Raw genomic sequence first — 144,179 nt, forward strand, 5'->3', positions numbered from 1 at the left:
TTCATTTTAGACATGTCCCTGTAATTAATCCACATCCCACCAACCACAAAGTCTTCCTGATTCTTTATCCTAATCTTTTTAAAATTTTTGATCTTTTCCCATCTTCAATATAATTGTCACATCAGGACGACTGCAGCAGTCTCCTAGTACAACTCCCCACATCCCAGACTTATTCCCACATCCAATTTATCCTCCAAGCAGTAACCAGAGTAATCATTTCAAATGCAAATCTAATCATGTTACTCTTTTCAGTAGTTCTAATCCTAATCACATGCTCAGTGTTTCTGGTGACAAGCCTCCATCCTGAAGCTTTTTAAGGCCCCTCTTCCTCACTCCCCTGACACGAACTACCTCATTAGCATAACAAAGACATTCCTATCACTAAGGGTATTCCATGGGTTTTTGAATCTGTACTAGGAACCAGAGACAAAGACTTTATATATACACACACACACACACACACACGTGTGTATATATATAATTTTATATATATTATATATTATGTATATAATTTATTATACCACATACTGTCCTATGGTTTTTGACAAATGCATGATGTTACGTATCAATTATAGTATCATACAGAATAGCTTCACTAGCATACAAATCCCCTGTGCTTCACCTACTCACCCATCTGCATCTCCCCCAAACCCCTTGCAATCATTTATCTTTTTACTGTCTCTATAATTTTGCCTTTTCCAGAATGTCACAATGTTGGAGCCATACAATATGTAGTCTTTTTAGACTGGCTTATTCACTTAGAAAAATACATTTATCAATCTCCTTTTTTTTTAAAATTAGAAATGAGGTCTCACTATGCTGTCCAGGCTGGAGTGGAGTGTCTAGTCATAGACTGCAGCCTTGAACTCTGAAGCTCAAGTGACCCTCCTGCCTCAGCCTCTCTAGCAGCTGGGACTACAGGTGACTGACTTTCTCGTGTCTTATTAAGGCTTGATAGCTCATTTTTTATTGTTGAATAATATTCAGTTGAATGGATGTACCACAGTTTGTTTCTCCATTAACCTATTGAAAGACATCTTGTTTGTTTCCAATTTTTGGCAATTATGAATAAAGCCTCCTTAAATATTCACATGCAGCTTTTGTGTGTACATAAGTTTTCAACCAATTTGAGTAAATACCTAGGAACATGATTCATGGTTCATATGGCAAGACTGTGTTTAGCTTTGTAAGAAACTTCTGAGTTGTCTTCCAAAGTGGCTGTACCATTTTGCATTCCCACCAGCAATGAGAGTTTCTCACTCTAGTTGGCATTTGGTATTGTCAACATTTTGGATTTTAGCCATTCTAATAGGTGTATAGTGGTATCTCATTGATGTTTTGATTTGCAATTCCCTAATGTTACATGATGTTGAGCTTCTTTTTACATAGTTATTTGCCATATCCATCTTCTTTGGTGAAATGTCTGTTCAGATCTTTTGTCCAATTTTTAATTGGCTTGTTTTATTATTGTTGAGGTTAACTGTTCTTTGCGCATTTTGAATACAATTTTTTTTAAATAAAATAGAGATAGGGTCCCACTATGTTGCCCAGGCCGGCCTCAAACTCCTGGGCTCAAGTGATCCTCCCACCTCAGCCTCCCAAGCAGCTGGGACTACAGGTGTCTGCCACCACATCCAGCTAATTTTATTTTTTGTTTAGAGATAGGGTCTCACTATGTTGCGTAGGCTGGTTTCAAACTCCTCGGCTCAAGCGATCCTCCCACCTAAGCCTTCCGAAGTGCTGGGATTACAGGTGTGAGCCACTGCACTTGGCCCAAATTCTTTATCAGACATGTTTTTTACAAAATATTTTCTCCCAGTCTGTAGCTTGTCTTCTCATTCTCTTGACATTGTCTTTTACAAAGCAAAAGTTTTTCATTTTAGTAAAGCCCAACTTGTCAACTTTTTCTTCCACTGGACATTTGTTGTTTCATCTGAAATCTTTTTGCCAAATCTGAGGTCACCTATATTTTCTCCTATGTTATCTTCTGGAAGTTTTATAGTTCAGCTTTTAAATTTAAGTCTATGATCCATTTTTAGTTAACTTTTGTGAAGGGTGTTAAGTCTATGTCTAGATTCAATTTTTTTTTTTTACATGTGGAAGTCCAGTTGTTCCAGCACCATTTATTGAGAAGACTGTCCTTTGCTACTTTGCCAAAGATCTGTTAAATGTATCTGTTTGGGTCAAGTTCTGTGCTTTGTTTTCTGTTCCATTGATCTATTTGTCTATTCTTTTGTCAATACCACGCTCTCTTGATTACTATAGCTTTATAGTAAATTTCGAAGTCAAGTACTTCTATGGACTGAATGTTTGTGTCCCCCCAAAATTTATGTTGAGGCTTAATCTCCAATGTGATGGTATTTAGACCCAAGGTTTTTGAGAGATAATTAGCTCATGAGAGTTGAGCCCTCGTAATGAAATGAATGCCCTAATAAGAACAGATAGAAGAGAATTTGCTTTATCTGTCTCGTTTTCTGCCATGTGGGGATACAATGGGAAGACTGCCATCTGCATACCCAAAAGTGAGCCCTCACCAGATTCCCAGATGTGCCAGCAACTTGATTTTGGGCTTCTCAGACTTCAGAGATGTGAGAAATAAATTTCTGTTGTTTAAGCCACCCAGTCTATGGCAATTTGTTATAACAGCCTGAACTAAGGTACTGTTAGGCCTCTGACTTTGTTCCTCTCCTTTGGTATTGGTTTGGCTCTTCTGGGTCTTTCATTTTTCCATATAAACTTTAGAATCAGTTAATATCCACAAAATAACTTGCTGGGATTTTGATTGAGATTGTATCAAATCTATAGATTAAGTTGGGCAGAACTGACAGTTAAATATCAAGTACTCCCATCCATGAAAATGGAATATCTTTAAATTTATTTAGATCTCCTTTGAACTTTGTAGTTTTTTTCATTGGAACTTTTTTTTTAATTAGAACTTTGTAGTTTTTCTTGTATAAACCTTTTACATATTTTGTTAGATTTATACCTAAATATTTCATTTTATTTTGGTGCTAATGTCAGTGGTTATTGTGTTTTTAATTTCAAATACCAACTGTTTATTGCTGGTATATAAGAAAACAACAGACCGTGTATGCAGGTCGACTATTCCTAGTACAGAAATCCAAAATATGAACTACTCTAAAATATGAAACTTTGAGTGCTGACATGAGTACCAAGGGAAATGTTCACTGGAGCATTTTGAGTTTTGGAGTAGGGATGGTAAACCCATAAGTATATAATGCAAATATTACAAAAGCAAAAAAAAATCCAAAATTGGAAACATTTCTGGTCCCAAGCATTTTGGCTTAGAATGAGCCTGTTTTAAACTTGTTCATGCAAACTTGCTATAATTGCTTTTCATTCTGTTTTTTTAGGCGAGGAGTGTCAATTTTTTCCGGATTTTCTATGTTAGATAATCATCTCATCTGAAAGCAAAAAGTTTTATTTCTTCCTTCCCAATCTACCTTGTAATTATTTTTAAATGTCCATTTCATCAGCCTAACTATATAACCTTACTGAGGGCAAAGTTTTCATCTTTAGTTGTCACCTCTTTTACACTCAGATTTTTATTAGTTTTGCCACATATTAAATTATTCTGGCACTAATTTAGCTAGAAATAAACTGCTTGTAAATGCTATTTTGTCAAGGACTCTACAGTATTCCATGGTAATTATGATTACTCTTGGGTAAACTGTGCCTCAGTTTCTTTGTCTGTAATGGGATGTCTTTATTTTATAGACTGATGTGAAGACCAAATAAGACTATACATTAAGTTCGTAGAGCTATGGCTGGCACAAAATCAGCCAAGAAATGATCGTTATGTTTTTGTACTGGGAAGCAATTACTTTTGCGCAGCACCACACATAACTCTCAACAGCGAAGGAATATTAGCTTAGGCGGACAGAGTAATACGCTCCCCACTCCCAACATCCAAACTTCCAACAGAAAAATAAAGCAGGAGTTGAGAAGGGGTCGTGAGAGAAACGTTTCTGAGCCTATAGTGGAGAGGCACAGCAAGCGGAGAGTGAGACTAGGGCAGCAGTGGTGGAAGTCGAAGGCATCCCAAGAGGGAACAGGGGCTCCCGAGACCTCTTTGAATTGGAGGCGACGAGAACCAAGCGACCGTGAGCAGCGATACACACAGTAGTCAGTGGGTGGCACGGGGCCCGCGGGCACGAACTGCAGAAGAGCGGAGAAGACTGGGAGCATAACCGCTGGGCAGCGGGCAGCGCAGAGCGGGCGGCATGGACCGCCTCACTTTGCCGGATACCTGGACCTGCAGGAACGACCCACGCCCAGGCCTCTTTACCCCTACCGCCCGGTTACCTTGGGGACGGGATCACCTGACCCGGCAACGTGCGCCTGCGCGGGCTGAAGGCGGGGGCGGTGCCGTGACGCGCCCCGGGGGCGGTCCTCGGGCGCGCGCCGCTCTCTTATCCTCGGGCCTCAGAAGTCCGTGCCAGTGACCGGAGGCGGCGGCGGTGGCGAGCGGTTCCTTGTGGGCTAGGTGAGAGGCCAAGGGGGCAAGGAGGGACGCCGGTGCCAGGTCCCGGGCGCGGGGACTTGGGGCAGAGGCGTGACGGTCCCCGGGCCACTTCACAGACCGCATCCTGGTCGCAGCCGTTTTCGCGAGGCAGCGGCGACGCCCTCTCCTCAGGGGGCTCCGCGCCCCTCCCTGCGCCCTGCTGGCTGGGGGACAAGTTTGCGGGAGCAGCGCGCTCTGCCTGCCGCGACCCCGCGGGTTTCGGGCTCCTGCCCGGGCTGGGGCTGGGGCTGGGGCTGGGACTGGGGCTGGGGCTGGGGCTGGGGCTGGGGCTGGGGCTGCGGCTGGGGCTGGGGCTGGGGCTGGGGCTGCGGCTGGGGCTGGCGGAGCCCGGAGGCCCGGCCGGGTGAACGCCGACAGCCCCCGCCCCAGCTCTGGGGTTCTTCCTGGGACCGTCTCTCGATCCTTGTTTTCTCCTCGATAAGATCTCGAGATAAGAAAGAGCCTCTGGCCACGGTTCCTCCCAGTGCTCGGCGTTTCTAGGGCTGTACTTAATCGCCCTTCTTTTGGGTTATTCGGAAAGTCCTGGATTTGAAAGGAGGAAGGAAGTGTTTGTTTAGTGGGCGAAGCCTTGACTTTTTTGGGGAGGGGGTGGGGAGAGGTTGTTCGCTTTGAGCTTCTTCCTGGAGATGTTGGACCTGAGGGAGAAACGTTTCCAGTAGGGTGTGTTTAGAAGGAAATACCCCTGAGATCTGACCCCTGAGATACGATGACTCAGAGCTTTCCTTTCAGGATTTCCTTGTAATAATGGAAAAGGAAAGGCATATGGATGTGGAAAGTTTTCACTTTTACCAAAGTGGTGATTATTGAGTCATGGAGTCTTCTAATGTGTCCATTTTTGAAAGGAGTTTGTAGATTATCTAGTCTGTATAACCACATACACATTTACTGTTACCTTTTCCATTACGTACATTGCTTAGAAAATATGCTCGGCTTACCAAACTCTTAACATCCGGTTGTTTCAAAAAGAAATCGTTGATTAAAGCAGGAAGTTTACTTTGAAAAACAACTGCGGGCCTTTTAAATTAAGTTGATTTCTAAATGTATATGTGATTAGTTAAAACTCAAATTTGTTCAGTCTTTTTATTTTCCTGTTTAAGATTGAGGGATAACGGTAGAAAATATGTCCTTTTGTGTTCTGTGTTACCAACTTAATTCTATAAAATTTGTGCCTTAAATGGTACATAAATATTATAAATCAAGTGGTTTGTGGCACAGAATAAAAAGAAGTAGAATGACTTTTAAAATGGTCAGTAAATAGTCACTCCATTATAAACTAAATATAACTTTGGAGACATTAACTTTTAGTTTTGGGCATTAAATGGAAAAGATATAAAAAGGGGAAAAAGATGAACAAAAGGGGAAGAATTTGCCAATGGTTGCCGGTTAAATGTACTGTTTAATTAAAGAGTTTCTTAAAATGAGCGTGACACAAATATTTTCCCTGTTTTTGCCAGATTTGGGAACTTTTTATAGGTATTAAATGCCAAGAGATTCTAAAAAAGAAAAGCGCCCCTAAATAACTTTAAAATACTTTCTACTTTTAGCAATAGTTACGTTAGCATTTATTAATTTCTTTTCAAGTGCTGCCAACATCTTTTGTAAATGTATTGTTTTTGAGTAGACAAACAGCCACATGTCTCAAAATTTAAGCAGCATAAAAAGGTATATAGTATCAAGTCTCCTTCTGGCAGGCAGGCAACTTTTTTACATTTCTTAGGTATTCTTGGCAAATTTTATATCTACACAGGCAAACATATAAGCTGTATTTGCCTCCTTGCTTTTCACACAAACGTTAACATTTTATATACTGCTTCACATTTCGCTCTTATTTTTCCAGTTAGTGATAATATTTTGGAGCTTTTCTAATATCAGCATATATAGCTTTCAAGTCTTTTGCTGTTACAGTCAGTGCTGCGGTGAATAAACTTTTACATATGTTGCTTCCTTTGTGCACATACATTTTTACACTTCAGGTTTTGAGACCTGAAGTGATACTGCAGAGTTGGAGGGTATATGAATTTAGAATTTCGGTAAGATAACTGCAAAGTCACTCTCCATGGTAATTGTACTAGTTTACGCTCCCATTAGTAGTATATGAGTGTTTCTCAAAGCCTTGCTGTCAGAGAATGTTGTCAAACTTTGGATTTTTGCCAGTTCACTAGGTGAGAAATGGAATCCTATGGGTAAGGATTAATTATTCTACTTAGAGTGGACTTCATATGGACATACGTCTTAATGGCTGATCATCAGAAACCTCCAGGATACTTATTAAAAAGAAGAGTTCCTAAGTCCTTCCATGAAATCTGTGTCTGCCCAGGAAGCTGTTTTTATAATAACTAGAGCCTCGGGTAATTTGGCTCTGATGATTAGCCAGATGGAGAAACATTGCTCTGGAAGACTGCTTAGGATATATCAAATTGTGTTTCTAGACCTCATGTATGAGCCATCTGGAATGCTTACCATCTGGGTCCAATGGACACTTTATTCTTTCATTTTTTAGTTTTTATTTTTTTTAGAGATGGAATCTTGCTGTGTTGCTCAGTCTGGTCTTGAACTCCTGGGCTGAAGCAGTCCTCCTGTCTCAGTCTCTGAAAGTGCTAGGATTACAGGCATGAGCCATACGGTTCCTGGCCTGATAATTTTATTTTTTACATTTTTCAGTCATTTTATGAATAGTTCGCAGAAGTGAAATTAAAGAGATAATGAAACACAACTTTACTAGAAATTTTAATAACTGCTTCAACAAAAGAAACCCAAATTATTACTCCAAATTTTCCTGGTTTTGAAGATATCAGTAGTTGAAATAGGCAACATCTTTGAATTCAACTAATTGCTTATCAACTGTCATGTAATTTTTAAAAAAATCAATGATTCTGCCGTCCTAAGTTTTTATTATCCCAAGATGTTTTTAATACAGCGGTTCCTGACATTTTTGGCACCAGGGACTGGTTTCATGGAAGACAGTTTTTCCAAGAATGGGATAGGTGGATGGCTTCAGGATGAAACTATTTCATGAGGAGCGTTTAACCTAGATCCCTTGCATGCACAGTTCACAATAGGGTTCCTGCTCCTATGAGAATCTAATGCTGCCACTGATCTGACAGGAGCTAGAACTCAGGTGGTAATGCTGGCTCACCCGCCACTCACCTGCTGTGGGTGGCCTGGTTCCCAATGGGCCACCGACTGGTACTGGTCCATGGCCTGGGGGTTGGGAACTCCTGTTTTAATAGCTTAGATTAAAAGAAGCGAATAAACATTATTTCACCTTAAACAGTCACATGTCATTTTTAAGGGAGACCAGTTGTAGTTGGTGGTTTGAGAAAGGGTGAGGTTAATAACTCAGAAAATGATGAGTATTGCCATTCTAGGTGATATTATTTGGAAAACTTTGCCAGTGTTTCCTACTTGATTAATCAGAATATTGTGTCCAGAGAGCGAATAAACTAGAATTCCAAAATATCACATACAGTATTTAAGTTGAGGGCCTTTGTTCTGTACACATATTTAAAGACTTCAAGGAGGTTACTCTGATATTGCCCTGAAGGGGTTGAGGGACAAATGGGAAACTTGGTACTGAGGCAGACAATATATAAATACATACATATATTTTATATATATATATATAAAATATATGTATTTTATATATGTGTATATATACACATATAAAATATATGTATTTTATATATGTGTATATATACACATATAAAATATATGTATTTTATATATGTGTATATATACACATATATAATATATATATAGCCTTTTGGTGTTCTGAAGAAGTCCAAAACTATCCCAACCACTGAAAGATCTCCTAATAGAAACTATTTGGGAGTTACTTCTGAGGCCTGAGATACATTGGGTTTAGGGGCCTTTCATAAGGCATGAAGTGAGTCACAGAGATTGCAAATAATGTAGTGTGGGCCAAACCTGGTTAAAGGGTATGTGGGCTGTACCATTTCTTTTCCAAGGAATTAGGCCAGTGGAAAAAAGCTGTAGTGGTCAGGAAGGTTTGATCAAACTCTTAAAGAGTAGTGGGAGTTTTATCTTCTTAGTGATTACTGAGCTCGAAGGAAAGCCTAGAAACAAAATTCTTTAGTTCGTACAGTAATAATGTTTGATAAGAGTTGCAAGTGAGGTAAAATGAGATTCTTACACTGATGTAATAGTTACTTTTAGAATCCTCTTAAGCCTCATTATTGGTCATTATAAAATTCCAGCCACAATTAGAAGGATTTCCCAGAGTTAGCATTGTGGTTCTTGAAAAAAGGCTGTGTTTCTGACAGTTCCCATTAGGTCAAAGATTTAAATATAATGTACAAGTGACTTAATGGAGAACCTTCAGAAAAATAAAGGATTTATCATTTTCCTGGAAGGCTTTTTACACTGTTAGGTTCAAAAGTACGGACTTGCCCTAAGAATATTTTGATCTTTTCAATAAGTGTTTAAAGATATCTTATTTACTATTGTTTTGATGACATTTGTCAAAATACTAACATTTGGTATCTTCTTTTTAAAAAGTTTTTTTTATTGGTGAGACAGGGTCTCAGTCTGTCCACCCAGGTTAGAATGTGGTGGTGTGACCACAGCTCACTGCAGCCTCAACCTCCTTTGCTCAAGTGGTCCTCCTACCTCAGCCTCCCAAGTAGCTGGGACTACAGGCATGTGTCGCTGTCCCTGGCTAGTGTTTTTTATTTTTTGTAGAGATGGGGTTTCTCCATGTTGCCCAAGCTGGTTGCAAACTCCTGGACTCAAGTGATCCACCCATCTTTTTCTCCCAAACTGTTGGGATTACATACAGGCACTGCGCCCAGCTGCATTTGATATCTTTGAGGATGAGGAAGAAGCGTTTATGCTGTGTAAATAAATTAAATGTGAGTCCTGCCTTCAAGTAGTGGAGATAAACATGTACTGGCTATAATCTAAGGCAGAGTTGAGAGGAGTTGGGAGGAGCAAATAATATCCAACTGAAGCCATCAAAGTCACCCTGTTTTAAGAAGTGACACTTGACCTGGGCCTCAAGGCTAACTAGGATTTTGATCGGTGGAGAAGTCCTGGAAGGACATTACTGGAAGAGAATGCACCTTTTACAGAAATATGCAGGCATGGAAGCATGTGACCTGGGTGGCAAATAGTCAGTGGTTTGCAGCTACAACATTTTAATACTTGGAAAGAAATTTAATGAAATGGGTCAAGAAAGTAAAATTGAGGAATGCTCTGTGATTTAAAAAATAGAGTTAATTAAGATCAATACACTTAAAGCAAACCTGAAACTTACTTTTTTCAGAAGTGTAAATTACGGTAATATTTGTTATTTTAAAAAAATTTTGAAAGTCCATTTTTCTTTTAGGCTTGAGTTGCTGGTATGTGAATTAACTCAAGAGTTGTTCAGACAACTTCAGTTAATATTTATTTGAAGAGAAACTTCTATGGAGAGAAAAGTTAGGAAACCATTTCATTTTTCATGAGAACAGTGGGATTTTGAAGTTAGCCAGTGACAGAATCAAAAAAAGAAATCAAAAATAGAAATAATATTAGATGGCCAGGTAACATTCTTTTCAGTGCATTTTGGTTGTTGATATTGCAACTTGCTTTGAATTTTGTATATTATATATCATATGCATTTTGTTTATATTGATATAATGGCTGAAAGTTTAAATAAGGCAAAAAATTGTGTTTGGGGAAAGGCTGCTAGGAAATTGATCCTTTGAACCCAAAGAAGATAATTCACTTTGTTCTCCTGGATTAATACAATTAAATCATATTTGATAGTGCTCTCTCAAGAATGTGAATTATTATTATTATTTTTTTTCCCCCCACAAACCCAGATTTTGTTTTTCCCTTAAGGACTGTACCAGGCCACTACTATTCACCATTGTACTGGAGATTATAGCCAGAGAAATTAGAAAAGAAACAAATAAAAGATGTGTAATAGCAGCAAGAAGGTGCGATAGAAAGCTCATGTGCTTCTTTTCCCCACAGAAATACTGATTCAATAACAATACACACACCAGACCTCTTTGTGAGAAATCCGGAAACTAGTTAAGAGGCTCCTGCATTCTAGGTGAGCAGTAAACCAGCTGCAGTGAATATGGTAGGAAAATTCATCCTACTTACTCACCATAGTTCATTCCCCTACTTACTCACCATAGCTCAGCATGGCATGAACAAGAGGAAACTTCTCCTGGTTTTTCCCTGGGCAGGGAAAGAGAAGACCGAAACGTATGTGTGACATTCAGATTTTTCAGAGGTCTGCCCAAGGGTCTGGTTTTTATTTTGCCTGAATATAAGTTCTGACAGGAAAGGGCACCAGGTTGCAGGGTCATTGAAAACAAACTTGACAGTTTAGATTAGCAGGCACTCACCATGGTCCCTCCCCCTCCTTTAGCATGAAACTAGCAGGAGAATATCCTCAACTCTTGGCTTCTCCTTGAGGAGACAAAAGAGTTGGAATATGTGTCCAGTGTTTCACCTTTTCAGTGGGCTGAGGGACTGGCTTCTGTCTTGCTTGTCTTGGAAAGCTGACAGGGGCTGGTGTATTCCAGGTGCCTGGGAGCCACTGAGAACAACAGAGAGCTGGAAGACTTGTTGCTGCTCTTGAGGACCTATGGTAGGGCAGACAGAGGATGATACAGCTCAGCAGCCTGTCCCTAGGTATGGCATGGCATGAAAGGCGTTAGGGAGAGAATAGTGGAGTATGTGTCCAACATTCCAGCACTTCAGAGAGCTACCCCCACTTCTGTTTCACCTGACTTGGAGCACAGGCAGGAGTGGACATACTCTAAAAGCCCACTGACAGGAAAGGGCACCAGGTTGGAGGCCTCTGAAAACAAGAGAGCTAGGTGGCTTGCAGTAGCTCCAGAGAACCTGAAGTACCACAGACAGATAGCACAGGGAGCAAAAGATTATGAGATCCTGAAAAAGGAAACCAACAAGTTCATCTTGAGAATTTATACACACTGGTCGAGAAGAAGCATCCTCAGGAAAGGTTCAAAAGGCATGCAGAATCTCTAGTCAGGCTGATCAGTGAGGATCTTTCTCTGTACAGAGCCAGTCCACAGAGACTGGGAGGGGTGATATTTTTTCAAATGCTTGGATCCCAACATGATGTTAAAAGACACACAGAGAAATAGGGAAACATGGCACAATCAAAGGGTCAAAATATCCAGGAACTTACTTTAAGGAAACACAGATATCTTCATTATCTCAGAAGGAATTCAGACTAACCACTATAAACACATTCAGTGACCCAAGGAAAATGCTGCATGAACAAAATGGTATCAACATAGAGATTGAAAATGTAAAAAGGAACCAAACAAACATTGTAACAGATGCAATATGCTTCTTTGACCGAATTGAAAGATTTACTAGAGGAGTTTAGCAGCAGTGTTTTTCAAGGAGAAGAATTAGTGAACTTGAAGCCAGGTCATTTGAAATTATCCAGTCAGAGAAGCAAAAAGAAAAAGAATAAAAAAAGAATGAAGACAGCCTAGAGTACTAATGGGACAGCATCAATTTTATCAATGTAGATTGTATGGAAGTTCCATATGTTGGAAAGAGAAAGGAGCAAAAAGCTTTTTTGAAGAAATAATGGCCAAAACTTCCCAAATTGAAGGAAGGCAGTGGACATCCGGATTTCAAGAAGCCCAGTGGACTCCGGAGTAGAACAATCCGAAGACATCTACATGGAAACACACTGTAATCAAATTGTCAAAGAATTTTGAAAGCAGCAGGATAAGAACAACTTGTCATGTACAAAGGAGATTCTGTGGGACTCTAAGTGGATTTCTTAGCAGAAACCTTGCAGGTCAGAAAGAAGTGGGATGATATAGTCAAACTGCTGGAAGAAAAACTGCCAGCAAAGTACTGTATGTGGCAAAACTTTTCTTTAAAAGTAAAAGAGAAATAAGATTCTCAAAATCTGAGAGAGTTCATCACCACTATATCTGACTTAAACGCTAATGGGAGTCTGTTAAATGGAAACAAAAGGATGTTCAACATGAAAGTATAAAATTAAATGATAAAGCTATGGACAAATACAGACCTGCATATTATTGTAATGGTGGTGAGTAAATCACTTATTTCTGATATATAAGTCTGAGACAAAAGTATAAGTGCCTATAACTATAAAAATATTAATAGATGCACAACATAAAAGATGAAATTTGTAGCATCAGTAATGCAGTATGGGGATGGATGAGAAGAAGCAGTATTGTATGCAGTTGAAGTTATCAGCTTAAAATAGGTTTATTAGAAGATGTTTTATGTAAGCTCCATGGTAACCACAAAGAAAATACCTATAGAAAATACACACAAAAATAAGGAATCAAAGCATATCTATTAAAAAAAAAAAAGCAATGAAACAAAAAGCAGGATGGCAAGAGAGGAAAGGAAGAACAAAAAAGTTTCAAGATAGAAAATCATTAACAAAATATCATTGTAAGTCCTTCCCTATCAGTAATAACTTTAAATGTACTAAACTCTCCAATCAAAACATAGAGGGGATGAATGGATTAAAAAAATAAAACCAAGAACCAACTATACCCAGTTTATAAGAGACTCACTTTAGATTTAAGGACACCTTTTATTTATTTTTTTACAGAAATGGATATACTGATTCTAAAACTGATACTGAATTGATAGGGATTTACAATAGCCAAAACAATTTTGAAAAAGAACAAAGTGGGAGGATTCACATTAACTGATTTTAAAACTTAATACAAATGTACAGTACTGAAGAATGTGTGGTACTGGTATAAGGATAGACATATAGATCAGTGAAATAGAATTGAGATTGCAGAATTGAGAGTGCATACAGTTATGATCACTTGATTTTCAATAACAGTGCAAAGACAATTCAAAAATGTTATTTTCAAAAAGTGCTGAAATAACTGGGTTTCCACATGGATAATAATGAGTATGGATCTATACCACACACCATGTACAAAATTAACATAAAATAGATAAAAGATATAAATGCAGGAATTAAAGACATAACATTTTTAGAAGAAAACATAAGGGTAAGTCGTCATAACCTTGAGTTGGGCAATAGTTTCTTAGATGTTATATCGAAAGTATAAGCAACCAAGAAGAAATATAGATTCACATTCGTCAGAATTAAAAGCCTCATATTGCAAAATGCACTGTGAGAAAAATGAAAAGACAATCTACGGAATAAGAAAAGTATTTGTAAATCATGTATGATAGTGGTCTATGATATGGTCTGAATGTTTGCGACTGTGTCCTTCCATTCATATGTTGAATCCTGTAATCATCAAGGGGATGGTATTAGAGTTACCATATGACCCAGCAGTTGCATGCTTAGCTATATTCCAAGAGAATTAAAGATGCATTTATTAAAAAAGTATATAAACTTACACATTATTTGGTAATTTAAATGCTCATTGGCATTTTTAACAGCACTATTTATAATAACAAAAAGTGCAAATAACCCAAATGTCATCAGCTGATGACAGCATAAATATAATATGGTATACATACAATGGAATATTATTCCGCTATGAAAATGAATGAAATACTGATACATGCTCCAACACAGATGAACCTTGAACATATGCTATGTGAAAGAAGCCAGATGCAGAAGGCCACATATTCTAAGATTCTAGATTGAGTATCCAGAGCAGGGAAATCCAGAGGCGGGAAAGTGTATGTTGCCTGGAGCTGGAAGGAGGGTAGAATGGGGAGGCATGAGTTTTCTTTTGGGGAGGATGGAAATATTCGAAGATAGGTAGTGGAGATGATTGTAGAAGTCTGTGAATATACTAAAAACCATTGGATTGTATACTTTGAAAGGCTGAATTTTAGAGTGTGTGAATTATATTAACTAAAAAAAAAACGATCTCATACTGTCCAACTAGGAGACAGAGATCATGTAGTGATTTTAACAGTGGAGGTTTAATACACAGAATTATTAGTTATAACATGATTGAAGAAATAGAAATTGACTTGTAAGAAGACAAGACAACTTTGAAGAATACTGTAAGAGCAGACTTAATAAGTAGCCACTAACTCTAGGGCTGTTCCCATATTGGGGCTGAGATTCAGGTCTGGTTGAAGAGGGGACAGATGTCACTGGCAGATGCTGAAGTTGCCGGATACCATGCTTCTGGAACTTATTCTCCCTCTGGCATTCTGAACCTTGGAATTTGCTGCAGAAGCCACGTGAAGGGGTTGAGAAAGCTGCTCGGGGAGATTCCTTGGTGGTGGCATTCTGCTGCAGAGTTAGTCAACAGAGTGCTGGGGTGAGCTTCTGCATGCTTGTGAAACTACTCCTTGCAGGAGTCTGGCTAGAGTAGTACATTGGAAACCATGAAGAGAAAAGCTCTTCCTCCTACAGTGTACGTCCAGTTGCCTCTACTGACAAGGCTTAACATCATGCTAGCTGGTAACAGAGCAATGTTGAAAGAGCTCAGCTCCATTTTGGGAGAGAAAGCAATAAGAAGTGGATTTGGAAATGGGAGGTAATAAATTGATACCTGAATCAAGAATCTTACGTTAAACCGTATACCAGTTTAGCATATATTCTGTTTTATTGGGTTGAGTGAAAGTATCAGGTATTCATCTCAAAACAGCTAAATAAAATTTAAAATATGCATTCATATAATACATTTAGAGAATTGTGTTTTAAATTATTACAAAAAGCAATTTATAACTAAAAAAATACTTCTACTTAATATAGAAGTATTTTAAATGAAAAGTAAAAATTTCCCTCTTATTCCTCACTCCTTTACCATCTGTCTTCTGAAGAAAAATCTGTTAGCAGTTGATATAGTTTCTTCTGTATACATATATGTGTATATATATTTTTATTAGTAATAGAGGTTTCATGTATTGATACTGCATATGATCTGCTTTTAGGCTTTTATTGTTAGAAGGAAATGTAGCTGTGTAATGCCCACGGGCATTGTACTAAGGGTAGTTTCCTAGTCCTGGCTAAGTTGCAAGTACTTGTGTAAGTTAGGAGTAAGTCACGTAACTATTCTACTAAATTTGTAAAATGAAGGGACTTTTACTTGAATTTTAAAAATTGGTGATGGATATAGTTCAATAATAATATTAGGGGAAGGAGAGGTAGTTTGGTAATTCTTAAGTATCAGCTAACTTTTAGTATGGCCTGTATATTCTTATTTTTTAATGTTTTGCAATTTAAATGTTTTTTATTACGCTAAATAGTTCTACGTGTTTATGTGTCTGTGGCTAGCTGTGTATACTATTTCAATTTCTATGACATCAGGGTAATAAAACTTTCTTTTTTTCTTTAGAAGAATCCTGCAAAAATGTCTCTCTATCCATCTCTCGAAGACTTGAAGGTAGACAAAGTAATTCAGGTATGATAGTTTAAATACTTTTTTCAAAACAAACACAGTAACATGCATTCTACTTATAGGTGAAATAAAGCAAGATAGCTAAATAGCAGATATATTTGTTCATTTTTACACTTCATAAACTTTTTTTTAGTTTTATTAATTGCAGACCGAAAAGTTTACAGAAAAACTAGCAGTTTTTTTTTTCATTTCACTGTGAATTAATAGGCATGAGATTTTTTTTTAATTCGACTTATACTTTTTACATGTAGCTTAATTTTCTGGCTAAAATTTAAATTATATGTAACATATTTGAGTTGACAAAATAGACTCCAATTTTTTAGATATTCATAGTTTTGTATAAAATTGGTATATTTTTCTTTTGGATCTTTAGGTATCACCATTCTTTAATTCTATGTCTCTTAATTGGAGTTAAAATTACAGAAATAGTGGAGTACATGCTACTTTTAGAAGAGCAGTCATGTAAAAGCACAGGGAAAGTGTAGTGATTCCTTTCCTTTGAGAGATGAGCAACAGACATTTCACTTGTTCATTCTCTAAATGACTGTGTAGAGATTGCAGTATTTCTAATTGCATTGAGTTGAAAATTTTTATAGTCCTTTGTATAAGTATTAGCTTTGAAGACAAATGATTCTGCTTAAGAACGAAGTGAGGAATTGGGACCAATTCTGGCTAACTGGGAAATTTTGGTAATTATTTTAACTGGGGATAATTTGTAGTATATGATGAATTTGTCTGTTTACGGTTAGCTTTCAACTTGATCTCTTATCAATTTAGAATTTCTTCAGCTGTTGTTTATTGTTTTAATTTGACAAGATAAATGAAAACTCCTTACCGTGAAGATCATTTTATTGGGTCCCTGTCTTCAATTTACTAGAAAGTGAGATTTACTTACTGATAATTGAATTATGAACAATTATTTTATATCATAGATCCAGTATGGATATTAAAATGAGGTTTGTAAAATCTCTGAAATCTACAGTTCAGCTGCCAAGGATTTGATGCCTCAAAGTTTCAAGTGGCCTATTCAGTCATCTTTTACATGTTCCTATCACTTCTTTAGTATTTTGTCAGTATTTTCTTCATGTGGTTTTATTTCCACATAGTTCATCTGAACAAGCACTCTTTCTTTTTAAAAGGCTTTTATCTGAAATATTTAGCTTTCCAGAATAACTGCTTAGCCATTAATATGACATCAACATATTAACTGATAAGGATTTTTAGATGGACCTGTAAGAATGACTAATCTGTTCTTTGTTTTCATCCTTTTTTTGTTAGCTTTTTATGGAATTGAATGTAAATTCACTGTAGTCAGATATGAGCTGAGGCTTTTGATTTTGAAAACAGCAGCAGAAGAAGAGTTGATATTGACAAATATTGGAATGAAAAATAAAGAGGGCTACAATCTGTATCATGCTGCCGTCTTTAAGCAGAAGTGAATTACATAGATATTTACATTAAAGAATGTTTTATGTTCGGAGCAGAAAGCAGCTGGGAGATAGAACAGTGAATAAGGAGTGGGAAACATGGTTCTTTTATTACCCCTGAATTTAAAAATATTCCTAATCTAGCCATTAAACTCTTTGGCTGGTTTTTTTTTTTTTTTGCATCATTTTCTAAGGTGGATGATACTCATGTTTGTTTTTATTCTTCAGATTCTCCTGAAACGGTATTATGAAGGAAGGTAGTATTCATTTTCTCATCTGCTGGCCTTTAACACCACAGCAAAGCTAAATTACAGCAATGAACCAACCATTCATATTTTGTAAACTATTCTGCAGTAGCCATTAAGCTGTGGCTTTTAGCATCATACAGTCCCTAGACCTTTTTCTCTCCATTCCAAATCCTGACAAGAGCCTGTGGTTTCCTCTACTTATGCAAAGTAAGCTTTTAATAAATAATGATATATAGAACCAGAGCTTATCAGTTTCCTAATATGGTGGGCAGAATTTGGCAGAAGTGACGCTACAAGCATGTTTTTTCCACATCCTTTCTGTTAATGGCAGAAACAATAGGCCCTGGCATGCTCCTTGGGGCACCCCAACCCCTTTTTTTAGTAGTGTCAGATTTCAAAGTAAGTTTGAAATAAGTAGCTACATTTAATGGTTTATAGTACTTAAAACTGGGTTACATCCTTTTGTTTCATTTTTACTGCAAATAACATAATTAAATTTATATAACTTTGCAGGGAGCTTTCTATATGTATTCTTCAGCATTCCTTGGATTAAAAACAATAGCAATGAAAGAATAGAAAATCATAACTACATACAAAGGAGAAGTATTTTAAATTAATAAGCTGTGTTTTAGAGCAATTTTAGATTCACAACAAAATTGATCAGAAAATACAGTATACCTTCTGTCCTCACACATGCACAACCTCCCCCAGTATCAGCATCTGCACCAGAGCGGTACATCTGGCTCATTAATATCACCTGAAGTCTACATATTTACATTACATCACATTAGGGTTCACTGTTGGTGTTACATGTTCTGTGGATTTTGACAAATGTATAGTGACGTGTATATAGTCACGTGTTGCTTAAAGACGGATATGTTCTGAGAAATGCCTCATTAGACAGTTTTGTTGTGCAAACATTATAGAGTGTACTTCCACAAATGTAGATGGCATAGCCTACTACACATCTAGGCAATATGGTATAGTCTGTTGTTCCTATGCTACAAACCTGTATGATTGCATCTGTATGATACAGTAATACTGCATGTTACTGTACTGAATACTGTAGGCAATTGTTACACAATAGTATTTGTGTATCTAAACACAGAAAAGGTATGGTAAAAATACAATGTAAAAGATTTAAAATGGTACATCTGTATAAGGCACTTACCATGAATGGAGCTTCCAGGACTAGAAGTTGGGCTGGGTAAGTCAGTGAGTGAGTGGTGAGTGAATGTGAGGCCTAGGACATTATTGTATACTGCTGTAGACTTTATCAATACTCTATACTTGGGCTGCACTAAATTTATTTAAAAATTTTTCTTTCTCGAATTATAAATTAACCTTAGCTTCCTGTAACTTTAATTTTTTAACTTTCTGACTCTTGTAATAACATAGTTTAAAACACAAACATTGTACAGCTGTATAAAGTATTTTCTTTATATCCTGATTCTATAAGCTTTTTTCCTATTTTTTAAATTTTTAGTTTTTAAAAATCGCTTGTAAGTTTGTTAAAAACTGAGACACGCACTCACATTAGCCTAGGCCTGCACAGGGTCAGGATCATCAATATCACTGTCTTCCACCTCCACATCATCCCACTGAAAGGTCTTCAGAGGCAGTAACATGCATGCAGTTGTCATCTCCAATGGTAATAGTGGCTTCTGGAATACCTCCTGAAGGACCTGCCTGAGACTGTTTTACAGTTAACTTTTTTTGTAAGTAGAAAGATATACTCTAAAGATAAAGTGTATAACACAGGAAATACATAAATGAGTAACATAGTCATTTATTATCATTATCAAGTATTACGTACCATGCATAATTGTAGGTGCTATACTTTTTTATATATGACTGGCAGTGCAGTAAGCTTATTTACACCACCATCACCACAAAGTAATGAGTTGTTCTGTGTGACGGCAGCTATGATGTCACTAGACAGTAGGAATTTTTTAGCTCTTTTATAATCTCATGGGACCACTGTTGTATATGCGGTTCATCATTGACCAGAACAGGCAGCACATGACTGTATACCATTGTAGCATTAGACAGAATAGGTTCACTGCTCGAAAAATTCTTTAATGCCTGTTCTTCCTTCCCTTCTAGAACTCCTGGCAACCAATAATTTGCTTTTGCTTTTGTGTTTTCTTTAGCGTCAGGATGTCGCTCTGTTGCCCAGGCTGGAGTACAGTGGCACAGTCATGGTTCACTGCAGCGTCCATCCTCCTGCCACAGCCTTCTAAGTAGCTGGGACTATAGGCATGCACCACCACACCTAGCTAGTTTAAAAAAAATTTTTTTTTCCCCCAAAACGGAGTCTGGCTCTGTCACCAGGCTGAAGTGCAGTGGTGCGATCTTGGCTCACTGCAACCTCCTCCTCCTGGGTTCAAGCAATTCTCCCTGCCTCAGCCTCCTGGGTAGCTGGAATTTACAGGCATCCACCACCATGCCCGGCTAATTTTTGTATTTTTACTAGAGACGGGGTTTTGCCATGTTGGCCATGACAAACATGACAACATGCCATGTTGGTCAGTTCAACTCCTGACTTCAGGTGATCTGCCCACCTCAGCCTACCAAAGTGCTGGGATTACAGGCATGAGCCACTGTGCCTGGCCAAAACAATTTTTTGCATAGGCAGGGTTTTCCTGTGTTGCCCAGGCTGGTCTTGAACTCCAGGCCTCAAGCAACTCTCCAGCTTCAGCTTCTCAAAGTGCTGGGATTAAAGGCCTGAGCCACTGTGCCTGGCCTAATATTTTATTATCTCCACAATTTTGCGTTTTTCAAAATGTCGTATAGTTGGAATCATAAAGTATGTAGCCTTTTGAGATTGGCTTCTTTCACTTAGTAATATCCACTTAAGTTTCCTCCATGTCTTTTCATGTCTTTATAGTTCTTTTTTTTTTCCCCAGTGCTGCACAGTATTTTTTTTGTTAGACATGATTCAAGAAGTAATATAACAAGCCACTAGCTCCTTTTAGCTAATCGGTGGTGAAAGAACTTTCAAAGTTCAACACGTGTTCAATTTGTGGATTGTTATTTACAGTTACAAAGATTTTCATGCTGTATTTTGTTTAAATCTAGAATGTTTAACAAATTATGAAATAATAAATATTAAAGGATGACTCAACAAGTATATCAGAACATATAATTTTAGTACCATTCAAAGCTTTTGTAGGCTTTAATTATTTAAACTAAGCTTTCATATCTCCAAGAATCTTTGGGACTACTCTTGACATTGATTTTAGGGGTAGGTTGAGATACTACTATGAACTTCATTTTTAAAATGATACATTTCCAATAAAGTAAAAAGTTGATAGAGATTGGTCATACAACTTATTACCAAACTTGTCTCTGATGACAGATAGCTATTTCAGAAAGTCAGATCTAATTGTAAAGGATAAAGTATTTCCATCAGTGAGATACTTCATATGATGTAGGCCACCAAGACAGCCCTGAGAAGAGGATACTTGAGCATGAGTAGCATTGATAAATGCTAGAGTGTCAGAGTGTGTCAGAGTGATTTTGGCAAGTTTGTTTAACAGTTACAAATTACATTACCTTGTCATCATTGATTTATGTCAGTGATAAACTGTGCTATTTTCATAATTTCTGATATTTTAAAAGTATTTAGCATAAACCCCTTCCTATACTTGCTGCAATGAAGATAAAGATGATTTCAGTGGACATGCTTAGTATTAATTTTTTAGGTGTTTTTATGATATGTGACTTTTATATGAATATGAGTAAGCTTTTTTCTTATGCAAATAAAATATTTTTATTTGGACTAATTAGTAAAAGAATAATGAAAATGTAAAATTTATTCATTTTAGAATGCACTTTGAAAATATTAATTTATTGTGGCAGCACTATGAAATACTGGTTATAAGACATGTAGAATGGTACTTCTACAATTTTTTTGTGATTGCCTTAAAAGTATTTAGAATATCAAATATAGTGTTGATTTGCAGATTTCCTTTGAAAAATGTATTGCTGACGTGTTTGAAATTAAACTTTCTTACATAAATCTTCATTGTTTTAGTTTCTTTTTGGAAGTACTGGATTTAGCTTATAAATTATATAAGAATATAAAGTAAGTATAGCATATTGTTAGAGTTTTTTTCTTTTCTTTTTCAGGCTCAAACTGCTTTTTCTGCAAACCCTGCCAATCCAGCAATTTTGTCAGAAGCTTCTGCTCCCATCCCTCATGATGGAAGTAGGTTTATACTTTGAGTTCATTCTCTGTGAACAGAAATATTGTTATCTTCTTTTGCTCAGATAAGGAATCCAAGATTTTTTTTGGACAGGCTGCATAAAATTGGTAGTTAAGCTCAAATAGTTACGAATAAGAAAAAAAAGTTTACTTCAAAAAATAACACTTTTTCTAATTAAGATAGTGAACTGTGGATATGGAGATGTATTTCATGGCTTAATGAAAATTAATTTTAGACTGACTTGTAAATCCCTAACATGTGGCTGATTCATTTATGAATTATATACATGAATTCACATATGAGAACTATATGAATTCACATTTAAGAACTATCATGCTGCTGCTGTTGAACTTTCTGAATTGTCTTCTGTCTTTCCTATGGGAGCTTCTGAAATTTCCAACCACCTCCTCTTTGGGAAGCCTCCTAAATCTTGAGGCCTTTATTCATTCTCTGTATCCTGTCTTTGGTTCCTTTTTCTTCAAGGTTCAGAGGGATTCAGGACAGAGCTCCTAAATACTATGGCTTAAGATACAAAATAAGTGTTAAATAAGTTTTTGTGGCCTGTCATTTTGTCTTACAACAGTTTATAACATTGTGCCTCATAGAAAATTCATTTTAAGTCACAGATAATTTAAGTCTCATGTAAAAAAGAGCTTTTGGAAATAGTATATAACTACTAATAAGTGAAATAATGTTAATATTTAAAAATACCATTTCCAGGATTTCATTGGAATGTGGTTAAAATTATTAAAATGATAAGACACTAAATAAATTTACAAGCTTCCAAAAAAAATTGTTTATAGGAATCATTCCATATCCCTGTTTACAGAATGAGTTATAAAGTAGCTGACTTGACAAATAGATATTTTGGTCAGTTGTTCTGAATTGGAGAATCAGTGGCATTCTTACTAAATTCCTAATCAAGTAAGTTTATTTTAAGAAACAGGAAAGGCAAGATAGTTTATTTGGAAAAGTTATTTATACTTTTGAGTGTTTAGGAATCTCTGGTTGTTTCAGTTCAGATGTCTTCATATTTTATGAATTTTAAACATTTTCTGTATTTTCCATTTCTGATTATTACAGAGATGGGGAGGTGCCTTTCCAAATTGCTACTTTAAATTCATTCTAGATTTTATAACTTAAGTAATTTTGTTAATACGCAGAAGCCCATAATAAAAGAAGTTTTCATTTTGTGTATTCTGTAAGTGCTTTTTAATTTATTCATTTACTTTTTAGATCTCTATCCCAGACTATATCCGGAGCTCTCTCAATACATGGGGCTGAGTTTAAATGAAGAAGAAATACGTGCAAATATGGCCGTGGTTTCTGGTGCACCACTTCAGGGGGTATGTATAGTGTAATTAATTTTGAATTATATAAAATCATACTTTACATGTTAATATAAGCTTTCCTCTTTGTGGCTAACTCACAGATATACTACTAGCATTGAACCTCACTTCTCAGAAAGTTTAGACTTCCTTTTGGATATCATTTCTTACATAGTCTACTTCATTTGGTGCTACACTGTTTTGAGTTTATTAGGACTTAGATTCAGATACCTTTTACTAGTTCGTTCTCCTTTGTCTTCTGCATTTAGTCAGTTACTAAGTCCTATTGATTCTGTTTCTGTTTCTTGTATTCATTTTATCTGTTTTTTATCCATTCTAGTCCTACTATAACCATATTCAGGGTTTCTATGCTTCTAGCCTTCATTATTATAGTACTCTCTTAAATTTCCTCTAGTAAGTTAATGTCAGACAGTACTAAGCCGCTGCTAAGTTAATCATTCTGAAATACACATATAGGTCTATCATATCTTTGTTGCTCATAATCTTTTATTTATTTATTTATTTTTTGAGACACAGTGTCACTCTGTCACCCAGGCTGGAGTGCAATGGCATGATCTCGGCTCACTGCAACCTCCGCCTCTTGGGTTCAAGCAGTTCTCCTGCCTCAGCCTCCCAAGTAGCTGAGACTGCAAGCGCGCGCCACCACGCCTGGCTAATTTTTTGTATTTTTAGTAGAGACCAGGTTTCACCATGTTGGCCACGCTGGTCTCAAACACCTGACCTCAGGTGATCCACCTGCCTCGACCTCCCAGAGTGCTGGGATTACAGGCATGAGCCGCTGCGCCCGGCCTCTGCTCTTAATCTTTTAACATTCTTTTTGAAATTCAAAGCTGCATGTAATTAGACTCCAGAGTCTAGCTTAATTATAATGGATCTGATAACCTTTTATTAAGGTTATTGCTATGACCATAGCACTTTGTACCACTTATTATAATTGTAGTTGAATCTGTGTCTGTCTTGTTGCCATATCCCAATGCATATACAGTACCTGGCATTTATGTATTTACCAAATATTTATTGAAAACTTGCTTGTGTTAGTGGTGATGCAGTTGGGAAAATAAATAATAGTAGGTATTTTAAGAGGTTGAAAAATTGAAAAAAACATAAATGGACATAGATGTAATTGCAGATAGCTAGCTGCTTCTCCTAGGACTGGGATAACACAGGAGAGAGATTGGAGTTAGCAGAACCTAGAAGCTTGAGGGAAGAGCCCCACAGAGCTGGGACTCAGACCTTGGATGAGGGGACACTACTAGTGCCTCTGAGGGGTTGTAATGAGGCTGGTTCTGGGAGTGTCAGTAAAAGTTGCAGACTGGAACCAACTGCTGCTGCCAGTGTAAAGGGCCAGGCTTACACAGTACTGACAGAAGCAGGAAGCACACAGGAAGGAACAAGGTGCTTGTCATTCCAGTCACTGACAAACGAAATTATAATTTGCACAGTTAGGCCCAGCATCACCAAGTAGAGTCTAGAAGGGTGGATTTGGAGCCGACAAACAGTCGCTTAATATCTGTTATCACCTACTCCTTTGACTACTCAGTATATCCACACACATGTACAAACATTTGAATTTCATGTGACAACAACAACAACTTTATACTTTCTCCTTGGAAAGATGAACTTCTTCATAAAATCAAAGTTCAGCAAACTTTATAAAGGGCTCCATAATAAATACCTTAGGCTTTCATGGTCACTTATGATCTTTATCACATATTCTTATTGTTATTTGTTTATTTACAATCTTTAAAAATATAAAAATCATTTTTAATTCAGGAGTGTACAAAACGAAGCCATGTACCCTTCAATATAAATGAAGTTGCTCTCACCCTTTCTCTAGAAAGGGATGATACCAGTTAATGTGGCCATCTCTGGGCAGTCGTCATGGTACTGATTACTATATGATATTAATTACCCTTCTAAGTATTCACATTCCCAACAGAATATTTTTAATTTAAAGGCAAAAGTGTAAAGTTAACCACTACCAACAATTCATACATAAAGGTAAAAAGAGGTATAGAGGAACAGAAAGATTAATTGCTGTATTTATAGAAAATATACAAATACAAAGAAGAACAGAGTCATAGCTGCTCTGATTCTTATTTTAGTAACTGGTCATGAGGCTGTAGTTAAAATTTAGACCTTTGTTCACTACATGGATGGTTAGATCCCTTTGCCCAAATACCTAGAAGGGTGATATAAACCTTCATTTTTTGTGTCTGCATCTCCAGGGTTCTTCAGTGCGTGCCGCCTTTTCTTTTTCTTCTGTTCTATTTTAAATTAATTTGTTGCTGGAGATTTCTGTTAACTCTTCATATCTAGTGAATTTTTCATTTCACATATTTTATTCTTCTCTTGATGTTTCATCCAGATCTTCCTCTCCCCAGCTTTACTGAGGTATAATTAACAAATATAAATTGTATATATTCAACTGTATATATCAATACAACTTGATGTATTGATAAACACACACACACAAACACACACACATTGTGAAATGATTACCACAGTCAAGGTTATTAACGTATCTGTCATCTCCATGGTTACATTTCTTTTGGTGTGTGGTGAGAACACTTAAGATGTACTCTAAGCAAATTTCAAGTATACAGTATAGTATTACTAACTATAGTTACTATGCTGTACACTAGATCTCCAGAACGTACTCATATGATAACTGAGAAAGTTTGTACACTTTGACCAACATTTTTCTCATTCTTTGCCCTGCCCACCCCCAGCCCCTGACAACCTTCCTTCTACTCTCTACTTCTGTGAGTTTGACTCTTTTCAGATTCCACGTATAAGTGGGACCCAGACAGTACTTGTCTTTCTGTGTCTGGTTTATTTCACTTGGAATAATATTCTCTACATTTATTCATGTTGTCCAAATGGCAGGATTTCCTTTTTTTAATGGCCTAATATTATTCCATTTTCTTTTTGGTTGGGGAAAGGTTCCACTTAAAATAAACCAGTTTTGGTAAGGAAAACTTGAAAAAATTAGAAACTTGAAACATGGTACATGACACAGGCCCCTAATGTAGGTATTCTGGGGCATTCTGGTTTGTGCATGATTTATTAATCCACAGATGGTTACTAGAGGGGAAGAGACATAATAGTTGACTGTCTTATGTGTGCCAGTGCCCATACAACATGCACTTTTCATTTAATCCTCTCAGTAACAGTGAGGTAAGAAGTTTGCCCCTTTTATGGAAATTCTGAAAGGATAAGTAGATTGTTAAAGATCGTGACATAAAGAATCGTCTGGAAAATGTTTCAAAAGTATATGGCCTTTAAGTTCAAAGATAATACATTTGAGATGAAGACAAGCCAATATACCAGTGAAACAAATGCCAGTGAATTCAAAGGGCAACAGAGAGTCATTGAATCTATTAGAGATGATATGTGTGGGAATAAGTTAGTGAAGAATTAGTAGTAGAGCCAGTGCCATTTTCATAGACATCAAACTTTATCTGAAGGAAATTATTTGTGGATTGCTTTTTGGAAAGCCAAAATTGAGTAAGTTCCAGTTAATTATCATTGTTTTTTTCAAGGAGAGTTTTTCTAGATATTGACACATTGTATACGGTTTTGTCAGCAGCTGGTAGCAAGACCTTCCAGTATGAACTATATGTTGGCTCCTGTAACTGGTAATGATGCTGGAATTCGTAGAGCAGAAATTAAGCAAGGGATTCGTGAAGTCATTTTGTGTAAGGATCAAGATGGAAAAATTGGACTCAGGCTTAAATCAATAGATAATGTAAGTATTTTAAATACCTATTTGAATTTGTCTAAATATCTTACATAATAAGTGATTAATGTAAAAATAATTTGAAATGGAAATGCTTTAATTATAATAGTGCATCTGTAGTTGAGAATATTTTAAATCTACTAACTTAAATGTTTTCAATTGGGGATGTTCTATTTTGCAGAGGCATAGTTGGGACTTCTGACCACATTACTTTGAAAGATGTTTCTTTTCTGAATATTCTAACTGGAATATATTTCACTGGCCTACATATATTATAGTTTGTATAATAGAATTGTGGCAATTAAATAGAGCAGATGTGAAGGTTAAGAAAAAACTTTCCAATGAGAGTCAATGTCAGTGTGCATTTTTTTTTTTTTTTTTTTTTTTTTTTTGAGACAGAGTCTCGCTCTGTCGCCAGGCTGCAGTGCAGTGGTGTGATCTTGACTCACTGCAACCTCTGCCTCCCGTATGTGTGTGCGTTTTTAAACCAAATGATCAGTATTTAACTGGTGAGATGGTTTTTGCAGATTTGTTATTAACATCCTTCACATTTGAATTTAGTATGTCATTTTCTGAGTAAAAAAACATGGAATATTCTTTCTAATTAGGGCAGCCATTACTTGACTTTATAATTACCTCTCACCTTAACATACTGAAGATATGAAACAGGGTTACTCTCTGAGGAACCATTTAGAATTTTAAGGACATGCTGAGTCTTTACCCCAATTTATAGTTTTAGCCATTACCTTATTGGATTCAGTTTCAGTCATACATCTCTAGCTTAGTGCATCCAGCCTTTCCACATAGAAAATTATAAGTGTGGTGCACTGCTGTAAATGGAGGAGGCTGATCTTGGCAGGAGGCCCCAGCCCTGCCTGCCCACCCAGGGGGCTGAGGCCATCGATGATGGCCTTGCTGACTTGTATCTTACTCAAAATACATCTGTGTGCTTGGTTGGGATGCTCTGACTTTGCTGCCCTTTCTCCAAAATCTTTAGGGAATAGAGTATACTGCTGCTCCTTCCGCCAGGATTGCTCTTGTGTTCTTTCCTCTGTTCTAAAGAGAAAAGATACTTTTCATAGGCCCCTTGGCCCCACTGTAGGTAATAGTTGCAGTGGATTTGTTCACTTGGCCAAAGGGCATTTGTTCATTTATGGGATGCTACCTAGTATCATTGTACAATGTAACAGATGTGTGATAGAAATATGTGACCTAGCTTAGGATTGTAGAAGTAGATGCACTTATATTTTACCAGGCTTATTCTTCTTTTATACTTATCTATTTATATTTTGTTCAACTTCTGATTGAGATTTTACATAAGTAAAAATATCCATGTAAATGTAGTTGTTGGTTAACAGTACTTGAGTTTTCTGTACTTATTTCTTTGTGTGTTCTTTATAAGCCTGTGCATATGGATTTAATATGCCCGTCTTTTTAGTCTAACAAATAAACTTTAATCTTACTTGATGATACACAATTTAGCAAATGGGTAAAGGAATGCTTCAGCTCAAAAGGTAGAATTATGACCTTAAACTGTCATTTATTAAGCTGTAAAAGAACTCATCAAACTTTCTAACATGTGACTTGCTTTTCCCCTAAATATGATTATGTACTGATAATTTGGTATTCTATCAGACTCATAGATGCTTGCATTTATTAAAGTTGTCCTACTGTACTTTCCTTAGTTTTGTATTCCAAGTTGAAGGGCGGGGGGGGGGATTGTGGTTGGTCAGGTGGGTTATGATTTGGTATAGAAATTGCCATTGAAATCTCACTTTTTTGCCTTATTCTTTGGAGTTGCTGTCTTGATAAATTTTTCAGTTTCTTTTGAGGTGATAATATACTCATATAGTTTTTCCTTTTTTTTTTGGTCACTGGGGTAGAGTTTTCAACATAAACAGTTGTTTCCTAATTTTCCAGCATTTAAAACCGTATCATAGTAGTGGTAAATGACAAAAATTATTTTCTTATTATCTAGGGTATATTTGTTCAGCTAGTCCAGGCTAATTCTCCAGCCTCATTGGTTGGTCTGAGATTTGGGGACCAAGTACTTCAGATCAATGGTGAAAACTGTGCAGGATGGAGCTCTGATAAAGCGCACAAGGTGCTCAAACAGGCTTTTGGAGAGAAGATTACCATGACCATTCGTGACAGGTAAGCTGTTACTAAACAGCTCAAATGAAAATTCAATACTAGTTTTCCGTTTTTTTGGGGGCTTTCAGAGTCTGTGAATATATTATTTTGTTGCAGAAAATGATCAAATGTTATTGATGAGCCTTATAGTTTTGCAGTTGTGTGGTGCAGATTTTTCTTACATAGTTTGTTTTTAAAGCATTCTGATACAATACCTTATTTCAGAGTTTATAGGACAAATCTCTCTAGAATATAGAAAATGTACGTTGGAGAAGTAACTGAGTTGCAGGGCATCTCTGGGCTCACTTTCCAACTTACTGCTTAGATACATCCAGCCTAGGGTGTTCACACACAGTGGTCCCTCATTATGAGGGTCAGAGCCATGCTGACTTCCAAGTAGTGTGGGAGTTCTGAAAACCGTATCAAGACTTTTGGGTAGTTATGAAGCAGTAGTTTTCAAGAACATGGAATATTCTATTTAGCAGCTTATTCATTTAGAACTTAAACATTTAGCACATGAAATAGGGGCCTCCATTTATTTTCTTGTCTACTCCGTACTCAATTAAGGGTAGACATATATCGCATTGTTATAGTAAGCTCTGAGTTTTTGTTCCTTCTCAGTGAAACTTCTGTTTTATCTTTGTGTTTCCAGTTTCTCATTCAGTTTAGGTATTTAGTAAATGTTTCAGATGAATGTCCTTTTTACTTTCTATGTAAGCAGAGTTTCAAAGAGTAAGTTGTACTAACAGGAAGAAATGCCTTTTCTGAATTTAATAATGTAAACACAAGTTTATCATAAAACCCTTATGATAACATGATAACAGAGTTTGATAGAGAATCAAGCAAATGTAACTGGTATAACAACTCTAAAGGGACAGCTGGATGCCTTTTAATAATAGCTGCATGCCTCCCTTTCCAAAGGGACTTGAGGAACTTAAGTCTTACTGCTGCTCTAGTTTTTCTTTTCAAATATAGCAATGTATAAAATTTTCAAAATCAAGATGTGAGAAATATTTTAAAGGTTTTAAATAAAAGAAATAGTTCCTAAAAATGATTTGGCTGTAGAAAATACCAAAAGTTAATAAAAAATAAAAATTATTTTTACCACTGTGATTTAGTAAAGCCTATCTCATTCTTAATGCTGTAAAGTCTGATTAATTATAAAGGAAAAACATATTGATAAAACCATATAAAGCAGTTGTCTTTGATACTTAAAGAAGGAAATGTTAATTAGTAAATCAGTCAAACCATAATGAATAAACTTAAAAAAACCTTTTACACAAAGATGTTCCGTGAATGTATAAAATCAGAGCCATAAGTTGCTCTTATTAGAAACAGTGTTTATTATAAAAGTATCCAATATGGCAACATTTATGGTATATGAAATCCATTAAAATGTTTACCTTAGAATTAAGTTTTTAATTGAACCCATTATGTTTGTAGGCCCTTTGAACGGACGATTACCATGCATAAGGATAGCACTGGACATGTTGGTTTTATTTTTAAAAATGGAAAAATAACATCCATAGTGAAAGATAGCTCTGCAGCCAGAAATGGTCTTCTCACGGAACATAACATCTGTGAAATCAATGGACAGAATGTCATTGGATTGAAGGTAAGGAACAGACTTTGTGCCATGTTCTGCTGCAGTTTTAGAAAATGTCTGTCTTTTGACTATATTTAGGTGGCGCTGTTTTCATATTGACTTACGTGGGAGATGGGGAACGTGGGGCCTGAACTCTTACTCTGGCCAGTCACCGGAATTATTTGGGCTGTTATCTAGAACTACAGTTCCTATAACAAAGGGGCTGGAATAAATGATCTCAGAAGTACCTCACACTAGAATTCTGTGGAAATATGGGCAACAAAGATTTAGAATATGAATAGTGGCCCAGCATTTCTCAATCCAGGAATATAACGAAATGAATAATAGTTTTGGTTCATATTAATACTTTACAGTTTTTCTCCTCCACAAATTCCTAAATAAGTCTGTCTTAAGGTCAAAAAGTTTTAAGCATGACCTCCTCATTTCATAGAATTTGATTTAGAATACACAGTTAACTAAGAGGAGATGGTAGTATTGTATATGGGGAAAATTATTTAATATTCAGAAAGGAAAAGTTTTTTTTGGTTAAAATATTCAACTCAATTTACTTAAGCAATTTGGTTACTAGCTGTAAAATAGTGTACAATTAAACTTGGTAAGAAATACTAGAAAAAATTAGAAATACCAAGCAGGATTTTAGAGATACTAACAAAACATAACAGGACATATATTTTGTATTTCTTTACCAAGACTGGCATAGTTTTGTATTTATTAAATAAAGCCTCTGTGGAATTAATTTTTAATATGTTTTTATCAGGACTCTCAAATTGCAGACATACTGTCAACATCTGGGACTGTAGTTACTATTACAATCATGCCTGCTTTTATCTTTGAACATATTATTAAGCGGTAAGTAAACAATTCCTCAACTTAATGCATATGGTCATGTGACTTAATATAAGCACTGTACTTTAATTCTCAGCCCTTTGGTTCTTTTACCTAAGGAATGGATACTGGTGTTTTGTCTAGAAATATGAAGTAAGTTATTTAAATCAGGGGTTGGTAAGGATGAGCTCTTACAACTTCCCAAGTATGGAATAAAATTCACATATACTTTCCTCAGTTTTTATAATGCCTAGTAGAAAAAAGGTATGCAAGGAGAAGTGGGCATGCTTTCAGCTTTCAATTTGCAGTACAATTGACTGCAGTTGCACTGCCTACCACCCCTCTGCTCAGTATAAATATAGTTGTGGTGGTTTGTAATGGAGAATTCTTGCTGGTGGAATGCTAAGAGTAAGTTTTCCTTCTCTCCAGAATCTCAGGAGGCAGATAGAGAAGTGTGGTGTGTTGGTGCTATCTGTGCTCAGGAACTGAGGATTAGAAAGCCAAGTGATCAGAACTGAAAAGAGGCAACAAGGTTACTTCTATAGAGCTTTTCATATCCTAGCATCTACCATAGCTGTTTTTGTCAAGCCAGCTTGGAATCCTTCTTTCAGAAGCTCTATTATGCATGTGAAAATGAGAGTTAAAAGTTCATAAACATAACCATTGTAATGAAATTTTTGTGTTGGCTTCTGGATAGAATGCACCTAGCTACCCTTGGAGCGGGTAAAAAGGAGTTATTGTCATGACTAATTGTTCTAGGGTTCTCTTTTCTTGAATCACTGATGGATCCCTCTACCTCAACTCATCACAGCCTTGTCATTTTCTTTCTGTTTTTTAAAAATCACCATGTTGAATGTACAGGAATTCATTTGTATCCTAACTTCTCTAGCCAAATACAGATGGCCTTTCCCACTGAGTGTCTGTGAACAACTAGATTACCAGAGATGCTTCTGGACTCATTTAAAAGATCTTTCTCTTCTCTCTATTTACATTTGATGCTAACAGGTGCTAAATTGGAATTGGGAATTTTCTTGGATTAACGTAGCATTTTTGAAAAACAAAAACCAGAATCTCGGTATATAATAAAAGTACTTCTCTTGTAGGATGGCACCAAGCATTATGAAAAGCCTAATGGACCACACCATTCCTGAGGTTTAAAATTCACGGCACCATGGAAATGTGGCTGAACATCTCCAGTTTCCTTCTTTGGCAACTTCTGTATTATGCACGTGAAGCCTTCCCGGAGCCAGCGAGCATATGCTGCATGAGGACCTTTCTATCTTACATTATGGCTGGGAATCTTACTATTTCATCTGATACCTTGTTCAGATTTCAAAATAGTTGTAGCCTTATCCTGGTTTTACAGATGTGAAACTTTCAAGAGATTTACTGACTTTCCTAGAATAGTTTCTCTACTGGAAACCTGATGCTTTTATAAGCCATTGTGATTAGGATGACTGATACAGGCTTAGCTTTGTGTGAAAACCAGTCACCTTTCTCCTAGGTAATGAGTAGTGCTGTTCATATTACTTTAGTTCTATAGCATATTTGCATTTTTAACATGCTACCATAGTACATTTAGAATGATTGCCTTTGATTTTTTAAAAAAATTCTCTGTGTGTGTGTGTTTGTGTGTGTGTGTAAAATGCCAATTAAGAACACTGGTTTCATTCCATGTAAGCATTAAACAGTGTATGTAGGTTTCAAGAGATTGTGATGATTCTTAAATTTTAACTACCTTCACTTAATATGCTTAAACTGTCGCCTTAACTATGTTAAGCATCTAGACTAAAAGCCAAAATATAATTATTGCTGCCTTTCTAAAACCCAAAATCTAGTTCTCTATTATTAACCTGAAATGTACACTAGCCCAGAACAGTTTAATGGTACTTACTGAGCTATAGCATAGCTGCTTAGTTGTTTTTGAGATTTTTTAGTCAACGCATAATGGAAACTTCTTTCTTCTAAAACTTGCCAGTGCCACTTTGTAAGAAGTGAATCACTCTATGTAATGTAAACGTTATTACACTAAACAGGATAAACTTTTGACTCCCCTTTTGTTCATTTGTGGATTAAGTGGTATAATACTTAATTTTGGCATTTGACTCTTAAGATTATGTAACCTAGCTACTTTGGGATGGTCTTAGAATATTTTTCTGATAACTTGTTCCTTTTCCTGACTCCTCCTTGCAAACAAAATGATAGTTGACACTTTATCCTGATTTTTTTCTTCTTTTTGGTTTATGTCTGTTCTAATTAAATATGTATACATAAAGTTACATTTTAGTCTGTCTATTACTGCATCGTTTGCTTTCACCAAACTTATGCATGATCTAGAAGACAGGCAGGTGAAATTCACTTTCAGCTGTGGGAGACATCATCTCCCAGAACAAGCTGACATTCAGGGGCCCTAAGAGCAGCTCTCAGTGCTGAGAGACTGAGTGTGTGTCAGGAAAATTGCTTCCAGCTGGGAACCCCAGATTACCAGGGCCAAGAGAGCTGGTTCACACCTGCCATGCAGCAGGAACTCATTGAGGCTACTGATTGATTGTCCCTAGCAATACCTGAGACCAGGTAATATTTAATAACACTTGAAACTGACTTTGGAAATTCTATTAGTGTGGTCTGACTCAAGTTTTTTCTCCTATGTCATACTACCTGTAAGATGATACAACAATGTTTTTAAAGAAAGAAAGAGTATAGAAAAAATGTCACACACTTACCATGGTTCAGAGGTTGAATATAAAAGAAAATCTGCTACTGCTATACAGCTTACCTTGTTTGTTTGAAATTTAGAAGAGAAAAACAAAAATATTTGATTATCTACCTGAGTCTGAAGATAATTTCAAAAGTAATGGAATTACATTTATATCACTAAACATGGTTTTCTAGAAGATGATTCTAGACTTGTGGTCTTAAAAACACTAGTCTTAAGTTAAATAAAATGAAAACAGCTTTCTTTAGAGAAAAATATTTTTAATGTAGAAAAGCTGAATAGCTATAATGAAATACAAACCGTTCCTATACACAGTAAACTTACTGTTATAAGAACTGCTAATCCTTCTCCAGGTTCTTAGAATCTGGGTACAGCATTATAGAAAGTAACCACTCTATGAAAACACACACCCAAAACCCGATGGGTGACAATTGTGATAGATTAGGAAGACAAAACAGATTCAGAAGTAGCAGAGAATACTGCACATTTTCTTGGAAAATTCTTAATTGTTCAGTGCTTTCTGACAAGTTTCCCCAGCCCAATTTATCTCTTAGCTATTCTCTGCTACTTAGTCCTGTCTTCTGACAATCATCATACGGGGATGATCATCTGCCATACAGTGTAACATGTTTTCCCTAACACTGCCACATTTTATCTGCCATAAGAGAATGGCAACTAATGGCTTTCAATGAAGTCACCATGATTTAGAAAGTTTAAAACCACAAATTTTCCATGTGGTAAAACTTCTAATTACTAACATTGCACATTCACCAGTCTGTTTAAAAGTTTGGTTTAAAAATGCATTAAATAGAGTTCAATTTAATATTCAGGAGAGGAAAAGGCACTTAATACTGCAATTTCCAGAATATAATTTGTCTGTCTTCCCCTCCTGTGATGATACTGCTACACTGTTCATTCATCCATATACATGTCACAGCACCTGAGAGAAAGACATTTTGGTTAGTTAGAAGTTGACCAGGAGGCACCCAAAGATAAACTTTATTCTGATGCTTACTCTTGCTTTGCTATTCATTTACTAAACAAGTGAAGTAAGTTCTGTTTTTTCTTGTCTGCTTCCTATAATAAAACCCTTGAATAAATTAAAAATAATTGCTTGGTACAAAGATCTTGTGAGGAATAATAAACCATTTAAGTGTAAATCTAAAGCTAAAACAACTGGGAATTATGGATATAGAACAGAATGCAAATAAATACCTTGGCGAAGTAAGTATAATACAGGTATGACAAAAGGTGACAGATGTGAAGGAAAAGGTGGGGAATTGGTGTAAGGTTATTGGTTTATTTCCTTTTCCACTGGAAGGGGTCAAATCACATTAAAGTTACTAAGTTGAGAACAAAAGTCACAAAGAATTTCATTTTTTTTTAAACAGTCTCGCTCTTGCTCTTACCCAGGGTGGAGTACAGTGGCATGATCAAGCTCACTGTAGCCTCTGTCTCCGGGGTTCAAGCTATCCTCCCATCTTAGCCTCTTAAGTAGCTGGGACCACAGGCATGTGTCACCACACTTTTCTAATATTTCTGATTTTTAGTAAGAGATGAGGTTTCGCTATGTTGCCGAGGCTGGTCTCAAACTCTTGACCTCCCACCTTGGCTTCCCAAAGTGCTGGCATTACAGGCCTGAGCCACTGAGCCTGGCCCAGACTTTTTAAGGTATACATTTAAGAAGAACCATATGAAGTCGAGTGACACAGGGAAGAGAATGAAGGTAGGAAGTTACTGCTTACAGTGGGAAGTCAAGGGGTAACAAGAGACACTAGAAGAATTAAAAACCAAGTCCTCCAAATGATCAGAAAGCAAGCAAGAATTTGTAAGCAAACAATCTAGTGAATCTCCAAGAAATATTACCAAATGAAAAACATGGGCAGAGCAGTTTATTATACTTCACATAAACAATTTTATACACATACACCCTCTCTTATTCACAGGACACACACTGGTAAAGTACTGTAAGGAGGACTGGGAGGTAGGAGTCAGCGGTAGAAGCCTTAATTTTCATTGTAGTTCCTATTGTATTGTTTCTGGGTTTATTTTTTTTCTCTTTTTACTATTCTAAAAATTTAAGATCATACTATTATCTTTAAGAAAAATAATAGCTTTACGATGGTTTTTAATTCTCCATATGAAAGTTATGGACTTCCTTTTTGGAGTCCGATGCCTGTTAACATAAATCTAAATCCTGAGTAACCTATGAGATGCAGATCACCTGGCCAATCAAGAGGCTCCAGGGACATGTTTACAACATGGAAAAACCATGGGTGTTTTTTGCCCAAAAAGAGAGTGTTCCCTGATGGAAGAGGCAGGCTTGAGTTCATTATCTTGAGAACAAAGATTAAGACAACTGCAGTAGCTGCTCACCTGTGTGGCCCTGTATTCTCTCACTGACTTTTGCTCCAAGGAGGTCCCAAACAAGCAGTTCACCAGACTGACTTCCAGATAAAACGGAATTTCCATCCCAGACAAAACACCTGCAAGAATGGTTCAGAAATAGTCCTTTCTTCATCATGAAGGAAGGACTATGTTATACTGGCCAATGTAAGCCCAAATGAAGTGACCATGAACGCGTCTGTAAATGTCTTTGCCCCCAGTAACTCACAAACTATACCTCTGGGGCTCATCTGATGTCATGGAGGAGATGAGCATTCCTGTCTGCACATCAATGATATTAAGACAGCCATCTGCTCCTGTGCTGAGGACATGGCGACTATCTGCAACACAAGGTGAGACTCAGATATGAGTGACAGCTTCAGAATGTGGTTTACGTTATTCTGGATTTTATTTCTGAGTCCAGTGGCCTAATCTCCACATTCGTTTTCTTCAAAATCCTTGTACTTAAGCAACGACTATCCTCTCCTTGAAATGGTTCCAGCTCTTTCCAAGATGTAGGGATGAGATGACCCTTTGATTATGAGTTCATTTTTATCTTAAATTAATTTCTCTAATGAGTTGAGGAATTAAAAATACCCAGTCCTGCTTTTCTACCTGATACAAATGCCACAAGTATACTGTACCCTGGCATAAAGCAGTGTTAGCTATTGGCAAAATCTCTTTTATCAGAAAATAGTGTTTTTCTTTGTAAATTTTATTATTTCAAAATTAACAATTTATTTCAAAATTCCAATTTACCTAGTATTATCTGTTTTAAAAAGGATAATATCTACCTGGGCTAAAAGCAGTGTCACATACAATCCCTGAATGGCATGGAATCTGGTGCATTAAGGTGGCCGTTGTGAGGTCCCAAATATTCACTGTGCCTTCTTTGGTGCCGGAAACTAACAGTGTGCTTGCAGCATTTAAACTGATTGTATCTACCTAAGGAAGAAAACACATTGATACATATTCCATTAGATTTATGGTCATTAGCTATGTTTCTCTAGTCTGATTCAAATATGTAGTCATCATGATATAAATTAAACTCTATTGTGCAGTGTGCTGGTGTTGCTAATGCAGATGTATTTCAACATCATCCTACTGAATAATAACTTATTTTAAAAATGAAATTAAATTCTTTATAAGCTAGTGAATACAAGAAGAAATGAAGTATTGCTAGAGTAAAGGTAATGCTGTTTTAAAATAGCTTAAAACTGACAGTCTCAGAAAGATAACTCTATGAATAATAAATTATAGTGAGCCGCCAAACTGCCTGAAGCACAGCCAGTCCATGATTATTTGAGGGATTTGTGGGAGTGGGGGAATCTCTCGAGGCTATACTTGCACATCATCATGAATTACATACTAAATATTTCTCAAACTCAGCTAATCTGAAGACCATGGAAATTAGGCATCAGTTCACAACCTTAGAGAAAAGGCAGTACTGTCAACTACAGCATAATATGCAGCAGCGTGACCCGGAGAAAACAGAGCAAGTGAGAACTGAGTGCCTGTTGGCTCTGCCAACAGGCTGCATGCACTTGACCATCCCAGACAGCTGGTCACTGCCCCCCACTGTTGGATGGGTGTCTCCTGGACAGATGGTTCCCTTCCACCTTCTGGATCAGAAAACATGAAGGATCATAGGCCCTATCTTGTTGCCCCAAAGAGTTTGAGGGTACCAAATATTCAACGTCCTGCTCAGAAACTACTATTTTGGAATTCTAGTTGGATGGTAGCTAATTCTCAGGGAAATGTGCAAAGAAGTAACTTGGAGAAAAAATAAAACAAAACAAAGTAGACTTGGAAACCTAAAGAGTCAACACAAAGAAAAGAACTGAGATTTAGCCTATAATCTTCCATTAACCAAATAAAGCAAAACAACATCAACAAAACCAAAAACCTTCTTCCAGCCCAACCCCTAGACTTTTAAAGTCAGTTTTCTGCACAGTTTGTTGCTGGTACTCACACTGACATCATGTTCCAGCTCGGCCAGCAAGTCAAAGTGGTGTCTTTTGGTGCCTGGCATCTCTGCAGGAACACCAGACCACACCTAGGATGGAACATATTGCAGAAGGTATTTTAAAACATTTAACAAAAAGTCATTTTCTAATGCATTCAAGAAAAACTACTCTGCTCAATTTCCATTTAACAGATTTGCCGATAAAGTTAAGCTGCACAGTGCTCCAGCTCCTCCTCCCTATGCCTGCACTTTTTCCCACCAGCATGTGCTTGCTTACTATCCTTTGTTTGTACCTGTGTGTTTCTATCACCTGCACTTGCTGCTGTAATCGTGTGACTTTAGTATGTGAACTAAGGAAATATGAGTGTAGAAGTGTTACAGTGTCTTGAGAACACTATTAATGTTTTGAGAAGACCAAAAAGGATGTTACACCCAAAATAACTAAAAATAGGTACAGGCAAATAAACTTGTCTAAAAGAATGGAAGAAAAATTCTGAAAAACTCCTGGAGGAATTCTAACAATTTTAGGTTCTTGCTTTCTTTTACACCAACACAAAATAGAAACTGAAAATAATGAAAGCTGGTGTGATTTATGTAAGATTTCAAAGACAAGACCGAACATACTCCTACATCGAAAGAATGGTGAATGAATGAGCATTCAGATATTTTAAGTTTAAATAAAATGTGTCTTTTAATGATTCCTCACTTTAACTTGACATTTTCTAATTAACTACAATCAACTAATATTTCTGATCATGGCAGATGAAAGGGGCTGCTACTACACATTTCTTTCTAACTCTGCTATTGAATGAATGCTAGACCATTCATCCCACAATGGAATACACAGCACAGAAATCATGATAAACTTATTATATTAAGAAGTGGCTATAATTCCTACCACTGCACTCTAGCCCCAGCCTAGATAACACAGCAAGACACTGTCTCTAAAAAAAAAAAAAAATAATAAATAAGGAGGTGTTTTTTTAAACAAAAAATAAAAAGAATGTACATATCACAAAGTATGTGATACGTAAGGATAGTGAATGTTATTGCCTGTGTTTAAAAAATATATATAATATGTATTATATAAATAAAAATATATAAATGTATGTATATAACAGATATTATATTTTAAATATAAACAATATATAAATATATATTATAGATATATTTTATATATATTTTTTAAACACAGGCAATAACATTCAATATCCTTACAATCACATGCTTTGTGAAAAAGAGTGAAGTGACTGAACACATTAACAACAGGTAGTTGAGTGGCTTATAATATCTGTATGTACATTTTAAGCTAAAAATTATATATATGCCATATAGCATACCAAGTTAAAAAAACTTTTTAAATTATATATGAACCTTCACTGTAGAGTCCCACGATGCAGAATATAGCCTGTTGTCATGCCAACAGATCTTACTAACAGCATCATCATGTCCCATTAATGTGTCCTGGCGTCTTCCAAATGCTATGGAATAAAAATAGCTAAAAGATAATGAGAAGTATTAAAACAGTAGTCTGGCTTAATTTTAAGGCTCCTAAACATATATTAAAGAAACATTATGTTGTTTCATTCTATACTTACTAAGGCTCACTAGAATTACAAATTGCTTGTTCTCAAATTACTAAATCAAAATATTCAAAATTTGAATTTAAAATTAGAAATTTCCATGTCTGGCTCATCTGTGTTTTCACCTCAATTTAAAACTTAGAGAAAAACAGACTCCAATTGGAGAAATTATTCAATCCAAGTAATCATATTCAAATCCAACCATACTGTCCTCATCTCTAATATCTGTTCCCTTTAGAAAATAGTGCTGTGTCCTGGCAGGGAAAGCTTCTGGCTTTTCACACCTCATGTCCACAGAGGCAGCTATTCTGCACGTGGAATCACAGAGCAGGGTACACAGATACATACACATTATTATCCCATGAAGAAGTTATGACAGTGGCATCTCCTGGTAAAAGTAAACAAGATGATAAAGCCTGAAATACAAATGATTTGACATTAACAATCTGTAATAATTAGTAAGTCTCTAACACAGTAAAGCTATCTTATAAGTTTCCCGAAAAGTTAATGCTCAAATTGGCTTTATGGTGGCTCTCCTCCTATTTACGCAGATTTTCTCAACTGGCTAATTCCAGCTGTAGGGTTTTTTCCCAAATGCAGGAAGGAATGTCCACGTATGTCAAGGGTATTTACAACCTAGCCTGATAACTCTCCAGGGTCCTGCCCTGGGCTGGAAGAAGCCCACTCACACTCTGGAGTAAATCTCCAGTTGGGGGCAGGCCGGGGATGATCCTCAAGAAAGAAAATACCTCCTCTGGACTATAGACTTGTGTGAGTAAGAAAACCTTCCAAAATTCTTTAGAGAATTTCCAGATCTTTTGCATGATTTACATTAAAAATAAAATGTGTTCTTTCAGAAGAATTGGTTTCATCATATTAGATATCCTACCAACTCAGAGATGCATAAGTTAAGTAGCACATAACATTTAGTCTGACAGCTAAAAAAAGGAAAGGTTTATTAAGTAGAATTCTACTGGGTAGCTCTCCAAGTATTTTAAGCTAAAAATGAAATCACAACAGTATGAGAAAGTGGCAACCTGAAAAAAAATTTTACATTGAAATTAGAAGTAATCTAACTAAGGTATTTGGTAGATTTACTACACAGGAATAAACTCAATTGTTTTGGGAGAAATAAAGTATTATCGTATGGGTGTGTATAAAACAAACTACTACACGGATTTCTATCATAATACTATTAAAATGAACTCACCATATTTGAAAATGATATACTTCTTTGTAGCATTTTTGATTCTTTAGAAAACATCTTCAAGGTGGAATCTAATTTAATAATGAGAAGTAGACATGTAAGAAAGATTTCCTAACCATTACAGACGTCAAAGAACAGCTACTCTTCTTGTTCCTGGTGGCCAACAGTACACTTTATATTCCAAAGTATAATATTATGGAAAACCGAATGTAAACAGAGCTAAATGACCTAAGGCCTCATCCAACATTAAGATTCTATGACCTGTAACCCCGATGACAAAAACATCAATTTAAAAATCCAGCACAGACATGGTAGGTATACTGTTGACATTTCAGCATGACTGCAGGCAGAAATGTCGTAGCTGGTATATGCAGAAAGTTACAGGGAGGAAAACACCAATCTTAATAGTAACATTGAAATAGTAATTTTAATACTAAATAAGACAAAAAGATCTTGACGATGTGTTTTCTTTAAAAAAAACTGCCCAATTATAGTTATAGTGAGATACCCTTGCACTGAACATTAGTTATAGAAGGGAACCACTGACTTTCTAAATAATAATAAAGTAGAAATTAAAAATCCAAGCATTTAATTTTCTTGTGTAACAGAAACCTTACTTTTTTTTGGGGCGGGGGGAAAGAGTATCACTCTGTTGCCCAGGCTGGAGTGCAGTGGTGTGATCTTGGCTCACTGCAACTTCCGTCTCCTAGATTCAAGCAATTTTTGCGCCTCAGCCTCCCAAATAACTGGGATTTTTGGCGTGCACACCACGCCTGGCTAAGTTTTGCATTTTTAGTAGAGACTGGGTTTCACAATGTTGGCCAGGTTGGTCTCGAACTCCTGGCTTCAAGTGATCCGCCCCCTTCGGCCTCCCAAAATGCTGGGATTACAGGTGTGAGCAACCGTGCCCGGCCTCAAAACAACCTCTTAAAACCCAAGAGTCACAAATTACAAGGCTCTAATGTGCTTCGAACATCCTATATTTGAGATATGTAACAATCTATTTTCTAACTTACACAACACGATGTCGGAATGATCTTTAAATAATTTCTTCTGCACAGTATAACTTAATAATTCAACCCAATTTTTGCAACCCCAACACACAGAATTCCTGACAATTTATAAACATGAGCCTCAATAAGACACTGTTCAGCATTAATTTGAAAATGAAAACAGAAGAATGAACACAGTATCACTTGAACTTTCCCCTGAGCAGTATAATTAGATCTGATAGTCTTCCCAACCTTGCTTTTGATTCTCTTAGGCAATTCTGAGCATTCACCACAAAATCTATTTAAGATAATTAATTTGGGACATCCTACAAAAAAAACATAAACCAGTCGGTTATATAAAGATGTTTTTCTCTCCTTGATGTCTAGTGGTTAGGATTTGATGCTCTCACTGCAGCAACCTGGGTTCATTTCTCAGTCAGGGAACGAAAAAAATGGAAAAAGAAAATAACAAAAGAAAAAAAAAAGATGTTTCTCTTGAAATCAAGGATCCCCTGTACTAGAGTTGATCATGTTAAAGACTGCAGTAAAAGCTAAGTTCATAAGTGGTGGGTTCTGTGCATGCCCACGTACCTAAACATACTGTATACTACAAGAACATATGTAATTTTGGGGTGACCATCAGGATACATATAAACCAGTAATATGAATTATGAAAATCTAAATATGAGAAAAAACAAACAGAAAAAACAAAAGCTTTTGACTTTATTTTTAAACTCTCTCAACCAGGAGCGGTGGCTCATGCCTGTAATCCCAGCACGTTGGGAGGCCAAGGCAGGCGGATCTCCTGAGGTCAGGAGTTCAAGACCAACCTGGCCAACATGGTAAAACCTCATCTCTACAAATATACAAAAATTAGCCAGGCATGATGGTGGGTGCCTGTGATCCCAGCTACTCGGGAGGCTGAGGCGGGAGAATCGCTTGAACCCAGGAGGCGGAGGTTGCAGTGAGCCAAGATCGTACCATTGCCCTCCAGCCTGGGCGACGAAGCAAGACTCTGTCTCAAAAAAAAAAAAAAAAAAAAAAAAAACCCTCTCTCTCCTTTATTGTGAAAATCCACAGAGGAGCGACATAATGCTTAATAAGCCTCAGTGGTTTGAAGCCTCAGTGGTTTGAAGCCACAACGCTCATCAAATTCATGGTTAACAAGGTCATACAAGTACAACTGAGCTGAATGCTTTAATAAGCCATCCCAGACAAATCCTGCTGAGAACACAGGTTTTGCTTAAAGATAAAGCACTTTGTCTGAGGCTATAATTTTTGGCAAACTCCACAGGTAGAAATCCTGGCAAAATACAGATTGCTTCCTTCTATCAGAGAAGTGCCTCGGTGACCCCGGCATGGGCCAGTTTGGGAACTGCACGTGAACTTCCTTTTGGTCTACTGTGTAGAATCACTTCTATGCTTTGTGGAAAATTTTTTTATATACAATCCAAGACAGTATTTGAAAAAGAACAGAATGAAATGCTACAGATCATAAACAATGATAACAGAATCTGAGAGCAGTAATTCTGATTTTCCTGAAAGTGTTTAGTTGGATAGCATTTTGTCTTAATGAATGAAAAATATAATCTCCTATGATAAAGACCAAAGAACGAGTAGCCTTACTTTAAAAAGTTACAAACTTTGTCAGAAGAAGTTGTTTTCTCATGGAAGCAGGAAGCAAAGATACTATCCTTTCATCTCTGTGTCTTCCAGAGTGCCAACACAGTGCTCTCAACATGACAAGGCCAAGACATACTTTAATAAATAATATATAATGCAGACTACCAGGGAGAGAACAATGGTGTATATAGTAAGGGATGCTTTCTGCTTTACAGCTGTAAGTCATATCAATGACACACTGCAAGGGTTTTTATAATTTTGATAATGTATAAGCATATTAAATAATACATGAATTTGATTTTGAGCTAAATCAAATATCCCGAAGAAATATACACTGAATGACAAAACTGCAAACTGTAACAGCAAATCTGTATCTCCATGTACTGACAGGCACACACCAATTTCTGATACAGCACTTGCTACTCACAGCCAACCCCAACAAGTGGACAGGGCACCTCTCATGGCAGGCAGGAAGGGCCTGACCCAGCAAGGGTGTGGAAAGGAGGCTGTTTCTGTCCTCTATCCTCAACTCTGGGAAACCTCATCAGCAACAGAAAGATGTTTCATTATTATTTTTGGCAAATTACGATGAAACCCTATGTAATGTACCACAGAGGAACTGCTCTAAGTTTACTTTATGTGGAGGCAGCACATGCAAGCGCAGTCCTTGACCACGAGCTAAATAATAAAGAACTCAGACATTCTAGGATTTTGGTTAAGCCGCCTTTCAGGGAGGAACACTGACCTTGGGATGTTGTGAATACTGAAGATCCATCGCGAGAGACCGTGATTCCAGTAACTGCTCTGCTCAAAAACAAAGTTTCACAAATTACTACTCATGTGTTAGGATACCCTCTTTGTTTCATGTCCTTGATTTAATTTTACCAAGTTTCCTTAATTCTTTTCTTCACAGCATGTCTGCCGGATCTGTCCCAGCATAAACCTGCCATTACCAAATCACTGCTTGGCACCTTCTAATGTTCTGGCAACACCTGTGGCTAGAAAACATCCCCACTCTTTGCTTCCCTGTGTTCCACATGCAATGCTCTATATATTTCTGACAATTTCTGGCAATTGGAAAACTCTTCTCCTTCTATTCCCTCTCGTTTGACCATCACCAAAAGGACAAACTCTTCTTCACAGTCACTTCACTTGCTGATAACCGAAGCTAATTTACTCAGTGACTATTCAATGATGGGAAAATTGGTTCCAGCCTGTCCTCTTAAAGGATCATTCAGTCTTCACTACCTTGGATTACAAGGTCCCTTCCTATGTGCCATTCAGAGGAGTTGAGAAAAGACTGTCATCATGAATCAGCCAAAACTCCTTGTTTCTCTTCGGGAGGCTGGACTGTGACAGGAAGCCATCCATCTAATGCAGAGCAGCATGCCCATCCCCACCCATGACCTGTATGCCGGAGGGGCTGTCTGTGGTCATGGAGCAAGGTGGGGCCTAGTCTCTGGACCTGGGTTTCCTCTCTGTAGCAGGATGAACAGGCTAGGTCAGTGCTTCTCAAGCCTTTCTACCAGAGAACATGAAGGTCTTAATGACAGAGGGCAGAGAACACACATATCATCTCTGGGTCCAACAGCAAGCCCAATTTCTTAGACGCATAATTATTGTTATAATTATTGTTTTTAAAATTCATGTGAACTTTGCAATGTTCTCTGAGAGAGCTAATTTTTTTACAAGGTGGCTTTTTGCCTACATTATGTGTAAATTCAACACTTGTGGGGTATATATCAAACTTCTCCCATCAAAGATTCAAGGAGCTGTGTACTCCAATTTGAGAGGCACAAAACTGGCTGCTCTCTGCCGACCACATCTTGTACTGTGAAGTGACAGACTGCAGAAATGACAGCATGGTAGCCACCACAAATCATTTCGTGCCAAACTTTCCCTACTACGTCCACCTCAGGTGGAGATCACTATAGACATTTTGGGGAGATTTTTAAAAATAAAGACAACATTGAAAGGGAATTTTCCCTCTGACTCAGCTTAAAATAGTTTAATCCCATGCCAAGACCCTAATTTTTGCCAGGACTATCAGCTGCTGAGAAGAAGCAGAGATATTCTTACTCTTTGTGGATTTTATAGTGCTCGTGTAACTGCAGTTTGGTGATGTTATTCCAGGCCAGTGTTTTGCTTTCTTCGGTCAGGTCTTCAAAAGACTCTTCACCTGGAGAGACTACATTAAATTTTGGCTAAGTCAACTAAGTTACCAACAGACAACAGCATCAGATTCACAATATTTTCTATTAAAATCAAACAACTAAGAAACGAAACACCCTGTCACAATGTAACTGCTTTGAAATGTACCTGTTAGATGGTTCCATGTTAGTCAAGGAAAAAATTGTATAGAGAAAGATAAAAAGTATCTTTGAATAATACTAGAGTCTTTTTATACTTTTATCAATGTTTGCAAAGTTTTCACTTGGCCTCTAACTTATGAATTTGGGGAAATACAAGACTGAGTCATCATTTCCTTGTCAACATTCTTTCAAAAACCTGACAGTTGCCTAAGAATGAGACAGTTTTGTTTTGGTTTGGGGTGGGGAAAGCAGAGATGAAATCAATTACTGCAAGGGCTTCTGGCAGGAGTAATCCTTTTACTTCTGCTTTAAGAAGGGCTGAAACAATTACCCTCTTAAAACAATCACATGACAGTGGTTACGGCCTGGTGACTAAGCAGAGTGCAGTTTGAAACAGCATCACAAGATAATCCTGTGATCTTCCTGATTTAACCCTCTAGAGTATTCTCTCTTAAAGAAGCTGCCCCTGGGTCATGTAACTACTCCAGGAAGCTATTTCTCCATGCTTGAGAGAATGCTCAGCTATGTATGCCTAAAATGTCTGGATGTCCTTGGAACAGACAGGAGGATTGGAGATAAAAAGTGATTTTGCTCCCAAGGCTCCACAAAGTGTCATCCTCCTTCTGGAAGCCTGTAGGTTTGAAGTTGTCTTAGGTAAAATCTAAAACCTGGGTAACTGGAGAAAGGTGAGTGTTCTTTCCTACCTTTCCAAATATTAGATGTGAGAACTGGGTCAAGTTCAATTTAGTGCCTAGCACATGCCCAGTGCAGAACAGATACCCTGTAAATGTTTGTCAAATGTTAAATAAGTGAAATCCAACGAAGAAGAGAGAGCACTTTGAATTCAAGATGCATGTGGGGCCGAGTGCGGTGGCTCAGGCCTGTAATCCCAGCACTTTGGGAGCCGAGGAGGGTGGATCACGAGGTCAGGAGATCGAGACCATCCTGGCTAACACAGTGAAACCCTGTCTCTACTAAAAATACAAAAATTAGCTGGGCATGGTGGCGGGCGCCTGTAGTCCCAGCTACTCAGGAGGCTGAGGCAGGAGAACAGCGGAGTGAACCTGGGAAGCGGAGCTTGCAGTGAGCCGAGATGGCGCCACTGCACTCCAGCGTGGGGGACAGAGCCAGACTCCGTCTCAAAAAAAAAAAAAAAGATCTGTATGTGGGTATAGAAGAGCATAATTAGGGCCAGAGAAAGTCCTTTCTGGAAGACAGCAGGGCTGACAGTGACTGGGAGGGCAGACTGGACAGCCAGGACTGTAAGAATGAAAAGGCGAATAGCTAAGGATCAAACACCAGCTTCAAAGACACAGAAGAGAAAGAGAACCACATCAAAACATATATGGCCAAGTTTCACTCATATTCAATTGCCAGAAAATAAAAGCGATTTGATTTCCCTTACAGTCTATAGCTGAAAACAAACAACATCAGCAAAAACAGGTATTTGTTTTCCGGAGAACTGCAATAAGGCAGGAGAACACAATCATCTCTAAGTAGCACAACAGTATATGTCTTATCTCCTCTTCAGAAATATCTTCATCACAGAAGAGAAACAAAAGGTGCTCACGTTTATTCTCTTTACAAAATTTACCTGGGGAATCTGCCATAGAAGCATTATAACTGGAGGTCTGGGACAAACTTTTAAACTTTGGGGTGATCCTTCGAGGATGTGGTGTCACAAATAGTTGTTTTGGTGTCTGCCCAAATTCCAAGATTTGCGTAAGCATGGCTACCTTCTCATCAGGATCCTGGATGCTTTGGGACAGAACACAAATAATGTAGTGAACCACTAGGTTTGAGTTCCTTGAAAACACACATTTCAAATAGTACTGATCAATAGGAGGGATTAACCCTCAAATAATGACAGCAACTATGTACCAGGATTGTCTAAACCTCATTACAGACCTTCAGAATATTTTCTGATGCTCAATAACACAACAGTGAAAGCAAGATAGAATTCATTTTAAAATTTCCATACCTCAACATTCAAATAAATACATTAATAATTTAGATAAAGACATATCTTGGCAAGTAGAAACGCCTTATTGACATATAAGTACCTGTTCAAGTCTACACCTCCTTCATAGGTCAGGGGATGAAATACTGAAAAAGACATACAAAACACTATTGAACGATGTGCTATTTCAATGTAATATACACTGTTTAGAACCTAAACAATGCAACAACTTAAAACTCATGTTCAAGGAAATTGCTATTCACTTTGCAAAACAGACTAATATCCAACTGCAGTAAACACCAACTTGAATATTATCTTCAGGTGAACAAAAATCTACTTGTTAGGTAGAGGACCTGTCATCTCAGTCGGCATTATTTTCTCCTGAGAGGAACCATGACTTATAGAATTAATAAGATGGAATTTCCATGTAAAAAATTAGGTCTGAATTTCCAGCTACAGCTCCTTGTTATGAACATGGGAGATATGGATTATACATGAGTTCATTTATTAAAAAAAAAAACACACATGAGAAACGTGGAAGAAGATAAGCATTGAAACTGAAGAGAAGGTATATTGCTGCTATTTTCTTTCTGTTAAATTAAAAAAAAACTCTGGCAGCTACTTGGGAGGCTGAGGCAGGAGGACTGCTTGAACCCAGGAGCCAGAGGTTGCAGTGAGCCAAGACTGCGCCACTGCACTCCAGCCTGGGTGACAGAGCAAGACTCTGTCTCAAAAAAAAAAAAAAAGAAAAGAAAAATAAAAGGAAAAGAAACTCTAGGTCTTCCATAGGAATTGAGGCCACTGTTCTATCACACTGTTATAGAGTTTTAATTGAAATTATTCAATGGGATGTAGAGTTAATGCTAAAATTAGACGACTTTATAAAAAGACCTCTTGGGGCCAGGATGAGTTTGGTGTTATTTGGGCAAAAGTCCTCCCTCCTTGTCAGTTACTCAATATCTAATCCAGGGGCTGGGCGCAGTGGCTCACACCTGTGATCCCAGCACTTTGGGAGGCCGAGGTGGGCGGATCACCTGAGGTCAGGAGTTTGAGACCAATCTGGCCAACATGGTGAAACCCCGTCTCAACCAAAAAAAATACAAAAAAATTAGCTGAGCATGATGGCAGGTGCCTGTAATCCCAGCTACTCGGGAGGCTGAGGCAGGAGAATCGCTCAAACCAGGGAGTCGGAGGTTGCAGTGAGCCAAGATTGTGTCATTGCACTCCAGCCTGGTGACAGCGCAAGACTCCATCTCAAAAAGAAAACAAAAAAAATATCTGATCCAGGGTCATGCAGCCAGTGGACACTGGAGTCTGACAGAACATGCTTCCACTGAAGAAATAAGACTAATTGCTTTGGCCTCATTTTTTTTTTGGTATTGTTTGCTTTCATTTTCCAATGAAAATGAATAATGCTAAATATTCACCCAATGCTAAATAAAATTTCAATGAATATTACATACCATTATGGGCCCCAACTGCATCACTCCCTTTTTGTTTGTAGCCAAATATTAGATCGATCCACTCGTGAAGGTGTTCAGACACATAATTGCTTTCCAACGCATCTTTGCTCTTCTGGAGAAAGTCCTCAGGACCTATTAGATTAGACTCAATCGAATAATCATGGAGTCTTCATTTTTTTCCTCCCATTTCTCTTGTCTATCTATATGTATATGAAGCTTCTAGGACAGGCAAGAGGTCCATATTTCTTAATGCAGTTTTTTTTTCTGTCATATGAAATGTAAGTTTTTTGGGGAAGAAAGTGGCAAGAATCATTTTCACATGAAGGTCTCTCAAATATATATTAATGTTTTTACATCATAGACTCATAGAATGCTTCTGATATGGAATAGGGCTCATATCTCCTTATTTAGATAGAGAATTACATTGTGATTTTTAAAAATCTAAGCAATAAAATAATTACTGAAATTGCACTACTTGGTAAAGGGTATCTATAATACAACACCTCCAAGGGGGGACTCACTGGAGGCCCAAGGGGGAAGCTCCACATCGTCAACCATCTGTCCTCCTTGTCTCTTTCCCAAATCCAACTTCAGGCTATTGACTAGAAAGCTCACATCATCACCATAGAATTCTGGAATTAACTGAAAGTTTGGGGGAAAAATAAAAAGAACAACAAACATGTTTTAAAGCAGTTAGAAACCCCAAGTCCAGTTACTCATCAGCTTTATTAACTGCTTACCTCTTTAAAATCCGTTGCACCATCCAGACAGTTTTTCCAAGTTTCTGCAATACTACATATGAAAAAAAAATTCACCTATTTTCAGCTAAGGCAATAGCAATAGCAGCATTTCCTATGCACTTGGGGGCTGTTCTACACTTTACCTGTATTAACTTCTGTTTGTCATTCACACATAGTTCTAACCATCCCTCTGAGTGTCCCACTTTAACAAAAGGGAACACTGGGGCCCAGAGAGTTTATGTAACTTCTCCAGGGTCACATGGCGGGAGTGGGCATGGAGTCCGAGTCCACACCGTTAGCTACCATATACACATTGCCTCATCCAAGGGCCAAATGGAGCAGGGTGCCTACACACTGAAAGATTAGCACCACTGCTAGGGCGCGGTGGCTCACGCCTGTAATCTCAGTACTTTGGGAGGCCAAGGCGGGTGGATCACGAAGTCAGGAGATCAAGACCATCCAACATGGTGAAACCTCGTCTCTACTAAAAATACAAAAATTAGCTGGGCGTGGTGGCATGCGCCTGTAGTCCCAGCTACTCAGGAGACTGAAGCAGCAGAATCGCTTGAACCCGGGAGGCAGAGGTTGCAGTGAGCTGAGATTGCGCCACTGTACTCCAGCCTGGGCGACAGAGCGAGACTCTGTCTCAAAAGGAATTATTATTAGATATGTGTAGAGTTCAAAAAAAATGAAAAGGACATACCAAAAAATTATCAACAATTATTATCTCAGTGTGGTGGGATACCAAGTAAACTTACTTCCTTTTTTTTCCTTTTTTATAGTTGCTGATTTTTTTGGCAAGAAAATATTACTTTTATAATTTAAAAAGTAAAGCCATCTAAATACACACAGGGAACTGTATTCAATTCACAGCAAAATTATCAAGAATAATAAAGTGTGGGAAACAATCTAAATGCCCAACAATGGAGAAAAGAAGTCGACATAAAATATGGCATATGTTAGAATGTGATACAATAATTTTGAAAAAGAATCATTGTTTTGAAGAATATCTAATAATATGGGAAAAACTTTAAGATTTAATATTAGGCTACAAAAGGCAGGACAAAAAGCTGTACTTAAAATATGTTCTCACATTTACACACACATATACATGTCTAGAAAAAGCCTGAGAGGAACAGATAGAACAATTAGTGATTTTTTACATTTCTTGACATTTTTTTATTATATCCAGTGCTTTGAAACAAGTATGTTGTATATATATAATCAGAAAGTGTTAAAAATGATAAGCGAGGCATTTGTATCAAACCTGTTGAACATTCTATCTGCATTATCAAATCTTCCATTCTGCAGGCACAGCATATATTCTGGTGCTAGAGGGGAAAAAGTCAGAGTTAAGTCAGATCACAGAATCACTGAAGAATACAGTGAAATAAAATTTAATTGGGGGTAATGATAAAGAATCTTACCAATCCTAACAAGATAAAAAAGTACATAACCCGGGGAAGAGTAATGACTCCCATACATGAACTTTGGTTCAGGCATTTCCTGGTAGCGTGTCTAGAATACAGAAAAAAAAAAAAAAAATAGTGCTAAGTGTTGGCTATGAAATAATAACTGACAAGTAGTAAAAGCCTAAAAGAAATCATAACATAGATATACCATATTCCTTAATTTCTCTGTTAGATAAGAAAAGGAGAAGATAAGAGGGAAAGAAAATCTGTGGCTAAACAGCATTCCTGAGACAAGTATTTTGGTTTCCCTGGCTTAATGGTAACAAAATGTTGGCAGTAGATTAAATAGAACCGATTTTATGCGTCTCTTATGCGATTTACCACAGAATGCCTTCATGAAAATAATTCAGTGAACCTGTAAACAGGTCACCCTCCTCCTTCCTAAACTGCAGACAAGAAATGCAAATGGTGAGCAGCTAATTCACGGTCAGGAGAAAAGTAAGAAAAAACTCTACATAGAGTCACTGATGTAATTCCCCTAAGCCTTGGAGAAACGAATTTCCTTCCATAAAAACACAGGCCATGGCTTCTCGTGTTGCTTAGAAACCAAGAATCTCTATGTCCACATACCAGTAGTCTCTCCAGCCGTTCCTTATTTAGGGCTCCCACTGGCTTACTAAGATCCCGGAAGGTTCCTGGATTTGACAAATCTATAAACATAAATCAATAAATAACTTCAGCTTATACTTAGTACCATTAACCTCCTGAATTAATTCAAATATACACATTTACTTCCACAAAAGTTTTTTTAAAAATTGAGAGCGATCCATGAGAGTTATTTTTGTTAGTTATTTATATAGATGTAAAGAAAAGGTTAGCAATTTTGAGTTTCAAGTTAGACACAACCACTTAAGAGCAGTATCTCTAATTTGACAATGCCCTGAACATTAATTTTTTTTAAAAAGTTTCTGATTAAGGAACATATATATATTCCAAGTAAAACAACAACAACAACAAAATTTTAAAAGCCATATTCTTCTACCAAGATTTACTTTCTACATTCGAATTCTAGTGAATATTATTATTCTGCAATATTAGCCTATTTGAGAACTAGTGAGCTAAATATCTTCAGAGAAATACATTCTCATATTTCTAGAAAATCTATTATCTCTTTCAAGTACAAAGGTTCAAGATAATGTGTCAAAAGGAACTAACTTCACAATATATAATTTTTAAATATTACAAAATAAAGTTACAATACAATTACATTTTTCTTAAAATAATCTGAGGTAGCAAGAGAAGAGTAGATACGCCCCAAAGGTAAAATGGTTATCTCTGTAATATAATTATGGATGATGTTTATTTTCTTCTTTGATTATTTCAGGACTTTCCAAGTGTTCTATAACAAATAATCACAGTTTTTAATGTGATTTTTAAAAATAATATAAGGTGAGTGAAATTTTCAAAGTGAGAAGCAAATATTTCAAAACATGGTACTTATAAGTAATAATGATAACCCTGGATTAAAATCATGCCCATTTTTTCTCTGTGTGTCCTTCAAGAAGTATGGTGGAAAAAACATACATGAAACACTTACATAACACTTATATAGTATCTTGGAATGGAAATTGGCAGTCCTTAGCAATACAACTGAAATGAGTTGTAATTTGTTTACATGTCACATCACAATTATAAAATAGAATTTATTCTCTCCTTTAAAAACAATACAGATGACCACTCCCCACTCAACTTGGTCAGAATTCCACGTGTGGCAGTTACCTAGTTCTGAGCTGGAATAATCATGTATTATCCATGGAAACACAGGGTACTGGGAGAGGTCGTTGCAGCTGCGGTCGGCCAGGTTGTTGAGGTGAAGGAGGTACTGATAGTTGGAAAGGTGTCCACGCTGCCACTGCAGCATGTAGCTCTCAGCAGTGTGCTCCGCCACATGGTGTTCTGGGGGAAGAGGACCCACGAGGTCTGTCACTTAACTTCGCAAACTTAGTATGCAAAAGCTAGGGGCTTAATGTGTACACCCTCCCTATGCATTCTTGAAAAATGCATTGTAAGAAAAAGAAAAGTAGGCTGCTGACTTGTTTTCATAAAGTATTTGTTCAGCTATGTATAAATAGTTCCAAGATCAAGGAGGGGAAATTATTAAATACGCTGAGCTATTACACTACCCTCCACAATATGATATAACCTAAACAAATACAAAAGTGTAGAGCAAATACATAAATATTACATGTTAATAGGTAATATTTATACAGTAACAAAGAATCCCTCCAAATGTGCTGTGTCTCCATGCATTTAAAAACCCATGGCCATCTGGGAAAGCTTATTTCTTTTATTATTTATGAAATTAAAGCAATCTTTTAGTTTTCTTTTAGGCCTGGAAGAGGTGTACTACTGCTAATTTGTCAGTGACTACATATTATTTATGCATGTGAAGACTAAGGAAAAGAAAAGAAATTGTTAAAGAAGAAAACAGGCATTTGGCAGGAGGACCAATTCTCAAACTGAAAGAACCAGACCTGCCCTCTGAAATACCTCAAGAAAAATGAGACCTTAGATAAATGCAGCAATGAGAACTTCCCTTTCAGAGTGTAAAATGAATTAACTGTCCTACAAGTGGATTTTCCATTTTGTTCAGAAAATTCTGCTTTCAACCTTTCCTGGTGCATTAAGCATCTTAACTCTTAATATTTATTCTCATTTACTTTTACCAAGTTTCTTCTCTAATCAGCTACTAGGAAACGGCTTCAAAAATCAAAACACACTTCCCCCTCGTTTTCTACTTTTGAAACCCCTCAGAAAAAGTATGAACAATCTTAGGAATAAACTCAGTGAGAACTGACAGTTTCTTAGAAGATGGATATTTTAGATCATGGCAAAGTTTTTGGCTTGAGATTTTAGGACTCACCATGAAAGTTGATCTTTTTATTGTAATCTTGTTATAGTTAAAAAAAAAAATTTAAAAACCTAGATCACAAGACAGGAAATTAAACTTGTAACAAAGCTATACTTATACATAAAGTTACCTTGAATAGCTTAATGTACGAACAAAATACTAGCTATATATAACTATATATAACTACTTACATATATATATATATAAACCTACTTTAAAATAAAATATGTTCCCTACTGAAAGCCAAGTATTCCTCCTTGAAGTAAAATTTCATTTCTAAGGGAAGATGTACTTTACTACAAATTTCACAAATAGTTTTGTGGTACACTAAAATAGCAAACACATTAAGATGATATTAATAAAATCCCAATATCCTTTTTTTTTTTTTTTTTTTGAGACAGGGTCTCACTCTGTCACCCAGGCTGAATTGCAGTGGTGTGATCACTGTTCACTGCAGCCTTGACCTCCCAGGCTCAAGCAATTCTCCCACTTCAGCCTCTCGAGTAGCTGGGACTACAGGCACACACCACCAGTCCCAGATAATATTTAATTTTTTTTGTAGAGATGAGGTCAAGCCACGTTGCTCAGGCTGGTCTCGAACTCCTGGGCTCAAGAGATTCTCCCTCCTCGGCCTCCCAAAGTGCTGGGATTACAGTCATGAGCCACCATGCCTAGCCCCAAAATCCATTTTTAAAGATAATTCCTTTCCAGTTATCTAGCAACTTTGTAAATTAGAATAATTTAATTTAGCCTTGCAATGTAATAAAAAAACTTTGGGCTTGAACATCATAATATAAGTATTTTCTCTGGCAAAGGTGGGAAAATTCACATTTTCCATGAAAAACTGAGGAAATATCATTAATTAAAAAGCAAATTCCACTCCAAAGTCAGTACATTGAGCATAGAATGTTCACATGTTCCTTTTGCAGTCTTTCAGCTTTGTGGTTCTGACCACAATCAATGATCACAAACATGTGAATAACTCACTGCCTCGCAGTACAAAACTGAGTCTTGGTTTTCATAAACTAATGTAAGACCTGACTGAACATAAAAATATTTGAGTGGATTCTTCAAAATCCATTCAATTTGGAGGATATTAAAATATAAGAGCATTTAAATATATTTATCTAGAGTTTTTAAAACATACATTCAGAATGAACTATTATCAAAGTGAATTTATATTTCTCAGAATTTTAAAAATATTATTTTGGCAAGTATAGTTACTGATGAGAAGAAATTAGAACCACAAAGAGACGATTCTAGAAATAGCATTTTTCTTCTCTTATTTCCTATCCCAGATCCTTAGGAGTTGAACTACCTTCATATGAATAGAAACCCTGTCTCTACTAAAAATACAAAAAAAATTAGCCAGGCATGGTGGCGGGCACCTGTAGTCCCAGCTACTCAGGAGGCTGAGGCATGAGAATCACTTGAACCCAGGAGGCGGAGGTTGCAGTGAGCCGAGATCGCGCCACTACACTCCAGCCTGGGTAACAGAGCGAGACTCAGTCTCAAAAAAAAAAAAAAGAAACAATGAAGGATGAGCACCAAACCTAGGTATGTGGCAATGTAAAAATAGAGATCATCTCTATCTTGAGGTTCATAGAACTTTAGGTAGATGTCGGAACACAGATCATCTTCTGTGCAAAATACTTCCAAGCCCTATAAATTCAAAAAGAAAAGAATAAAATAAATAGCATTGTATTCATCTTGCAATCCCAATATAAGTATATAATTACAAAAACATTCAGTTAAACATTTGTGTTTATTTTTATAACTTATATTCCTGTTTTCAATCTATAAATTTAACTCAGTGATCTATATACACATATATGTTTGTGTGTATATATATGCTGTGTTTATAAATGTTCTGAGAACAAGATAGTATCTCAACTAAACTTTGTAAATCACCTTGGGTATTGAATATTTTCATTAATAATAGCTTTTGTGAACTTGTTATTTTGAAATTCAAAAATAGCTGATCCATGTCTTCACATCTCTTCTTCAAACATAAATGTTTAGCTTTCTTTCATAAGTTAAATGACACATATATTTTTTGAGACCAGGTCCTGCTCTGTTGCCCAGGCTGGAGTGCAATGGTGTGATCACGGCTCACTGCAGCCTCAAACTCCCAGGGCTCAATTGATCCTCCCACCTCAGCCTCTCGAGTAGCTAGGCTGCAGGCGCACCATGCCCAGCTAATAAATAATAATTATGCACACCTAACAAATTGATAATTGAATAACCCATTCAATTAATACATTATTATTATCTTATAAAAACCTATGAGCTTTGTGACTATAGTGTTAGTAAGGCTGAGCTAGCAAAGGAACAGACAAAACCAGGATGAAAGCCCAGAGCTATCCTTGGTTCAAATACAGGCTTTCACCATGTACTAGCTGGGAGCTTAGGAAGTTAACCCCTGGAGTCTCAATTTCTTCACCTGTAAAATACAATACTATCTACTTCACAAGGCTTATAATGGCAAATAAATGAAACATTATATGTAAATTGCCTGTTACATAGAAAGCACTTAATCAATGTTAATTTCTTCTCTTTTTCTGACTGCAGCTCTATATCCAAAGGAGGAGATTTTTAATAGTATCTGTTTCCCTGATCTGCTATTAGTGCTGGAAATGGAGGAATGGCCTTTTAAGTAAAATAGGCAGCAAAACAGTAGAATTTCACAAATTAAAAGTACAAAAGTAAGAGTTAAACTTCCACAATGCTTTTGTAATGTCACCAAGTTACTGGTTAATCTTCAAAGGAGAAAAAATGAATTTCTATTGGTGTCGAATTAAAACACGTGGAATCATACCTTCTGTAGGGATTGGTTACTAAAGTAAGACATGTGTCAGAAATAGGACCTAAGTATAGAAACACACTTATTCAGGGAATGGTGGAAAGAACTGCCTATATGATTTTAAATGGTTATTTTGTCATTCAGCCCAAAGGTTGAATTAATATAAGTTAACTGTGAATATACTAGTTCCACTAAAGAAGTAATTTTGTAATATCTTCCAGATTTTGCTTTGAGACCTAGCTGCTATGAATGGTGGAGGCAAGTACAGCACAGGGTTGGTTTTACACAGATCATTCTAGCCTGAGCCCAGAAACTGACAATGCAGGAATGAGAAACTCAAGGGCACTCTAGACCTCTTGCTCTTGGAGCCAAAAATATTTCATAATAGAACCTCTTCTCTACATGAAGGAGTTATTTCTTTATGAATTTCTAGCTTCTCCAAAAGAAAGAACAGCAAAATCAGAGTCTATTTTCTTACAAGACAATGTACTTGTACTTTCAGACATCCCATAAGTGTTTACTGTCAATAAACTGCTGGCTAAACTGAAAGTGTGACAATCATGCCCCAGCACAGCCTCCCAAGGACTCACCAGAGGCATGAGGCCGTGCCTCCTTTTGTAGATGCGGCGGACATCTTGGAGTGTTATCTGGACCACAGGTTTCTTTAAAAGTAGAAAGACAATCTCAAACATTATTGTTCTGACACAATTAGCAGTTGTTCTGTAGTATCAGAAAGGGGAAAAAAAAATCATCAAATCTTGCCTTCCTAATGAACCATTGGAAAAGGAAATCTTGGAACAAGGTGATATCTGGTTTCCCATTCTGCTCTGACATCTTTCACTAGCTTTATGACCTTGGGCAAGTCTTCCTCCCCGCCATGTGGCACCCCCCAAGTGATAATGCAATCATCTATCTTCAGGGACATTTCAGGTTAGTTTGGGGTGGGGTGATATCTTTCAGGTTAGATTGTGCGGTGATAAGAAATATAAAGAACCAGCATAAATAACCTCTCAGGAATCTTGCTATCTTTTTTTAGACAAATAGTTTGCTTAGTACTGACACACATCTTTTTTTAAAGAATCCTGTCTTTTATCTCATTAAAAATTACAGTGTATTAAGGCTCACAAATTACTAAAGTATAAAGCAAGGCCTCTAAATTTTTTCTTTGTTAATGAATAAGAAAATCGTCTTGCTTTTCTATAATTTTAAAACACTAGTAAGAGAGAAAGGAGGTTTAAAAAGGCAGAGATTGGCTAATGGCTATGCTTCCGTGGTCCTCCTCCCAAGTGGGAGGGATGATGGGTGTGCAGAGGTCAGTCTGTCCGACAGTGGAAACTGCCCTGGAGGCCCAGAGTCAGGTCTTGGAAATGACTGGTCAAGGATCCTGGCCAGTATTGGGAAGGGGTAAAGGCCCATATCATGGATTGTGAAGCTAGGGTACACAGACATTTTTTCTCAAAATTTCTGACCCAAGCAATAGTAGCAGCCAAGCCAATTTATTACACTCCCTGAGAATGCTGTGCTAGCAGCATTCAGTGTCTACTGGAGAACTAGGAAAGTGAGCCCCACCACCTAGTGGACACAATCGCTATAGCATAATCTTTCACTCAGGAGAGTTTGAGATGTTTTAGTGCCCTGTAATGACCAGCCTAGAAAATTTCCAAGGGGGAACTTTCTCTGGCAGAATTCTTGGGCCCTGCCAAATGGCCCCACAGCACTACCAGGGTGCGTTAGGATTTCTGTTCTTTTAATGGATCATGCTAAAAAGTGGCCAGATCTAGATAAGCAACAAATCTTTACAAGTTTCAGCATGGATATCTAAGTTTATCTTTATTTTCTGGCCTTGTAAGTCTGGTGTCATTGTGAAAGAGAAGATTGTTTCCAACATCCTAGCAGGAGCCCACAACTGCCAGATGGCAGGATCTCCACACGCACCTCTGCACTAGCTGGACCTGCTCATAGTGCTCCTTCAGGAAAAATTCAGATCTACTGAGGTTGTTCATCATTAAGCAGAAGCAAGAAATACCAACATCTGTGTATATATAAGCAAATATATTTCAAAATCTATTTCTTATTAATCATAGTACATTTCACTGGTCTCTTGGAAATGCCTCCTAGAAGAAAGGTCTAAATCTCTAGCGACCCTTTACTAAAATAGGGAGGAGCAGGGTTTCTTTTCACCACACTGAGAGCAAGTGCCCCTGACATGACTGAAAACAGATCAGAGGAACTCAAACTTCAGAGACTCCACATCACGATTACACACGGTGTTTGTAAAACACACAGATGCTGCCTGTGAAGGGGGTGGGTGGGGACATGACTTGATCCTCATCAAAAAGTGAGGTCCCTGGCATTGTGAGGCCATAGTCTGGAAACAGCTTAAACATGGGCAGCTCCCCACCTGACCCTGCGATCTACGCACCGGGTAGCCGTTGAGGGGCTGAAAATACAGGTTTGTGTCCGTGATGCACACGTGTCCAGGATTAGTCACCAGAGGCGTCACCATTTCTGCTTTGCATTCCATGTGCAGCTTTTCAGAAATGTTTTGGAACCTGAAAATAGGATTTTCAGCAAAAGTAAGAAAAATCAGAAATTTGTCTACTTTCTAGGTTTATCTAAGGGGGCTACAGTGTGACTTTCTATGACATTTGTCTAAACACTACATTTAATATAAGAAAAATGGTAATATAAAGTGATTGCTTAGATAAAACTGTCTCTTTAGAAATGGCATGATAAAAACTCATTTTTCAAAGAAATAGGTGAGATTATCTACCACAGAAGCCATGACAGACAAATAAATAATACCAAATAACCCTTAGCTAAACTCATTCCCCCCAAAATAGGCCTTGAAACTATTCTTACATTTAAATTATTTCCTATTTTTCTGTCATTATTTTTATCGTCCTATAAACCATTTTGACACAAGTGGCATTTATTTCACACTACACTTTATAAGGCTCTGACTACATAATTATAATTACTTGAATTATAATATATTTGAGTAATTGTATATTCCTTTGTATATTTTTTAGTATATCCCTCTGTGAATTTACTGCAGAAAACCTCTGAAAAATGATCTCTTCACTACCCACTCCTAAAATATTTAATCAACAAAGTCCCTTCTCATTCTGCTTTACTGATTTAAGAAAAAATAAGGGAAAATAACCAAATCATCAACATTTTAAGGCAATTACCGAAATAACTGGGTTAAAAATAAATCTCTTTATAAGTGACAGGACAAAAAGATACAGGGGAAGATCTCCACCTCAAGTTAGGATGGGAAAGCTATAAGAGACTGTTGAAGCTTTCACCCTAACAACCAAAATGAACTGGATATACTGAACAATCTTCATAGCTTTTTAAAACCCACTGGAATGTTGAGCATGTAAAGCAACCTAAATGAACATGATTGCAAAAAGGAAAGAAAAGATCAACAGGTGAGTGGCAGGAGGAGGAGCAACCTATGATAGAAGTGAGTAAGGGTTGCAGAATGAAGAGAGATCTTCAGGGAAATGGAAAGCCAGAGTTGAGACTGGAGAGTGAAGAAAGCTCCCCAGAGATCCAAAAATGCTGTCGACTGAGGTGCAAAACAAGGGAAATCTCCCACAGTTCAGAAACCTGATGGCTCAGTTATAAAGCACAAAGATACCTCTAGAATCCTTCAAGTGCTGAGATCCCAAGTCCTGTGGAAGAGAAAGTCTTTATCACTCCCTCAATAGAGTTGTAGGCAGTGTTGGCTTAAATTTAACCACAGGTGCAACAAAGTCTTAATGCAGCTCAGGGACAGATTTGATTGACAGAGCCTCCCTGTACAAGTAGCCTGACAGAATAAGAGGTGGCTTGACCACTTCTGGAGGTAAATATTATTTAGTTTGGTCTCAACACTTCCTTTTTAACAAACTGCTCAATAAAAAAATTACAATACAATAAAATTATAATACATAACAAAGAAGCAAGAAAATATGACTCATGCTCAAGAGAGAAAAGACTCTATAGAAGGTGTGTCAGACATTGGATCAATCAGAGGAAGACTTTAAGATAACTATAGTAAATACGATAAAGGATCAAGAACAGTCCAGGCATGTTGGCTCACACCTGTAATCCCAGCACTTTGAGAGGCCAAAGCAAGAGTCACTTAAGCCCAAGAGTTTGAGACCAGCTGGGTAACATACTGAGATACCATCTCTACAAAAAATAAAAAATTAGCCAGGCATGGTGGCATGTGCCTGTGGTCCCAGCTACTCAGGAGGCTGAGGATCACTTGAGCCCGGGAGGATGAGGCTTCAGTCAGCCATGATTATGCCACTGCACTCCAGCCTGGGTGACAGAGTGAGACCCTGTCTCAAAAAAAAGAGAAAAGGGTCAACAAGAACAAAAGATGGACAACACATGTGAAAAGACAGAGAGTTTCAGCAGAGAAATAGAAACTATGAAAAAGAACCAAACGGAAATATAGGAATAAAAATGTTGATATCACAAAGAATTAACTAAACAATCTTAACAACAGACTGGATGCAGTGGAGGAAAGGTCCAGTAAGGCTGAAAACAGGTCAATAAAAAGTGTCCTAACTCAAACAAAACCAAAGGAGAAAAAAGAATGAAAAAAATATATAGGAGTGTGTATCTGAGATCTGAAGGAATATATTAAACATATTAACTTAAGTATAACTGATTATAGAAGAAAAGACAGAAAATAGAACAGAGGAAATGGAGAAGAGAATGGCTGAGAACTGATGAAAGATATCAGTTCATAGATGCATGTTATTCTGAAACTCTATGTGACATAATAAAAAAATTATATCATTTGGTCTCTGCTCCCAGTTCGTGGCACAGAGCTCCTGAAACTTGTGTAATTTCCCGAGTGACAGAGGTGTTAGGTCCATCTTTTGTTCTAATATTTGGTCTTTGGTCCTGATTCCTGACATAGACCTCCTAATCTCTTGGAATTTCCTGAGTTACAGAAGCATCTTTTGCTCTAATGAGGCAACTGCGTATGGGATCCTGGATGGGTGCTGGTCACCAGAAGGACCAAGCCCTGATGAGAGACTTAGAGCTTTTGGCCACACTCGCCCTTTTCAGGGTAAGGTAGAGAGGCTGGAGACTGAGTTAATATTTGACTATGCCTATGTGACGAAGTCTCCATAAATACCCCTAAACTATGAGGCTGAGAGAGCTTCTGGGTTGCTGAAGACATCTATGTGCCAGGTGGGTGATGTACCCTCACTCCACAGGGACAGAAGCTCCTGCACTCAGGACCCTTCCTTCCAGATATCACCCTATGCATCTCCTCATCTGGCTGTTCATCTGTACCCTTTATCATGTCCTTTATTATCATAATAAACTGGTAAACATAAGTAAATATTTCCGAGTTCTGTGAACCATTCTAGTGATCAAACCCAAGGAATGTGTTGTGGGAATCTCTGATTTATAGCTAGTTGGTCAGAGCACAGGTGACAACTTGGATTTGTGATTGGCATCGGAGGTGAGGTGGGCAGCCTTACTGGACTGAGCTCTTAACCTCTGGGGTCTGTGCTAACTCCAGGCAGACAATGTCTGAATTGAATTGTAGAATACCCAACTGGTGTCAGAGAACTCCTTGGTATAGGAAAAAGCCCCACAGCTGATCACTGAAGGGTTCTGTGTTGACAGCATAGTAGGAATTTCCCCATCATATACTCTGAAACCCTCAAGCAGGATGAGCACAAGAAAACCACATCGTACATAGGGAACAGCAATTCAAATCATGGGGCTCTTCACCGGAAACAATGGAATGACAATCTTTCAAGGGGTAAGAAACCTGCCAACCTAGAATTCTATATCCAAAAACACCCTTCAAAAATGAAGGTAAAATAAATATCTTCTTCTTAGACAAAGCTGAGAGAATTAATCTCTAATGGATCAGCTTGTAATGAATGCCACAAAAAGTGTTTTAGACTAAGGAAAAATGATACCAGATGAAATACTAGATTTGCAGAAAGGAAACAAGACTGGAAATTATAAACATCTAAATATCTAAGTATTAAAAATATTTTTTAGTATTTTTAATTTCTATGCAAACACATGTATGTATCTAAATTCTTTAAAAAGCTATTGATTTTTAAAGCACAAATAAGAAGACTATATTGTGGGTTTTATGGAATATGCATAAATTAGCCACAAGATAAGATCATAACAGGCAGGAGAGGCTAAATGGAAATACATTGGAGTAAGGTTCTTGTATTGGTGTAAAGTAGCATGAAATAATATTATCTGAAGGTACACTCTGGCACAAGGTACATATTGTAATCTCCAGAATGACCACTAAAAATAACACAAAGTGCTACAGCTAAAAAGTCAATAGAGTAGATAAAATGGAGTCCTGAAAAATACTAGAATTACCGAAAAGAAGGGAGAAAAGGAGGAACAGAGGAACAAAAAAAAATGAGACACCAAGAAATAAATACAGAAACAACGTGTGCCACATAATGATATTTTGGTCAATGACACTGTATATAATAGTGGTCTCATAAAATTATAATACCATATTTTTACTCTACCTTTTCTATATGTAGATACATAAATACTATTATATTATAATTGCCTATAGCATTTAGTACAAGTTGAGTATTCCTTATTCAAAACACTTGGGAGCAAAAGTGTTTTGGATTTTGGATTTTTGAATGTTTGTATCATATCGGTGTGCCTCCCTAATTACAAAATCTGAAATCTAAACTGCTCCAATGATCATTTCCTTTGACCATCATGTTGGTACTCAAAAATTTTTGAGTGCATTTCGGACTTTTGGAGCATTTCGGACTTAAAATGTTTGAATCAGGGATACTCAAGTGGTACAGCAAAATGCTGTGCAGGTTTGTAACCTAGGAGCAATAGGCTATACTGTATAGTCTAAGTGTGTAGTAAGCTGTACCATTCAGGTTTGTATAAGTGTACCCTATGATGTCCTCACAATGACCATTGCCTAACGACACATTTCTCATAACATATGAGGCGGGAAATTAAAGAAAAATAAAATTAAAAAGAAAGAGAAATAAGTTTTCCTGTATTAGGCTGACTTGTCTCAGAGGCAGCAACAGGCACAGCCCAGACCCAGGAAAAGCCTTGATAATATTATCTAATGTGCTCTGAAGACTCTCCCAGCACTCCTTTAACATAGGGAGAAGAAAAACAAATTTTCCTTTGTTTTATGGAATGAGTTTACAGATTCCTCTTCTCTGTAACTACTGACTTCAAGTATTGTTTTATCTAAGCAGTAGAGTGAAGGTCATGAGCCTCTGAGCAGGCCCGACTTACGGCCACCTGGGTGCCATAGTGAATGTTATAGGATAAGCCCATGCCTAGGCAAACCTAGATAATGGACATCTGGATTCCATAGCAATGGTTATGTGCAATCCTGAGTTATGAACCTGTTACAATTTGATTATCTGTCTTTGTCCTGCCTCTGTATCCCTGCTTTCACACCACTGTAAGCTTGCTTCAAGCTGGCCCACCCCTTTGGTGAAGTGTGTATAAAAGTCAAGTGCTGTCTTTGTTCCAGGCCCAGTCATTTGGACGCTGAGTCAGCTGGGCCTGGGTGCATTCAATAAAAGATTCTCCTGTTTTAACCCAAGGTCCCTCTCTTGTCCTCCTGAATCCCACAACACATATCCCTGTCATTAAGTGATGTATGACTATCCTAAGATACTAGGCTTAAAACCAGCTAGTGTATAATTATATAATTATAAATTATCTAAACATTTTTATTGAAAAGCAGAGATTGTCAGAATGCATAAAAAGCGACTCAACTATATATTTAAAGTATATATTTTTTTAAAACAGAATAAATACACAGGTTAGTAGTAAAAGGACAAAAAAAGATGTATCATGCAATCACAACACATAAAACTGATGTGGTTACTTTAAAGGAAGACAAAGCAGGCTTCAAGAAAAAGACTATCACAAATGAAGAGGGACATTTCCTAATGATGAAAGGATCAATTAATTAAGAAGACATTACTCATCTTAATGTATATGAATCTAATAACAGAGCTTCACAACACAAAATGCATAAATTGACAGAAATAAGAAAAGAAATAAATCACCACTGACAATTTTAACATCCTTCTCTCAGTGACTGATAGCACAAGTCAACAAAAAAAATTAATGAAATATATTTGATCCAAACGACCATCGACCAATTGGACCCATATGGCACTTATGGAATACTATTTTCAACAACTGCAGAGCTCACATTCCTTTCAACGGCATGTGAAATGTTCACCAAGATAGGCCATATGCTGGGCCATAAAACAAATCTGAACAAATATCAAAAGACTGAAATCACACAGAACATATTATCTGATCAGATATTAAATTATAAATCAGTATCTATAAAATATCTATTAAAAATTTCCAAATATGTGGAAGTTCAACATACTTCTAAATTACCTATGGGCCAAAGGAGAAATGATGAAGAAAATTACAAAATATTTTTACATTAATGGTAACAAAAAACATATCAAAATCTGCAGAATGTTGCTAAAGCAGTGCTTAAAGAGAAAATTATAAGTTTAAGTGCTTCTATTACAAAGGAAGGAATAAAATTGGTGACCTAGACTTTCTTCTTAGAAAGCTACAAGAATAAGTTTAAAACCAAAGCAAGCTGAAGGAAGGAAATCATAAAAGTAGACATCAACTATAAGTAAAGTGAAAAAGCAGAAAAATATCAACAAAGTCAAAATGTGGTCACTTGAAAGATTAACAAAATTGGTAAGCCCTGGCAATACTGATTTTTTTTAAAGAGAGAAAACACAAAGTATCAGCATAATGAATGAAAGAAGGGTAGATACTACAGATGCTGCTGGCATTAAAAGGACATTAGCAACTTCATACCAATACGTCTGACAATTTAGATGAAATGGACAATTTATTTGAAATACACAAGTTACCAAAACAGTAACAGAAGAAATAGACAAATGGAACAGTCCTATGCCTAGTAAATAAATGGAATCCCAAAGGACACTTTAGACCTAGACGGCTTCATCAATAAATTCTATTAAAAATGTAAGGAAGAAATAACACCAATCCTACACAAACCTTTTCTGAAAATAGGAGATAAAGAAAACCTCCATACTATTATGAGGTCAGCATAACCTGTACCATACCTGAAAAATACCTTACAAGAGAATTACAGAGCAATATCCCTCATCAATATAGATGCAGAAATACTAGCAAAGCAAATCCAGTAATATGTAAAATAGATAAGACATCATGTTCTCAAATTAGATTTAGCCCATGAATACAAGGTTGGTTTAACATTGAAAAAAATCAATCAATGTAATTCAAAACATTAACAGAATAAAGAAAAAAATATGATCATGTCAATGAATGCAGAAAAAATATCTGACAAAATTCTAAACCCATTATTGAAAAAACTCTCAGTAAACTAGGAACAGAAAGGAACATTTTCATTCTGTTAAAGGGCAGCTATGAAAAACCTACAGCTAGCATCATCTTTGAATGATGAAACATTAAGCCCTTTTCCTGTAAGATCAAGAATGAGGCAATAATGTCCATTTCTACCACATCTATTAATAAAACTGTGCAATGAGGCAAGAAATAGAAAATAAAAGCCATAGGGATTTCTGTGAAACTGTCATTATTCACAGATTAAATGATTATGTACATGAAAACTCCATGGAATCTAGCAAAAAACACTCTAAGACTAATGAGTAAATTTAGAAGAGTCATAGTATACAAGGCCAATTAAAAAAAGAACTGTATTTCTATATACCAGTAACAAATAGTTGGAAAATAAACTTTCAATAGTATCAAACAATCAAATATCTAGGACTATGTCCAACAAAAGATGGCAGCATCTACATACTAAACAGAACAGGGATTCTGAGTGGGGCATGAAAGAGAAATCTGTACTATCTTTTGGTCTGTTCTTCTTAAATCTACAATCATTACAAAATAAAGTATTTTAAGGAAGACTTTTGGGGTAGAAAAGGGTAAATTTTTAATTCAGGATGGATTAAAGACTTAAATGTTAGACCTAAAACCATAAAAACCCTAGAAGAAAACATAAGCAATATCCTTGCATGGGCAAGGACTTCATGACTAAAACACGAAAAGCAATGGCAACAAAAACCAAAATAGACAAATGGGATCTAATTAAACTAAAGAACTTCTGCACAGCAAAAGAAACTACCATCAGAGTGAACAGGCAACCTACAGAATGGGAGAAAATTTCTGCAATCTACCCATCTGACAAAAGGCTAATATCCAGAATCTACAAAGAACTCAAACAAATTTACAAGAAAAAAACAAACAAACCCATCAAAAAGTGGGCAAAGGATATGAACAGACACTTCTCAAAAGAAGACATCTATGCAACCAACAGACACATGAAAAAATGCTCATCATCACTGGTCATCAGAGAAATGCAAATCAAAACCACAACGAGATACCATCTCATGCCAGTTAGAATGGCAATCATTAAAAAGTCAGGAAACAGCAGATACTGGAGAGGATGTGGAGAAATAGGAACACTTTTACACTGTTGGTGGGAGTGTAAATTAGTTCAACCATTGTGGAAGACAGTGTGGCGATTTCTCAAGGATCTAGAACTAGAATTACCATTTCACCCAGCAATCCCATTACTGGGTATATACCCAAAGGATTATAAATCATGCTACTATAAAGACACATGCACATGTATGTTTATTGTGGCACTATTCACAATAGCAAAGACTTGGAACCAACCCAAATGTCCATCAATGATAGACTGGATTAAGAAAACATGGCACATATACATCATGTGATACTATGCAGCCATAAAAAGGGACGAGTTCATGTCCTTTGCAGGGACACGGATGAAGCTGGAAACCATCATTCTCAGCAAACTATCGCAAGGACAGAAAGCCAAACACCACGTGTTCTCACTCATAGGTGGGAACTGAACAATGAGATCACCTGGACACAGGGCGAGGAACATCACACACCGGGGCCTGTCGTGGGGTCGGGGGCTGGGGGAGGGATAGCATTAGGAGAAATACCTAATGTAAATGATGAGTTGATGGGTGCAGCAAACCAACATGGCACATGTATACCTATGTATCAAACCTGCACTTGTGCACATATACCCTAGAACTTAAACTATAATTTTTTTTAAAAAAAGGGGAAATTTTAATATGAAGCTATAAGATGATATTATGATTTTATATTTTTAATGATTTTATATTTTATTATGATTTTATTTATTATATGATATATTAGATGATATTATGGAATTATTGCTAATGGAATATGATAATGGTATCAAGGAATGGAGGATATCCTTCTAACAAGTACCTGCTGAAGTACTTATGGGAGAAGTGTTATGATACCTCGGAATTTAGTTTCAGATGGTTCAGAAAAAATATATACATACATATTATATATATAATACAAACATACACATTTATACATACAAATAACACACAGAGAGCAACAATGTGAGTAGGAGCAGGCATGACTTAAAGAAAATTTGGCAAAATGTTAAATTAACATCTGATGAATCATAGGGGACCTGCCTTCATTGTATTAGTGTTTCAACTTGTTACGGTTTAAAATTTTTCAAAATAAAAAGTATTAAAAATAGTTTTCCTTATATTCCTTTAACAAAAAATTATCTCCGCAGAAATATGATGAAAGCTTATCTTAGCAGTTTACCTTTTTTTCTTCTAGAGAAAGTATACAACATTGTAATATTTCATTTCATATCGCAAAAATCCCTTCCCCCAAATTCTTTAGCCTAACATTTCAGCAACTGGATACATTAAAACGTTCACAGTGAACCATTTTTTAAATGAATGTCATGCTGAAGCCCAGAACTGAAGTCTAAATTGCTACTTGGAAAAATGACACATTCTAAGTAGGTCAGAAGAAGCTAATTCTTCTTCTTATTATTCCCTTTCCTTTCTAAAATGGAAGCTATTCTTCCCTAAGCAATTCACTTACCTAATATATCCTGCTAGTATAAAAATGGAAATAAAATTAATGCTATATAGTGAAGCACAGAAAGAATCAAACAAACATAAACACAAAAAACACATTACTGGCCAGATGGCTTTACTGGCAAGTTCTTTAACACATTAAAATGTAGGGTAAGGGTCAAGATGACTGATTCCCAAATCTCACAAAGGTAGCAATAAAATAGAATATTACAAACTACTCTCATTTATAAACATAAGCTTCTAGCAAAAGCCTAGCACATAATAATCCATAAATAAATGAACCTATTCAACCAGTACTTTCTGCTTTGTCCTAAGGATGAATGATTACAGATGCAAAAATCAAAAATAAAAATGATAGTGAATAGAGACTGCAAATAATTCATAGATAAGATTTTGTAAATATAAAGAATCTAAATATACAGTTAATGGAATTGGTCACAGAGTTTAGTAGGGTTGCTAAAAACAAAATGAGTACACTAAAACCTATTGCATTCTATATATCAACAATAAACAGAAAATGAAATTTTAATAACATACCATTTATAATACCATCACAAATATGAAGTACTAGGAATAAATAACATAAGATAGGAAAGACCTTTATGAAGAAAATCATAAGGAATGTATTAAAGGGGACCTAAATAAATAGAGAGAAGACTATAGATTCACTGCAATTACAATCAAAATCCCAGCACAATTGCTTTTATGGAAATTAACAAGCTGATTCTAAATTCAGATGGCAGTGCCTAAGACCAAGAATATTGAAGACATAAGTGAAAAAGGAAAATAAGGTCTGGGGCCCTGCACTACCAGGTATCAATAGTTACCATAAAGGTATAATAATTAACTTAGTGGTACCAGAGACGAAGATACAGACGAATCACCTAAATCTCCTTAATATAAGGCAATAAACAAGTAGGAGGATGGGATAATACAAAAATGTTATCTTTGCACAAAATGTATACTTAAGAAAAGCCAAGAAAGTCAATGAAAAAACCATTAGAACAGTAGAAGTGTACTCTCTTGGACCCTATAGAGCGCCATAGGTAGGTACTTATTGCAACTTGAAGTCTCAGGAAAGACCTTCTAGAAGAACTGAGAGCACAGCTGAAATAAGAAGAATAAGTAACAGCCAGGTGCAGAGAAGGAGGATGAGTTTTCTAAGCAGAGGGAACAAGAACAAAGGCTCAGAGGTAACAGACAATGTGGCACAACAGAAACTGCAGGCAATGCAAATAACTAGGGCACGGAATTCAAGATGCATCATCAACGACTAGTAGTAAATAAGAGCTAGCACCTAAGAGTCTTGGGGCCATGTTAAGGTGTTTAGGCTTTATCCTGAAGGCACTGGGGATGGGGGGTCTTGAAAATTTTTATTTTATTTATATTTTAATGGCCTTTTATTGTATCACTTTCTCTCGGCAATATGAAATAATCCAGGGAATTTTAAAGTGTATGGCTGTAAAAGACTATTTGTTTCTTGGTATAGTAACCTTTGATATTGTCAGTGAAAGACAGGCATTTAAATTAACTGTTATTGAAAACTCTTGCTTGTTACTGTTCTAGGAGCTGGTTGGTGGGCAATTATCATGTTTGTTTTAGGAAGATAATTTGTGGACCATATGAAGAGGCTGGAGGAGGAGAAATAATTCCAGTTAGACTGAGGAGAGCTAATGGGGGTCTGGGAAAATGCAATGGCAGTAAAATGGAGAGAATCCATTAATTTCATTCACTGTAATATACCATACTCTGTGGATGCAAGAGACCAGACAAGTTCCTACTCTCAAAGAGTTAATTTTTCTTATTATCTTTTAACTTTTATTTTAGTTTCAGGGTACATATGCAGGTTTGTTATATAGATAAAATATATGTCTTGGGGGTTTGGTGTACAGATTATTTTGTCACCCAGGTGATAAGTGTGGTATCTGATAGGCAGTTTTTCGATCCTCACCCTCCTCCCTCCCATCCTCCACCCTCAAGCAGGCTCAGTGTCTATTGTTCCCTTCTTTGTGTCCATTTGTACTCAATGTTTAGCTCCTACTTATAAGTGAGAACATGCAGTGTTAGTTTTCTATTCTCACATTAATTTGCTCCAGCGCCATCTGTGGCCTCCAGCTGCATCCAATGTTGCTACAAAGGGCATGATCTCTTTTTTTGTGGCTGCAAAGTATTCCATGGTGTATAGGTACCACATTTTCTTTTATCCAGTCTACCACTGATGGGTATTTAGGTTGATTCTATGTCTTTGCTATTAATATTTTGAATAGTGCTGTGATAAGCCTACATGTGCATGTATCTTTATGGTAGAACAATTTATTTTCCATTGGGTATATATGCAATCATGGGACTGCTGGTTCAATTGGTAGCTCTGTTTTAAGTTCTTTGAGAAATCACCAAACTGCTTTCCACAGTAGCTGAACTAATTTACACTGCCACCAACAGGGTACAAGCATTCCCTTTTCTCTGCAACCTCACCAGCACGTTATTTTTTGAATAATAGCCATTCAAAATTTATTAAATTTTTTAAATAATAGCCATTCTAACTGGTATAAGATGGTATCTCATTGTGCTTTTGATTTACATTTTTCTAATGATTAGTGGCATTGAGCGTTTTTTCAGATGTTTTTTGGTTGCATGTATGTCTTTTTTTGAAAAGTGTCTGTTCATGACCTTGGCCTACTTTTTAATGGGGTTGTTCATTTTTTGCTTCTTTCTTCTAGATTCTGGATATTAGACCTTTGTCAGATGCAAAGTTTGCAAATATTTTCTCTCATTCTGTGGGTTGTCTGTTTACTCTGTTGATAGTTTATTTTGCTGTGTAGAAGCTCTTTAGTTTAATTAGGTCTCATTTGTCAATTTTTGTTTTTGTTGTAATTGCTTTTGTGACTTCGTCATGAACTCTTTGCTGGGGCCTATGTCCAGAATGGTATTTCCTAGGTTTTCTTCAACAGTTTTTATAGTTTTAGGTTTTACATTTAAGTCTTTAATCCATCTTGAGTTAATTTTTGTAGATGGTGTAAGGAAGGAGTCTAGTTTCAATCTTGAAGAATTTTAAATGGGCAGGTGATATGATCAAATAAGTTGTTTAGAAAGGACATTTTTAAATTTATTATTTTTATTTTTTGAGATGGGGTCTCACTCTGTCTGGAGTACAGAGGCATAATCATGGCTCACTGCAACCTCGACCTCCTGGGCTCAAGGGATCCTCCCACCTTGCCTCTCAAGTAGCTGGGACTTCAGGTGTGCACCACCATGCCCAACTAATTTTTTTTTTTTTTAGATGGAGTCTCGCACTGTCACCTGAGCTGGAGTGCAATGGCATGATCTTGGCTCACTGTAACCTCCGCTTCCCAGGTTCAAGTGATTCTTCTGCCTCAGTCTCCTGAGTAGCTGGGATTACAGGTGCCTGCCACCATGCCTGGGTAATTTTTTATATTTTTAGTAGAAACAGGGTTTCACTATTTTGGCCAGGCTGGTCTTGAACTCCTGACCTCGTGATCTGCCCGCCTCAGCCTCCCAAAGTGCTGGGATTATAGGCATGAGCCACCGTGCCCGGCCTAATTTTTTAATTTTTGATTTTGCAGAGACAGGATCTCACTATGTTGCCCAGGCTGGTTTCAAACTCTGAGCTCAAGTGATTCTCCCACCTTGGCTTCCTTAAGTGCTGGGATTAATAGGCCTGAGCCACTGCACCTGGCCCTTAGAAAGAACATATTATAAAACAATGTCAGGTAGAGGGAGGAGAAGAAAAGTGGAGAAGGGAAGATGGAGTCAGGGAGGTGAGCTAAAAGCTGTGCTAGTATTCTGGGTGGGAGGTGACGGTGGTCTGAACTGAGGCAACACAATGTGAAAACACAGAAGCAGAAACTGAAGCATCTAACAGACCTTTCTGACTGACAGACATCAGGATGGAGAAGAGTTGAGGAAGCCCAGAGAGTTCTCCTGCACTGAGGCTGAGCCATTCTCTAAGACAAGCAGGTTTTGGGTGAGACCAATGATGACACCAGGCTTGGATTTGCTGAATGAGGCAAACAGATGAAAATGTCCACTGCTTTTCTAATTAGGAAAGATCATTAGAAACTTACCTGTTTTTGTCAAATGATGTTCTAGCTAAACGAGACTGCAAAATAGCTGTTATCTATTAAAACAGAACCAGAAAAAAGTATGAATATAAGTATTTATAAGTAAAATATCAATACAAGTTAATTGACAATCAAAGACAGACATTGTTAGGAATACTTACCATGGCAGTTTGGTCACCTAATTTGTCAAGGCAGGATGCTCTGTGAAGCTACAGTATCATAAACAGACATGAATTTATTTTTTCTCTCAGATGATATGAAGTATTTCTTTAGAAGCAATGAGAAACAGCAATCATTCTGTTAACAGTCAAGATTACTTCTGATATACCTATGGCTTCTTCCTAATATATAGTTTTTAAATTCAACATTTTAAGTCAATCTGCTACATATTTAGAAAACAGATGATTATTTGGGTAAGGTATACAAATACGAAATTTATAAAAACAGTTTCTACCTCAGTTTGCTTTGAATTTTCTACCCAGCAAGTGCTTACCTGAAGCAACGTCTCCACAACATCCTCCACTTTCCCAGGAACATCCAATTCAAAAACATATTCCATTTTGCCCTAACAAAAAGGGGAAGATATCAAAATACAGGAAGAGAAGCAGTGTGCCAAACTATGCTACTTTAAGAACACGTGTACAGAACCTGCTATGATAAAATCTGCATGTTTTACCTAGTGTAACTTCCCCCCTGGAATGAGAGTTCTAGGGGAGCAAGTCTACATAATTTGCTGCTCTATTTATTATTTCCTTCCTTCTTCTAACTTTGGGTTTAGTTTGCTCTTCTTGTTCCAAACCCTTAAGATGTAGAGTTAGGATTTTTTTTTTTTTTTTTTTTTTTTTTGAGACAGAGTCTTGTTCTATCGCCCAGGCTGGAGTGCAGTGGTATGATCTCGGCTCACTGCAACCTCTGTCTCCTGGATTCAAGTGATTCTCCTGCCTCAGCCTCCCGAATAGCTGAGGCTAGAGGTGTGCACCACCGCACCCGGCTAATTTTTGCATTTTTAGTAGAGACAGGAGTTTCACCATGTTGGCCAGGCTGATCTCGAACTCCTGACCTCAGGTGATCCACCCGCCTCGGCCTCCCAAAGTGCTGGGATTACAGGTGTGAACCACCACGCCTGGCCTAGAGTTACGATTTTTATTTGAGGTATTTCTTCTTTTTTAACGTAGACATTTAATTCTATAAACTTCCCTGTTTATACTGCTTTTGCTGCATCGCCTAAGTTTTGGTATATCATGTTTTCATTTATCTCAAGATTTTAAAATTTCTCTTTTGTTTTTTTTCTTTGACCCATAGGTTTTTCGAGAGAATGTTGTTTAATTTTCACATATTTGTGAATTTCTCAGTTTTCCTTCTGCTGTTGATTTCTAGTTTCATTCCATTATGATTGGAAAAATATACACAATATGATTTTAATCCTCTTAAATTTGTTAGGATTTGTTTTGTGACCTCACATGTGATCTGTCCCGGAGAATATTCCATGTGCTTGAGAGGAACGTGTATTCTGTTGTTGGGTGGAAAGCTCTGCATGTCTGTTAGGTCCATTGGGTCTGCAGTGTTGTGCAAGTCCTCTGTTTCCTTACTGATGCCCTATCTGAACGTTCTACCCATTGTCGAAAGTGTGGTATTGAAATCTCCTACCATTATTGTGTTGCTATCTATTTCTCCCTTCAGTTCTATCAATGTTCGCTTCATATATTTAGATGTTCTGAGGTTGGGTACATACATATGGTGATATTAATTTTATATGTCATTTTGACTGGGCCATAGAGTGACCAAATATTTGGTTAAACATTATCCCTGGGTGTATCTGTGAGGATGTTTCTGGATGAGATTAGCACTTGAATTAGGAGACTGAGTAAAACAGATTGCCCTCCCCAATGTGGGTGGGCCTCATCTGATCCATTGAGGGCCTAAATCAAATAAAAGGCTAAATGGGAAAAACACTCGTTCTTCCTGTCTTCAAGCTGGGATACTGGTTTTCTCCTGCCTTCAGACTTGCATTCAGACTCAGACTAAACCCTATACATTGGCTCTCTCCTGGGTCTGGAATTCTTGGCCTCTATAATCACATGATTCAATATCTTATAATAAATCAATTTCTCTCTCTGTGTATATACATATATACAGCAATATACCCCTAGATGAGTGTATATGTCTGTATATATGTATATGCATATGTATGTATGCATGTATGCATGTATGTATATATATATGTGTGTACGTATGTACACACACATCCTATTGGTTCTGTTTCTCTGGAGAACCCTGACTAATGCATGCATTTGTAATTATTTATCTTTCTGATAAATTGACCCTTTTATCATTACATAATATCCTTCTTTGTCTCCTGTGAAAGTTTTTTATTTAAAGCCTATTTTGTCTGATATAAGTATGGCCAGCTCTGTTCTCCTTTGATTACCAAGCATGGAATATTTTTTTCCCATTCTTTCACTTTCAGCCTATGTGTGTCCTTAAACCGAAAATGAGTCTCTTGCGGATGGCATATAGTTTTAGATCTTATTTGTTTTAATCCATTCAGGCACTCCATATTTTTTGATTGGGGAGTTTGATATAGTTAAAGTAATTATTGATAGGGAAGGACTTACTGTTGCCATTTTAACTGTTTTCTGTCTTGTAGCTCATTTGTCCTCTGTTGTCCTCTATCTGTGTTTGTGTTGACATTTTATCATGACATAGTTTGATTCCTTCCTCATTTTTTTTTAAATTTATTTTGATAGTTTTTGTGGTACAGGTGGTTTTTGGTTACATAAATAAGTTCTCTGAGGTTTTGGTTTACCTGTCACCTAAGCAGTGTACACTGTACCCAATATGTAGTTTTTTATCCCTCATCACCCCCCATCCTTCCCCCTAAGCCCCGAAAGTCCATTATATAATTCTTTTTTTTTTTTTTTTTGACAGAGTCTCGCTGTGTCGCCCAGGCTGGATGGAGTGCAGTGGTGCGATCTCGGCTCACTGCAAGCTCTGCCTCCTGGGTTCACACCATTCTCCTGTCTCAGCCTCCCAAGTAGCTGGGACTACAGGCACTTGCCTCCCAGCTAATTTTTTGTACTTTTAGTAGAGACACGGTTTCACAGTGTTAACCAGGATGGTCTCGATCTCCTGACCTCATGATCCGCCCACCTTGGCCTCCCAAAGTGCTGGGATTACAGGCATGAGCCACCGTGCCTGGCCCCATTATATAATTCTTATGTCTTTGCATTCTCATATCTTAGCTCCCACTTATAAGTGAGAACATACAATAATCTGGTTTTCCATTTCTGAGTTATTTAACTTAGAATAATGGCCTTTAGCTCCATCCAAGTTGCTCAAAGGCCATTATTTCATTTTGTTTTATGGCTGAGTAGTATTCCATGGTGTATATATATAGGACATTTTCTTTATCCACTTGTTGGTTGATGGGCATTTATGTTGGATTCATATTTTTGCAATTGCAAATTGTGTTACTATAACTATGTGTGTGCATGTGTCTTGTTCACATAATGGCTTCTTTTTCTTTGGGTAGATACCTGACAGTGGGATTGCTGGATTGAAAGGTAGCTCTACTTTTAATTCTTTAAGGAATCTCTATACTGTTTCTATAGTGGTTGTATTAGTTTACATTCCTACCAGTAGTGTAAAAGTGTTCCCTTTTCACCAAATCCATGCCAACGTCTATTATTTTTTGACTTTTTAATTATGGCCATTCTCACTAAGTAAGGTAGTATCTCATTGTGGTTTTAATTTGCATGTCCTTGATAATTAGTAATGGTGAGCATTTTTTCATATGTTTGCGAGTTGTTTGTATATCTTCTTTTGAGAATTGTCTATTCATGTTCTTTGCCTACTTCTTGATGGGATTATTTGTTTTTTGCTTGCTGATTTGTTTGAGGTTCCTCGTAGATTCTGGATATTAGTCCTTTGCCAGAAGTGTGGTTTGCGAAAATTTTCTCCCACTCTGTGGGTTGTCTGTTTACTCTGCTGGTTATTTCTTTTGCTGTACAGAAGCCTTTTAGTTTAATTAGGTCCCGTTTATTTATTTTTGTTTTTGTTGCATTAGCTTTGGGGTTCTTAGTCATGAATTCTTTGCCTATGCCCCTGAGAACTGGAACAAGACAAGGTTACCCACTTTCACCACTTCTATTCAACATAGTAATGGAAGTCCTAGCCACAGCAATCAGACAAAAAAGAAAGGGCATCCAAATTGGAAAAAAGGAGGTCAAACTGTCACTGTCCACCAATGATATGACCATTTACCTAGAAAACTCTAAAGACTCATCCAAAAAGCTCTTAGATCTAATAAATGAATTCAGTAAATTCTCAGGATAGAAAATCAATGGACACAAATCAGTAGCACTGCTATACACCAACAACGGCCAAGCTGAGAGACAAATCAAGAATTCCATTCCTTTTATAACAGCTGCAAAAAAAATAAAATAAAATACTTACGGTTATACTTAACCAAGGAGGTAAAATAGCTTTACAAGAAAAACTATAAAACACTATTGAAAGAAATCATAGATGACACAAACAAATGGAAACATACCCCATGCTCATGGATGGGTAGAATCAATATTGTGAAAACGATCATACTGCCTAAAGCAAGCTACAGATTCAATGCAGTTCTTATCAAGATACCACCATCACTCTTCACAGAACTCCCATCAAAATACCTTTGTCAATCGGAAACAATTCTAAAATCCATATGGCACCAAAAAAGAGCCCAAATAGCCAAAGCAGTACTAAGCAAAAAGAACAAATCTGGGGGCATCACATTATTCAACTTCAAAATATACTACAAGGCTATAGTTACCAAAATAGCATGGGACTAGTATAAAAATAGGTACATAGACCAATGGAACAGAATAGACAACCCAGAAATAAAGCCAAATACTTACAGCCAACTAATCTTTGACAAAGCATACAAAAACATAAAGTGGGGAAAGGACACCCTATTCAATAAATGGTGCTAGGAAAACTGGCAAGCCACATGTAGAAGAATGAAACTGGATCCTTATCTCTTACTTTATACAAAAATCAACACAAGATGGATCAAAGACTTAAACCTACAACCTGAAACCATAAAAATTCTAGACGATAATATTGGAAAAACTCTTCTTTTGTGTATCTTCTATAGGTATTTTCTCTGTGGTTACCATGGGTCTTATATAAAACATCTTACAGTTATAATAATCTCTTTTAATCTGTTAACAACTTAACTTCAGTCACATACAAAAACTATTCCTTCAGATACCTGTCTCCCTTTATGTTAATGATATCTCAAATTACATCCATTTATACTGTGTATTCATTAACACAGATTTCTAGTTATGGGGTTTTTATACTTTAGTCTTTTAATTTGTATACCAGAATTAAACTGATTTACACACCACCATTACAGCACTACAGTATTCTGTATTTGCCTTTACCAGCAAGACTTATAATTCCTACACTTTCATGTTGGTGTTTAGTATCTTTTTGTTTCAAATCGAAGGACTCACTTTAGCATTTCCTATAAAGCAGATCTAATGGCGGTAAACTCTGAGCTTTTGTTTATCTGGGAAAGTCCTTATCTCTCCATTTTTTTCAAGGACAATTTGCCAGATACAGTGTTCTTTGTTGGCAGGCGTTTTTGTTTGTTTGTTTGTTTTATTTGGTTTTGTTTTTACCATTCTGAATTTATCATCCAAGTTTCTGACCTGCACGCTTTCTGGTGAAAAATCTGATCATTTTATGGGGACTTTCTTCTGTGACCAGTCACTTTTCTCTTGCTGCTTTCAAAATTAACTCTTACTTCTGATAATCTGATTATCATGCATCTTGGTAAGGACATCTTTGAAGTCCTCCTATGTGGAAGACTTCTTAAATCTGGATGTCCATCTCCTTCCTCAGTTTTGGCAAGTTTGGGACCATTATCTCTTTAAATACACTTTTTGTTTCTTTCTCTCTCTCTCTTCTCTTTCTTGGACTCGCATATTATGTATTTGGTCCACTTGACAGTGTGTCATTAGTACTTTAGGCTTTCTTAACTCTTTTTCATTCTTTTTTCTCTTAGCTCCCCTAACTGGATAATTTCAAAAGACCTGTGTTCCAGTTTGCTGATTTTTTCTTCTGCTTTATAGTCTGTGCTGGACTCCTCTAGTGAACTTTTTAGTTAAGTTACTACATTCTTCTCCAAAATTTCTGTTCAGTTCCTCTTTATATTTTATCTTTGTTAATATTCTCTTTGTTAAAATTCTCATTTTCTTCATGCATAATTTTCCTGAGCTCATAAAGCATCTTTATGACAATAGTTTTGAATTCCTTGTCAGGTAATTAATATAGCCCCTTTTATTTAGGGTTGGTTTCTGAAAATTTATTTTGTACCTTTGATTGGACTATTTTTCTCTGATTCTTTGTGCTCCCTCTAATTTTGTGCTAATATCCACACATTAAAAACAACAACAACAACAAAAACAGTTACCTCTCCAGTCTTTAAGGACTGGCTTCATACAGAGAAAGAGACCTTCATTAATCAGCCTGGCTAGAGATGCTGGAGGCCTCTCAAACCTTTTCTAGAAGTGTCTTCTCTGGACTTATGCATGTAGATTCCTAATTAGAGAAATTTATTGGTTTCATTTTTTTCAGAAGCTTGGAATCCTTTGCTGTCTTTCGTGTCTATATGTCTGCTGTACCACAGGTCCTTTGAAGCCGTAGCGTGCTACCCAGCTCTCTTTTGTTATCAGTGGTTCCAGGCATCTAGAGTATGCAGGGTTCCATCTGTACTCTGAGACAGAAGAGACAGAAGCCAGTCCCTTGGGCAGCTCCCCTGAAAAGTCAGAACTCTGGAAGTATAGTCCAATTTTCTCTTTCCCTCTCCAGGGAGAAGCTAGAGGCTGGGAAATTTCTTCCCAATCATGTGGTGCTGTGTGGGACAGATGATGGCCAGATAGTGACACAAATTTTTATACCGGCTTTGATGTGGTTAGTTTCATGCTCACCGGGTGTACAGGATCCTCTTAACTGGTTTCCAGGTTTCTCACAAAGGGAATTTGTCCATGTGTTGTTGAATCAGTGTCTTCACAGGAGGAAGAAGGGGCTAGAACTTCCTATTCTGCCATCTTGCTGCTGTCATTCCACCTCACCCTTTTTTTGTTTTAAATCTGAGAATGCTTTGGTATTATAATTCACATTGGAACAAAAGAGCTTTTCTTTACTCAGACAACCTCACTTTTATTTCCTTTCACATAATCTTTCAATGAACCATGTGCAGGTATGCAATTCAGCTGGCTCTCACAAGAGCCTTTAGAGGGAGGGCACCCCAGGTGAGTGGTTCTCAATTTGGGGGTAGGGTTTCCTACTGCCCCCAGAGGCTTTTGTCAATGTGTGGAGGTGCTGTAACAACAACAAGGGGAGCAGTGTACGAGAGGCATTTGTTAGGGGAAAGAGCTGTAATATAAGTGACAGCCCCACACAATAAAGAACCATCCTGCCCAAAATGCCAAAAGCACCACTTGAGAATAATTAAACCTCAGTATTTATAATTTCTGACTAATCAGCACACGCAAATATTTCTTGTCCGTAAAACCCAGAGGCCACTGAGTATACAATTTGTGCCACCTAAGAGATTGCAGACTGGCCTGAAACTGAAATTCAGATTCAGCCTGTGGGACTATGTTTGCCCACAAACAGTAGCTTTTCCTATTCACACAGATGTCATAAGGAGCACTAGCCCTGTCCTTAGGTCCTGTAAAAACTCTCTTTTAGTAGGAGTTATCCCTCTACTATGTATTAAGCTGAAGCATAAAGAATTAAAGTACAGAATAGTTAAATGAAATGTCTATGTTTAAGTGAAAAGTCCCAGGGAACCAGACATTGTATCCAAGTCTACTCATAGTTTCTACCTAATTAAGAGTACTTACAAATTATTATTGAGTTCTCAAATAAGAGTATGTTATAACCAGTAAATATTTCTAGAATATTTTTAAAACTAAATTTTTTAGTAATGTACTGGTAAATAAATTCTCAGTAACACCCAGTAAACAATCTTATAAATAATGCATATTCTGATTTTAATTTCTAACCTAATTTGGGTGTTTTTTTTAGGCACTTTTTTTTTAAGTCAAAAAGTTAATTGAATTCTCTTGAACTAAAATCTGTGGCTCCCTTGGGTTATTTTGTTATAACTTCCAGGTAAGAAGCTTTTAAATACTCATTATTATTATATTTGATTAAAGATGTTAACAGAGTCACAAAATTTTATTGTTCAAAATGACTATATAAATTGCTGGAAATACATGAAAAGCTTTACTTACCCTTTCTATTTTATATGGTGCCACAACATTATGTTCTTTAATGAAATATACCTGAGCAAAAAAAAGCAATACTTGTAAAATAATAACCAAAATGTTTCATTGTAAAGAGTAACTACAAACCAGAACATTATAAATCAAAAGTTTTAAATCATTGTTATATAATCTCTATTTCCAGAAGTATTTGCTTTAGTATTAGTACTAGTATGGCTTTAAAGTACTGATGTTAAAATAACAAATATCAAATTAAATAGAGAATCATCCAGGCAACAAGATAGCAACAATTACAAGATAAATAAATATAGAAGACATTTTTGAATGCCATCACTTGCACCAAGTAACCAAGCAGACAGGGAAGGAGGCTAATCCAAGTGCTGATTTTTGAAGAAACAGGTAAAACAAAGTTACTGTGGTATGAAATATGTTCACTAACATAAAGAAAACTTAAAGGTAATCTGGGCACATGGTGTTTTCACATGCACTGGGCCACCGGTCCTCCCATAGTATATTAATAACTATGTGGAATAAGTGACACCATCTACCAGAGCCATCAATCTCCTTGTACCTGTACTTTCATCACTGCTTTTCCTCCTGCAACAATGGAAGTTGCCTGAGCTCTCAAATTCCAGCCCCTCTACTAGGGCACAGAATGTGAACACCTCCCCAAACCTGTCAGATATTCAAAAACTTTGCTCTTAGGATTATATACTGCACTCTCTCCCTTTTACACACACACACCCCACACACATACTTCCCCTGAATCTCACATCCTCCTTTTGCCATTTCTGTTCCTTTTTGTGGCAAAATTCATTGCAAGAGCTATCTGTGCCTTCCCTTGGGCCCATGACAGGTTTTCATCCCCACCATATTATTGAAACCACTTTTAGATGGTCACATGAAGTGCATAAGATCTCCACATCACCATATAATCAATTCTCAAGTCTTCCTTGACTCTCCTTCTCGGAGCATGTGACAGAGCTGACGGCTCTTCCTGAAGCAGTTTTCCACATGGCTTCCTGGACACCTGCTCCTGCTTCTCTCCAACCTCACTGGCTACTCCTTCCATCTACTTTTGGACCTTGCTTTCTTCCCAATCTCTTAAGTTAGAGAGTTGCAGGGCCTTAGTTCTCACACCACTCTGTCCACTCTCAGTCCCCAGGAAATCTTATCCAGCCACAGGGCTTTAAAAAGTCTCTAGAAACTTCCAGCTCCCCAGTATGTCTTGCTAGCCTCTGCTTCCTCTCTGAAACCCAGATGGATGCATCCAAATGCCTGCTGGACATCTCCCCTTAGAGTTCTCGTGGCCATCTTAAATCTCACATTCTACTTGAAGCCTGCTCCTTCCCAACTCTCTTTATCACTGTAAAGGGCACTACTGTCCATCTCATTGAAGTCATTCTTGACTGTTCCCTTTTATACCCTGCGACTAATCCGTCAGCACATCTGTTGGGTTTTCTTCAGAATATACCTAGACAATGACCACCTCTCACCATCGTGATTCAATACACTTGGATTCCTGGAACACCCCAATAGGTCTCCTTGCTTCCACTCTTGCCCTGGTTTGTACAGCGCGTTCTCTACCCAGCCCCCAGAGAGACTTACATACAAATCAGACACGCCCCTTCTCTTTCAGCTCTCCAGTGGCGTTTCTCTCTGCGCTTTATTCTAAGTCCTTACCTTGGCCCGCAAGGCTTCGCATGACACGGTCCCTGCCCCTATTCCAGCCTCCCTTGAGTGTTCTCCTTGACTCGTGCACCCCAGGAGCACTCACACTCCTGCGCCTCCCACCTGTCAAGAACATGCCCACCTTCAGGCTTCTCCGCCCCACACTCTCTGTACCTGGAATGCCAGTGTTTGTGATAATTGCACAGCTCAATGCCTTAAGCCTTCTGAGTCTCTTGGTAAGTGGCCTCTTCTCAGTGAGGCATCCCTGACTACTCTTTCTAAAGCAGCACGAGAACATTCCTTATCATTTTCTACCCTTCTGTCTTGCTTTCATTTTCTTCATAGCATTTGTCACTACCTGACATTAGAGGAGACATTTGTTTATTGTCTGTCTCCCCCATTGAAAAGTAAAGTCCATGGAGCAAAAGGCTTCAGATATCTTGTTCTTCCCTAGATCGCCAGAGCCTTGAATAGAATACTTATTGAATCCATGAGTTGAATCTGTTATTCATATAAACATGCACACACCCTTCTTTAGCAGCAACAAAAAAAATTGGAAGCAAAACTCTCTAAATATAAAGCACCATACCATATTTCTGAGATCTTGTGACCTAGTATATAATCAAAAAACCCAAAAGTTGCCTGGTTGTATACTTGACACAGGAAGCTTTAAATAATACTTGAAAGAGTAGCTTGTGTCGGGCTGGTTTTGAGCTGGTTTCATACAAGACCTCTTCCATAAACTATTAAAAGTAGGTGGAGGAATTTGGGGGCTTTATTCCTAAGCTCAAAGGTATTAAATTTTTACTAAAATAACTAAAATGTATAGTTTTATAATGAAAACCCTATCTCCAAGTCAAAAAGTACCTCTTCCTTTCAAGATATGGGTTTTGTGGAAACAGGTCATGAAGTAAAATGACACGATAGACATGAGAGTATGGAGGTGGACCAGAATTATTAATAATGATGTTTGGTCCCCAGAGCAGTAGATGGTTGTCACTGTCTTCACATATACCAGTTAAAACAACATGAAGTCGAGGAAGCCTGTGAAATGTTTTCTTCCTTAAAATTAATAGAATCGTGGAAGATAGATGTAGAAAATCAAATAATCTGCTACCTCTCAGCTTTCATAACATAACTTTCAACACATGTTAAAAGTGTTCTGTGAACAAAAGGCTTCAGTGATAGAAAAAGTGCTGGGAGCATGCTCTTCCCCTCCCCATCTGCCTCCTAGGGACACTCTGCTCTGTTGCATGAGAGGATTTAAGTCAAGTTTTGAAGTCAGAAAGTCCATGCATCTTTGTTCCCACAGCTTTTCTTACCCCTTACTTCATCCCAGAACAATTCTTCTCTGAACACTTCAACGCCCCAAGGAACGAGAGCTGTCAAGGCAACATCTGCTAACCCTTTTGCTTTAAAGACAAAGCAGATGAAACCCAGAGCCAAAAGAAAGTAGTCCCTTCTTATTTACAATTTTTTAAATCTACATACTAATTAATAATATGACAGGAGAAAAAGTATGTTTTAATTGACCTTTTATTGCCAATGCTGTCCTGCCTATATTGAGTGCAGTGGTGGGTGCGTAAATGTAAAGGGAATAAATCTGGAATGAACAAAAGGTTATTACCACAAGGGTCATAATGATACAAGACCACCAATCCCAAGTCATTGCCTTGGTTGTCCTAAGTCCCTGAGATCATTTAAGTGGCACGACAATGGCCTCTCACCTTCTAAATAGCTAGGAAGCTATGGGAAGAGCTGCATCCCTTCATTTCAAGCCTCGTAAATCATAAATCGTGAGAGCTCCAAGGACAAAACCGCAAGCCCACAGATACTACACACTTAATAAACACGAAGAAGCCCATTAGGGATCACATCTTTTTAAAACTACATTTCTCAATGACTGAATTCTAAAAGCATTTGATTTCTATTCCATGGTCTTCATCTGATATCTCTACAAATAATTTCATTCATGCACATATATAAGAATGTTCATTCAGATTAGGAAAAAATATTTATTATGTGCTTACCTGACTGAAAATGAGTGAAATACCCCCAGATTTTGCCCTAAAATACAGATAAAAGTCATTAAATATATACAGCTTTTTGGTTGAAGTAAAATTAAACAGTGGTGAAAATGACATACTTTGTGAAGTGTCTATTGGCTCCATTTTCTCCATGCTTTCCTATTTTTATACAGTCTCTCAAAGGAATCTGGATAAAATTGAGAGAAATATTATAAAAATCAGGAAAGGTAAGACACACACAAAAAATAGGAAGGTTTCTGTTCGTATTTAAAATGTATTTACCTTGATGATGGGCTGGGATATTGAATCTGGTTCAAAAATCACCGATTTTGAACATATTTTTAAGGAGCCTCTGATTTTCCTAGGGATCCAAGTACAACAGATTGTTTGATGAGCATAACAAAAATCACAAGACAATCATAGTACATTTTAACTAGAAAGCAGGTTACGAAAGCATCACATAATAAAAGATCAACAATGCATATAAAGAGAACGTCTCTATTTTTAAATTAACTGGTAAAACAAAACACAGAATAGTGGTTCATATTGGCATTTACACTTCAAATGTTAGAGAGTTTTTAATTAAACTTCTTTGATTTATATGTGTATCTCCATATAGTTTACAGCATCTATTGGCTAGAAACTTAATGAATCCAAGAAACATCACATTGAGAAATAGTCTTACAGACTGAGAATGCCTACACTCATCCCACCCCAGAGTAACACTGCCTGTTCTTTTGTGAGCAGTAAATATTTACTTTGGCTTTCTATTCTCAGTGCTCAATATACATGTACTAAACAGATGAGAAGGCCCATTCTACTGAAGGTTAAGACTTAGTTTGCAATTCTTTCTCAAAGGGTTTTTGAAATTTTATATCATTTCATATCATTTTTCCAAATTGTTAACTGCATTTACTTTTCTAATACCCAAAATTACCCAATAGTAACATAAAAACTTTTATGAAATTTCTAAACATATACAGATAGAATAGAAAACTCCCATGTACCAATGGCCTAGCTCTGCAATTGTCAATATGTGGTCATTCTTGTCTTGTGTATAACCCCCTGGGACCCTGCTGAATAACACAGAAAATTATTGGCATCATATACTTTATCCACAAATATTTTAGGAAAGATCTCTGAAGATAGTCTCTCTTAATAAGTGACCAATCATGAACACACTCTAAAAAATTAATAATTCCTTAATGTCATCATGCATACAGCCAGTGTTCAAATTTTTCTATTTCGTAAATGTGTTTTCATAGCCAGTTGGCTCAAATCAAAATCCTAACAAAGTCCATTTTACATTTAGTTGACATGTCTTTTACATCTCTTAACCTAAAATAATTTTCCCACATTATGAATTTGGCTGAATGCATCTCTGTGGTATTCTTCCAACCTATGCATTGCTTCTAAATTATTTATAAGATCTTCTGACAAAAATACTTTCAAAGGTAGTACACGGGTACTGCCTTCACATCCAGAGGCACCCAGAGGATCAGGTGTTGTCAATCTCCACATAGCCATTACAAAATTTCCCAGCAACTTCTCTCACCTAAAGGTTTTAGCAGCTATTGAAAATTACTATCTAGATCAAGGGCTGGTAAACTTTCTGTAAAGAGCCAGATAGTAAATATTTTTGCTTTGTGGACCATATGGTCTCAGTTACAACCATTCAACTTCACTGTTATAGGGAAAGCAGCCACACACAGTATGTACACAAATGGGAATGGCTGTGTTCCAGTAAAACTTTATGAGAACAAGTGGCAGCTCAGATATGGCCCAAGGGCTATAGTTTGCCAAGCCCTGCTGTGAATCCATTCTTCCATTAGGCATTGAAATTTTATCATTCCTTCTACGTTATGAGCTAGAATTTGACAACAAAGAACAACTTTACTTATCAGCAATTTGGCTACCCTGAAGTACAATTTGTACAAGGAAAATAACAAAAATGCTTGATTCTTTACCTTTATTTATCAAGTGTCACAAAAATGAGTTGTTGTCTTCCTATCCTTCGAGGATAACTGATTAAGATTATACACACACACACAAACACACATATTTATAAAATTACGTACTCATGAATTTTAACATTTATGAAACATTTCAATCCACTGCAGAGGTTATTCTTTTTTGATGCTTACATTGTCCCATTTTTGACCCAATGTTAGCATCTTCTACTTGCCCCGGCATCCTTTTAATTCATTTACAGTAGTCTTTGATACCTTCCTTACTTGCCAGTATGACAGGATGTCCCAGGTTCATCTCACAGATTTCCTGCCTCTGACTTAGAATCAGCAATTTCTCCAAAGAACCCCCATCCTTTCAGTGGGAAGTGGTATTAAGAGACCAGATTCTTGGTGCTGATTGCAACTGAGTTATTTCTAGGCCTTTTCAAAAGATAGAGGTAAGAAATACTGTCATTTAAAGAGAAAAGCAACACAAAGGTGCCCACTCTTACCACTACTATTCAACATAGTACTGGAAATCCTAGCCAGAGCAATTTGGCAAGTAAAAGAAAGAACAGGCATCCAAATTAGAAAAGTTAAACTGTCTCTGTTAGCAAATAACATGATTTTATATGTATACAAAAACCCTAAGGATTCTACCAAAAAAACTATTCAACCCAATAAACAAATTCAGTAAAACTGAAGAATACAAAATCAATATACAAAAACCAGCGTTGCATTTCTATACGCTAACAATGATCTATCCAAAAAAGAAATTACAGCAACAATTCAATTTATAAAAGCACGAAAGGAAAAATAAAACACTTAGGAATAAATTTAACCAAGGAGGTAAAAAGTCTGTACACTGAAAACTACAAAACACTGATGAAAGAAACTGAAGTAGACACAAATAAATAGAAAGATATCTGGTGTTCACAGACTGGAAGAATTAATACTGCTAAAATGTCCATATTTTCCAAAGCAATCTACAAATTAAAAGCAAACCCTATTAAAATCCCAATGGCATTTTTAACAGAAACAGAAAAAAAAATTAACATTGATATTGAATCACAAAATAAACGAAACACCCAAAACAATCTGTTTTGTTTCATTTGAAGAAATGAGATCTCACTATGTCACCCAGGCTAGAGTGCAGTAGCATGATTATAGCTCCCTGCAGCCTCAAACTGGGCTCAATCAATCCTCCTGCTTCAGCTTTCCGAGTAGCTGTGACTCCAGGTGTGCACCACCATGCCCAGCTAATTTTTAGTTTTTTTAGAGATGGGGTCTTGCTAGGTGGCTCAGGCTGGTCTCCAACTCCTGGCCTCAAGTGATCCTCCCTCCTCAGCCTCCTGAGTAGCTGGCATTACAGGTGTGAGCCACCATGCCTGGTCCAGAGTAATCTTGAACAAGGAGAACAAAACTGGTGGCATCAAACTACCTGGTTTCAAAATATACTACAAAGCTACATTAATCCAAACAGCATGATACAGCCATACAGACCAATGGAACACAATACATCCACATATATGCAGTCAACTAATCATCCACAAAGGTGCCAAAAACACACAATGAAGAAAGGATAGTTTATTTAATAAATGGTGTTGGGAAAACTAGATATCCCCGTGGAAAAAAATAAAAGTGAACCCTTACCTCATCCCATACATAAAAACCTACTTGAAATGAACTGAAGACTTAAATGTAAGTCCTGAAATTGTAAAGCTGCTGAAAGAAAAATTACGGAAAAGCTTCTCGGCATTGGTCTGGACAATATTTTGGATATGACTCCAAAAGCACAGGCAATATAAGCAAAAATAGACAAATGGGATTACATAAAACAAAAAGCTTCTGTACAGCAAGAAAAATAATTAACAAAGTCAAAAGACAACCTACAGAATGGGAGAAAATAGTTGAAAACCATACTTCTGATAAGGGGCTAATATCCAAAATACATAAAAAACTCAAACAACTTGATAGTATAATAAGAAAACAAATAGCCTATTAAAAGACAGGCAGAGGACCTGAATAGACATATCTCAAAAGAAGACATACAAATGGCTGGGCATGGTGGCTCACGCCTGTAATCCCAGCACTTTGGGAGGCCGAGGTGGGTGGTTCACAGGTCAAGAGATCAAGACCATCCTGGCTAACACGGTGAAACCCCGTCTCTAATAAAAATACAAAAAAAATAGCCAGAAGTGGTGGCACGCGCCTGTACGCCCAGCTACTTGGGAGGCTAAGGCAGGAGAATCGCTTGAACCCAGAAGGCAGAGGTTGCAGTGAGCAGAGATCACGCCACTGCACTTCAGCCTAGGTGACAGAGTGAGACTCCGTCTCAATAAAAAAAAAAAAAGAGAAGAAGAAGAAGACATACAAATGGCCAACAAGCATATGAAAAGATCCTCAGCAGCCTTAATCATCAGAGAAAAGCAAATCAAAACCACATTGAGCTATTGCCTCACACCTGTTAGGATGGCTATTATCAAAAAACAAAAGATAACAGTTGTTGGCAAGAGCGTGGAGAAAAGAGAACCCTTATATACTGCTGGTGGGAATGTGAATTGGTTTCGCCATTAAAGAAAACAGTACAGAGGTTCCTCAAAAAACTGAAAATAGAACTACCATACTATCCAGCAATCCCACTTCTGGGTATACATCCAAAGCAAATGGAGCCATTATGTTGAAGATGTATCTGTACTCCCATGTTCATTACAGTATTATTTACAGTAGCCAAGATTTGGGATCAATCTAAGTCTCCATTGATAGATGAAGAAAATATGATATATATATGGATATAAAACATATAAAAATAGACATACATACATACACACAATGGAATGTTATTCAGCCTCAAAAAAGAAGGAAATCCTGTTACTTGTGGCCACGTGGATGGACTTGGAGGACATTATGCTAAGTAAAATAAGCGAGCCACAGAAGGACAAATACTACATGATTTCATGTAGAATCTAAAAGAGTTGAATTCAAAGAAGAGACTAGAATGGAACTTATGAAAATTTTTTAGGTGGGAAAGCTCAGAGCTTTGTTAAGGCAAGAGTAAGTTAAACTTCACGAAATTAAAAGGGGTGGAAGAAATGGGGAGATGCTGGGCAAAGTGCACAAGTTGTCCATTATCCAGGATAAGTTCTGCAGATTTAATGTAGAGCTATTGACTACAGTCCATACTGTATCGTACACTTGAAATTGGCTCAGAGAGTAGATCTTGTATGTTCTTACTCCCACACACACAAAAGAAGGTAACTGTGAGGCGATGGATGTGATAGTTAGCTTGATTGTGGTCAGCATTTCACAATGTGTATGTATATCAAAACATCACATTGTATACCCTAAATATATACAATTTTTATTCATCAATTATATCTCAATAAAGCTGGAAAAAAGGAAGAAAGTGCATGAAAAAGGCTTTATTTCTTTAATATTACATGTATGTCCCTTTTCTTTTATACTGGAAAATCTGAGTCTTGGCCATACTTATTCAATTGTTTTATCCAATTATATAAATACATATACATGCGTGTATAAAGTAGTTTCAAAATAATAATACTAATAGTATACTATTAACAACAATATTGCAACTGGAAAGTTTACAATTACTTCACATTCTTTTTCAACTTCTTTGCAATTCTTTTTCATCTTACCAGAGATACACAGTCCAATTATTATATTGTAAAGTTGATTAAAATAATTTTCTGTGGCTAACTCCAACTTTATAATTAAATTCATTTGTTTCTTGTCTTTTCTTTTTTTAATATATAACCGTAATAAACAGAAACAGAGTTTCGCTATGTTGACCAGGCTGGTCTCAAACTCCTGGCCACAAGAGATCGTACTGCCTTGGCTTACTAAAGTGCTGGGATTACGAGTGTGAACCACCACACCTGAACTGTTTCATTTTCTCTTTGATTTTTAGGGTTTACTGTTTCTTTTTTATTTTTATTTATTGATTGATTGATTTTTGAGACAGAGTCTTGCTTTGTCACTCAGGCTGGAGTGCAGTGGCATGATCTTGGCTCACTGCAACCTCCGCCTCCCAAGTTCAAGTAATTCTCCTGCCTCAGTCTCCCAAGTAGCTGGGATTACAAGGGTGCACCACCACGCCTGCTAATTTTTGTATTTTTAGCAGAGACGAGGTTTCACCATGTTGGCCAGGCTGGTCTCGAACTCCTAGCCTCAAGTGATCCACCAGCCTCGGCCTCCCAAAGTACTGGGATTACAGGCATGAGCCACCACACCTGGCCTTACTGTTTCTTTTTAAATTTAATTCTATATTAAAAATCTACAAAAGATGGCCTCTCAGCCTCTTAGCTAAGATAAAGTGTAGTAAAAATCTATAAAATATTTATATGGTTCCAAAACGAAAGTTACACAATAAGGTACATTTGGAGAAGTCCTCATTCCATCTCTATATTGTTCTCCTGATCCTTCCCCTCTTCTGTGTAGATAACCATCTCCACTAGCTTTCAGTTTATGCCTCCGATTTTTAAAAACCTAATGATAAATCTGCCCCCTTCTGACAAAAGTAGCTTATGACACACAGTATCCTGTCCCTTGCTTTTATACTTAATACATGTAGAGATCACTTCACAGCGTTACAAAGAACTTCATTCCTTGTTGAACCTGCATAGTACTCCATCATGTGGCCATTCCTTATCAGTCAGTTCAGTCAGTCTCCTGTAGGATTGTTCCTAGTCTTTTGCTAGTACAAGTAGTGCTATAATAAATAACCTTGCGCATATGTCCATTTATATAATTGCCAGTTCTCTTTGAAATTGTATCCTAGAAGTAGCATTGCTAGATCAATAGGTTAATGCACATGTCATCTTACCAGATATTACCAAATACACCTACATGGGGCTGTACCATTTTGCCCTAATAGTTACTTTAAAATTATAAAAACAGGTTTCAGTTTGCTACCTGTAGTTGTATTTTATTAATAAACAAGTACATTTAATTTTAAGCAAGGTATTATGATGATATACGATAGAAGAATGTTGGAAGGAAAATGATATGGAATTAGGGAAAAGAATATGAGCAAAATTCCAGAGATAAGAAAGCAAGGTGCTGTGTTCAGGGATGAATAATTGTCTAATTTGATTGAATGCCAAGAAAATAGATGTCATAAGCTACTAAACAAAAAAACCAAGTGATTTTTACTTTAGCTTGTATTTAAACAAATACCATGTGTTTTTGATCCTTTACGGATAAAACCTGAAGAATAATAAAAATAAACGGATTTATCTACTGTCAAAGAATTTCCTAAGTTATGGCTTACAGTTGTTAAGTAACCTCCCAAAAGGAAATCATTAGCAGATATACTTTTGCTGGAACAATTTTCATCTTAGTTAATTCTAAGTTGCCATTTTAAGCAAACAAAAAGCTTCATTACACGTTTTTGTACATAGCTTTCAAAAGGTAAAGTCAAAGAAACAATCTGTTTTTATAGTAGTGAGTAATAGTTATTAAGATACTGAGAAATCAGATCTTGCTTCTAGTTCAAATCGCATTACTCATTTTGAAAGTGCTGATTTTATACCACTCTTGTGGTTTATAATCATTACTTTATAACATTGTCACCCAAATAATTGAGAACAGAGGATACTGCATAACTACAAGAGGGATGCAACAAAATAATGATGGGATGGACTGGAGTCCTATCAAGCTTAAGATATCTACAACCCCAGAATTGGAACAAATGCTTTTTAGCTTTGAAAAAGGTTTCAAGTTACAATTACAACTTTTAAATACACTCTTCTCATTACTTCCCTAATAAGAGAAAAGATGAAAAAAACTTCATGGGAGATAAAATAATAAACATAGCAAAAACTCTCCAAAAGACTCTCCTAGGTTATAATCCTCAATAAAAGTCTAAATAATATTTACTTTAATTTTTTTAAAGCCTAATTTTTTCTTTAGTTAACACCTATATGATCACACATTTCACTTTAAAAGTTCAGATATCAGAACGGTTTGTTTGTCCAAGGAGATACCGAAGCTTCCTTACCTTTCATGGTGATTGCCCTTGTGCAAAATGTGATTGGCTCTATGCTGTTCAAAGTAGTATTCCTCCAAGTTAAGCAGCAGCAAGGAAAATCTGGATTCGGGGGGAAAAAACAACTTTCAGTTTATTTTTTAGTAAGTATAAGAAGGCAATATATTTAAAACGTCTGATCCCAAAAAGCTTTTCCATTCATGAATTTAACAAACACTTATGAAGCATGTATATCATGCCAGGCAGTCCTCTCTACCCAGTGGCGGGAAGTACATAGCTGGGCCTGCCTTGTGTCCAAATAACTACTATGTCAAAAATAAAATCACTCACCAGGTGGATGTACTACTCTTTTACAGAAACCCTGAATTTTGTGAAGTTAAACTTATCCTTATCTGAACAAAGCTCAGCGCTTTCCTACTTACGGAATTTTGGGCATTTGTTTCCCCTGAGTGAACAATGCTAGGTTTCCCCGCCTCTTCCCTGTCATACCTCCCTGCCCCCAACATCTGTCTCATGGTTATCTGAGTTACTCCCACGAGAACACATGCCTCTAGGAGACAGATCTTTTTTTTTTTTTTTTGAGATGGAGTTTCACTCTTGTTGCCCAGCCTGGAGTGCAATGGTGCAATCTCAGCTCAAGTAACCTCCACCTCCTGGGTTCAAGTAATTCTCCTGACTCAGCCTCCCAAGTAGCTGGGATTACAGGCATGCACCAACATGCCTGGCTAATTTTGTATTTTTAGTAGAGACAGGGTTTCTCCACGTTGGTCAGGCTGGTCTCGAACTCCCAATCTCAGGTGATCCACCCACCTCGGCCTCCCAAAGTGCTGGGATTACAGGCATGAGCCACCGGCCCAGCCAACAGATCTTTAGATATTCCCCTGTGATAACCAGCCCATGCTGTCTACACAATGGGTGTTTAATAAGTAAAATGAGTAAACCAAACTGAATGGGATTGAAATATAGTTCTTTTTAAAGTTGAAAGTGATTTAAACTTTTAAAAACAAGAGAAGTCATTAAGAAAAATTATTAATTTTGTTGTATGGCTACAGCAACAAATACATGACAAAGAAGTGAAAACAGGCATTTTTTTGTTTTGTTTTGTGATAAGGACCAGGAAACATCAATGAGTTACAGGCAAAAGCTTTCATGAAAAGTGTGGGACTTGAGATGGGCCTTAAGTTCCAGTGTGTTGGAGGAAGAAATTTACATTAAACATGGCAGATTACACATACATGTTTATTTCACCGCCTCTTGAAACACCACTACAATGTGAATAAAACTATTTTTAAATGGTAAAACCCACAGGCTAAAGCAAATTGGAGAGCTATTAAAGCACAGAAGAGACATGAACAAATCTGTGAGAAATGGAAAGCAGACCGGAGGAATAAGCAGTGTTCAGAAATCAGAATTTCAGATGCCTCCAGAGAAGGCATCATCAGGAGAAAACCAGTTAAAGCCACTGGATTTCCAAAAAGTTCAGAAATTGCAGGATCAGGTGCTGGAGAGGATGTGGAGAAATAGGAACGCTTTTACACTGTTGGTGGGAGTGTAAATTAGTTCAACCATTGTGGAAGACAGTGTGGCGATTCCTCAAGGATCTAGAACTAGAAATACCATTGGACCCAGCCATCCCATTACTGGGTATATACCCAAAGGATTATAAATCATTCTGCTACAAAGACACATGCACACGTATGTTTAATGCGGCACTGTTCACAATAGCAAAGACTTGGAACCAACCCAAATGCCCATCAATGATAGACTGAATAAAGAAAATGTGGCACATACACACCATGGAATACTATGCAGCCATAAAAAAGGATGAATTCATGTCCTTGGCAGGGACATGGATGAAGCTGGAAACCATCATTCTCAGCAAACACAAGAACAGAAAACCAAGCACCGCATGCTCTCACTCATAAGTGGGAGCTGAACAACGAGAACACATGGACACAGGGAGGAGAACATCACACAGGGGGACCTGTTGGCGGGGTGGGGAGCTAGGGGAGGGATAGCATTAGGAGAAATACCTAATGTAGATGATGGGTTGATGGGTGCAGCAAACCCAGGTATACACCATGGCACGTGTATACCTATGTAACAAACCTGCACGTTCTGCACATGTACCCCAGAACTTAAAGTATAATTAAAAAAAAAAAAGAAATTGCAGTATCAGGTACCAAGAGGACACGGTTTGTAAAGCATGAGGGGTGGTTAAAAGTGAATGAGGGCAGTGGCCCCCAATTCTTTTCCTGATGGGTTAACCATACTGCACTCTGGCATGTGGTTTTTCTATTTAAAAAATAAGTGGAACAAGAGGCTCCACACTAGGCATGAGGCACAGTGGAGAGCAGGACCGTAGTGCGAAAAGAGGATGACTATGCAAAACATGGAATAGATGAACACTAGTTTGCTGAGAATTATGGTTTCCAGCTTCATCCATATATCATTCCAGGCAGGAGTCTGGTACATTAGTTTTGGAAAAAACTAAATAGCCTTAGAGAAAAAGCCAGGTCTCTACAACATCAACCCACAGTGAAACTCAACTGAAATAGCCCATTCCCAGTGACACTGAATTACATGCTTCACATTTAAATATGAATGAACAGCCCAAGATCACAGCCTCTAGGATGAAAGAACAAAGCCAAAGCAAGCAGGAAGAATGCAACTTGAAGGACTAAACACAATGCAGAGAACAGAAGAAAAGGTCAAAAGACTATAATTAATACCCCTACGAAGAAGAAGTTATATTCTTGACACCAGAAGAGATGCTCATTAAAGAAAAATAATAGGCCGGGTGCAGTGGCTCACACCTGTAATCCCAGCACTTCGGGAGGCCGAGGTGGGCGGTTTGCCTGAGGTCAGGAGTTCGAGACCAGCCTGGTCAACGTGGTGAAACCACCTCTCTACTAAAAGTACAAAAATTAGCCGGGCGTGGTGGCGGGCACCTATAATCCCAGCTACTCAGGAGGCTGAGGCAGGAGAATTGCTTGAACCTGGGAAGCAGAGGTTGCAGTGAGCCAAGATTATGCCACTGCACTCCAGCCTGGGCAACAAGAGCGAGACTCCGTCTCAAAATCATCATCATCATCATCATCATCTGAACCAAAAGAAAAGTAACTCAAAAAACTAAAAATGATAGCAGAAACCAGTTTTACCATCCTAATCTGTAACTTTTATTGACCTGTCCTCCGTATTTAAATCCATGAACAAGAATCAATTACAGGGTAAACTGCCAGAGTGCAAAACAAAATGCACACTATCAATACTTAATCTGAATTTCAATATAGTCACAAGACAGAATTGGAGTTACGCATCCTTCCTTCTCTTTCCTAATCTCCTCACTCCTTCTCTTATAGAGAGGGAAGAATAGAGTAAGTATTCTTCAATAAGACAATGGCATAATTTTATTTCTATGAAGCACAAGTAGCTTTCAGAGACAATTCTTCCACATAATTATTAAAATATAATCATATCAACTATTCTAGAACTAAAGTCATCATTTTGATAAGTGAATTAATTATAGCCTCCTTAATTTATCAATATGCATATTTTGCAAGAAATGTAAAACACATAGTGAAGGGATATAACCAAATCATATTGTTTGAAGTTAAAGGATTATGAAACTTTTCTGAGCCTATGTTTTCTTTTTACTAAAGTGTTATTATACCCGCTTTAAAATTTTTCTATGTAAAAATTATTATAATTAAGTTTCATGATTTTTAGAACAATGATTTTCAAACTACATTTTACAGAGTAAAAGAGTCCATGCTTAAAAAAAAAAAAAATTAAAATCACTGTTTTGTAATTGGATGGTCTCATCCTTTGGTATTGTATCTGACTGTAAATTATTTCTTTAGAAGACTCTTAGACCTGCCCCTATATATTCCTAGTTTAATACTCCTTTACAGAGGTGTGGTTTCATTCTCTTTAGAGAAGTTTCCTCATTGAGCAACTCAACATTCCTAAAAAGATGTTTTCCTATTCTCACGTCACCTAAATTTTAAAGCCTACTGTACAACACCTAACCAGAACTTAAAATAGCTGGAGTAACCTTGCATTCCACTCAACAATTATTCAACACTCAGCTGATGAACAGTATTTACAGTGGATCCAGAAGGTTTTGCTAGTCAATGCTTTCTCTAACAGGCTTCACTGTGATAAGAAGTGTAACCCAAACTCATTGGGAGAAGTGCTGTGATGCCATGACACTTTCGTGATGTGTGCAGAGGCAAAGGAAAGCACAGGAGTGCTGTGTATTTGCCACCTCAACTCTCAATACCCCAACACCAGCCTTGAATGAAGCTAGACTACAGTGCCCCTACTAGAGAGTTGATTTAATTAAACTGGCCATTTTTAAGAAGCTTCCGAAAATGATTTCTGAAATAAAGAAGAAACTAAGAAAACTGTTATAGACAAGGCAAGATCGCAGTCCTACTACCCACCATTGGAAACATCCCCCCAGTAATACATTGGACAGTGATATAGTTTGGATGTTCTGTCCCCTCCAAATGTCATGTTGAAATGTGATTCCCAATGTTGGAGGTGGAGGCCTGGTAGGAGGTGATTGGATCATGGGGGTAGATCCCTCATGACTCAGCACCATCCCCTTGGTGATAAATGAGTTCACAATCTGTTCACTCAAGCTCTAGTTGTTTAAAAGGGTCTGGGACCTTCCCTTTCTCTCTCTTGCTCTGTCTCTTGCCATGGGATACCCTGCTCCCACTCACTTTCCGCCATGAGTAAAAGCTCCCTGAGGCTTACCAGAAACCAAGCAGATGCTGGTGCCTTGCTTCCTGTACAGCCTGCAGAACCATGAGCCAATTAAGCCTCTTTCCGTTGTAAATTACCCGGCCTCAGGTATTTCTTTATAGCACAACAAAAACAGACTAAGACATAAAATTGGCACCAGGGAGTAGGGCATTTTATTATGGATATATGTAAAGACATGGAAGCAGCTTTGGAAGAGGGTAACAGGCAGAGGTTGGAAGAGTTTGGGGGACTCAGAAGAGAACAGGAAGACAAGGGAAAGTTTGAAACTTCTCAGAGACTGGTTAAATGGTTGTGACCAAAATGCAGATAGGAATATGGACAGTGAAGGTCAGGCTGACATGGTCTCAGATGGAAATAAGGAAATGAATGGGAACTGAAACAAAGGTCACCCTTGTTATAAACTAGCAAAGAACTTGGCTGCATTTGCGTCCATGTTCCTAGGGATCTGTGGAAGGCTGAACTTAAGGGTAAGGACTTAGGCAGGGTATGTGGTGGAAGAAATTTCTAAGCAGCAAAGGGTTTCAGAACTGGTCTGGCTGCTTCTAAAAGCCAACAATAAGATACAGGAACAAATAAATGACTTAAAGTTGGAACTTACATTTAAAAGGAAAGCAGAACATAAAACTCTGGGAAATTTGTAGCCCGGCCATGTTGCAGAGAAAGAAAAAGCATTTTCAGGAGAGGAATTCAAGCCGGCTATGGAGTAAGCTATGGAATAATTGCATGCTAGAGAGATGAGCATGACTAAAAGGTTGCCAAAGGCTAATATCCAGAACAATGGGGAAAAGGCCTCAAAGGCATTTCAGAAGTTTTCAGGATGTCCCTCCCACCACAGAGGGCCTAAGAGAGGAAAGAAGGGCTTAGGGGGCCAAGCCCAGGTTCCCACTACCCCACACACTGCTCCCTGCAGACCCACTGTTCCACCTCCAGCCATGGCTCAAAGGGCCACAAGTACAGCTCATGCTGCTGCTCTAAAGGGTGCAAGACATTAGCCTTGGAAGCTTCCATGTGGTGTTAGGTGTGCAGGTGCACAGAATGCAAGCATGAAGGAGCCTTGGCAGCTTCCCCCTAGATTTCAGAGGATGTGTGAAAAGGCCTGGGAGCCCGGGCAGAAGCCTGCTACAAGGATGGGGCCCATACAGAGAACCTCTACAACAGTAGTGTGAAGGGGAGAAGTGGGCTGGAGCCCCCATACAGAGTCCCCACCAAGTGGAGCTATGAGAAGGGGGCCACCTGCCCTCTAGACTCAACAATGGTAGAGCCATCAGCAACTTGCAACCTCAGCATGGAAAAGCTGCTGGCACTCAACTCCAACCTGTCAGAGCAGCCAAGTGGGCTGCACCCTTCAAAGCCACAGAGGCAGAGCTGCCTAAGGCCTTAGGAGCCCACTTCTTACACCACTGGCCCTGGGTGTGGGACAAGGAGTCATAGGAGATTATTTTGGAGTTTTAAGATTTAACGACTGCCCTACTGGGTTTCAGACTTCAATGGGGCCTACTGCCCCTTTCTTTTGGCAGATTTCTCCCTTTTGAATGGGAATGTTTACCCAATGCCTGTACCACCATTGTATCCTGAAAGTAGATCAACTGTTTTGATTTTACAGGCTCATAGGTGGAAAGAGGTAGGTGTAAGATGAGACTTAGGACTATGAACTTGATGTTGAAATAAGTTAAGATTTTGGGGGACTATTGGGAAGAAATGATTGTATTTTCCAATGTAAGAAGAACATGAGATTTAGGGGGCCAGGAGCAGAATGATATAGTTCGGATGTTTGTCCCCTCCAAATCTCATGTTAATATGGAGCTACCAATGTTGAAAGTAGGGTCCAGTGGGAGGTGACTTGATCATGGGAGCAGATCCCTCATGAATGCCTCAGCACCATCCCCTTCGTAATAAGTGAGTTCATGCTCAGTTAGTTCACATGAGATCCGGCTGTGGTTGTTTAAAAGAGTCCGGAGCCTCCTCCTCCTCTCTCTTGCTCCCTCTCTTGCCATGTGATGTACCTGCTCCCACTTCACCTTCCACCATGAGTAAAAGCTCCCTGAGGCTTCACCAGAAGCCAAGCACATGCCAGTGTCATCCTTCTTTCCTGTACAGCCTGCAGAACCGTGAGCCAATTAAACCTCTCTTGAATTAGCAGCATGACGTTCATGCTGCGGACTGGTGACAACAACTTCCTCTTCTAGTGGTTTATAAATAATCTGTCTGATCTAGAATTTGCATTAAACCTATTTATGCACACATGTTCTTTCAGCACCTTTCAAAGTTCTTAGATCATTGAGATAATTCGTAGTTCTACACTCAAACTCTCCCAGGATTTTACGCCAGGAGACATAAGCACTTGGGTACCCTTTGCATCTTCACCCATCTTGCGAAAGTTCATCCTATCTCTTTCAGTCTGAAGATTAGTATTATTAATAGAGTACAAAATAAGAGCTTTCCCTGTCATAAATCAATGTTACACCTGGTACCAGGCTAGGCCTAGGCAGCAGCCCAGTACTTCCTAGTTCCAAAGGCAACTTTGGAAGTTTTTTTGTTTTTATTTTTTTAATCTGTACCATTTTTCAAAGGTTCCACTCATTTGGGGCTTTAACCTTTTTGAAATTAACTATGTATAACCTTCTTGTTTTATATTAAAACTAATAATTATAAACTCAGAGAAATACTACCGGTACAACCATTCTTTATTTGCTAGCCTGATTTTCTTTTTCTTTTTTAGCTTCCTTCCAACATGCAAGCTTGCCTAATTTTCTGTAACTCCTCACAAAAGATCATTTGGATTAGATGTTCTTAATTGTATTTTTGACAGTTTCACAAACTTCCTGGGTCAATATGCTTTCCAAACTGTCCAGTAACAGCACCTATCTTTTTTGTTCCTTGGAACTTTCAATATCTGCTTTCTTAAAAATCTAGGTTCTATGTATGACAGGATCTCTCTCAACTCTCCTGAGCTCCAGCAATAAACAACTTGATATGACTGCTTTTTATGATGGTTCATTTCATTGCTACTTGGTGAATAATTTGTCTTCAGTATTCAGAATTAAGTAAAGTTCTCAAGTTTAGGATAAATTAAAACTTTAACAAAGGAAGTCAATAAACTGTACTTAGATTTCACTAAGCATTTCAGCCAGTATCTCTATTGCCACTTCCTGTTTTCCCATTTACACCAGGTACACAGCCACCATTTCTTCCACCCACTTAACGTGGCCTGTAACAAAAGAACACAACCATGTTATCTTTGTTCCTCTTTCCAATTGTGTTCTCTGGGTTTTTTTCCTGGGGTTTCATAGATTTCCCTTCAGAAGTAAACCTTCTTAACATTCAGAGCCCACTGCCTCACCTCCTGGCAGGTCTTTCCTTTTTAGTAGGTCTGCAGCTTTTCAACACTAGATTCCTATCTTGGGTCTCATCTTACCCAACTCCAGTGACACCTAAAACACACAGTAATCCTTTTTTGTTAAAAGACCTGGCTCATTTTATTATCCATGTTCTACACATTTGCAGAGAGACATCTGAGGGACTAAGTATCATTTCTGGTTCCTGTACCAGTTGTTTTCTCCTATAAATTACTGGCCCTTCTTCCCTCCCAGAAAGAGTTCTCATGAATTTAAACAATTCCACTCTTTCATCTGGCCTTTTTAGCCCTTCCCTTCAGTAATTAGGTTAAAGCTTTCTATCACTCAGCTAGACTCTAGCAAATTACATTCTCCCTGACTATGTGAGATGCAGTGACTTCCAGCCAAGATGGTTCAGATATCAAAATCCCTTTCACTGACACCATCCATAAAGCCAGTCAATTCTATTTTCAAGTCTCAGCAATTTATGAGAAGAAATGGTAAAAATGTCATCTGTGCTCTCAAAGTCCTCCAGGTTCCTCATCAAGGGTCACAGTGCAGGGCAGGAGGCTTCCCTCAGCCTTTTTATATGTACTATCAAGAAGTTAAAGAAGGAAGTTCAGTTGGAAGGAGCAAACAAGTAAAAAATCAAGATGAATGCTGAATTACTGTTACCTAGAGCAGCGCTTCACAAAGGTTACTGTGCACACAATCATCTGGGGATCTTGTTAAAATGCACATTCCGAGGCAGCAGTTCCAGGGTGAGGCCTGAGAATGTGCATTTCTAACAAGCTCAAGGCACACATGCGCTACTGGCCTGTGGACCACACTTTGACTAACAAGATTCTGATATCTACATAAAACAGGCTTCATTCATTCCTGAATCAGTCTAAACTTCAAGGATACCATAAAAATAAGCACTGGCCAGTAGCCCACAACCTGGTATTTAAAATAGAAGCAGTATGGTACAGTGGAAAAGAGGTTGGATTTGGATCAGAGAACATTTGTTCTAGCCTTAGCTCAGCTTGGCTCCAAATTTTCCAAAACTATTTTAGCTTTAGGAAGCTCAAGCAGGATAGATGAAGAAAAAAAAAAAAATCTATATCTAGACAGCAAAACACTACAGAGAGGAGATCTTAAAAGCAGCCAGAGAAAAGAGAGATTACCTACAAAGAACAATTAGACTTAACAATATTGGTTTGTTGCAGGCTGGTCTCCCAGAAGAGAAGGTGGCCTCCTGCAAAGTTTCAGGGAAAACTGCTATGACTGTGTTTAAGGCAATCAAACCTCATCAACCACAAGGCTTGAACCCCAGCCCCCAACCATGCCAGGAAAAAGGCTGGTGTTTCCCCAATCAGGAAAAAACTCTGCCACATTATACAGACTTAGCCCCAGTCAAGCCAGCAAGGAGGTGAGGATATCCTGCAGCCACAAATGCTGAGCTGGGATGAGTGAGCCAAGGTTCCATCACAGTATGGTCCTACTGTACTCTGGCCCCTGGTGACTCCCTGGAGTGCTGGTTTCTCCTCAAGTCTGAAGTTGGCCCAGCCAAGTAGCTGAAGATTGCCCCAGGGGGACAAGGCACAACTATCACTGACCTTTCTCTGTGAGGTACCCCCCAACACCCCAGAGCACTCCAGCAAGTCTGGTGCATATTCCCTGGCCCTTTGCTTTTGTTTGGATAATCTTCAAAATGCTGAGAGAATTAAACATCTAGCAAAACGGATTTTCAAAGCAAAAGCAAAATAAGGATATGTTCAGACAGACAAAAACAGAGGTGGTTTATCATCATCCAACCCTGATCAGAAGAACTTCTAAAGGATATTCTTCAGGAAAGAGAAAATAATTCCGTAACGAGGACATGACATGTAAGAAGGAATATTGAACAAAAACAATGGTAAATATGCATGTAAAACTACAGAAGCATTAACCAGGCAATTAGTAATGCACAATCTGTAGGTTTAAAATAGAGATAAAAAATACCGGACAATAACAGAGTATAACTGAGGATGGGGGCACAGGAGTTAAGTGTTCCAACGTTCTTACATTGGCAGAGAGGAGAGTAAAGATAATGATTAGCTTCAGATCTTAAATTTAATATGCTAACGTTTTAAGGATAAGCATTAGAAAAACAAATAAAATATACAACTTCCATACTCTTTGGGGAAAAATGAAAGAGAGCAAGGGGGCCTTATTTAATCCAAAGGAAGAAGGGAAGGAAGGCAAAATAAAAGAACAAAACTAAAAAATAAAAGTGAATTCAGATATATTTGTAATAATAAATGTAAACAGACTAAACTAATTCATTAAGATAAAAATTATCAAAATGAATCATTTAAAAAAAAGTCCAAGTATAAGCTATTTATAAGAAACAGGCCTAAAGCCTTAGGACACAGGATAGTGAAAAGTAAAACAATGGAAAATCCCATACAAAGCAAATAACCAAAAGAAAACTGATATAGCTATATTAATATCAGACAAAATAGAAAAAAAATTACTAGAAGAGGTCATTATATATTGATAAAAAATTCAACTCACCAAGAAGATAACAATTCTAAGTTACTTACTGAATACAAGTTAAAAAAAAATAACAAAAAGATAATTTTCAAAATCTATGAGTTGGACATTTTAAGACACAATTCTAAATATCTGATGGTTAAAAGATGAAATGACAATGGTATTTAGAAGAAAAATAGCACTGAATTCCTTAAATGACCATTCCTATTTTATATCACATTAAAAAAATTTTTAATGAAAATTATATAGCTTACATACTCAAAATCCATTTAATGGATAGATTCCTGTGACTTCTCAATGGTAGCCACTTTGGAAGAGATTAATTCGAGATAAAAGGAAAGTAAGTGGGTAGGCTAGTAATACATTTTGGGTAAAGTCAATATAGAGTCTAAATTAACCAAGAAATTTGCGACATTTATTTCCTCTCCCGCTGTTTTTCATGTGAGAAAAAAAAAACCCTATTTCTTTAAGTCATAGTCAGGTAGATTTCTTGGGACCTATCGGCATTCCTGACGAATTAAGTCCTGACTTTATCTCCACTGATCTCCGTTTTCAACACCTGGTATATCCCACAAACAGATCTGAAAAGACTGGGATGATAAGCCTTAGAAATGAAAGATTAAACTGAAGTACCATAATCACTTTGCCCTCTCGCCAAGTGCTTTTTATAAAATAAATATAGACACAATTGATTAAACAAACATATTGAGTAAAAGAAAGTTAGGCCAGGCGTGGTGGCTCACCTGAGGTCGGGAGTTCGAGACCAGCCTGACCAACATGGAGAAACCCCATCTCTACTAAAAACACAAAATCAGCCAGGCATGGTGGCGCATGCCTGTAATCCCAGCTACTCGGGAGGCTGAGGCAGGAGAATCGCTTGAACCCAGGAGGTGGAGTTTGCGGTGAGCCAAGATCGTGCCATTGCACTCCAGCCTGGGCAACAAAAGGGAAACTCTGTCTCAAAAAAAAAAAAAGAAAGTAAGTTAATATTAGCATAATCAAGAATATTATACACTCATGGAATGTCCGAAACAAAGTTGAAACCTCAAAGTGCCTGTTAAACTATTAATGTAATATGTAGGCACCAAATACAGAATTCAAGATCACCAATTTCCATCCTTGAGTGGCAAACTGTGGAACTTACAAACCACAACTAAGAATTTATTCTATGACATTACAGAGATAAAACTATGACCCTTCCTCAGAAGGAAACATATCTCAACTACCTAAATTTCTTTTTTATTATGTATTTATTTATTTTTGAAACAAAGTCTCACTCTGTTGACTAGGCTGGAGTGCAATGGCACAATCTCAGCTCATTGCAACCTCTGCCTCCCAAGTTCAAGCGATTCTCTTGTCTCAGCCTCCCGAGTAGCTGGGATTACAGGTGTGTGCCACCACACCCGGCTAGTTTTTTTTTTATTTTTAGTAGAGACAGGGTTTCACCATATTGACCAGGCTGGTCTCAAACTCCTGACCTCAAGTGATCCACCCACCTTGGCCTCCCAAAGTGCTGGGATTACAGGCATGAGGCACCACACCTGGCCTATTTATTTTTTAAATAGAGAAAAGTTCTCCCTATGTTGCCCAGGCTGGTCTCAAACTTCTGAGTTCAAACGATCCTTGTGCCTTGGCCTCCCAAAGTGCTGGGATTACAAGTGTAAGCCATGGCACCTGGGCAAGTATCTAAATTTCTACATTACCCAAGAAATAGCTGTCATCCCAACACTCCACGGTGGATAGTAAAGCAAAAAAATTTAACAATTCGCCTACTTTAGTCTACTTCTAAATCATAAAATAGAAATGTCTTTTTTTTTTTTTTTCTTTTCGATAGGGTCTCACTGTGTCACCCAGACTGGGGTGCAGTGGTATGACCATAGCTCACTGTAACCTTGGACTCCTGGGCTCGAGCGATCTTCCCACCTTTTAATATATCTCATATTAAAATAGAAATGTCTTAAATAGAAACAGTTTGTATAATATCCTCATCTACTAATCCACTGTATACACCTGCCATCCCTGACAAATCCAAGGAAGACATGTAAATTGCCTTTAAAAAATGTTTTCAATTTACCCTCACCAACACCTGCACAGGACATTTTTAAAAAACAATAAAATCAATATGGTTCCTACCATCTAAATCTTTTTTTTTTTTTTTTTTGAGATGGAGTCTCGCTCTGTCGCCCAGGCTGGAGTGCAATGGCGCCATCTTGGCTCACTACAACCTCCGCCTCCCAGGTTCAAGCAATTCTCCTGCCTCAGTCTCCTGAGTAGCTGGGACCACAGGCGCACGCCACCATGCCTGGTTAATTTTTGTATTTTTATTAGACATTGGCCAGGCTGGTCTTGAACTCCTCACCTCGTGATCTGCCTGCCTTGGCCTCCCAAAGTGTTGGGATTACAGGCGTGAGCCCTGTGTCCAGCCTGCCACCTAAATCTTAACCAGGATATAAGTATACTTATTTCGAATGGCCAAGTGTCTGTTTTCTAATCCTTAAAATTACCAAAACATTTATTTATAAACATCACCAATAAATGGCACCACTTTATAGTTATTCAAACCAGAAGTCTGAGAGTAGAATTCCCATGTTTAGCAAATACAAATATCATATGCCCAGTTACATTTGAATTTCAGATAAATAATATACTTAAAAAATTTTTAGTATAAGGGCCGGGCACGGTGGCTCACGCCTGTAATCCCAGCACTTTGGGAGGAAAGGCGGGTGGATCACGAGGTCAGGAGATCGAGACCATCCTGGCTAACACGGTGAAACCCTGTCTCTACTAAAAATACAAAAAATTAGCCAGGCGTGGTGGCAGGCGCCTGTAGTCCCAGCTACTTGGGAGGCTGAGGCAGGAGAATGGCGTCAACCCGGGAGGCGGAGCTTCCAGTGAGCCGAGATCGCGCCACTGCACTCCAGCCTGGGCAACAGAGCGAGACTCCGTCTCAAAAAAAAAAAAAAATTAGTATAAGTATATACCAAATATTGCATATACTATCGCATTTACTTATACTAAAAAATTATTCATTGTTTAACTGAAATTCGAACTTAACTGGGTGTGCTGTATTTTATCAGATAATCCTAGCTGGAATTCTTCCTTTATCACCTCTCACATACAATACACCACACCAAGACTTGTCAATCACACTTCCTAAAAACATCTAGAATCCATCCACTTTCCTCCATTTATTCTGCCACCACCTTGGTTTAAACCACCAATGCAAGAATCTCCTAGTCAGTCTCTACGCTTCTGCTTTTGCAGGAATATCAAAGTACATCAACCTAACAATAAGAGAAATAAATGCTCATTTCAAGTTTCTTTTCTGGGGTCAATATTTGGTAGCTCTGGAAATCTAAAATCCCTTAATTACCATGAGAGCCGCCAGTGAACTTACAATGAACAGGTTGAGACCTCTCACGGGTAACCTCTGAAACAACCCCTCTTCAAGTTTTCCAAGGAAAGTAACAATTTTCTTGGGTATGCTGGAGCCAATGACCAATCCAATCCATTTGCTAATTTGTGTTTATTGACGCAAGGGGATAAACCCGGAAAAATCTGGGCAGAAATGGTAAATTTGGGGCTTAATAAAGTTGCCTTAAAATATTCTTCTGTTTCAGAATGAATTCTAAGATTTATAAAGAGACTCCTTGATTCTAGTGCATACCTGATGTGAGAGAGATTCCTGTCATTCAAATGTGTATTCTATGCATTGAATGGAGTATGCCCATCAGCCCAGGTTGCAAAGCCATGGGGCAGAGCACTAAACAGTTTGGGCACTCAGCAAGTTATAATTCAAATAAATATAAAACACATGGCGCCAACTTTTTCAGATGACTGATGCTCAGGAACAGTTGATGCCTCCTGACTGGATAGATAAATGTTTTGGTTGCGACAGCTAGAGTTCTCTCTGAACACTGCCAGCCTATCACGCTGTTGTCTAATCAATGAATTCTAACAAAGCAGCATATACATGGAAATGTAAGTACAGGTTTCAAGGTTTGTGTGACACCACGGAGCTGTATGAGCTAGCCAAATTGAACACAAATTACTTCATCGAAATAACAGCCAGAACCAACGATAAAACGTTTCCCTGTATATCAAAGAGGCCACAGTATTGGCACGAATGACTCATATCATACAACATGATGGCAATTCAAGTGTGTCAAAGTTCTCACAATTTAAATATGAATGTTCACCCACTCAATACAGAGCACAAACAAGTCTTAATATTGTTGGTACTAAACAAAGAAACTCCACTCAAGCTCTTTCCACAAGAAAAATGCATTACAAATTCAGTCAGAAAGGCATCCCCAAGTGTGAGTTACATAGTTAGGACTCACTTATTTAATAAACAACACTTTCTGTGACTAAAACCCAATCACATCACCAGAAACATTTTTGAAAGTCATATCTGAGATATGTTTTCTGTGTATCGTATCTTCTTCTCTACAGTAGAAAAATGACATTTCGTACTGTGGACACACTGGTTAGACCAACATTACAGATTAGAGAAGGATGAATGTCTGCATCAAAGGGGTCCAGTCAACCCTTATAAAACAAGTGCAGACAAATCTTGAAGTCTGCACTTGTATTCCCACGTGTAACCTGCTTTGCTGGTATTCACTGATGAGACAACGTGACAGGCTAGCAGCACTGGAAGATCTGTAACTGTCACAATCAAAACAGTGTGTTTGTAAAATGATTCAGCCCCCCTTTCCTTTTGGCATCTGAGCTGCAGACCCAGCAAGTTGTTTCTGTCACCAAAAATGCTCTGGGAACTATACATAAAGCCAAAGTGAGCTTTCTTATGAGACTTCCCTTGGGGACAGGTCCAGAATCTCTGAAAGGGAACTGCTGTGAGACCATTTTAGCTCGAGGGATCCCAAATCCTTACTGGGATGCCGGCGAGAATGAGTGCTCCGCTGCCGCACCGCGATTTCGACCGCAAAGCTTTCCAACACAAGGTCCACTGCGCGGGGAGCAAGTGTTTGGGAGGCAGGACCTTGGCTTTCCTCAGAATCAGGCCTTTCTGGAGGCCCCCCTCCCAGCCTTCCAGGGCATGGAGCTAGTCCTGTGTCTAAAGGAGTCGGCAGGAAAAAGGCGCAGCAATGCGAGCGGGTGGTCGCCGGCCTGCTCGGTGCCGCCCGGCGACCAACTCTGCGGCGCCAGCGCCGAGTGCCTGGACCCGATTAAGGGGAAGGATTAGAAAGGGGGTGCCCGCCGGGCAGCGTACTCACCCTCCCCAGCGAACGCCCGGGCTCGCGTGCCGGGCGCCCGGGTAGGGATGCACGCCCGGACCCCGCGCGGCCTTCCGGGTGAGCTGCCCGCGGCCGCCGGGACCTGCACTGCCGGCTGGCTCGGCGTGCCTCGGCTCTGCCGCGGAATCTGGCCTGGCCCGTCATCCGGTTCCTGTCCCCGGCAGGCTCCGGCCCAGACCAGGCCCCCGGCCTCTCACCCCGACCTCAGGTTTCCGCCACAGCCCCCAGCCCAGGCCCTGGACAACGCATCTGGCCCCTGCCTCCGTGCCCGGCCGCCACGCCGCCTCCCGTCCCTCAGATCTCCGGCCGGCGTCCCCACGACCGGCCCCGACCAGGCCCCCGGCTGGGCCCTTCTTCAGCTGGGCGCGCACCTCTCCTTGGAGTAGAGTTGCAGCTGCTGCTCCTGCTGCTTCTTCCGGATAAACGCCATGGAGGGCAGGCGCGGGCGAGCGCAGAGCGCACAGCCAGGCCCCGCCGCCGCCCGCCGAGGAGGTCCGGAGGAGGCGGGGAGGGCGGGATTGGTGGCCGGCTGGGGAGCGCGCGGCTGCCGGCCTGGCTTCCCGTGCGGCGCCGCTGGGCTGCCGAGAGCCCGACGCGGCGTCCCGGCCGCGCTCACCGCAGCATCCTCGCGTGGGGACTCCGGCGGCACCGTGACTCAGGCCCGGAGGAGGGGCGCGCGGTGACACGAGGCGCCCCCAAACTCAGGCCGCCTCAGAGGATCGCCAGGACCAACGGCCAGACTAGGATCCGACCTCACACACTAAACGTTTCACCACTTTACCAACCATTGCAGGCTGCGTTTTAAATATTTTACGCCTAAAAAGGGATGCTGGTCCATAAACCACCAATCTGTTGGCCACAAGGACTTGAAATAACAACGTTTGGGGTCCTCAATTGTGAAAAAAAAAAAAAAAAAAAAGACGGAAGTTAAAGGGGTGAAGGCAACTCGATCATAACTATTCCAAATACACCAGGAATAAGTGGGGATTTATAGCCAAGGAGCAAGGAGCAGGTGTTCAGAAAACTGCTAAGAGGAAACATCAATTCTGGGGGGAATTCTGGCTTGAACCAACCTAACAGGAGTCCCAGTGAAAGCAGGCCAGGGGGTCAGATACCAAGGGTAGGGAGTAAAGAATTTTGATCACATATGGAGGGTGGGGGATTCTTGCTAAACTGCCGTGGCAGTGTTACTTCCTAACACTGCATTTACAAGGAAGTGCACACAAGGACCTGGGAGAAGATTCAGAAGCCTAACTGAAGTTTGGCCAAGCAAAGAATCTTTAACACAGTCTCTTGATTGTTGAAATAATTGGTCGCATGACTTTTTTTTTATGTAACAGCTTTATTGGGATATAACTCACATACCAAACGAGTCAACCATTTAAAGTGTACCATTCAGCGATTTTTAGTATATTTCCAGATATGTTCAACAATCACCACAATTTGAGAACATTTTCATCACATGTAAAAGAAACCCATACCCTCTAGCTATCACTCTTCCTAACTCTACCCTCCAAACCCCAGCCCTAGCAAACAGTAATCAATTTCCTGTCTCTATGGGTTTGCCTATTCTGGATATTTCATATAAATGCAGCCATACAATATGTGGCCTTTTGTGTCTGGCTTTTTTCATTTAGCGTAATGCTTTTCAAGGTTCATCTATGTCGTAGCATGTATCTGTACAGTACTTCATTCCTTTAGACTGCTGGAGCATATTCTGTTGCATTTTGTTTATCCATTCATCAGTTGATGGACATTTCAGTTGTTTCCACATTTTGTCTATTGTGAATAAGGCTGCTGTACACAGTCATGTACAGTTTTTTTATGGACCTATGTTTCCATTTCTGTTGAGTGGAAATGGAATTTAAGAGTGGAATTGCTGGATGTGGAGGCGAAAGCAGCTCCATCTTGGAAGCTAATCTTCCGTGTTGGCTTCTGATTGACCCCTATTCTGGGAAGGCCTCTAAGATTTCTACTTTATCTATTGTTCCTTGTGTAAGAGCAGGTATCTACCTAGTATGTTCTGTCCTTAATTCAAACAACTTGATGTTATTATACTTCAATTGTCCTACACATCCCTTCTGAACCACCCCTCCCCTATGGTATATAAGCCCTAAGGGGCTGGAGTGATGGCTCATGCCTGTAATCCCAATGCTTTTGGAGGTTGATGCTGGAGGATTGCTTGAAGCCAGGAGTTCGAGACCAGCCTGGGCAACAAAGCAAGACTCTGTCTCTACAAAAAATAAAAAATAAAAATTACCTGGGTGCAGTGGCACACACCTATAGTCCCAGCTGCTGGAGAGGCTGAGGCAGGAGGATCACTTGAGTCCAGGAGTTTGAGGCTTCTGTGAGCCATGATCGTACTATTGCACCCCAACCTAGGCAATACAGAGAGAGAGACAGATCTTGTCTCAAAAGAAAAAAAAAAGGATTGAGTCTGGGGGTTAATAGCACAGCAATCCACCATCTCATCTTGCTGCCCAAGACACAGATATGGACATGGCTTCTGTTCCTTAGTGCTTTTAAATGTTTCTTCCCAAGGAACTTTATTTGTCAGCCTCTTTCTTCCACCTCCCGGCATCCCGGGACTTTGAGATAGATTTGTATAGGCCTGCCCACCATAGAACTGGGTCATATGGTAACTCCATGTCTAAATGTTTGAGAGACTGCCAGACTGTTTTCCAAAGTGGCTGTACCATTTAACATGCCCACCAGCAGCGTAGAAGGGTTCCAGTTTCTCTACATCTTCACCAGTATTTGTTATTACCTGACTTTTGTTTACAGCTATTCTAGTGGGTATGAGTGGTATCTCAATGTGGTTATAACTTCTTAATATATGCTGAGAATGAGCCTCTGGTTATTTAACTTTGAGGGATTCTCGAATAGCAAGCCTCTAAGTTTCTTTTTCACGTTAAACAGGTAATGTGCCAAACTCGTAACAAGGTTCAAGGGCGGCACATCTCACAGCTGCACATGAACACCCAATCATCACACTTATGAACTACAAAAGGATCCAAACCTCTAAATTGTATGCTTGTGGAAACATATCTCATACTGTCTTAAAGATCAGGTTTTGCAGGGTTACATTTTTAAAAGCTTCAAGGTAAATGTACATATCAACTTTCTCTAGTAAGTCGCAGGACTGTGAAGAGAAGGTAGGGAAACCAAGAATAAAAACTGTGGCTGGGTCTTTTGAATTTGACCCCTAGCAGCACTGGACAAAATGTTATGTATAGTGAGCACACCCATTAAAAATTCTGGGAATGAATGAAGGTGCCTGGGTACTCTTTGACTGTGACTGAGTCCCTTCCATGTGTCCAAGTGCTGTGCAGAACCTGAACACTTTAGGTCAACATTCCTGGAGGAAATTGTGATGCTGTCTGGTAACCAAGAAATAAATACATGAGCAGGTACACAATGAAATAAGATAATAAAATTTGTCAAAAGGTACATGATCAATTTCTTTATGAGAAATACTACAAAAGGCTCTGTGAGTTCAGAGGAGAGAGATTAATTTGGCTGGAATAAGGAAAAAACAACAACAAAAACCCAGAATGTAAGTTATCTTCTTGAAGTTAAACATTAGAGGAAGATTAGATGTGATCGAATAGGCAGAGACTGTTAAAGAATCTCTCCTTAACCCAACTCTAGCCAAATTCCTCTGAACCCACTTCTCAACTAGGCCTCAACCTTGGCCTGTAAAAACCAGACTCCCAGCACAAATAATTTAGTCCAGTCCCCATCCCCCACATTAAAAGACTTAAACAAACAAACATAGTTTCTAACAGCTTGAGGCCACATCCCTAGCATAACCCAGCCCCACTTAATGTACCTGTCTGAGAAAGTGCAAAGCAATTAAAAGAATTTACTACTTATGCCGGGTATGGGTGGCTCATGCCTGTAATCCCTGCACTTTGGGAGGCCAAGGTGGGCGGGTCACTTGGGGTCAGAAGTTTGAGACCAGCCTGGCCAACATGGTGAAACACCCTCTGTACTAAAAATATAAAAAATTAGCCGGGCGTGGTGGCAGGCACCTGTAATCCCAGCTACTTGGGAGGCTGAGGCAGGAGAATCACTTGAACCCGGGAGGTGGAGGTTGCGGTGAGCCGAGATAGCACCATTGCACTCCAGCCTGGGTGACAGAGCAAGACTCCATCTCAAAAAAAAAAGAATGTACTATTCATTCCAGCCAATATCTGACATAGGCCCCATCTGACATAGTAAAGCCAACATCTGACATAGTAAAAGGTGTACTCTGACCACCCTGTCTTAGAACATTTGCCAAAAAGGGCTTACAATTGTGAATCACTTCGCTGTCCCTTTAAGATGTATATGTGTCTCCTACAACTCACAGTATCTTTCTCAAGGACCTGAAATCTATTCCTTTGAAATGCAATCATTAGGAAGTATAGGGCCTTGTCTTACAGGCTCTGTGAGAAAATAGAATCTCAACTTCAGTAATGACCAGCTAGCAGACACAGCTGACCTAATCACATTTACACAGACCGATCCTTTCTAGATTTTTAATTCCCTTACTCTATTCAGCCCCTGATTTCCCCCTCCCTACTCCCTCACTTTCACTTCAAAAATGTCCATCCACCTTTGCACAAATCAAAGTTGAATTCGTGCTGACTCCTGACCCCTATTGCAATAGTGTATTACTGATTAAAATCTGTCCTTACCATTTGAACTAGTGTCTGATTTTGTCTATGTTTGGCAGAAAGAAGGGAAGAAACACAATCAAAGGGATTGTCTTGAACAATAACTCAGAAGAGACACACTTCCTTTTTAACAGTTTGTGTTTGTGGAGAATTGAGAGAACTGAGACTGGAGCTCCCTCATCCTCCCCTCACCAAAGCATCCACCCTACTAGCATCTGCCCTCTTATGCTTTGTCTTCATTTCTGCGATTTTAAGGTATATTTGCTCCTATCAAAGGCCAACTTCTCCTTTCTTCCCAACAATTTAGCCTTTGCAATGACCCTTTCTTCTTTCTTTTTCTCTCTTGCTTTGTCTATTTCTCCCTTACTGTTGAATCATTTCTATTTGAATATAAATGTAGTTTTCAAAAAACTTTCCCTTTATCCTACATCTCCCTCCAACTCCCCATTCACAGAGAAACTTCTTGAAACATCTGCCTATACATGCTGCTCCATTTTCTCACCTTGTGGTTTTGTTTTTTTTTTTTTTTTTTTTTTCAGATGGAGTCTCGCTCTGTCACCTAGGCTGGAGTGCAGTGGCGTAATCTCGGCTCACTGCAACCTCTGCCTCCCGGGTTCATGCCATTCTCCTGCCTCAGCCTCCTGAGTAGCTGGGACTACAGGCGCCCGCCACCACGCCTGGCTAATTTTTTGTATTTTTAGTAGAGACGGGTTTTCACCGTGTTAGCCAGGATGGTCTTGATCTCCCGACATCATGATCCGCCCGCCTCGGCCTCCCAAAGTGCTGGGATTACAGGCGTGAGCCACCGCGCCTGGCCTCACCTTGTGTTTTCTGGAGTCCATTCCAATTGGACGTCCAGGCTAGATGTGGTGGCTCACACCTATAATCCCAGCATTTTGGGAGGCTAAGGCAGGAGGATGGCTTGAGACAGGAGGATGGCTTGAGGCAGGAGTTCAAGACCAGCCTGGGCAACATAGTGAGACTTCATCTCTACAAAAAAATTTAAAAAATTTAGCCGGTCGTGGTGGTGCGTGCCTGTAGTCCCAGCTACTTGGAAGGCTGAGGTGAGAGGATAGGTTGAGTCCAGGAGTTTGAGGCTGCAGTGAACTCTAACTACACCACTGCATTCCACCTTGGGTAACACAGCAAGCCCCTGCCTCCAAAAGTAACAATAATAGGACTTCTATTTCCACCACTCCACTGTAATGGTTCTTGTCAAATCACTACATTCATTGATCACTTTTCTAGCTTCATCTTTCTGAGCTACCAGCAGAATCAAATGTAGTATAACATAGCATTTAATGTATTTCCTCACTGGAGGGCTTTGCTCACATTACTTCCAAGAGCCCACAGTTTCTTTGCTTTTCTCCTACCTTGATTCTTGCTTCTTGTCAGTCTCCTTAGTTGGTTTCTCTCCTGACTAATTTCTTAATGTTGATTGTACTCAATCTCCAGCTAATTTCAATTGGTGCCATGACAGAGGGCTGTTGAGGAAAAAATTTCTGATACAGTTTGAGCTTCCCAGATCAAAAAATCCCAAATCCAAAATACTCCAAAATCCAAAACTTTTTGGGTGCTGACATGATGCTCAATAGAAATGCTCCTTGGAGCATTTTGGATTTCAGATTTTTGGATTAGAGATGTTCAACCAGTATGTATTCTGCAAGTATTTCAACATCCAAAACAAAATTCTGAAACCCAGAATATTTCTGGTCCCAAGCATTTCAGATAAGGGATACTCAACCTGTAGTAGCACATTCTTTTCTTACCTGAAGAAAATGGGCAATCGCCATTCCCTTACACATGTTATGACTGCCTTCATGCTTTTAAGCTTCCTGTTCTCTCTGTCTAAAATGCCTTCCTACCTTTCTACCACCATTTCTTCCTGTGAAAATCCTACCTGTCCTTTAAATTCCCATTCAAAACTTATTTGAAGTCTTTTTAATGCACCCAAGTGGAATTTATCTCACATTCACTTAGTCAGTACATATTTATTTCACATCAGTGTATGTATGTCATGCATCCAGCTGGGCATTACGGGGTAGGTGCCTTTGAGAGCATGGTTGGATGGGGATGTGAACAGTGATCCCATTTTACCTTATAAGGCCTATCTCCCTTTTTGGGTTAGAATCTCCTTGGGAACAGAAACAGTGACTTGTTGGTCTTTATATCCACATTACCACTAAATACAGTGTCTTGCACTTAGCAGTTGCCCAGTAAATGTTTGTTGAATTGAATATTGCCCTTCTTTTGTCAGCACTTGTATCTATTTTGATTTGTCGTACTGTAAATAAAAGAAAACTCAGTCAATAGTTGGAGTACATTTCCTCATCATTGGCTTGGGTGGCACAGATGATTAATAGAAGCCTGATTTTTCTCATAGACTTGTAGCCTTTGGATCACAAGATCACGTTCCATCACCATGATTGTACTCAGCTTCTGAGGAGAAATAAGGAGGAAGGACAGGGCCAGCCTTGTGTGTTTCTCTTATTAGTAAACCAAAAGCACTCCCAGAAATGCACACCAATCTTCCAGGCCATAATTCTTGCATAGCAGCAGTGGAGACTGGGCAAACAAGTGTTTAACTCTTACAGCCTCAATATTGCCAAGCCGCCAGGCAGAAGCAGGTTGGGAATGGCTCCTGGGTAGGTCAATCTGCAACGTGTACCCCATTACTAAAATGAAAACTAGCCAGGAATACATATTGATACTTATTCTTAAAGAAGATGACACCTGAGACTATTATTTTTTTCTTTACATGGTCTTCATTAAAAGGTATTTACTCTTTGTTGTATGCCAGGAAATATTCTAGGTACTAGAGACTCAGCCATAAATGATATGAAGTCCTTGCCCTTTTGGAACTTACCTTCTGGTAAGAGTGACTATTTAAAAAGGGAATAATGTAAATTTAGGTAAGGATAAGTATCACAAGAAAAACTGGACCACAGTAAGGAATAGAGAATGAAGAGGGTGGGAACTTCTTTAGATAGGGGGTCAGAGAAGTCTCCTCTGATCACTGATATTTGAGCTGGCAACTAAATGAGTTAAGAAACTTGAATGTGCAGATCCTGAGAAAAGACATTCCAGGTAGGAGGAATAGCAAGGTCAACAGCCTGAGCCAGCACTTTAGTGTCTAGAGCACACTAACGGCGAGAGATAGAGGCAGCAGGGCCCAGACCACAGGACAAGGGTGGGCACTGGATTTTTTATTATTATTGTTATTAATGTGTGACACAGGCCACTGGAGGGGTAAGAGCAGGAAAATGACATGATATGTTTTACATTTTAAAGTTTGACCACTGTGTTACAAGCCTGAAAGAAGCTCAAAACTTACATGGACAGCAGAAAAATTTAGATAGAACTGTGATCAGCTCTTTCCTCTTGCACATTTTGCTTAAATAACAAAGGGAATTGTATGAGTCTGGGTTCTCCAGAGAAACAGAACTAATAGGAGTTTATATACAGGAGTCTGGAATGTATATATCCAGGTCTGAGCCCAAGAGCCTGAAAACCAGGAGAGCCCATTGTATAATCTCCAGTCTCATCCCAAGCCCAGAGGCAGAAGAACAATGCCCCAGCCCAAAGACAGTCAGGCAAAGGGAGATTATTCTCTCTTACTCCACTTTCCTGTCCTATTCAGGCCTCCAATAGATTGCTTGAGGCCTCTCCACATTGGAAAGGCTGTCTGCTTTACTCAGTCCACCACCTCAAATGGAACCTCCCCCACAGACATACTTGCAATAATGTTTAACCAAATATCTGACCCCAGGGACCAGTCAAGTTGACACACAAAATTAGCTATCACAGGAATTTGTAGCTCAGGTACCTGGAAATCCAAAGTATAATATACATCAATGTTCGTTAATCCAGTGGCTCAACAAGTTCATTAGAGACACAGTTTTTTGTCATCTTTCTGTTAGGCCTTCCCCATAGTTAGCTGCCTTCTAAGTCTGGTTCCCTTCCCCTATGCCTGGTAATAGGTAGCTTCTGGTATTTGGCCAGCTGCCTACTTTCTCCCTCAGGGCGAGAGACCTCATCCAGCCCAGCCTGGCTAGCAAGTATCTAGAGACTCCCTTGATTGTCCCTATTAGTTCACATGACTTCCCCAAATCCAAGACTGATGAGGGAAATGAAACATTCTCTGAGACTTTGGGCCATCTCTAGAATTGGAGGTAGAAGTTAGCACTCCCCAAAGTACATGAGTTAAGTAAGAAAGGGGTGGAAAAACAAATGAAAATGCGTGTGTGAGTAGGAGCAGGTCCTGGGGCAGATTCGAGACATTTAAGTCACAGCAGACATTGCGTGTAACCACTTATGTTTTCTCATTTTGGCAATGCCGGTGCAAGCCTCCTCTTCTCCCTTTCATACTTATCCGGGCTTGTGAGTTAGTGTTGAAATTAATGGAGGAATAAGACCTCACATTTTTTTTAACAGGATTTTTAGATGATTTTTCCCATGCAGTTAATACTGTTTCTGAGGTTCTGATTTTTATGTCCAGTTGGAAAAAATGAAATAGGAGCTGTATATGCCCATATTGGCATCAATTTTTCCTCCATAGGTTCTATACAGCTTCCAGAGGGCATCTGTTATCTGTCACCTGCACAGTTTATCTTCCTTGCTTGGGTAAAGATTAGGGTAATTGCTGAAGTCATCCCTCATTTAAGATCTTCTCCCTTGTACTTTATAAGTCCAGCAATGTTTTTACTATGCATGTTGCTAATCGGAGATTAGTATAGATTAAGTTAGAAGATAAACAGGAAATTATAAATAAAACCATAATTTTAAGATATACATACATTGTATGCCCTAAAATACAGAAATGTCAACTTCATAAAAAGTAAGTGAAAATTAAAACAAAATGAGATACTATTTTCAGATATTGACGTGACAAATATCAGTACTGTCAATGGTCGTGTCCAGTGCTGAAATGCTTAAACACTATTGATGGAAGTAAAATTGGTAAATTTCTCTAGTGTAAACTGGTAAATGTTTAGTACCCAGCAAGTTGGAAGAAAACAGGCTGATTTGGAGTGTTTGCCCATTTCTGTCATGTAAAATACCCCCACTATGGCCAATTTCATGTTACCAACGTGAAATCACTGAATGCAGAGCTGGGAAGAGATGTATACATGTGAACTGGCTCTTCTGGAAGGCAATTTAAATATATCACAGGATTCAACAAAATTTGTTTTTGTTTTCGTTTTTTGACACAAGGTCTCTCTCTGTTGCCCAGGCTAGAGTGCAGTGGCATGATCTCAACTCACTGCAACCTCCGCCTCCTGGGCTGAAGCAATTCTTTGACCTCAGCCTTCTGGGTAGCTGAGAGTACAGGTGAGCACCACCACACCCAGCTAAAAAAAAAGAAAAAAAAAAAAAAACTTGTACAGATAGAGTCTTTCTACGTTGCCCAGGCTGGTCTCTTGGATTCCTGGGCTCAAGTGATCCTCCCGCCTTGGCCTGTCAAAGGGCTGAGATTACAGGCGTGAGCCCCAGTGTCTGTCCCAGTTTTATGTTTAATCAGTTAAAAACCAAAAGTAGGGCTGGGCGCGGTGGCTTATGCCTGTATTCATACTACTTTGGGAGGCCGAGGCGGGCAGATCACTAGGTCAAGAGTTCAAGACCAGCCTGGCCAACATGATGAAACCCTGTCTCTACTAAGAATACAAAAATTTGCTGGGCGTGGTGGTGTGTGTCTGTAATCCCAGCTTCTTGGGAGGTTGAGGCAGGAGAATTGCTTTAACCTGGGAGGCAGAGGTTGCAGTAAGCCAAAATCGTGTCACTGCACTCCAGCCTGGGCGACAGAACGTTTCATTTCCCTCATCAGTCTTGGATTTGGGGAAGTCATGTGAACTAAGAGAGATGATCAAGGGAACCTCTAGATACCTGCTTCCTAGTCTCGGTTAAAAAAATGAAAACAAACAAATCAACAGTAATCTAGTTTCTACTAAGAGGTCAATGGTTAACTAAATTGTTATCTATTCAGTAAAATAATATGTGGTCATTTAAAATTCTGTTTCTAAAGAAGATTTAATTACCTAGGGAAATGACTACAATGAATTTGTGAAAAATTTGGAAATGATACATTTTATATTATCTCAATGTATCTTAAGTGTACTAAAAATTTAGCAAGTGTTTATGGCAGTTATTTCTGAATACAGAGATTATCATTTTTGTTTTCTTCTTTATACTCCTACATATTTCCCAAAGAATATAAAAGTGCCCCCTTATTCACAGTTTCACTTTCTGCAGTTTCAGTAACCTGCAGTCAACAGCAGGCCAAAAATATTAAATGGAAAATTTCAGAAATAAACAATTTATGCATTTTAAATTGCTAGGTGTTCTGAGTAGCATGATGAAATTGCATGCTCTCTGTTGCTGTCTGGCTCTATTCCACCAGGTATGTGAGTCCTCCCTTTGTCTAGCATCTCCACGCCACAGATGTTTCCTGCCTTTAGACACTTAGTAGCCACCTCAGTTATCAGATGGAAAAAACATAGTGTGTATAGGGTTCGGTACTATCTGAGGTTTCACGTAGCCACTGGGGACCTCAGAAGGTATTCCTCACACATATGGGGAGACTTCTGTATACAGTTTTCCCTCAGTGTTTTAGGGATATTCCAGGACTTGCCTATACTCTCTGTGCAAATACCAAATTCTCAGATGCTCAAGTCCTTTATAGTCGGCCTCTGTATCTGTGGGTTCTTCATCCATGGATTCAATCGACCATGTCTGTGAGGGTGGACTGTATTACTTTTGTAATTGAAAACCAAATCACATTTATTACCCATTTTCTTATGCAAAAATTGGTGTATAAACAGCATTTTTGGAGGGTACATCCTAAAGGATTCTCTTTTTCCATTTTTCTCTGGTCAATTTCTGGACTAGGAGAACACTGAATGTGTGTTTCTTTAAATTTTCTACTTCAAGATTTGCAAGAAACCACTGTCAAGGAGCCACCGTTGGCCCAGGATCATTTCCCCAGCCCAGGCCTGCCTCCTGCCTCTCCAATTTCTCTTTTGCTATGGTCTTGAGAACTCAGCTTGGTTTGGTTTCCTTTGTGACTCTCAGCACACACTCTACCCGTTGGGATTTGTTTTTCCTTAAGCTTGGCCACTCCAGAAAACAAAGCTTTCAGCTCTTTTCTTCACTTATTTTCCCCCAAACACATTGATATTGCCTTTTTTCTTTCAAGGGCTGTTTTCCCACAGTACTGGTCCTGGGACACTACTGCTAATGCCATCAGTACCACCGGTTATCATTTGCTAAGTACTACTTTGAAGTATTTTTTGTATGTTAACTTGTTTAGTCATCATAGCCATTCTGTGATGCAGGCACGATCATCCCCGTTTTGTATATGAGGAAAATGAAGCATGAGATCACACATCCGGAAAGTCGAGGAGCTGGGATTGGAATCTCTCAGTTTAGACCCAAAGCCCAGTCACATAACCACTAGATCACATTGCCTTGAGAGAAAGAAAAGAAACTTTCAATGTGAGGAATGGAAGCCTCCTTTAAATGACCAGACCCAGGCAGGGCACGGTGGCTCATGCCTGTAATGCTAGCATTTTGGGAGGCCGAGGTGGGAGGGTCTCTTGAACACAGGAGTTTGAGACCAGCCTGGGCAATAAGCATAGTGAGAGCTCGTCTCTACAAAAAACTAAAAAAATAGCTAGGCACGGTGGAGCACACCTGTGGTCCCACCTCATCAGGAGGTAAGGTGGGAGGAACACTTGAGCCTAGTGAAGGGGTGGGTTGCCCCTCCACACTTGTGGGCGCTTCTCATCAGGTGGAATGAGAGACTTGGAAAAGAGACCCAGAGACAAAGTATAGAGAAAGAAAAATGGGCCCAGGGGACCCGCGTTCAGCATACGGAGGACCTGCGCCGGCATCAGCCTCGGAGTTCCCTTAGTATTTATTGATCATTATCGGGCGTTTCCCGGAGAGGGGGATGTGGCAGGACAATAGGGTAATAGTGGAGAGAAGGTCAGCAGGAAAACATGTGAACAAATGTCTCTGCATCATAAACAAGGTAAAGAAAAAAGTGCTGTGCTTTTGATGTGCATATACATAAACATCTCAATGCCTTAAAGAGCAGTATTGCTGCCAGCATGTCCCACCTCCAGCCCTAAGGCAGTTTTCCCCTATCTCAGTAGATGGAATATACAATTGGGCTTTACACCGAGACATTCTATTGCCCAGGGACGAGCAGGAGACAGATGCCTTCCTCTTATCTCAACTGCCAAGAGGCGTTCCTTCCTCTTTTACTAATCCTCCTCAGCACAGACCCTTTATGGGTGTCGGGCTGGAGGATGGTCAGGTCTTTCCCTTCCCACAAGGCCATATTTCAGACTATCATAGGGGGAGAAACCTTGGACAATACCTGGCTTTCCTAGGCAGAGGTCCCTGCGGCCTTCTGCGGTGTATTGCATCTCTGTATACTTGAGATTAGGGAGTGGTGATGACTCTTGACAAGCATGCTGCCTTCAAGCATTTGTTTAACAAAGCATCCTGCACAGCCCTTAATCCATTTAACCCTGAGTTGACACAGCACATGTTTCAGGGAGCACAGGGTTGGGGGTAGGGTTACAGATTAACAGCATCTCAAAGCAGAAGAATTTTTCTTAGTACAGAACAAAATGGAGTCTCTTATGTCTACTTCTTTCTACACAGACACAGTAACAATCTGATCTCTCTTTCTTTTCCCCACACCTAGGACATTGAGGCTGAAGTGAGCAGTGATCACACCACTGCACTCCAGCCTGGGTGACAGAGTAAGACCCTGTCTCAAAAAAAAAAAAAAAAAAAGAAAAAGAAAAAAAAAACGGACCCAGCGGAGTGTTGGAATGAGACTGCAGTCATATTCCACCCATCCTCTCACCCCCTTGAGCTAAGTAATCATTTTGAAGTTGCTTGTCATGTGGCCTCTGGATTGGCTGATGCCTCCAGCAGCTATAAATTAGCCTAATAATGCCATATGGTGGACACCATAATTCATACCTACTAGCTCAACAATGTATAGCCAATTAATAACAATGTCATTTTTGTAAACTAATGAGGATTCCTGACAAACCACTTTTATATTGTCATCATCACTCCCTCTCCCGATTCATCATTTTTTTCTTTAACAGCTCCAATCTCTCCTTTGTTCTCCAGAGCACTTCCCAAGGTAACTTAGAAGTATTTTCTGGGCTGCAGTCCTTAACTTTAGGCCAAATAAACTCTCTGCCTATAGTAATTTTGGCTCAATTTCTTTCTTTAGGCCAACACTCCTAAAAATAACAAATGAAGCTGAATGGGCATTCACTTTCTGCTTTCATCTTCTTGGGGATAAGAACTATAAAATCCGTGGCTGGGTGCGGTGGCTCACGCCTGTAATCCCAGCACTTTGGGAGGCTGAGGCGAGCGGATCATGAGGTCAGGAGATCGAGACCATCCTGGCTAACATGGTGAAACCCCGTCTCTACTGAAAATACAAAAAAATTAGCCAGGCGTAGTGGCGGGCTCCTGTCGTCCCAGCTACTCAGGAGGATGAGGCAGGAGAATGGCGTGAACCCAGGAGGTGGAGCTTACAGTGAGCCGAGATCGTGCCACTGCACTCCAGCCTGGGTGACAGAGCAAGACTCCGTCTCAAAAAAAAAAAGAACTAAAAAATCCTTTTCTCATTCTCATCTGATCTCACCTTTAATGAAGGCCATATGGCTGCTTTTATACCTTATAGTCCTTCCTTACAACATAAAGATATGAATAAGCTGAGCCAATTAGAACAACCAAACCCCTGTAGGTCAAGTGGAAAATGTATCTCTGATAATTTTTAAACAGGGTATTACTACATTCGTTAGGCTTTAGTCGCATGAAAGAGTAATCCTTTCTTGGTATTTTCTTGCAGCACTCAAGACATTTGTTGGGCTCATCATCATAATATCATTGTGGCTGACGTGTGAGTTGGGGCCCTCTGCTCTAGTGCATTGTCTTGTAGACAAAGTTGGCTCTAAGGCTCATGGAATTCAAAGTCCTTTCCAAAATGGGACTCATTTCTCTCAGGGTTTCTATTTTCATGGCTTCCTCTGTCTCCTAAGGTCTGTTTCTTTACTCTGGTCTTTGTTTTCACCATGTGAGGCCCCTTTCCTGGCCCACCTCCCTCCCATCCCCATGGTATTAGTGTTTACTGGATAGCCATGAGTCCAGGGAGGAGTGATGTCTGTACAAACTGCTTTGTAAAAAATTCCACATGAATTCTTCTCTGAGCCTACTACTTAGGATTTTAAGTCTGCCACTGATGATTCCTCATGCTGCTCATCCATCAAGAGTCCAGTCTCACATCTTCTCATTTTCTCCCTCTCTCCTGTCTCCTCTTTTCTTACCTCCCCATCTTTCCCTCTCTAGAGCAACAGTTCTCAAACTTCAGTGTGCACCAGAATCACCCAGCTTGTTTAAAACAAGATTTCTCAGCCCACCCATAGTTTGTGATTGAGTGGGACTGAAGTAGGAACTGAGAATCTGCATGTTTTCAATTTTTAAAAGTGTTTTAGAGACAAAGTCTTATTATATTGCCCAGGCTGGAGTAGAGCGGCTATTTGCAGGCACAATCATAGCTCACTATGGCACTATTCCTGGGCTCAAGTGATCCTCCCACCTCAGTCTCTAGAGTGGATGGGACTATAAGCACCCCTGACTGTCCCCAGAAAGAATCTGCATTTCTGCTAAGCTCCCAGGTAATGCTGATGCTGATCTTGAGACCACTCTTTAAGAAATACTACTTTAGAACAACACGTTTCTTCCCAGGTCTCCAAGACAGCAGTTCCATCCACTTCTCTTTGGTTCACATTTTATTGCAAACACTTATTAACACATTTTTCCAACAAATATAATTCATTTCCTAAGAGGAATGGTGGTGCCAGGTTTAAAGAAATATGCTATTTTTGCCACTGTTACCTCATCTTCATAATTATCAATATTATTACCATCTGAATTTATTATGTGATTACTCTGTAGCATACACTGAGCTCTGTTAATTTGCATTCATTTTTCTCCTTCAATCTTGTTGGAAGAAAATTCTCCATGAATCCACGTTTTTCCATGTCTAAGCATCAATAGCCAATTTGTGCAGATTTCTTTACATTCCAGTTTAGTAAAGATAGACAGCGCCTCTGTCTATCTGTCCTCTCTCTCTCTCCATTCCTGGGTAGTAAAGATAAAAACCTCACCCTCCCCTCCCAGGGAAGATTTGCTAATGTTCCAGTATAACAAATATAATCTCTGTTTCTGAAGGGCAGGAGGGACAGGTTTGCCAGCCCCCATATAACGCCAGGGGGGTCCTAAGCTTGGCATTCTTCAAGAGTGCTCCAAACCACTGTGTATGCAACATTTACCTGGGTGCCTTTATCACCCACGTGAACCTGACAGGTAAGGGAAGCTGATGCCTGCATGAAGCTCACAATGCCTGCCCTCTCGTGAGTAATAAACTGTCTAAATCCATTTGGGTTCATTGTGTCCTTACCAGTTAAATTCAGGGATATTTGGCAAGCCAGCCTAACAGTTGTCACCTGCTGCTCCTCAGGAACTGCTTGACTTCTTGGCAAATCTTTAAGATCACTTGGTGAGATTGTTCTATTATATCCAATCTTCAGAAGAGGACAAGTCGGGCTTTGTGCAGTTTAATAACATGAGCAATGCACTCAATTAGTAAGTAAAAGTGACATGATTTGATCCCATGGCTGCCTGACTCAGAGTCTACTTTCTTTGTAATTATATGTTTCCAGTGGCAATTCTGAGGTCTTTCAAAGAAACTGATAAGAATCAGAAATTCTCATTACTTGAAGTAAAGCTCTATGGGACCTCATGGGAAGAAAATAAATCATTACACTCCTGTCCATACCCAAGGAAGAAGAGCTGCTCCAGAACAATCTTATCTCACAGTTCTTATCTCAAAAGTCCTCCTAGGAAACAGTGGCCTCAAAAGGAAGAGGGTAAGAGGGTAGAGGACAAGTCTGATGTTTCTGACATCAATCCTAAGGTTTGCTTTTCCTTAGTTTCTCTTAGTAGCCATTTATAACGTTTATACATTTGTAAATCCATTTTCAATTGAGTTTATTGAGGTATAACTTATATATAATGAAATTGATCAATTTTAAGTGTGCAGTTGGATGAGTTTTGACAAATGTGTGCAGTCATGTAATCCCCACCATGATATAGAATATTTCACCATCCTACAATGTTTCCTTGTGTTGTGTTGTAAGAAGTCCCTGCCTCCATTCCTGATCCCTGGCAACCATTGATCTGCCTTCTGTCACTATAGGCTTATGTTTTCTAGAAGTTCACACAAATGGAATTACACAATGTGTAGTAATTCATATCTGACTTCCTTCACTTAGCATGGTTCTTTGAGATTTATTGGCATTGCTATGTGGACCAGTAGTTTATTCATTTTTATCACTGAGCAGTAATTCAGTATAGAGATACCACAATTTATCTCTTCAACAATTTATGAATATCTGAGTTGTGTTCAGTGTTTTTAGCTATTTTGGATAAAGCTCCTATCAACATTTGAATACAAGTCTTTATCAGAATGCATGTTTTCTCCCATCTCTTGGGGCCATCTCCTGGATGCTCACAAAAGCCCCAAGGGAAAATTTAGCTCTGTAGAGAGGCACATGATGTCTTTTAAGAACCTTTCTCTGATTACCTTTTGTACTTTGTTTCTAAATATTTTTCCTGCACAAAATTTTAGTCCATTCATTTATTAATTCAACATTTGTGCACCTGAACAATGTCAAGGGCTGGGGATAAGCATGGATAACGCAGATATGGTTTCAGTTCTTACAGAACTTCTACTAGGTAAAACTGACTATAAACAAACAACAATATAAAATAATTGCAGATCATGATGAATGCTACAAAGAAAATAAATGGCAACCAAGATGGCACCAAAAGGTAGAGGAAAACACGATGCTATGGACTGAATTGTGTTGTCCCACCTCCAAAAATTCACATATTGAAGTCCTAAACACCAATGTGATTGTATCTAGAGATAGAGTTTTTAGAAGGTAATTAAGACTGAATTAGGTCATAAGGATCAGGCCTTGATCTGGTAGTACTGAAGAGGAATAAAGAGAAATCTTGTTCTTTCTGTCTGCCATGTGAGGACACAGCAAGAAGGCACTGTCTGCAAGCTAGGAAGAGGGCCCTCACCGGAAAATGAATCAACTGGCACCTTGACTTGGACTTTCCAAACTCCAGAACCTTGAGAAAATACATTTCTGTTGTTTAAGCCACCCAATCTATGGTATTTGGTTATGGCAGTCCAAGAAGAATAAGACACACAATTGGAGGTGACAAGATGAAAGAGCCAATAAGCTAAAATATTAGATGGGTCAGCCATTGGGTGTGAATGTCATCAAGAATAATGATGAAATAAGGAGGAGAGAAATTCACTGAGTCCAGAGCCAAAGCCTTTAGTGAATTAGGTGGGTTTCCCAAGATGCCAGTAGATTATAACAACTAACTTGGATATCAAATTGTATAGCCTGGTGTCATTAACTTCTAAGGAATTCCAGTTTTTAAAGGAGGAAGGAAAAAAATGGTTGGATGCAGCAAAGCAAGGAAGACAGTTATCTCTTGGTACTAAGTTACTTGAGGTGTGAGAACTCAGGATTACACAGGAGAAAGGACTAAAAGTTGGGGCAGGATGGGGAAGTATGAGAGATGGGACCAGACTGGGAATGAGTGTCCTGAGTCAGCCAATGGCCTGAAAAACTTGGACTGCTAACAATGGCAGAGGTAAATAGAGAGATGAGGCATGGGGAGAAAGTTGGCAAAAAAATATGTAATCTTTGGTCCTGAATCTATGGCTCAATGGCTATGGTTACTGCTCACTTTCTGCATCTCTCCAAGATGCAGAAGGCTGGTAGGGATGCCTTTACTGGGGGCATGAGCTGCGCTGAATCTCCTGTGCACACTCACATGCCTAAGACTTTGCCAAGCTATTTTGAATTTGATAATTCCCCTCCAACCAACTCATCATTCATTATTCAAGTCAAAATTCACCTTCTCTTTGAGCCATTTCCAATCACCATTTTTTACATACTCACACCTTAAACAGAACAAAGTAGGTATTGAACCTCCAGCATTCTCATAGTTTCCTGCTCATGATCTAGTTTTAGATCATACTATAATGTAATTACTTATTTATATGTTTGTTTACCTTACTCTAATAAGAGCTATTTAAGCACAGAGGTTATCTTAATTTTTATTCCTAGCAATTGGCAGAGTGTCTGTCTCATGTGTATTTCATCAGTAAGTACTGGTTGAAAGAATGAAAAATACAACTTTATTAGTCTATTATCTACTTTGTGAGGATGGACTTCCTCTTATTTATTGTACTTACCTTGTTCAAGTTTCAGAGACTGCTCCTAAAACTAGTATTTTGAGATTGGCTGACAAATCCATTTTATCTTATTCAGGTGATTTCAAATTATGTGTGCTCTGTTGATACATGACTTTCCAATCCACACACTGACAAACTGAAGAGGCCCTACTTTTTGGCTTGTTTTGTCAGTGCAGTTTCTCTTTGCATTGTTTCAGCCACTTCAGTTGCCCTTCTCCAGACAATATAGACTCCCTTTGTTTCATTGCTTAAAAGGCAATGTTTCTCTAACAATAAACAATCCAGAAGCAAAATTAAGAAAACAATTCCATTAACAATAGCATCATGAAGAATAAAATACTTAGGGATTAACATAACCAAGGAGGTGAAAGATTTGTATTAAATCTTCAAATGAAAACTTTAAAACATTGCTGAAAAAAATTAAAGAAGACATAAATAACAGAAACACATTCCATGTTCATGAATATTAAGATGCCATTATACCCAAAGCAATCTGCAAATTTCATGCAATCCCTATCACAATCCCAATGATGCTTTTTTCCAGAAATAGAAGACTCTACCTTAAAATTTATATAGGATATCAAAGAGCTTTAAATAGCCAAAATAATCTTGATAAAGAAGAACAAAGCAGACAGACTCACACTTCCTGATTTCAAAATTTACTACAAATCTACAGTAATTAAAACAGCATATATTGATATAAAGAAAGACAGATAGACCAATGGAATAAAATGGAGAGCCCAGAAATAAGCCCTTATGTACATGGTCAAATGATTTTTGACAAGGGTGACAAGACCATTCAATAGGGAGGGAAAAGATAGTCTTTTCAATAAATAATGCTGGGAAAATGGGATATCCACATGCAAAAGAATCAGGTTGGACCCTTAACTAACACCATATACAAACAAATCACTCAAATGGATGAAAAGCCTCTATGTGAGACCTAACACTTCTGGAAAGAAAACATAGAGCAAAAACTTTATGACATTGTGTTCAGCAGTAATATCTTGGATATGACATGAAAGGCATAGACAACAAAAGAAAAAATAGACAAATTGGACTTCATAAAAATTTTAAAATTTTAGGTATCAAAAGACACTATCAGCAGAATAAAAAGACAACCCACAGTTTGGAAGAAATATTTGCAAATTGTAAGTCTAATAAGAGATTAATATTCAAAATATATAGAGAACTCCTAAAAGTCAACAAGACACCGAAAAAACCCAAACAATCTGATTTTAAAATACGAAAAAAGGAATTTTTTTTTTTTTTTTTTTTGAAATGGAGTTTCTTTCTTGTCGACCAGGCTGGAGTGCAGTGGTGTGATCTCTGCTCACCGCAACCACCACCTCCTGGGTTCAGCAATTCTCCTGCCTCAGCCTTCTGAGTAGCTGGGATTACAGGAATGCACCAACCACGCCCGGCTAATTTTGTATTTTTAGTAGAGAGGGAGTTTCTCAATGTTGGTCAGGCTGGTCTCAAACTCCCGACCTCAGGTGATCTGCCCGCCTCAGCCCTCCAAAGTGCTGGGATTACAGGCATGAGCCACCGCGCCTGGCTGCAAAGAACTTTAATAGACAATTCCCTAAAGATGATTTACAAATGGCCAATAACCACATGAAAAGGTGTTCAATATCACTAATCAGTAGAGAAATTCAAATTAAAACCACAATGAGATACCTCACATGTATTAAGACAGGTATTATTAAAAAAAAAAAAAAAAGGGCCAGGAGTGGTGGCTCACACCTGTAATCCCAGCACTTTGGGAGGCCAAGGCGGGCAGATCACTTGAGGTCAGGAGTTTAAGACCAGCTTGGCGAACATGGTGAAACCCCGCCCCTACTAAAAATACAAAAATTAGCCAGGGGTGGTGGCCGGGTACCTGTAGTCCCACCTACTCGGGAGGCTGAGACAGGAGAATCGCTTGAACCCAGGAGACGGAGGTTGCAGTGAGCCAAGATCGTGCCACTGCACTCCAGCCTGGGCGACAGAGTGAAACTCCGTCTCAAAAGAAAAATAAAAAAAAAAAGGCAGGGAGTGGTAGCTCATGCCTCTTATCCCAGCACTTTGGGAGGCCGAGATGAGAGAATAGCTTCAGCCCAGGAGTTCGAGACAAACCTGGGCAACATAGTGAAACCTTGTCTCTACAAAAAATTTAAAAAATTAATTGGGCATAGTGGCATGCACCTGTGGTCCCGGCTACTTGGGAGGCTCAGGTAGGAGGAACATTTCAGCTCAGGAGGTCAAGGCTGCAGTGAGCCATGATTGTGCCACTGCACTCCAGCCTGGGTGACAGAGAGAGACTCTGTCTCAAAAAAACAAAAAAAAGATTTTGAATGAAAAAAAACCAGAAAATTAGCGTTGGCAAGGAGGTGGATAAATTGGAACCACCGTGCACTGTTGGTGAGAATGTAAAATAGTACAGCTGCAGTGGAAAACAGAATGGTGGTTCCTCAAAAATTAAAAATGTAATTACAATATAATTCAGCAATTTCACTTCTGGATATATACTGCAAAGAACTGAAAGCAGAACCTTGAAGAGATATTTATACACCCACATTCACAGCAGTATTATTCACAACAGCTAAAATATAAAAGCAATACAAGGGTTCACTGAAAGTATTCACTTTGAAGAAACAAAATGTGGTACGGTATTACATACAATGGAATATTATTCAGCTTTAAAAAAGAAGAAAATTCTGATATATGCTACAACATGGGTGAAACTTGAGGTCATTGTACTAAATGAAATAAGCCTGTCAAAAAAAAATACTGTATAATTCTACTTAAAGAAGGTACTTAGTGTCATCAAAATCATAAAGCTAGAAAATAGAATGGATGCTGCCAGAGGCTGAGAGGAGAGAATAGTGGGGAGTTATTGTTTAATGGGTACAGAGTTTCAGTTTTATCAGATGGAAGAGTTCTGGAGATGGATAGTGGCGATGGTTGTACAATAATGTGAACGCACTTAATGTCACTGAACTGTATATTTAAAAATGGTTGAAATGGTAATTTTAATGTGACATGTATTTTACCACATGTGGCCTTAACATTTAAGAGATTTCAGTTGCAAAATAAACAAGACCTTTTTTGGATCATTGAAGATGGTCATAAATAATGTTTATTTAAAGGGTATTGGCAAATGAAAGGTACAGAATAAAAGTAAGGGATGTATATACTACCTGTCTCTAAATACATAAAAAGTGTGGAAATTAGAACAGAAGCCTTAAAATAATATATTTAGGACAAAATGAGACATACACCTCTGCTTGAGCACTGACTCATGAATCAGATATCCAGTGAAAACGTTGAAGTTATAGCATATTACTTTTAAAATTACATAAATTACTTTTTAGAATAATGAAACTTCCTCAGAATGCTGCCAAAAAACGAAGAAGGCAGAACAGTAGATCTCCAAAGATGTCCACACCTGAATTCTCAAATCCTGTGAATATTTACCTTACATGGTGTGAACCCTGAATGGTTCAATCCCTCAAAATGAATCCTGAGTGGCTAACTGTGCTTAAATTCAAATTAAAGCCAAGCAGCCATTTGCTGACTAGAGGTCACACATGTACTTTGAACTCCCAGAAAACCCACACATCTGCTTAACTTTGGGAACTTCACAGTTGGCTGTTCCTGTTTACATCCCCCTAAACCAATCAATAGGCTGTGACCTAGTTTGACCAATCAGAACTCAGCAAATGCCAACCAATCAAAAGTAAGCAAGTTTGAATTCTTTATTTGCATAAGTAGACTTGAGTGGGAAACTGAGTAAGACTATCTCAATAATAGACAAACTTTCTCTTTGTTCTCTAGAACACACCTTCAGTTTACACCAAAGGCTGTGTCTCCCTGGTTTGCAAACTGTTCATTGGAATAAAGTCTTTTTTAAATTTATTTTCCAAGAATTTTGATTCACATGGGGAAAAGAGACTTAGCAAATGTGATTAAGGAATTTGAGATGAGGAGATTAATCTGGAATATCTGGGTGTGCTCAATCAAATCACATGGATCTTTTCCTACTGTGGTCAGAGAGAGACATGACTATGGAGAGAGAACCAGAAAGGTGGCAGTGTGAAGAGTCAATCCAGCTGTGCTGACGTTGAAGACAGAGGAAGGAGGTCTTGAGCTGAGGTGTGCAGGCATCTTCCAGTTGGAAAAACCAAAGAAACAGATTTTCTCTTAGATTCTCTAGAGAGGAACAGAGCCCTGCCAACACCTTGTTTGTAGCTCAGTGAGACCCTACACAATGGTAAAATAATAAATTGTGCTGTGTTAAGTAATTATATTTATAGTAATTTGATACAGCAACCATAACTATTACAGGACAGTATGGAAGAGGTAATGGGATTGTTTTCAAGCAAGAAAAATTAAAAACCAGGCTAAGAGTTGTAATTGAAATGGGCAATGTGAAAGTGAATTTAGCACATGCACTACTTTTTACTATTCTCTTCCTAGATAGGTCTAATGAATACTTAAGACAAAGTAGATCCAGCCTGGGCAACATAGCAAGACTCCATCTCTACAAACAACAAAATTAGCCAGGCATGGCGACACACACCTGTAGTCACAGCTACTAGGAAGGCTGAGGCAGGAGGATCGCTTGAGCCTGGGCGATCTAGTCTGCAGTGAGCTGTGATCACACTACTGCACTCCAGCCTGGGGAACAGAATGAGACCATGTCTAAAATAAATAAATAAATAAATAAATAAATAAATAATAAAAAATAAATAAAGAAAAAGAGTACCATGTACTGAAAAAGGTTAACAATGTTACCTTTGTTAGTAGGATTATGGTTTATTTGTTTATTTTTATGATTTGTCTTTAGTTAACTTATATTACTTTCATAATAAAATATTTAACAAGAAAATGAAAGTGGGCAGAAGAAATGATTTACCTGCAGAAAGATCTGATCATGATTCCTAGTCATTTATACTAGGAATCATGACCTATGATCATGTTTTCCAATCACTAAGAAATTCTCTTTCTAGGGCTGGGTGCAGTGGCTCACGCCTGTAATCCCAGCACTTTGGGAGGCCGAGGTGGGTGGATCACAAGGTCAGGAGTTCGAGACCAGCCTGGCTAACACGGTGAAACCTCTTCTCTACTAAAAACGCAAAAATTAGCCAGGTGTGGTGGCTCATGCCTGTAATCCCAGCTACTCGGGAGGCTGAGGCAGGAGAATTGCTTGAACCTGGGAGGTAGAGGTTGTGGTGAGCCAAAGTTGTGCCACTGCACTCCAGCCTGGGCAACAAGAGTGAAACTCTGTCTCAAAAAAAAAAAAAAAGAAATTCTCTTTCTAAGACTCTAAAGTAGCAACCTCTGAACATGCATGTGTGTGTGTGTGTGTGTGTGTGTGTGTGTGTGTGTGCATGCACACAGATAGCTTTAAGCAAAAATTGGAATTTTCAAAAATCTGTATATACCATTATGAGCTTCACAGTCTCCCTGTACTTAAAAGAATGTTGAGATCAATGGAGATATTAACAAGTGTGATTTTTTGACATTGTTATAATAAACTTTGTCAACATTTGCAAGTTACAAAATCACACATGGGTAAAAGAGCCATTTAATGACTGAAATAGACTGGTGGGCTTTGATGTAACAGAGGAAGGAAAGTTCACTGACTCAGTTTTGGTTGTCCCATTGCAGCTGTTGTTTGAGAAGTTAACACTAGGTGAATTTCAGTGCCATAACCAAGAAGATTATCCAGTTATCTGAGAAGGCTATTACATACTCTTCACCTTTCTAACCACATATTCGTGTAAGACTGGATTTTCTTCATATATTTCAACCAAAATGACATAGATCAGAAGCAGATTGTTAGAATCTAGCCTTCTTCTCCTAAGCCAGACACTAAGAAACAACCAAAACGTAAAACAATGCATGCCAGTCTCCTAATTCATTTTATTTTAGAAATATGTTTTTGGCTGGGCACGGCGGGTGGCTCATGCCTGTAATCCCAGCACTTTGGAAGGCCGAGGCTGATGGATGGCTTTAGCCCAGGAATTCAAGACCATCCTTGGCAACATGTCAAAAAAACCCTGTGTCAAACAAACAAACAAACAAAAATTTAGCCAGGCATGGGGGTGCGCACCTATAGTCCCAGCTGTTGGGGTGGCCGAGGTTGGGGGATTGCTTGAGCCTCAGAGGTGGACATTGCAGTGAGCCAAGATCATACCACTGTACTCCAGCCTGGGTGACACAGTAAGACCCTGTCCACACCCCAAAAAAAGAAAACGAAAAACATTTTTAAATTCGATTATGTTAAAAAGTAATGAGTTCATTGTCACGTTAAAAAAGACTTCAAATGCATTAAAAATTCTTCACTATTTCTAATATGACAAATATTAATGGGTGTAACCTACATAAACAAAAGTTCTCACTGCATTTTGGTAATGTAACAGGTTTGAGAGATCAAAAAGTTTGAGAACTGCTAAATAAACAAAACTATGAGTACATTCTAGAATCCAGAAGCTTCTGACAGAGCTTCTGAGAAATACATGTCTTATTTGACATACGTGTCATTTCAGGAAAGGGTAAAAATATCACAGTCCTGAAAACAATTCTAATTATCCACATGACTGGCTGGATTTCTGACTGTTTTGATAACCTGAGTCTTAAATGTATCACTTCAATATAAAAGAGATTTTGCTAACTATAAGTAATAAATGGTGCAAAAGTTGGAAAGACATTTTGGCCCTTTGCTACAAGAGAAAATGATACCTTATTTAAAAAAGAGAAAAGAAAAATGAATGGAGATTGTTATGAGAAGGTAAAAGTTTTGGGACCATCCTGGAGAAAATAGCCGCTAAGAAACTTGGTGATGAACGCAATAACAGACCGTGAAAAGAAAAGATGGATTTCTAACTTGGCTGAAGGGATATATTTGGAACAAGAAAAGTAATGTGCTAACTAAAATAGAGCCTCAAGTTTAAGAAACATTCTTTATTCCTGTAGCTTTTGTGGAGCACACAATGTAAATAAGCAGAGAAACATATTTTTTATCCATATAATTTTTCAACTGTCACATCTAGACCAGCTGGGTCATGCTCAGGGCCATGGTGACAAATAATAGCTCTTGATCTGACAGTCCGTAATGTGGAGAGCTCACATATGGAGAACTAGGAGTTTATTTTATGTCATTTAATTTTCTCTCTCTATCCAGCAGAGGAAATGTTTCAGATATTTTCCCGAGTAAATGATCATGTTCCCCGGCTACAATTCTAGAGGAACGGTATTTTAATGCTCATTAATTGAGCCATGACTCCCTCAACACTGCAGCTGCAGCAGCTACATGCAGGGGCTCTGTGGGCCGAAATGCAGTGCTGGCCCGAGAGGCATGTCACTTTCTCCACTGCTACACACTGTGCCACCACAACGATCACGGTCTGTGGTGATCTAGATGGGTGGTGATGGCTTGAACTTTCTGATGCTGTTGTATCACTGGCTATTTGTTTTACTACTCATTCACTATGTTCTTTCAGCCTAGTGTCTCATAAATTAGTAATTTTGAAAAAGAACAAAGCCCTTTTATTGGATTAAGGGTCTATTCTGTCCGAGTGAGTGACTGTAGATGAAAAATGATACGACTTAATAGTGATTGCATTGTAACAATTGTTACAATGTTGAGTTAAATTTGACTTTAGGATGCAAGTATAGAGGTTTTGACAAGCAAAGTCTAATGTGTCTTTCTCATAGAACACCAATTTCCTTTTGAGGACTGTCATGTCTCATTGGATTTAGTCTGGTGGAACTGTTTGTTAGTCAGACATTTTTGCTTCAGCAAGCTGATGGCTGGGCACATAACCCAAGCTATGCCAACTGATGTACCATCCATAAAATTTAAATCTTGAGTGGAGTGGCAGAGACTAAGAAGGGCCAAGTTGATTTATTTTAGCAGCACTGCCCAGGAAGAACTGTTCTTGCAACCACACCGTTCCTGTTCTTGTTTACTAGTCCCTTGAGATATCTGGGTTCCTGCCCCTTCAAACCCCACTTGTCCAGCCTGCTGATTGATGCTGTGTACTCCTAAGAGCTTTCCAGATAACTTCCATTTTGCTTAAATTAGCCAGAACCCCAACATCTGGTTTTTGGCTTGTAACCAGAGAACCCCAATGTAAAAAAGTGACCAAATATGTGTCATTGTATTTAAACTTGCTGAAAGGCTTTGTAATTGTATGCTACATAAAGAATATTAGCCTTAGCTGTGTGTAAGAGTGTGATTGCATGAATACTCCAAAGTTCCTTCAAGACTTCAAGCATCCGGTGAAATGAAGGAATTAATTCTACAATCACGGGAAGAATACTTACTTTGTGCTCTATGCCAGACATTGGAAATATGGAGATAAGAATAAAATGGTTGCTTGTTTTCAAAGGACTTATAATGTAGCAGACTAAATAGTCATGCACACACAAACAATTAAATATAACCTGTGTGATAAGTACTACAATAAAGATATGAGCAAAGGACCATGCAAGCCCAGAAGCAGCAGCAGCAACAATTTCCTTCTGCCAAGTAGTTCAAGGAGTTGGACCTAAAATAATTGGGATTTCTCCAGCTGGGCAGGGAGAGGAAGGTAACTCAGGCAGCAGGAACATAGGGAGATTAACACAGGTTCATGACAGACCTATGGCCTGTTTGGGGGAAGAACAAAGAGGCTCACACTGGTTTAATGCAGAATACACAAGGAGAGAGGGTGACGGGGCATCTGTGGGCGTGGATGCAGGAGTGATGATCAGTTTTGGGTTTATGCAATTGGCTGGGGAGAACTTTCTATTAGTTACAACTTTTAAATTTTCTATATCTTAAGATATAGATATTTTCTATAATTTTAATGCGGGTATAATTTTAATATGAGCTTGGACACAGTTTTGGATTGGAAAAGAGGGCCAAGTGTATGATCAATCCTATATTGTAAAAAGATAACTTATGGCAAATGGAGGCTGGACAGAAAGGAGACAAAATCACCACCAAATATCTAGCTGGGAATACTCAAGTAGATATTTTCTATATCTATATCTGAAGATATAGATGTTTTCTATATCTATACCTGAAGATATAGATGTTTTCTATATCTATACCTGAAGATATAGATGTTTTCTATATCTATACCTGAAGATATAGATGTTTTCTATATCTATACCTGAAGATATAGATGTTTTCTATATCTATACCTGAAGATATAGATGTTTTCTATATCTATACCTGAAGATATAGATGTTTTCTATATCTATACCTGAAGATATAGATGTTTTCTATATCTGTATCTGAAGATATAGATGTTTTCTATATCTGTATCTGAAGATACAGATGTTTTCTCTATCTGTATCTGAAGATATAGATGTTTTCTCTATCTGTATCTGAAGATATAGATGTTTTCTCTATCTGTATCTGAAGATATAGATGTTTTCTCTATCTGTATCTGAAGATATAGATGTTTTCTCTATCTGTATCTGAAGATATAGATGTTTTCTCTATCTGTATCTGAAGATATAGATATTTTCTATATCTATATCTTATCTTATGTTGACATCTCTCAAGAGACTTGTAGATCAAGAGAAAGGCTGCCCCCTGAGGCCTGGATGATTCCTGGGGGTGGTGGATGGCTTGCCTGGAGCTCATCTTCCCTGAGCAGACTGGCTGATCCAAGGCTGGGCCCCTACCTGCCTCCTTATCTAACTCACACTCTAAGCCAATATTTTCCCTGCTTTAAATCAACGAAGGGCCAGGAATGAGGCAACTAGAGGCACCCCCTCTGCTCCAAAGCCCTCCACACTTATTCAAACTAGCCAGTCCTAAATTGTTTACTCCACCCTACCTTGCTTTTCTCACAGAAACCCCGATAACATCTCGGGCCTCAGCTTCTCCCACACCCCTCCTTTTCCTCTCACCCAAACTTGGTGTTTCTACAGTCCTGTGTGGCTTGGTGAGTCTCCTTCTCTTGCAAAATGTTAAATAATAAGTTCTTTCAATGGCATTGAGCCCTCTGTGATGGCACTCAGTCACCTCCATAAATTAAAATCCCCTGGGAATAATTTTATTTATTTATTTATTTATTTAGTTCAAGAGAAGGTCGCTGTCTGTCGCCCAGCTTGGAGTGCAGTGGTGCAATCTTGGCTTACTGCAGCCTCGACTGTCTGGGCTCAAGTGATCCTCCTCCTTCAGCCTCTCAAGTAGCTAGGACTACAGGCACACTTTCTGTAGAGATAGAGTCTTGCTATGTTGCCCAGGCTGGTTTTGAATTCCTAAGCTCAAGCGGTCCTCCCACCTCAGCCTCCCATAGTGCTGGGATTACAGGTATGAGCCACTGCACCCAGTGGGTATAATTTTAATACAAGCTTGGACACAGTTTCAGATTGGAAAAGAGGGCCAAGTGTATGATCAATCCTATATTGTAAAAAGATAACTTATGGCAAATGAAGGCTAGACAGAAAGGAGACAAAATCACCACCAAATATCTAGCTTGGAATACTCGAGTAGATCCATTACTGGTGATGCCACTACAAAAGGCAAGAAACACAGGATAACGTGCACATTTGGGAGAAGGAAATCATGATTCTGTTTAGGATGGGAAAATATCCTAGCCACGGGGAACTTCTGAGCCACCTGGAATGCAAGCAGAGGAAAAGAGCGGGTCAGCCTGCCCCAAGTGTCCTGGGTGGCAGCTAGGATAGAGAGAGCCTTGAGACTCCTCTGGTGTCATGGTTGCCCATCTCTGATGTGGTGCGTGGATCATTGGGCCATATTTTCACTCTCGCACCTAAGTTAGCATGTTGTAGGCCCTAAGCAGATATTTGATGAATGGATATGTTGCCCAGGTCTTGAATCTTACCCTCTTTTCTTTGGCTAGCTACAGATAATTCTAATCACGTAGGCCTCATGAGGCAGTCTGTCTATTTTTCTTATGTTGGTGATGTCCCAACATCACCAAAATTGATTTCAAATTTTAGTAGACTTCAACTTGAGCCATTGAGAATTATGTAATTAACTTCATTTTGCTTCCATTATGGTTTTTAATTGATACTCGTTAACACAACAACTGATGCAGAATAGAGTGGGCAGTTACTGGAGCCCTTGGGGGCTCCCAGTTCATCCATGTGAGCTATCTGGCTTAAAGAGCTAATAATAGTGTGAGGATACATTCTGTCCACAGAGTGTATGGTGGGTACCAGAAACCAGAATGAAGAGCTGTTTTGTGGCAATAGTGTCCCCAGCAGCTTGGTCTTGGTTCCTGTACTCATAAGGGAGGAGACCACCCCTCATATTTTCTTATGCCTAATTTCTGCCTCCAAAAAAAGAAAAAGTGAAAACTAAAAGGCAGAAATGAAATCCACAAGCAGACAGCCCGGTGCCACACCCTGGGCCTGGTAGTTAAAGATCGATCCCTGACCTAATTGGTTATGTTATCTATAGATTACAGACATTGTATAGAAAAGCACTGTGAAAATCCTATCCTGTTTTGCTCCGATCTAATTACCAGTGCATGCAGCCCCCAGTCATGTAACCATGCTTGCTCAATTGATCACGACGCTCTCAAGGGACCCCCTTAAGAGTTGTGAGCCCTTAAAAAGGATAGGAATTGCTCACTCGGGGAGCTCAGCTCTTGAGACAGGAGTCTTGCCAATGTCCCCGGCTGAATAAACCCCTTCCTTCTTTAACTTGGTGTCTGAGGAGTTTTGTCTGCTGCTCGTCCTGCTGCATTTCTTGGTTCCCTGACCGGGAAGCGGGGTGAATGGTGGATGGTCGAGGCAGCTCCTTAGGTGGCTTAAGCCTGCCCTGTGGAACATCCCTGCGGGGGACTCTGATGAGCCAGAGTGACGCGGATCCTGAGAGCGCTCCCAGGTAGGCATTTGCCCCAGTGGGATGCCTCACCAGAGCAGTGTGTGGCAGGCCCCCATGGAGGATCAGCACGGTGGCTGAACACCAGGAAGGAATGGGCACTTGGCGTCTGGACATCTAAAACTTGGTAAGACTAGTTTTTGAAACCTGCCCACTCCGTTTGAGTGGAAGCGTGGCCTGATCACCCATGGTGTGACTGTACCGGCAGTTTGGTTTTTGATTTTGACTTGACTTGGATTGTTTGATACTTTGATTTTGGTTTTGACCTGGCTTGGATTTCTGGATACTCTGATTTTGGTTTTGATTTTGGTTTGGTACAAACTGCAAAACTGTGCGTGTGCTCTTTTTACCCATTCTTTGTTTTGTGGTTTGCGTGTGGTGTGAGCATGGTGTTTTGTCTTGAAGAAGCATAGGTCAGGCACAAATAAGCCCATCCTACTAGGAACTATGTTGAACAATTTCAAAAAAGAATTTAAAGGAGACTATGGAGTACTACGACACCAGGAAAACTTAAAACTTTGTGTGAGATAGACTGGCCAGCATTAGAGGTAGGTTGGCCATTAGAAGGAAGCCTGGACAGGTCCCTTGTTTCAAAGGCATGGCACAAGGTAACCTGTAAGCCAGGGAACCCAGACCAGTTCCCGTACATAGACACTTGGTTACAGCTGATTTATATCCCCCGCCCCCAACACACAGTGGTTGAGAGAACAGCAGCATAAGAGGCTGGCAGAGGCAAGGAAAGACCAGCAGAGAGAAAGAGAAAGGAAAGAGTCAGAGAGGAAAAGAGGCAAAGAGAGAGAGGAAGAGACAGGAAGAGACAGACAAACAGGGAGTCAAGGAGAGAGAGACAGGCAGAGAGAGAGAAGAGACAGAGGCAAAAGGAAAGTCAAAGAGAGACAAAGTCAAAGAGAGAAAGAAAGAGAGAAAGAGAGAGATATACAAGTAGTTAAAAAACAAGTGTACCCCATTTCTTTAAAAACCAAGGTAAATTTAAAACCTGTAATTGATAATTGAAGGTATTCTCCGTAACCCTGTAACACTCCAATACCACTTTGTTTTCGGTGTAAACAAGGGCGTATCCTGAAAGCACTGAGGCTTTCCTATCAAAAATCCTTAACCCAGTAACCCGCAGATGGCCCAAATACATTCAATCTGTAGCGGCAACTGCTTTGCTAACAAAACAAAACAAAAAAAGGTAAAAAAAAATAACTTTTAGAGGAAAGCTCATTGTGAGCACACCTCACCAGTTCAGAAGTATCCTAAGGAAAAAAAAAAAAAGGAAAAAAGGGGGGGCAGAATTTACATAAAAAAGAGTATTATATGGTAAATTCTTGTCCTGAAATAAATTAACTGGTTGTTTAAAGAAAGAAATATTTGTAATAAGTCAAAAAGTTGAGGCATGTAGAAGAATTGTCTGCAAAAGTCATGAAAGAAAAAAGTGTTATCAAAAAGAATTTATGCAAAAAATGTGGTATAATTTAAAAATAACTAGGCCTCCTGAATGTAAAACTATTGAAAAAAAAAGTTCATGTGCAAGGTGTATAAGAAAAGTAAAATATACGTTTGGTAAAAAGAGTATAAGGCGGCATAAGAATGTACATTTTTACCTACATTAAAAAGTTAAAAAAATTATTGTTTTGAAGGTTTAAGCAAGTTTTAAAATGTTAATTGTAAAGAAAATTCTGTGTGTAAACATATTAGCTAAAGTTAAAGAAGTATCATCCAGTTTTTCTGTGAAGTGGACATTAAAGTAAAAGCATAACAGGTTTTTCTTAAAGCACCAACCTGCTCTTTAGCAAAAATTATAAAAGGTTAAAAAAAGTCTATAAAATCTTACCTTATGGTCAAACATTAGATAAATATGTTTACAAGGTTTTATTAAAATTAGATTTAACATTAATAACACTAATATAAAGATAACATTTAGCTTATCTGGTATAAAAATCATACGAGAAGCATTGTTAAATGTAAAATGGTATTTGGCTTTCTTTGGTTTAAAAACTAATAAAAATAGGTGCTAAAGGAAATTTCTCAGTAAAAAGGCACTAAGGACTATAAAGTCCACTGCCAAGGTCCCCACGTTTAAAACAAAAGGTCAATTTCTTAAAAATTATATGCTTGATTTATCTTCCACTTTCCTTTCTCTCAAAAACTAAGTCTTTTAGCACATGTACCACCCCTAGAATTTCCGGTAAACAAGCACCAGCCTGAAGATCACATTCTCATCAAAGGGTGGAAAGAAGAAAAACTTGAGCCAGCCTGGGAAGGACCCTACTTGTGCTGCTAACCACCAAGATGGCTGTTCGTACAGCAAAAAAAAAAAAAAGAAAGAAAGAAAAAAGAATGGACTCATCACATGCGAGTCAAGAAAGTGCCACCCCCTCCAGAGTCGTGGGCTATAGTCCCAGGGGAAAACCCTACCAAACTAAAGCTAAGAAAAATTTTACTCTTTTCATCTATTCTATTACTCTTTCTTCTTTCCTCATTCTATTGCTGACCATCTAGTTATTATCATAACCAAGTCAATTTCGCCTCAAACTATTGCATTTAATGCTTGCCTTGTTATACCCTGTGAGGACTTGCTAAGTCAAAGACAGTTTTCTACTTCAGAGAAGTACTTCTGTCCCTCCTGACTCTTCTCAGACCGGGCATTAGTAAGCTAAGACCATTTAATCTGGGGAGATTTCAATAAAGGCCCCAGTGCCAACCAGGAGTCTTGCCCCCCAGTGTACAGCTTTCATGCCATAGTTGGTCCAACGTTCTGTGGACCACTGAAGAGCAAGGATGAACTGCCCTAACGGGTTTTTGTAATTTCCTAAAACCATACATTCATTTTACTAGAGGATCATAGAAGTTAAAGACTTAAAACAAACTTTAGCAATTGAGACAGGATACCAAGATGCAAATGCCTGGTTAAAATGGATCAAATATTCCATCTGTATGTTAAACAAAAGCAATTGTTATGCTTGTGCACATGGCAGGCCAGAGGCCCAGATTACCCCCTTTCCTCTAAGGTGGTCCTTCAGTTGACCAGGTGTAGGCTGCATGGTAGCTCTTTTCCAGGATTCTACAGCCTGGAGTAATAAGTTGAGCCAAGCTCTCTCTGCTATATCCCAAAGTCTGGCACCCTGTGGGTCAGCCCCCGAGGGCCATCCAGTCTCCATCTCCCAACACTAAGTTCACTTCGTGTCTCTCATGACAGGGAGGAAACTTAGCATTCCTTGGAGACCTGAAAGGATGCAGTGAGCTTAAGAATATTGAAGAGCTTCTCAATCAGTCAGCACTTGTTCATCCCCAAGCGGATGTGTGGTGGTATTGTGGTGGACCTTTACTAGGCACTCTGCCGAATAACTGGAGTGGCACTTGTGCTTTGGTCCAATTGGCTATCCCTTTCATGCTGGCATTTCATCAACCAGAAGGAAAAAATAATAAGACATCGTAAAGCAAGAGAAGCCCCTTATGGGTCTTTCGACTCTCATGTCTATTTAGATGCAACTGGAGTCCCACGAGGAATACCAGATCAATTTAAAGCTTGAAATCAAATAGCTGCAGGATTTGAGTCAATATTTTGGTGGGTAACAGTTAATAAAAATGTAGGTTAGATAAACTACATCTATTACAACCAAAAGCAACGAGCTTTCATGAGTTAAAAGAAAAACTCATGTCGGCCCCAGCCCTGAGGCTACCTGACCTGACAAAACTCTTTACACTCTATGTGTCAGAAAGAGAAAAAGTGGCAGTTGGAGTTTTAACCCAGACTGTGGGGCCCTGGCCAAGGCCAGTGGCCTCTCTCAAAACAACTAGACAGGGTTTCCAAAGGCTGGCCCCCAGGTCTAAGGGCCCTAGCAACAACGGCCCTGTTAGCACAAGAAGCAGATAAACTAACCCTTAGGCAAA

General features: G+C 38.5%; 2 protein-coding genes and 1 non-coding gene across 6 annotated transcripts; 1 reads left to right on the top strand and 2 right to left on the bottom strand.

The window, feature by feature from the left end:
• The first annotated feature begins 4,143 nt into the window (after positions 1-4,143).
• Positions 4,144-33,708, top strand: SDCBP (syndecan binding protein). Of its 4 annotated transcripts, none has more exons than XM_024250566.3 (9): positions 4,144-4,507; positions 15,826-15,891; positions 21,698-21,776; positions 23,011-23,120; positions 26,713-26,874; positions 28,844-29,019; positions 30,442-30,613; positions 31,362-31,453; positions 32,533-33,708. In XM_024250566.3, exons 2-9 carry the CDS (start codon positions 15,841-15,843, stop codon positions 32,585-32,587), a joined length of 897 nt encoding a protein of 298 aa, XP_024106334.2. In that variant the 5' UTR covers positions 4,144-4,507; positions 15,826-15,840; the 3' UTR covers positions 32,588-33,708.
• Positions 33,709-34,384: 676 nt separating this feature from the next.
• On the bottom strand, positions 34,385-109,647 carry NSMAF (neutral sphingomyelinase activation associated factor). The gene is given in 32 exon segments (XM_024251208.3): positions 34,385-35,085; positions 36,522-36,631; positions 36,769-36,871; positions 37,325-37,475; positions 38,503-38,586; positions 39,871-39,994; positions 40,428-40,495; positions 41,290-41,357; positions 44,647-44,705; positions 45,981-46,089; positions 47,808-47,971; positions 48,277-48,319; positions 49,637-49,768; positions 50,158-50,278; positions 50,377-50,428; positions 51,644-51,707; positions 51,804-51,894; positions 52,419-52,498; positions 53,568-53,744; positions 56,253-56,361; positions 58,093-58,164; positions 59,925-60,054; positions 73,563-73,615; positions 73,721-73,768; positions 74,053-74,124; positions 81,860-81,910; positions 85,552-85,588; positions 85,668-85,735; positions 85,831-85,909; positions 93,517-93,606; positions 109,373-109,410; positions 109,412-109,647. Coding segments are annotated over 32 exon segments (2,868 nt in total). The 5' UTR covers positions 109,538-109,647; the 3' UTR covers positions 34,385-34,990.
• A 2,655-nt stretch (positions 109,648-112,302) lies between these two features.
• On the bottom strand, positions 112,303-112,406 carry LOC112134819 (small nucleolar RNA U13). Its single transcript, XR_002916169.1, has one exon. It is a non-coding gene; the product is annotated as a small nucleolar RNA U13 (small nucleolar RNA).
• Positions 112,407-144,179: the final 31,773 nt, after the last annotated feature.

Source organism: Pongo abelii, chromosome 7 (assembly GCF_028885655.2).
Source record: "Pongo abelii isolate AG06213 chromosome 7, NHGRI_mPonAbe1-v2.0_pri, whole genome shotgun sequence".
Classification (NCBI taxonomy): domain Eukaryota; kingdom Metazoa; phylum Chordata; class Mammalia; order Primates; family Hominidae; genus Pongo; species Pongo abelii.

Excerpts from the sequence above, each read along its gene's own strand:
- SDCBP (XM_024250566.3), top strand. The coding sequence starts at position 15,841 with ATGTCTCTCTATCCATCTCTCGAAGACTTGAAGGTAGACAAAGTAATT. Across the intron at positions 21,777-23,010 it reads TCCCATCCCTCATGATGGAA|ATCTCTATCCCAGACTATAT; the intron begins GTAGGTTTATAC and ends TTTACTTTTTAG. Across the intron at positions 31,454-32,532 it reads TTTGAACATATTATTAAGCG|GATGGCACCAAGCATTATGA; the intron begins GTAAGTAAACAA and ends CTTCTCTTGTAG.